The following is a 144,179-nucleotide window of genomic DNA, read 5'->3' on the forward strand; positions in this document are numbered from 1 at the left end:
ATGCTAAATCCAACGGCCCCATCACAAACCAGCACAAAAAAACAAAAAACAAACAGGAACCGTTTAAATGTGAAATTATAACACACAAAAACAATCCTTTTTCATTGTGATAGCTCTTGATTTCGATCCATAACTGGGAAATTTCATTTAAGTTGTGTTAAATATAAAAAAAGACAATGTCACTCGACATAAAGCGACGAACAAGCAATATATGAATAAATAAATGTGCGCGAGATTTAGTTTTGTTTTAATCAAAACAAAAATACTTATTTTCTTTCGTCCCACTGAGAGCATTACGTTGTCGTGACTTTAAACAAACTCGACCAACTGAATAACTTTCTTTTCAGTTCACTCTACAGTTAAATTACTAGGATTTTTTAAATTCTTGTTCAAAATAAAATCGTAAAAGCTTTTACTTAGTTTCTTTTATTTTCATGTTATCACAACAAAAGGAGGAAGCCTTAGTCCACCTTCCTTTTTTTGACATTTGTTTATAGAAATCGAACTTTGATTCTACTCAACTAACTTTTCAATATCTATAAAAGCGGTTATTTCATACAAGGCAAATTGTGTAGTTCTTAATATAAATTGAGATGTGTACATACATACCCAAGACAATAATTGAAAAATCATAATGAAAACTCAAATGTTGATTTCTAGAATACGAATGATAATTTCCTGAAACAAACGTTATAACTGCTGGAAAAAAGACCGGTATTGCTCCGTTTGGAGCTCATGCAATTTCCTGAGAATTTGTCTCGTAACTATTTTATACCAAATAGATTTACGAGTTTAAACACAGGTAAACTAGCGTTGCTTTCTGTGCAGGCTTAAACATCAAGACAATTGAAAGTTAAGTTATGAAATTTAGATGTCCAATTACTAGTAGTACTCTACAAAATGTTGTTTGAATAACGTGGATAATACACTTAATTGTACAGTTAATGTTGGAAATGTTTATTATTATTCGTTTAAAATTTTGTTTTTGTTATGCATTAGATATACTGTTGTTATAGAAATAAGTTATTTCCCAGTACCGCTTTCTATTATATGTTTATTGTATCTCACAATTCTCTTCATTTTTCCACTTGATTTGGCCTGATTTCTATTCGAGCGACACTGCGGGTCTTATGCAGTATATAGACTAAGCGCGCGTCTAGTGTACTAATGTATTAGCCTCTTTGGTAGTTTTATAAGTCCTCTGCTCAAGAATAATAGGAATAGGCTTGATATCTCATCATGTTTATGTGCTTGTCGTAAAGTCCGATACCTCTGCAGTGCTTGTCTTTTGTCATTTCATCTAAAAAGTAAAATAACAAAAATACCGAAACTCCAAGGAAAATTCAAAACGGAAAGTCCCTTATCAAATCGCAAAATCAAAAGCTCAAACACATCAAACTAATGGAAAACAACTGGCATATTCCTGACTTGGTACAGGCATTTCCTTATGTAGAAAATGGTGGATTAAACCTGGTCTTACAGCTAGCCAAACTTCTCTTACCGTATGACAGTCGCACAGAACTCCACCACACCGACAACAATGCGTGATCAAAACAAACAAACAAAATAGGCACAAAATGTTTTAAACTGGGGCACAGCAGTCAACATTGTGTTATTATCTCAACTTCCACAAAAATCAATAACCATGTCAACAAAGAAAAACACAATGGCATACAGACACTCTATAGACAAAACACACAAGTATAAAATGGAAGACAAGAATACAAAAATGACCACAGCACAATAACACAATGGCTGGATGCACAAATACCGGACCACGCCAAAAACAGCAGAACCGTTCTAGCGGTAGTACACACATGGTTTTATTTCGCACATTAATCTTGGTAAAGGAAATGAATATATTTCGATTATTTTTACATTTTTTATTGTGTTGCTAACTAGGCTATTTATTTGTCTTTATGATAGGCAATTTGTAGCCATTTTGCTTATCCGTTCCAATGGATGTTATTTTAAAACTTGATCATCGTTCTTTATTTCAAACAAAATTAAAAACAAATTTCAAAATACAACATTTTATTAATTTAAGATTGCTTTATTGCATGGACCTATCATAGCCAACATATATGGTTATTACCGTGCATACATTTTGTCCATTAATCATTCATTGGTAAAGTTTAACAATTTAAGATGCATAATCACCTGGAAACAATTCAATAATCTATTTAAGAACAAGAAAATAAAAAGCAATTTTATGACATAATTAATGTCGCAAGTAAGCTTGCCAGACATTTATAATGGACAAGTCCTCAAGAGTTTTATATACGAGAGGCTTCATTACAGTTGTATTTATTTAGATTGGGATGTTACAGTACTTAAAGTACACAGTTTTGAAAGGAAACAAACATTAGGTTCAGAACATCAAAGTTCGCAACAAGTTTGAACTTTAATCACAACCATGAACAGATGTTTGAGCATTGTTTCGTATATATCTGTTACAAAGCATTTAAGTTCAAATATAAAATTTGATGAAGATTGGCGTTCTCTTTTTTATAATGCTTGCTTCTTCAAAAGTAATGTTGATTTGGAAAATAAATATAGATCTGTATTTTTATCGATAATTCGCGTTACTAAAGCAGTAATACAGATTACTGATATATACTATTATACTCGAACCACAATGATAGAGTTAGGAATCCGTGTGTTTTTCCGTAAACCATTTGGATCTCTCTACATTTTTCGAATACCATATAAAACATATTGTCTCGTTCTTCTTAGCATTATACGACGTCTAAACAGATCCAAAACTCTCTTAGTTACTGACACCACTCTTGGTTGTGAACACGTGCATCCAACTGGAACATCTGTGTACGTTTTAATATACTCAAGTTTATCACCAACACAACGTTTTTCAAAAACAGGTATCCTGTATGACACTGGACGACATTCAAAATTGCCGTATTGCGACAAGCATTTGGAGCATCGACATCTAGCAAAATTTAACACTTGGGGATATCGATTTTCATTGACGTCTTCTATCATATCCCAAGGACATATTGATCTCTCGTTTAAAAATACTGGTGATATACTTGGAACCATATTACACCTTGAGTCATCAATGTTTGTGTTTTGGGTGTGATTAGGAAATCTCACATCATTTGGTAAATAATGCAGGTGTTGTAGCTGTCGCTCAAAAAGTGTTGTATTTACAGTTGCATGACACATACTTCCTGTTGTCATATTAATGACCTTGAGAAAGGTCAATGAATACAGAAGTAAATGTTTCTGAAATGAAAAAAAAGATATGTTGATATATAAATTATATATATATCTATATATGAGATAGATATATCAGTACATTACAAAAAGTTTTGTTTACCAGCTTCATCAGTTTTGAAATACAAGATGTTGTTTTTGAAATTATAGTTTTGAAACAAGTACTTAAAAACTAGTGTCAGTGATTACAACAACTAATGTATAAAGTATAAAATCTTTGAGTTCATTCTATGACAAAAAACCTTAAATGAAAATATTTGATATAATTTTATCTGATCAGCTTATAGTTAATAGCTTAATTATGTTAAAAAAACATAGAAACAAACACAAAACGAAACATCGCTATGCGAAACATCAATTGATGATGTTTTGGTGTCTACTACCCAGGAGACCACAGAAGTCGTTGATCATCAAATGAAAACACAAGGTAATATATGAAGCTTATTTAACGACTGTTTTATTTTGAACTTTGAGTGAACTTGTTACCGAAAGATATGGACATTAAAGTACCTTTCTGTTGAAATTTTATTATTAATGATCAGTAATAAGATTAATTCCGAATACAGCTCTACTTTTTATTTTTCTGGAGTGATACTAATAAAGTTTATTTTCCGTCAAGATGCTTAATATCTTTTATTTTTCGGTTTTATTTTTTTTCCTCACCCGGAATAAAGTAAAAAGTGTTCGTCGGAAAGTAAAAATAATTGACCGAATTGACTTTTTCACGATTAACTTAAATAAACCGAATCTAGACTGTAAAATTGTGGAGTTTAAACACTCCAGGCTATGATATGGAACATAAAGAATTGCTTTAGGCCTTTGTCGATTGACAATTCGGACAGATTTTTTTAAACAAATATATTTCCCTTCTTGATTTTTTAATTTGAAATATGGTTAATATAAATTTTTCAACTAATTTGGGGCTCTCTACGTGCAGTTTATATCTTATCTAACTAAGTTCCAATGGATAGAATAAAACAAAATATTATCTTACCAACATTTGCTATATTGCTATCCAGAAACTGAAGTGAAAGTATATAAATACATGAATGACTCAGATAGATTAAAACTTATTAGAGAAACCATGTTTATAAACTACATCAGGCGCACATTTCGTCAACAATAAACTCATCATAGGCACACGAATAATAAGTGTTTAAAAACTTAAGAAATCGGAATTTTGGAGAGCATTGAACACTAAAATATACCAAAAGTTGTGCTAAACCTGGTTAAGGCTATTTATGTCTTCGAGTAGAAACCACGTTGAGTTTTCGAATGATTTAAAGGTTTTAAAAGATGGGGAAAAATATCATCTGTAAGTTGGAGAACGGAAGGTATCACTCCAAGAGTTTTTAAGGGTTACTCATTACCAATATTGCACCTGTTTTAAGGATTGAAATTGTAACTTACAGCAATTTGTTGAAAAAACATGACCATTTGGGAACTTGTATGTTCCATTATATTTAAATACTAGTGATAAACTAATATATGAGCATAAATCAATAATTTCAACTTGTAAGAGCCATAGAATTTATGAAAATGTTAAGGGAATCATCATTTCTTTACAAAAGATGAAGTAAGTTCTATCATAATACATAAAAGCAAACATATCATCTATGGTTTGGCCTATTTGTACATTTAGATTCAGATCAATCAAATAATCATTTAGAAAGGCTCAAGTACAAACAGATAAAACCAGCATGACCTCCTTAAATAGCATAAACGGTATGAATTTTAATGCACCAGATGCGCCTTTTGACAAAAAAAATGTCTCTTCAGTGATGCTGAATGTATTTGAAAATCCATAGCTTATTAACACCCCCCTTTTCCTCTCAAAGTAATAAAAAAAGCCAATGCCGGGTAAGGAATCAGAGCTTTGCCTGAGGGAGATGTATTCCTTAAACATTTTTTTATAATTTCAAAATTTTTAACAGCTAATTTCAACAACACAGTGCAATATCCGTATTTTCATGTCTTAAATTGTTAGAATACAGGTATAAAATGTTTAATGCTCATACCTTTTGACGGATGAAATAATCCATACTAAAAACGAAATCATTTATTGTGTTTTTTCCTCATTTGACTACATTCTACATCTTGAACAAAAGTTTATATATAGGAATATTAATCTATTATAGAAATTTATTTATATTTCTTAAACTACTTCTTTTTGTAGGTTGTGTTTTCAAAAGATAACACAAAAAATAGTAGGAGTTACAATAAAAAAAATATAAAAATTACTTTATTCAATAAGGAAGCAATACAGGAATTTATGAGTTTTGTAAAAATTCATTCATAGAAAAAGTTCTTATCAATTTTTATGAAATTCCTCGGAAATCCACAGGGATTTTGTTAAAATTGTTTTTTTTTTATTCAAGTCCAAGTTTGAGATATATAAGAATAAGGAGATATGATATGATTGCAATTAGACAGCTCTGTATCAGAGACCAATTGACATAGAAGGCCACCATACGGCCGTCAACAATCAACAAAACCCATACTGCAATTCAAGCAACCACAGTGACCGGAATTTTGTTTTCCATATTTGACAACTCAAAACAATAATCTGACTCACGACTTTTTCCGGTTTAAACACTATGAAGACGCGTTCTATTTACCAAACTGAATTTGCTATAGCTAGTACATATATTTATGACAAAAACTACAGCAGAAATTATGCTGAAGAGTATTGCGTTGACAATTTGAATTAAAGGCAGTTAGTCTGCACATTATTATTTTTTCCATCATTATTTGTTAACGAATCCATTACCTTCATCGTACTGTTGGAGAATAATCTTTATAATCAAACTTCATGTTCAAATGTTATACCATGCTTCATTGTTGGTTGAAATATTATAAATTTAAACACATTTATTTTAGTTAAAAAATACCTAACTTTTAGAGATATTTTATTTTTGATCTGTATATCACCCTACATAAGTTAATTCAATATTACAAATCTGTCAAAGCAGTAACAATTCTTCAGCTATGACATATGAGATAATATTTGTATATTAAAACTACTCATAAAAGTTTGATTACACAAGTGAAAATAAAATCGAAGCGATGTTTTGCAGCAGGCTTTTTTTTATGTTGGTCAAATGTATTTAAAGAATTATGATTTGATTTATGTGCGCACGCACACCACGTGATTCGGAATAAGCCTTCATCAGCTACTCTCGAAAGCCTCGACAGCTTTGAAAGTCGTTGATTGCATCGATACCAAAAAGACCTGGACAGGACAGTCAAACCAGTCCAAGGTCAACTTTGCCTGAAGGATAAGCAACTTTAGTTTTATAACAAGCATACACAGCAATATATTGGCAATAAAGGGCTAGATACAAATTTATCATATAAAATATTCGGTATAGACATTTAAACATTTTGGTCAAAACCTCAACTTGTTTATCTGCGTATGTATTTACTCATACATTGTGTTCTTGAGCTTTGAATAGTGGTTGAACAATGAATTTGAAAAAAAATTAGAAATTACTTTTTGTATAGTAGTAATAAATAATATTCGTGACGTCCAGATAAATGATCATTTTTGGAAGTAAAAGACACAAACTGAACACCGTATCTCATGTTATTGGTATATATATAATGTCGTAAAACGAAACAACTTATTCAAAATAGTTCTATATCAAAGGTAATTGAGCGCCATATGCATGACATTAAAAACCTGAGAAAGTTTTAAAGCATGTTTTATATATCTGTTGAAGGTAATATTAGCATAACTTTGTCAATTATATATGTAACTTAAAAAGTCATGACATACGAAGTTCATCCTTATATTATTGTAACAGTTTGAATGAAGGGTTACCTTATAAATGGTACCGAACGTGTAGATGAGACTTACCACAATAAGATATAAAAGACAAATGTTACCGATTGCCATATGTACGTTTATTTTAATTAACTTTCAGCATGTGTGTTAAAGACCAACAATTTGTAAAGTAAAAACATATACAAAGAGTAAGAAGAATCAAGTGGCAATAAAAACAAGAAGGAAGACAATACTATGAGAATGAAAACTAACGAAAAGACAAAAAGTATTCCATAACACCGGAAAAGATGGAGCACAACAAAACCCAACAAAAAGGAGGATGAACGCATCGTGCTATCGAAGAGTAAGCTTGCTACACAAGTACATTATTGATAGCACTAACGCATAAACAGAACAGGAAAATATTTCGTATGTTAACATTGCCTTCATTAATTATAATCTTAGTTTGATGACAATCAAATCATTTATCATTTGGAACTTACACACACAATAATCGTTCAACTTATGCACTATCTTTATGGCGAATGGTTTTCTCGGGGAGTGGTAGTCTACCAGCTTCGTAATGAAAACCCATATAATACTAATGTCCTCGTGCACGATTCTCGTTTCAAGAATAACTTTCATAATATCAACTATCAATAAATGGACCTAATCATATAAAATGACTGGAAGTAAATGATCGGTAGAGTAAATCATTTATAGCAATGTTAATTACTAATAAGGATATATCTTTCATTCGTTTTTTTTTCCCTTAACAACTCTTACGAACTTGGCTAGAGCATGTTTGTTAATAACAAACAAACAAAACACCTTTATAAAAGGAAAATATCTTAAACAGAAGTAAACAAAGATCCTGCCATTTATATAGAGAGATCTATAAATTCATTTACTTGCTTCTCCTTTGAATTAAAAGGAAGAAACAATAGTGTCATGAATGATACATGGGAAAACAAGCTGCGCTGAAGGAATCTCCTTGACTCAAACCAGTAAAAAAGAAGGATTAAACATTAACTAATAGACAAGCTTATACACAGTTGCAGCTTAAGCTTTATTTGTCCAACGTTTAAAATCAAAATGAAAATGAAAAGTAATAGCTACTTTTAATGTTGTTTCTAATCTAAGGTTGTTTTTTTTGTTTACATTTGAAGCTTTCTGCAAACAATAAGGAAATTCTTACAATGCTTAAATTCATATTTGATATATTATTATTTCAATCTATACATATCTAACGTATCTTATTTAATGGTGTGGTTTTAAGACAAATCTACTTTATATTATTAAATCACAATTTACTTACCATATTGTAAGGGAAGAAATGTAGTAAGCTAGAAGCCACATGCAAGACAAAGTGAAACAAAACCCCATTGATAATTCATTTATATACCCGTATATAGGTCGTCAATTCTTTAAAATACTATCTCATCATTACTCTCAAATCATCTATGGATAAGAACACACCTTATCAGTGTAAACGTCACTATACGTAACGTTACACCACGTTTAGACTTACAACCGGCTATTACCACTTATTATCAAATGTTGAATGAAAAATTGTATATATCATATAAAACCATATCATATAAATTCAATACAATAATTGCTGCTCATTTTAAACAAGACTTCATAATTATCATTTCAAGGAAATTTCTGCCAGTTCTTGGAAAATGAATGAAAGTTTGAAACGAAATGGAAGTACTATTATATAATGTAGGAGTCGAGAGATTAAAGAAAGTGCAAAAAACTCAGAAAGAATAAAAAAGTAATATCAAACGCACCGATCAATAGTATAAAAAATCCTCAATTATTTGCTAACCGAGAACAAACAAAAAAAAAAAAAAAAAGGGAAAGGGAATTTTTTACCTGTATGATTTGCAAAAACTATTTTTAAAGTACCACCCTTATAAATAGTGTTAAATACAATGTTCTGAAAGAAGTTTTTGAAAATTCCTTAAACATTATTTGAATATAATTTAATAAAGTCATCCTTTTGTGGCACACGAATTCCAAATCTAATGTATATATACGATGTTCACAGTATCAGGCTTTAGTTTACTATGTTGTGTTTTGTATACTGTTGTTTGTCTTTTGGTTGTTTTTAGAAATTTGCCATGACTTTGTTACTTTGTCATCGAATAATGAGTTTTAATATCCCTTTCGTGTCTTCCGTCTTTGTTTCACAAGATAAAAGCATGTAAGATTCTACAGTAAAATTTCGAATTTCAGCATGTTTATTTTTCCTATCGTTTTTTCAGTATCAAAACTCAACAAATGCTTCATGCAATGAATGAGATTAAGACAACGGTAGTTTACCTTTGCTCAAATCTCGTAAATCTATTGGAAAGACACAACTCAAAGTAACAAATTAAATCTGAGGGACTTGCATGAAATTCTAAAGGGGCGAGGTGAGTAAACACTGTAATTCAAAATAATAAGAAACACAAATTAATATATTGTATTTCTCGTTTTCCATTCGTTTGATGTGTTTGAGCTTTTGATTTTGCCATTTGATAAGGGACTTTCCGATTTGAATTTTCCTTGGAGCTCGTTTTTTTGTTGTTGTTATTTTACTTTTTGATAACCTTTCATAGTACATATAACATAAATTAGATTAAAGAAAAACACTGCCTGAGACCAATGAATAAATTCATCATAAGTCCCAGGATTTAGATTTTGTACGCCAGACGAGCGTTTCGTCTACTAAAGACTCACCAATAACGCTGGAATAAAAAAAAAATTAGAAAGGCCAAACAAACTAAGAAGTTGAAGACCATTGATGACCCCAAATTCCGAAAGGTTTTCCAAATACAGATAAGGTAATCTATTCCTGGGGTAGAATATCCTGATTTTTTTTCTAAAAATGCAAAGTTCTGTAAACAGATAACTTATAACTATGAACATATCTATGGTAATTAATGTCAACACAGAATTGCTGACTACTGGGTTGTTAACCCTCGTGGAGAAAACATCCACCAGCAGTGGCATCGACCCAGGGGTTGTAAATAAACTCATTATAGATGATTTATAATTTTTGTTTGCAAACAACAATCTGATGTATCTTTTATATTTACAGAATTAATGTCAAGACGCTATCATGGGCAAATAATAAACAACAGAAGTCTATACCGATAATATATGGCATATAAAGTTCTACATTAGGCGCATGTTTAGTCAACATAACACTCTTTAATTGTGTTCGTACCAAATGGTAGGAACATTAAATGAAAACTCGTAAATTCAAAGGGAGCAAAACATATTTTCGATGCTTCATTATTATATGTTTCGTATATATGTTTAATTCGTAAATTTCCAAAATACAAATGCATTTTTGACTGATCGTTGATAATGGATGTGTAACATTTTTTCTCTGATATCTTCGTAAACTCCATGGTACGCACATTCTAAGATAAATCTTGCATCCAAGAATACGTCTGACCTGCGAAATATCTAGTACAGTGACAGTGATGCAGGGATATTTTAAAACATTCTTTTCAAGGGATTATATCAAATGTTCTTTTCATAACTGCGATATTTAATAATTATTGAACATGTTAAATTAAAAGGTATGGAGTAGAAGGACACGGGACAATATCGTGAAAATGCAGTTACTAGATCTCAGCATTGTCTTCAGTGGTAGGGAAAATTTAAATCCTACAGAAATCGACATTAAGTGTAAAATAGATTGTATTAACAAAACCATAGATTAATATGATAGAAAAATACCAAATCCTATAATGAAAACTATTGTCTCGATATTATTTACGTGACAGGGGAAATTCAACATTAACCAACATTACATATGTCAATAACCCCGTCACTTTGAAGACTCGTGAAAGAATTCCAAGAAATCTAAAAATAAATAATTGAAAATCAACATTTTATTTTCAAATCAACTCTTTATCAAACAGATAAAACAATTAAGTGCAGGGATGGAGCTACCCGTTGTAGGTAAGAATCTTTAAAATTAGTATTAACCTTTTGTATATATGAGGAACTAATGTAAGGCGAATATTATTGTTTGATGTTCATAGAAGTTTGTACTTCAAAAGGAGTTTATAATTCTAGCTCTAGTGGTATCCGATCTTTCCAGAGCAATGATATCGAGCTAATGTTTGTATCATTAACCATATATATAGAATTCAGTGTTACTGATTATAATGTTATCGTTGCACTTGAAACCTAGATCAAAAACAGGTACTAGTAAACTGTCCGTAACAAACCGTGTTTAAAACGCACTTTAAGACAGCAAATATTACAAAGAGTGATGACATGACAAAAAATATTTGACCACTGAAAAATGAAGCTTCGACATCAGGAATACTAAACAACACTGAAATTGATATCGACAGATACGTAAGGATAAATTTATGCTTAATTCTTATCAAATGGCCTGTAACGTATTTTAAAATAAAACGAATGAAGATGATAAGTATAACAAATCCTTTTTTTTCCAGTGATAGATATCAAATACCAGTAGTCTGATATTTTCACAGACTTAGCCTGTCAGATATCAATTGTTTTTTGAAAACTTTGTCTTTCATGTTTATTTAAGGGCTTCATACTTCAACAACCTTAAAATATTTAAAACGAACCTCATTCTGGAAGCTTTTCAATGACATAAGAATGTGGGAAGAGCTAAAAACATGATATGTAGCTGTTAATTTCTTTTTCGTAAGATTTTGACGTAAGTGAATATTTGTTGGAGAAACGTTATTCTCATATTAAATGTTATAAAATACTTTACGTAGAATAGCAATTCTAAGTCAATCTGTCACCTATTGGCGTCATTGTGACATTTCATATAGCTCTTAAAATTGCTATGTATTAATACATTCCTTGCATTCATTTTTTTCGGATTGAAAGCTCTTACAGATTGTTAATCCAATAAAGCGCTCCAGGAGCATGAAATTTACCAAGCGTTATTTTCATATCTCTTAAATGACATTAGTTATCTAAAGTAACCAGACTTCATCCTATTCAGTTATCATTAAAATTAGGATATTGGTTTATATCTGCAAATCACTTGACTTCACCTAAATAAGTTTGGAAGATGGGTGTTTTCTACATGGAACTTACAACATTGAATTACCTATTTACAATAAATTTATAAAACACCTGATATCTACCACTAGGAAAAGAGAATAAAGTCACTGGCAAAATATTTTACAAGGACATCTGTTATTTGTATTAACCTTATATCAGACTTGTTTTGGCATTTCATTCCTTTATCAAAATTTAGTGATTTTTGTATAGATCCCTGTTGTGTCATTGTAATTTGCATCATATATACTTTCGTTTCTAGCTTTGATGAATCGAGAATTGAACATCCTCAAACGTGTATAGATTCTATTTTTCACTTTTTAAATTTTGATAATTAGATGACTGTACCATTCACAAACAAAATCAAACAAAAATTCGAACAAAATACCAAAGAAATCCACATTCAACGTTGTTATATAACAAAAATGACCTTTTTGTGATTTCTGTAATTTATTTTGAAAGAATGAACAATTGCAATTATTAAGTCAACTAAGGTCTTAAAGTAACGAAAAAAGTAAAACAACAAAAATACCGAACTCCAAGGAAAATTCAAAACGAAACGTCCCTTAACAATTGGCAGAATCAAAAGCTCAAACACATCAAACGAATGGAAAACAACTGTCATGTTCCTGATTTGGTACAGGCATTTTCTTATGTAGAAAATGATGGATTAAACCTGGTTTTAAAGCTAGCTAAACCTCTCACTTTTATGACAGTCGCATACAATTCCATTATATTGACAACAATGTGTGAAGAAAACAAACAGACATAATAAGTAGAAATAGGGTTACAGCAGTCAACATTGTGTTATAATCTCAATCGTAAAACACACGACAATATCGATCGGAGTTAATAATAAACTAGATTGAAATTTTGTACGCCAATCAAACGTTTCGTCTTCAAAAGAATCGAATCAAAATAGTAAATAAGGTCAAATAAAGTACGAATCTGTAGATCATTAGGGACCCAAAATTCCTAAGGTTTTAATATATCCAGCTAATGTAATCTGTTTCTGGGATAGAAAATCCTTAGTATTTAAAAAAATGCAAAGTTTTTTTTAACATTTAATATATTAACTCGTCATAGATACCAGGAGTTTTTAACAGATACATATACATGTCGAAGTTTTCTAATATAAAAGACAATAAACCTAATTTTTGCACCGCAAAAGGAATGAAAAAAAATATCAATATACATTATTGTAAATTTAAAAAATGCTCAAGGAAAAACAAGCCAATTATAAAAATGTAAGGGATTTGCAAAAATGGTTGAAATTGATATTAGGAAAAGATAGCCAGAAAATATACAAATATTAGAACGGAAAAGCAGATATCCCAAGATAGCAAAACAAACATTTTGATCACCGTATATCAGTTTCAGTATTATTGCGTTAAGTGTGAAATGTAGATTTTCTTTTATCAATACCTTTTTAATTTCATTAATTGTCAGTTGTTTATGATGTGTGGATTTTGTCTGATAAGTAGATACAAAGTCATTGGCAGCTCTTGAAATAAGTCGTCTAAAACCTAACTATAATTGGAGCGTATGTCTAATATCTAGACTTACATCTAGAAGTTGACAATCTGATCGGTTGAGAAAAATACTTAACGACAAAAGAGGAGATGATTTCTATTAATGAATTGTAAATTTTCCTTTTCTATGGAACAGCATTTCAGCAACACCTACATATGGAGTATATATCTCCAAGTTCATAAATTATTCCTGAGTTTGCGTTTCCTATATATCAAGATTTTTCTTGATTAAGGGTTTCTGCTAACAAGAAAGGTTATCAAACCAAAGGCGCTAAGTAGTGAAGTTGGAGTTATTCCTTCGACAATTTTACGAACGGCATCTCGGGTTAGTTGACCGTTGAAAGAGTTGGTATTACTTTGTTTCATTAAAAAGAATGGCGAACGTAGATACAAGTATCTTGTCTTGGGGATGGATAAATCCTACTTTGTAAAGAATCACTCTGACTTAAACAAAAAATTCTCTGAAACTGACATTATCAAGATGCTTGATTTCTTGATTGACAACATATTTCAATGGGAACCAATTGTGCCCCTCTTCTTGCCTACTTGTTTCTTTATTATTATGAGGCTGACTTCATACAGGAACTTCTTAGGAAGAAAGATAAGAGGTTAGCGATATCCTTTAACTCTACGTTCCGATATATAGATGATGTTCTCTCACTAAATAATACAAAATTTGGTGACTATGTTGAACGAATCTAACCCATCGAACTAGAGATAAAGGATACTACAGATACAGTTAAGTCTGCCTCATATCTTGACTTACATCTAGAAATTGACAATGAGGGTCGGTTGAAAACAAAACTTTACGACAAAAGAGATGATTTCAGCTTCCCAATTGTGAATATTCCATTTCTATGTAGCAACATTCCAGCAGCGCCTGCATACGGAGTATATATCTCCCAATTGATACGATATTCCCGGGCTTGTATTTCCTATCATGATTTCCTTGATAGGAGATTGTTGCTCACAAGGAAGCTATTAAGCCAAGAGTTCCAAATGGTGAAGTTGAAATCATCCCTTCGTAAATTTTACGGACGCCATCACGAGTTGTTTGACCGTTATGGAATAACCGTTTCACAGATGATATCGGATATTTTCCTTATGTCGTAACTACAATAGCCTTCCCTTTTCACGAATGTGACTTACCGAATTAGACTATTTACCGGATTTGTAATAACATAAGCAACACGACGGGTGCCACATGTGGAGCAGGATCTGCTTACCCTTCCGGAGCACCTGAGATCACCCCCAGTTTTTGGTGGGGTTCGTGTTGCTTAGTCCTTAGTTTTCTATGTTGTGCCATCTGTACTATAATTTGTCTGTTTGTCTTTTTATTATTGGCCATGGCGTTTTCGATCTATGAGTTTGACTGTCCCTCTGGTATCTTTCGTCCCTCTTTTATGGAATATCTGTTTCACAGCTGACGACAAATATGTTCCAATTGACGTAAGCACAATCCCGTCTTCTATTCCTTAAATGTGCCATCAACGAATTAAATTTATCGCCGAATTTGTTCTTATATGAGCAACACGACGTGTGCCAAAAGTTGAGCAAGATCTGCATACCCTTCTAGAGTACCTCAGATGATTACTTTCAGTTTTTGTTTGGTTTCGTGTTATCAGTCCTTAGCTTTTTATGTTGTGTTTTACATACTGTTATATGTCTTTTTTCGTTTGTCGTATTTTATTGCCATGGCGTTGTTAGTTTGCTATCGACTTAGGAGTTTGAATATCTCTTTGGTATATCTTTGAGACGCTTGTGTGGCATTTACAATACACAGCGATGTTATTATCCGCCAAAAAAATAATGCTATCTATAGTATTAAATACATGGGGTTCGCTGCTTTTAAAGAATTTGGTCCCCCATTAATTTCTTTGCAGTTGATAATGTACTGTTTCGAGATTGTTATGTCATAGTTGCAAGAAATATTAATGGAAGATTTTTTTCTGCATGCATTTGTTCTGGCAGTAAAGCTGTCTGCGACTTTCTGTCACCGAAATTTGCATGATTTCACAATAATTCAATCTTATTCTTTCTTCAACAAGGACAAAATTTCTTAAAAACCTATAAACTAAGAAAAAAATTTGCAATAAACCGGGTGAAAATATCTCTTTCTTTTAATAGTTTTACTTTTTTTTTGGCGAAATATTGTTATATGAAAATTTGAGTTTTTACCTCCGACAGACCAAAATCAAACCAAAAACTTGAGAAGAAAGTCACGATAATATAGTTTGCTTTGCATATTTCTGTGGTGCATACACTGTTTCATACACTGAACAGTCCACAGTTCTTTCAATGTAGCATCACCCCAACATCAAGTATTAAGTATGTATCTCTCATGTAAGACGATATTCCATTGTCAATTCTACGGATGCAGTCATGATTAAGATGGCCGTTATGGAACATCTGAGTCACAGATCACCACGGATATGTTCTACTTGTCGTAGTGACTATTTGGGAATTTTGTCTTTGATTTTGACGTCATTGAATTCGACTTATCACCAGGTGTTGACTTGTTTTTAATTGCTTCTTTTGACATTATAATAATTCGTTCAGTGATGACATCTATTATTTAGGTAATAGTCAAATAACAGATGGTATCTGGTTCTCGTACCTATATCACATTACGTAAAAGTTAGGACACTAGTGACCCCGCTTTCGTTGATAAATGGAGGCATTTAAAATCCTGAGTCTGTTTTGGCAACCTTAATTTTTGGACACCTGACAGGGCACAATTGATGACAGTAATCAATTCGATTGAAGAAAATACTAATTAGTGAGAACAATTAACATTCATTTTGAATATTTATTTAGACCATAACACTTCAATGTACAATTTTTTCGATAGTTCATTAGATTGATAAATCACGTATTCATTCATGTTACGTGGCTGTAAAAGAATAGAACATAACTACCTGAAGTATCTTTTACAAATTGTGCAACGTCTCGATTTCAATTGGATTTTCTGAAGCTATCATCAATGATTACTTCTATATTGTTTTTGCCAGTGGTAATAAATTTATATATATCCTTTTAATCATTTGAAACGGATTTTAATTTAGAAAAATTTAAACAATTGACGTATATTAACATCTATAGATAATTAAGGCATTATCTATTCTTTTATAAAATACCAAAATTACTCTTTGTATTTTGTTTAAAATGCACGTAGTCTTATTGCTATATTCTTATTTACGCAAAATAAAAAATATGTTCACAATTAGATAAATAAAGTACAAAAATATATCTTAAATAACAAAGAAAAACTTTGATTAAATTTCAGGTTAAATATTATGCCCCAAGACGACAAAAAAATATCTGTCCTCTTTCGTCCATGAGCATTAAGGGTAAATGATTTATTAGTCTAAATCGTCTATCAGTCGTCAATATTGAGCTCTTTCTTAGTCTAAAAAACAAAGATTAATATTGTAAAAATTTGAAAAGAACACGTTTAATAAATTCATGCGTCCGAAGAGCTTTTCTGGATTTACCTTCATCAGGAACGCTCAAAGCCAAACATTTGAAATCCGAGGGATGTATAAGTACCGAAACAGTTGAAGAGCTATATGACAAAAATACCTAAAAGAAATAGCCAAATCCATCTAAGGTCAACTTTGCCTGAGGGAGTTGAAACCTTAGTTTTTTCATAATTTCAAAATTTATAAACGGGCAATTTTAGAAAAGTTTGTTATAAATCAGGTCAGTACCGAAGTACTGACTACTGAGTTGATGATACCCTCGGGGAGTGATAGTCCACCAGCAGAGGTATCGACCCAGTGATGAAAAAAATTGAAAACAACACGTTTAATAATTTCATGCGTCCTCAGCGCTTTTCTGGATTTACCTTCATCAGGAACGCTCAAAGCCAAACATTTGAAATCCGAGGGATGTATAAGTACCGAAACAGTTGAAGAGCTATATGACAAAAATACCTAAAAGAAATAGCCAAATCCATCTAAGGTCAACTTTGCCTGAGGGAGTTGAAACCTTAGTTTTTTTTAATATCAAAATTTATAAACGGGCAATTTTAGAAAAGTTTGTTATAAATCATGTCAGTACCGAAGTACTGACTACTGAGTTGATGATACCCTCGGGGACTGATAGTCCACCAGCAGAGGTATCGACCCAGTGATGTAAAAAATTGAAAACAACACGTGTAATAATTTCATGCGTCCGAAGCGCTTTTCTGGATTTACCTTCATCAGGAACGCTCAAAGCCAAACATTTGAAATCCATGGGATGTATAAGTACCGAAACAGTTGAAGAGCTATATGACAAAAATACCTAAAAGAAATAGCCAAATCCATCTAAGGTCAACTTTGCCTGAGGGAGTTGAAACCTTAGTTTTTTTTATAATTTCAAAATTTATAAACGGGCAATTTTAGAAAAGTTTGTTATAAATCATGTCAGTACCGAAGTACTGACTACTGAGTTGATGATACCCTCGGGGACTGATAGTCCACCAGCAGAGGTATCGACCCAGTGATGTAAAAAATTGAAAACAACACGTTTAATAATTTCATGCGTCCGAAGCGCTTTTCTGGATTTACCTTCATCAGGAACGCTCAAAGTCATACATTTCAAATCCGAGGGATGTATAAGTACCGAAACAGTTGAAGAGCTATATGACAAAAATACCTAAAAGAAATAGCCAAATCTATCTAAGGTCAACTTTGCCTGAGGGAGTTGAAACCTTAGTTTTTTTTATAATTTCAAAATTTATAAACGGGCAATTTTAGAAAAGTTTGTTATAAATCATGTCAGTACCGAAGTACTGACTACTGAGTTGATGATACCCTCGGGGACTGATAGTCCACCAGCAGAGGTATCGACCCAGTGATGTAAAAAATTGAAAACAACACATTTAATAATTTCATGCGTCCGAAGCGCTTTTCTGGATTTAAGATTTGTTGTTTTTATTTTGTTATTTTGCTGGGTTTTTTTTGTCATTCTTTATCTCAATTGTTATTGAAGTGTTTTTTTTAAATTAAGATCCGTTTTAAGTGATTTAAAAGATATATGTATATATAACCACTGGCAATATCAATATAGACGTAATCATCGATGATAGTTTCAGAAGATCCAATTGAAATCAAGACGTTGCACAATTTGTAAAAGATACTTCAGGTTGCTATGTTCTATTCATTAACATCCACGTATCATAAATAAATACGTGACTTATCAATCTAATGAATAGTATAAAAAAAGGATTTCGGTGGCAATAAATATTCGAAGTGAATTATGTGTCGGAAATAACAGTTATAGCACATTTACACAAATGTGGGGCAGAAAGTCACTGAACAATAGTCACATGGACAGTCAAGTCGTGTAAGTGCAAGGTGATAAAATAAAGCATACTTACAATCCTAAAAAATTAGTCTAACAGTTTGTATAGAAATTATATTGTTATCGTCATGCTAAAGGTGATGGGTAGTAATATTGAATTGCTATAAAAATGTCCAAACTAAGCTTTCATACAATTTTTCTTTCAAAAAGTCATCTACATTCATAAGAATTATACATCATTTGAATTAAAACATCTTACATTCAGAAAAATACATGTGAAATTACAATACGTTGTTAATAAGTTTCCATGGGAGATAACATAAAACATTATTCTTTTGAATATAGAAGACTTTTCAAAAGAAAAATTGATTATCTCCCATGGAAACTTATTAACAACGTATTGTAATTTCACACATATTTTACTGAATATAAAATGTTTTAATTCATATGATGTCTGATTCTTATGAATATAGAAGACTTTTCGAATGACAAATTGTATGAAAGCTTAGTTTGGACATTTTTATAGCAATTCGAAATTACTACCCATCACCTTTAGCATGACAATAACAATAAAATTTCTATACAAACTGTTAGACTGATTTTTCGTAATAACATTGATGTGGAATTAAAGTCTTATAGGATTGTAAGTATGCTTTATTTTATCACCTTGCACTTTCACGACTTCACTGTGGTTTTCTACAGCAGTTTGTTAAAATTTCTGACCAGTTGAACCGTTTGGTTTTATAAAACAAATTGCAATTTGGTCAGAATTTTGAACAAGTTGCAATAGGTTGAGAGCAACACTTACAGTCAAGTCGCAGTAAAAAAAAGATTGTTATTTGAATCATTTCTTTATTGTTTTCAATTATAATATTATATCTAACTTTTTTGTAAACAAGTTTTATTGTCAACATTTGCATATTGATGAAAAAAAAGTTAAAGAGATTTTAAAATTTACTGAATTCATTGTGTCAAAAAATTACTTTTGTATGATTAGAAGTTGATAAATTTTCATGTAACAATCCAGATGGACACTATTGCATGTTATATTTTGACATGTTAACCTATTATGTCTGTTTGTTTTGTCAATATAATGGAATGCTATATGACTTTCATACAAGTGAGAGGTTTAGCTAGCTATAAAACAAGGTTTAATCCACCATTTTCTACATAAGGAAATGCCTGTTCGAAGTCAGGAATATGACAGTTGTTTTTTCAATTCGTTTGATGTGTTTGAGCTTTCGATTTTGCCATTTGATAAGGGAATTTACGTTTTACATTTTCCTTGGAGTTTGGTATTTTTGATATTTTACTTTTTGCATTAACTGTAAAATAAATATATCTTTTAAAAAATGTGCCCTAATTTTTGACATTTTTACCTTTTATATCTGTTTGATTTGTTCACACATTGTGGTCAATATAATGGAATTCTATGCGACTGTCATACAAAAATGCAAGTGAAAGGTTTAGTTGGCTCAGGTTTAATCCATCATTTTCTACATAAGGTAAATACCTGTATAAAGTCAGGAATATGACAGTTGTTTTCCAATTGTTTGATGTGTTTGATATTTTGATTTTGCCAGTTGATAAGGGACTATCCGTTTTTAATTTTCTTTGAAGCTCGGTTTTCCGTTATTTTACTTTTTTCATTCTATTTAGTTTGTCGATTGTATACATGAAACTAATGAAATACTTAGAAACATGGTTTCACATGAAATCAAGCATTTAATAGTAAAATTTGATTTCAGCCCACATGACCAACAGTAAAACCTTTGTACCTCCTGTTCTAATAAAATTGAGAATGGAAATGGGGAATGTGTCAAAGAGACAACAACCCGACCATAGAGCAGACAACAGCCGACCATATATATATAATATAAACGGTACCAATTTTACTGCACATATGTGTAGAATACACATACTATTACGAATGCTGTGCTTAAGTGTTTCTGGGACAACCTTGGACGCTCTAGGCAGTAAGTGTAGAAAACAAAATGTTTAGAATAGCAGTTCTAATACCTGAGAAATCTAAACGAAACAGCTAAAACCATTAAGGTGGAATTTTCAAACCAAGTGTCATAACACTGTCGGTCGCTATTTTTTAAATAGATTTTATAAACGAAATGAAGCATTTAATCTATGCCAGGACCGATTCAGGCAGATTATCTCTTAGGGACCGCCAGGTCACAAGAAACTTCACCTAACAGGTGGTATTAAACTAAAAACGTATGTCACTACTAGAGAAACAACTACTGACCATTCCCGGTTCACCCCCAAATTTTGGCAGGATTCTTGCTGTTCAATTTTTTTTATTTTTGTGTAGTGTTTTAGGACTGTTGTATGTCTTTTCGTCGTTTTTCTTTTTGACCATGGTGTTGTCTATTTCATCGTTGGGATATTCTCTCCTTTTTTATGAGACCGAATTCGGTGCACTATACACGGGTTTCATATGTAATCCCTATAAGATACGATCTAGACAATTAGGTTAGGAAGTAAAATTTCTAACCGTCTAGGAGTTACATGGAATGGAAATATTCTAAGAACGGAATTAACTCCTAATGAAAGACACATCTTACAAACGAGCATATAAAAGTAAGGATATATTTCTCTCTAAATGTTTGTTATAAAGAAATCTGTATTATTCTTTATGTCACTACCAGTTATTTGCAGTGCATCTAATCTTCACTTACATTTTTTATTTGTATGAACGATGTACTTTCAATGCCCTCGACGTGTGACCTAACCTTAATTTTGGACAATGTTTTGGAAAAGAAAAAAAACATAATAAAATAATAATACAGATCCTAAATAATATCAGTCGGATTTAGGCTATATGTATATCCCTTAATAACTGTATTTTGATATCAAGTCAAATTGCATTATTATTAACGAAAGGCATATATACAAAAAGTTCAAATGACTAATTGCTATCTTACAATCTACCACAACAATACCACAATAAAGAATACTTTGGTTTCGTGTAATCCTATCCGTCCAGACTAGGTATTGTTTAATTAGATATTTAATATCATATTCAATAAAGGAACTATTTATAGATAAATTATACCTCGTGGGAAAATATAAAGAAACAATACGTTGTTTAAAATATGAATTAGAAATAAGAGGTTTAGTTAGTCAAGGCGAGAATTTAAAGATAATGTGATAATTAAACTAGATTGAAAAGACCAAACTGAGCCAAAACAACTTAATCACTCAATTATTTGCATTTCTTTTTTGACATGCTAACCTGCTAAATTGTTTAAGTGGTTCAGAACTCAAGTATTGAGTCATACTACCTAGACATTTGAAAAGCATAATCGTAAATTTTCAAATCTAATTTTTTGTAAGATTTTTATAAAAAGCTGAAACTGCTTTCCCTTCCGAAGCATATGAGCTAATCCCCGTTTGGAGTGGTATGTGTTTATCAGGCTTGGGTGTTCTGTAGAATGATTTTAATGGGGGGGGGGGGGGGGGGGGAGTTGGCCATAGTAGTGTGTATTTTTCTTTGATTGCCATCTTGGTATCTTCTCCAACTTTTTTAGAAAGTATTTTTTATTTATTTCATTTCTATTGCAAATATTCAACTTATTAGTATGCACCATCAAGCTACATTTTTATTTAATATATGATATATTACGACACCCATTATTTCTTTTATTTATTTCCTTTAAAAAGATCTTACTATAGACGCAAAGTCCGTGATGGTTCACAATCCTGATCAACTTGCAATACTATACACCTATACACTTAAGAAGGAAGGGAAAATAGTCTCTGAACCAAAATTGTCCTAACAATTAATTGATTGTTGCTCGCTTGACGTCGTGTGTCAAATATTTCATGCATATTCATGACTCATTGTCCTTATTAAAGAAAAATACATCCTGAGCACAAAACCTTATGTGGTATAGGTAAATAGGAAAACATGACCATTATTAAAAAAATGTACAAAATAAAGGCAACAGTAGTATACCGCTGTTCGTAATTCATAAATCGATTGAGAAAAAAACAAATCCGGGTTACAAACTAAAACTGAGGGAAACACATCAAATATAAGAGGAAAAATACGACACAACAGAAACACAACATTAAAATGTAACACACACAGAAACGAACTATAATATAACAATGGCCATTTTCCTGACTTGGTACAGGACATTTTAAGAAAAAAAAATGGTGGATTGAACCTGGTTTTGTGGCTAGCAAAACCTCGCACTTTTATGGCAATGTTAAATATAACACTAAAATGACACCATTACATGACATGAATACAGTACAACATTACGGACAGAGAATTACACAAATAAACAATACAATATAGTACATTTGGACAACGAAACAACAGAAACACTGAAGTGAACAAACAACAAACGACAATGCAACACACACAGAAACAAACTATACGATAACAATTGCCATTTTCCTGACTTGGTACAGGACATTTTTAAGAAAAAAATGGTGGGTTGAACCTGGTTTTGTGGCTAGCCAAACCTCCCGTTTTTTTGGCAATGTTAAATATAACATTAAAATGACAACATTACATGACAGGACTACAATACAAATAAATGGGAGAACATATAGGACAGAGAAACATACGAATAATAGCTAACAAAAGGTACCAGGTTTAAAATTTAAGACGCGCGTTTCTAAAACACCTGTTTTAATGATATTCATAAATAGTCCTTGTGAAAAGGAACTGGTATGATTTTAGGCTTATTTGGCCCTAGAAATTGATAAGTGGATACCATCGTAGACGATCGCACATCTGGCGTACACAATTATAAGCCTGGATAATTTTTATGAGTTTTTTTTTATCCATATTATATTTGAACCTACTATTAGAATGTTGGACAAAATGAAAATGAACATATTAGGTCAATCTTGATTACTCAGTTTGATTGTCATTGTCAGTATCATTGAAGTGATGTCATATTGGGGATTACTCATTTTTAGCTAGACTTAATTACTATATAGCACAAGCGCCGCCTAGAATGATTTTTGTAAGTAAGTAGATAAACAGAAAATACGCTTTCTGTTACGATATCATTCTTTTGTTCTCTATCTTATTTTTTGACACCTGTATGTTAAATTTCACATGTGTTCCCCAAATTTGCTTCAATTTACCATAGTCTAGAAATGTTTATTCGTTTAGAATTGTTTTACAAGTTTACAAATATAAGGAACACTTTTATTGAACAATGTTTAGTTCTTTTAACTTTAATTATGATGTATAAAGTTTTATACTGTTAGTGTCTTACACGTAAGTTTTTTTTATTGCTGGATATTGTTTGCTTTAATGTGTAAATGTTACATATTATGTAGATATTTTATATCAAATTAAAATGTGACACTTTACTATTGAATATTGTATACATGTATTTCTCTATACCTTATCAAAATGGTGTGATTTATTGAGAATAAAGATATATAATAAATATATAATAATTTATTATTATTATTATTATTATTATTATTATTATTATTATTATTATTATTATATTTATTATTATTATTATTATTATTATTATCATTATTAATATTATTATTATTATTATTATTATTATTATTATTATTATTGTTATTGATTTACTATCGTTTTATGGCTGTTTTACAAATGACTGGCAACTATTTCAAACTGGAACCGCAATGTTTTATTAAAAACTGAATTTTGAGAGAATCATGTAAATTTTCAAAGATCGTCAAGCAACTTTTTTTTTTATGTTGTTTATTGGATTTTAGTACATTGATTCAACATATATAACTTTACAAGCTTAAGAAATTCATTATAGAACAAATTTATATCCAAATCGTACCTCCTTCCTTGTTCAAAATAACTGTTTCCCGTATACTTTAATGACCCAGAGATAACTATATTAAGGTGGATCATTGGTATAGATTTCTTCAGATAGAATTTTCTTATAGTTTGCCAGAATGTAGATTTTTCCATGTTTTTTTTCAAAAATATAAAATGTAGTATGGGTCATCGTGCTATTTTTTAAGCTACAAGTCGTGTCAAATTGCCCAAATTTCCATAGATTGTTCATGAAAAAACACATTTTTGTAAAGAAAAAGAAATCTATGAGATAGAAGTTTGAAATAAAATATGAGAAGATAGGTTTTAAAATATGCTTTAAGAAAATAACAATGTACTTTTTTTCATTCCAATTCATCAGTCACGTCTCAGTCATTACAGCTGGACGGACTTGCTTGGTCAGCTCCTCTTTATCCGTTATCTACGATGTTGGTTTCCTGATAAATAGCTCAACGACGTACTACTTTCGACGACAGAAACCAATTCAACACTGTACAGTCTACATTTAGCTTGGTGTAAATGCCAGCGTCAGCATACACTCAAAAACCCATTATGGAATGGGGAGTTATGTTATGCCGACTGACGTCCGATGGCCTGTATCTGAGGTGTTGGATAATGGACCGCCATTTCACTGTCTCGTGACTTTGGTCCTGATAATGCTTCCTGTCATCGTTATTACTGCGTCCTCGACTCTTCGACCAGTACTTCATCATCGTGTCTAGCGGGCTGCACAGTTGACCTACCTGGCCCTTAAAACAGCCGATTTGGAAGCGAAGAAGAACTTCAAACCCAAAATAGTCAACATACCAAATCATCATACGCAAAACCAAAATGGCGGCCGTCCTTTCCAACTTTACGACAACAACAAAATATTTAATGCTCACCAAACGCCTTCGGGCACCGAGCCGACCGTGTGAGGTCTTACCAGCTAGTCAAGGTCGTTAAAAACCACCAGATAGTTAGTACCTTAAGAAGATCTCTATAGACTAGTAAAGTGTCAAACGTACCAAGCTTTTCTTTTTCTTTCTTTTTTAAATATCGAATATATATAAAGATAAGTAGATGTAGTATGATTTCCAATTAGACGTGGACATATATACAATATATGTACAGTGTCAGAAACTATAATTGTTTGATGTTGTTTAGTACAGAGTACAAATAAATAGTATATGTTCCAACTCACTACATATAGATTATTTTTATCCTGAATTTTAACCCCAAGTTCTTTACGTTTTTGTTAATGCTTGTCTTTTGTTTTTGGCAGCTAGGTGTTATACCACTAAATCATATTTCATAAGAAAAAGGGTCGAAAAAAATATTCCCTTGCATTTGACAGTTGTAGGAAGTTAACCCTGCATTTCATTGCAGAAAAAAAAATTCGGAGTCATAAACATATATCTTTGGTGTTTCAAAGCGCCATTCTTTTATTGTTAGGTGTTTTGATAAAATATTTTTGGAAACTTGAGGTTACATGGTTACTCAAGTTTATAAACAGGTAAAAAGGGGAGGAATTTGATTGGTTAACTCCCAGTGATGGTTATTATCTTAAATACAATGAAATATGTGAAATTTTGTCTGTAGTACTGGACAGGATAAAACTTTACTCGTGCCAAGTATTTCTTTATTTGAAACGAAGATAACTTCTGCCCATTTTTTTTTAAAGTGCCAATTCAACAAAGACAAAAAGACAAATTGGGGAAAAACAATGACGGTAATACTCCTGATACGTTAACAGTAATGTCAACATTGTCGTTCGTCCCAAGACTGAAGCAGAATAACAGAACAAATACTAGTAAATATAAAATAAAAAAAATATATATTTGTATAGCTGTTGTTTGTACACAAGTTTGCTGACTGCAGGATAAAAGCAACATTATGATACCTTACTAGCTTCAACAATTTGCTTCCACGCAGCAAAGTAAGCTACTCAAGGTCATCGATATGACAAAATGTAAAAAAAACTCATAAAAGAAAACAAATGGCCAGATCTATAAAAAACAATAAACAATAGACACGAAAAATGGCATTGTTTATTTTATAAATATTTATAAAAAATATATTGTAAAACATATCAACATTTAAGCACACACAAAACACGCACAATCATATACACATGCACACAATTGCACTCACAAGCTCGCGCACTCACAAACTTGCGGACTCACATATTCCTCCTTTCTACAGTCAGTTCCAATAATAAATATGATGAACATAAAAAATACACATAACATAATATGCATGAAAAATAGTAATTTCATTACAAATACTAGCTCCAAAACCATAAGAGCCATTCTGGTAAAATCTCAATCTGATTAAAATTCACACCTATATTAACTCGCCTGATCGTCTTTTTAGGATAACGAAATCAGAGGTTTATATTTTAATTAAATTGGTAAAATCTGAAAAAAATTCTTTAATCTTTCAAATGAAAAGAAATCACTTCATTTAAGTTTGTATCAACCAGTTATGATTCGTCACTTTTGCGACCCACTGTTTTTTTTTGCCTCCACAATAACAAATGAGCATAATACGAACATTATTCTTTGTCCGTGTGAATAATTGTACAAATGCAGTTTAAGTTCTAAAAAAGTAAAGGTTATTTATATGCCAAACTATAGGCATTGTTGTATAACAGCATGACTAAGGTGGTCATTTGTTCCTTTTTTTTTTTTACAGTAAACGTTTTTAAAATATGAACACAAGTGCTTAATGCATTTATCGTCTTTGAACATATGTAAAAGATATATAAGCCACAGACACAGTCGTTTAATTTGCATGACTATTGTTGTCAATTGTTATTCAAAAGAGTAAACATTGAAATTTTGAACACAAGTGTTTAAAACTAGAAAATGCCTATCATTCACAAACTGTTTTTCTCTCAGACTAACTTTCTTGTCAATTTACATCTTTCTGTATAAAGTATATCAAGTACAAAATGACGGAAGTTTGTTTTTTCTTTTTTTCAAAATGTCCATTGCTTTTTAAAATTATTGATTCATTTTTAATATATAACTTAGATTAAAGTAAAGCTGTTAATAAAAAAATATCATTTCACAATTTGAAGCCTTTATACATGTGTGTTATGTAGAAAATAATATCCCTTAAAACCATCAAATTTGTCGTAAACAAGTATAGATGTCCATAGGCAATCGTGCCCCACTCGCACTGTAGCATTCATTTTGTATGGAACACTGAAATTAGAAATACCCGTCATTGCAACATTATTTCTTTTTACCTGGTGCAAATTACAGTCTATCAATTATATGTTTGCCTTCAAGTTATTCTCTATTGAAATTGACTTTACCAAATCGCCAGGCCACTTTACAGTTTGATACACATATATGTACATAATGGATTGATACTTCAATACAATTATCATAAATGTAAAAAGTTATTTGAACACACCTTTGCAACCGAACACCTTAATGTCATTGTTAGAACATATTGTTATATTTTATGCTATCTTCCTGTCAAAACATCAAGGATAAGCAAACAACAACCGTAGAAGAAGAACACATAACTCGTGACCCCATTGTGTGTTTTTTTTATTAGATCTCTTTTTTGCATCCTGGTAGTACCGAATAGATTCTGTTTCTAAAGTTGGAAGAAACCCATCATTCATGAATTCAATTATTTACCTTATTGTTAATTCGAATATTTCAATCCCTCTCCGTGTCCGATGTTCTCCCACGCGAGCTTAATGCAGCCATCGTAGAACAGCGGAATATAACGACTGAATTATCCGGGGTTATCTTTACAAAAATCTTACTTCCTTAATGTCTCGTATGCAAACAGGACTTGTTCGATGATTACTCTACAACTTTTGATAAGTACTTCGAAGTCAATAAAATCTGTTCATTTGTAAGCACTTTATAAAACAAACAAAAAACCAAATTAAGTATTGCGGTAAAATTCTACACACTTCCCTCAGTACATAGGATTAAAAGTTGTTTCGTTATTTTTCTCCAACGACATATGAAGTCACCATAAGAATAGCATATTTAGATTCCAACAAACTTTGCAAAGGAAATAAATCATTTCATAACCATTTCTACAGTTTTGAAATAAATCGTGCTATTGTAACTACAGACTTCCAAAGGTTAATATAATTGTGATAACATTCTCGTAATAAAATACGATTTTGGATAGTATATTTGTTGTTCATATCATCAGCGACATCCCTCAAAGTCTGTCCAAGATCTACGCAAGAGGTTTGCATCGATTTATCCATGTAACTCGTATGTACATTACATGTTAGAACGAAAAAATACATGATGATTTATCCATCTATCTCTTTTGCACATTACATGTTAGAACAATAAACATACATGTGCTTTATAACAAAGGTTTGATTATAAAAGATAGTACAATCACTATCAATAGCCTTATGCTATGTTTCTCGTAGACAATACAACAAAGATATAAGATATACATAAATATTATGAAATAATACTTATAGATTACAATTAAAATCCCCAACTGTTAAAACCAGGTAATAAGTTTATGTCAATCAATCTATTAGTCATTAAATTTAAATGGATATCGTTTGAGTTGATTTGGGTGATTAGAAATTTAACAGATAACTTTTAATTTTTAAAAGGAGATATAAGACGTCTGCTGTTCGCGTGCCAAGTTTTAACTATGATTACCTCTGATCATTGAACCTTATAAAGATAGTATTTTTCACGTTAATTGGAAGTTTTCATCTTACGCAATCTTTTTATGTGATTTATTATGATTTGTTGACGGAAGTAAGACAGATATTCAGTAATTATATACATGTATATGCATATATTGTTTAAAGCGATCAATAAAACAAGTCGATTAGATAAGGCAGGATCACTATATTGATAATTATATTCGTCTTTTTCCGCTTTTTGAAAGATTCCTTTTATCACTTATATATGGTGACATCTACATCCGACTTATCAGATAATTATACTGAGATAAATTATACGGATGCCACAGATATGTCAGACAAGTATGTCGACTTGTTAATAAGTATGTGAACATGTCAGATATCTAAAGTATGTCGACTTATTAGAAAAATTTAAGAATAATATAGCAACATAGCACTACTAATGGTGCAAACATCCGGACACGTAATAAGGCTATGTCTGTTTCTTCATTTTCTTTAGTTTTTCAAGTTTTCAAAATCCTATAAGCAGCCATAAAACCCAAATACAAATAAAAACACCTTGGTACTAAACGCATAAGGTACACAACTTGATAGTTTTTATCATAAAATTATATTCATTTAAAAATTAAATGGCAAAATAAACATCAACAAATAATTGTTTTAATTTGATCTAAATAATTAGTTCGGACATACATGTACATATGACTTAGATAGAAAACTCTCCTTAAAATCCCAAAACATTCTATATATATTTTACTTACTTTTTTACCCCCCAAGTTTTTATCATATTTTTTAGTTTTCTTCTTTATCAATTCAACATCCTTTAAAAACAGGATGGCTGTTATTTTCAGATCATTTTAAGCATTTGATCCCAATCAATCTAAATGGAAGTGTTACAAAACTTTCTTTGAGTTAGTATTTAAAAAAAATTCCGGAATTAATATCTTTGTGTGGGTTTTTATCTCAGAACATCAAACAGTACTCGTTTCTATCTAGTAGAGTTTATTCCTAACACTTTTTCCGTTTAAATGACTTATGCATTTGTAAGTATACATTGATGGATCAGTAAGCACATCATACATCTCCTTAAAACTTTAGAGGAGAGGGATTTTTCTTTTCTTAACACTATGGAAACACTTCTTAAAAGTGCAAATGTTGACTTCTTTTTATTATCGACATGTTTTGAATAAAATAAAAAGCAAAAACCAACGCAAATATACTGCTTGTAAATATTCTGCATGTGTACGGAAATTTTAGTCTAGGTTTACTTAAATTGAAAAGATATTTGAACTGAATGAAGCTGACTTTTACATGTAGTTGAATCGTTAAAAAGGGATGGCTGATATATTTGAAACCCAAAACGATTGTACTGAGATTAGACAACGTTCTAGTATAGACATTTGTATGACGTTATTTCGAAATCATATGGTAGGTAATTAACTTCCGTGCCTTCAAGATCAGTTTCAAGGTAGGATTGTCTTGGATCTAAAAAAATATGCTGACTCAAGTTGTATATGTGACATATGACATAAAACAAATATCAATCATAACATTTATATAAAAATAATGAGATGTGGTAGATTTGCCAATAAGACAACTATCCACCATAGTTTAAGTAAGTAGATTATAAACAATAGTGGGTGACCGTACGAACTTAAACAATAAGAAAGACCTATACCGTATAGTCGACTATAAAAAAGGTATGGTGGTTGGGGTATTATTGAATTTTCTAGCCCATTTTTCTCTATTATTATTTTTCGGCCTCCTATTCTGCACTTTTTGCCCATTATTCTGCACTTTTTGTCAATTATTCTCTATTCTGTAGACCCCTTTAAGAATCTCATAAAAGGCCCGACATGAATTAATGTAAAACAATTTAAACGAGATTTAATTTTGTTTGATGCATTTCTCGAATTGAGATTTGAACATATTTAATATCATTTTATAAATTTACTGTAAAAGATCAAATCTTATGTTGATGAAATGAAGAAAAATGTCTTAATTCCCCCAAAGACATTATCAGAGCATTTATGTTCGCATTCTGTTTGTTTGCATTGTTCGATTAATTCTTATAAAACATATTTAATGAAGATTTCCTTTCTTCTTGCTATACCACAAACAAAATTTTCATTGTACAGAATTTTAAAGTAAATTCATTTGTTATAACCTTACTGGTTTTCACAAGCATATCTAGTGAAGTGACGTAAACTAACAAGCAAGGGGTGTCTATTTTGCTGTGCAGGATGTAAGAAAATACATAGTCACGTTTGATTGGAACGTGCAAGTTAAATCTGATTTAAATGCATCAATTTTAAGAACCCTTACAACAACTCTTAAAACGATTAGTAATGTTGCACTGTTGCAAAATCAATATGTCTGTTCTATTCATCATATCCTCGTTTTCCAGTGCCTGTCCAAATTTCCAACCCTTTAACCCGGTTGGATCCAACCTATTTGATTTATTTTTAATTTGATAGTTCTCCTGATTATTTATGAAATATTTGCCACTGGACGTTTAGCACACAACAATCAATCATTGATAGAGGTCACGTCTTCAGTCTATTTAATCTTCTTAACCATTTCTTTAGTTTTTACTAAGTCAAGGCCTCACGACTGAATGTTTGGGGCTTCGGAAACATTTCTGGACAAGGCTTATTATTGCAAACATTGTTTTTCAAAAGGTTTAGGATAATTATAATGTAATCTTTTCTTTTTTGAAACGCCCATATTGTGGATCAGATTAACAATTTGGCATTTAAACCTTCTTTTTTATCCTTACCAGTGGTTTGTCACTGAAAATGAACGACCGAGTTTTTAGTACTTTATCCTTGTATGATAGTACTTTGGTTAAACAAAAGATCAATTTAACGATTTTAACATTTTAAAATTCACTTTAATCTTCCTTTTGTATTGTGAATTCATTATTATTCGTGGGATACCAGTTTTGGTAAATTTGGTAAAGGTACAGGTGAACCACAAATTTAAATGTTCAACGAATTACAAATTTTCTATAGACTTGTATGCATATTTTGACAAAACCACGAAATCAAATATCGACGAAAATGTAAATATCCCTCGATTCACGAACATTGGTACCAACGAAAATATATGAATTTACTGTATAAAACAATATAGGCTTCCAGTCAGTTTTCGTTGTAAATATTTTTTTTAAATTTATTTTTTTTTTCAATGTGTAGATTATTTTATAAACTTTAAACGTCCGCGGATTCAAGAAAAATGACTAACAATTTGTCATTTTAACACTTTCTTTAGGACTTCCTTTAGAAGAAAGGTACAATTCAAAACCTAATGTATGACGGAAAGGACATCCGAAAATCATTTCGTTTTCCGAATTATTCCCAAACTTACCCCAAACGAATAAAAAGTATGGAGAATAACTACAGTGTGCATATTACTTTTAGAGTAGAAAACGATATTGATTGATTGAATCTGCATGGAAGGCGGAGAATTGACACACAAAAACAGGTCTCCTCATGTAGTAGAATATTTAGGTGTTATTCAAAAACTGAATTTTAATGGACGTCCTTTCTGTTACCTTTTGTTATTCCGGTGATTTGTATTATGAGAGCGGATTGTATCTAGCCTTACGTTTTATCTAATACCTTTTTGATAATTATCACCAATTAAATATTTGAAGTTACAATCGATGTATCCATATGGTTGTTATAATACTCAAAGCCAAAGTTGAAAAAAGGCCATAGGAAAACTCAAAAGTCAGTAATTCATCAACTGTGATTTTTGCATAAATTAAGATTCTTTCCCCTTTCAGGACTAACAATTGACATATCTTTTGTAGCCTCTGTTAAGTTTTTTTTTTTTATTTTCACATTTAACTAATAACGAATCATGATGATTGAATGCTGCTTTGTATATTTCATAGACACACTTTTATATGATCTTTTAGATGATAATTTCTGACTTTATCACATGGACTGTTGGCTCATTGGCGTATATCCCACAACATTTATATTTTAAAATAAAAGAGTTACCCAAGGTAAGCCTATTATTATTGGGAAAAAAAAGCATCTAAACAATATTTCTTTACACACTTTAAGAACATTCGTTGTAAAGATGATCTTATTCAAACCAGGCGAAAAAAAAAGCTTTTATGTGCTAAGTAAGAGAGATACCAAAGAAATTGCGAGACATATGCAATATGCTGGTAGGGATTTTAATTGGTTATTTTATGGATATAAAAAACACCAAAGCCTTCCTTGAAAAAAGTTTTAATTTCTGGACTTTGTCTCCTATAACTCTTTAATGGTAATAGAGAGACAAAAGATACCAAAGGAATGTTCAAACTCAAAGTCGAATAATAAAGGCAACAGTAGTATACCGCTGTTCGAAACTCATAAATCGATAGAGATAAAAACCAGTGATCGGGAAGGACGTGCGCCTTGCGCCAATTGCGCTTATCGACCAGAAATGGCGCATAGAGTGACAAATGTAAGCGCCCGCGTGGCGCATGATATTTTTCACTTCGTTTTGAAACGTTGAGATATCGTCAAATGGATTTCCGATCGTATTTCGTGCCGCCATGTGTGAGTACACAACTGTGTAGTGTTTACTCCAATGATAGGAGCACCTATATATTTTTGGGACGTCTCGGGTGTTTTCCTATGGTAATATTAGCAACATGCGGTATGAGATAACCCAAAAAACGTAATTAACCATCATTCATGATATAATTTTTTTATAAACAACTTTAAATTTGTGAAAATTGGCTAGTACCTAATTATAATCTTTTAAGTAAGCTTGGTATTATTTCGATTGAAAAATCCAAAAGCCTTTTTATGAATAGCATAGTATTTGTCTCCATAAAATGGGCTTAACTGTCCTTGTCAATTTTTTTGGTCTTTGGCTCGTTTTGACATTTTGTAAACATGCCTTCAGCGAATTGTTGTTGTGTCTTATCAATTAACGTTGCTCTCTACTGTTATTCTTGTCATCGTGATGAAGTAATAATAATACAAGTGCAGAGGAAATGTCAGAAACGTCCTCTAATACGGAACGTCTGGAATAAGTATGGTATCGACGAAGACCCAAATTTAATGTAAAAAAAACATGAACAAGGGAACTGTACAAGTTTTAACATTGCAAATAAAGGTTATCGTAAATATTGCCTGGTTTGGAAGAAGTTATTGTATATTCATTGAAATTGAAATTACAAAAATCACAGGAACAATATCCATGATATTTATTAGAATCATACTTGTAAGTACAGTGAAATATACACTTTTTTTATTTATTTTTTTTATTGTAAACGAATGGCCCACTCATTTGACAACATGGCCCATTAATTCTAAAAATGGCTCATTGAATTTATTTTTGGGGGGCCCTGGGCCCATAGAGAAAAAATCCTTCCAGATCACTGAAAACAAATCCGGGTTACAAACTAAAACTGAGGGAAACGCATCAAATATAAGAGGAGAACAACGACACAACAAAAACACAATATTAAAAATGTAACACACACAGAAACGAACTATAATATAACAATGGCCATTTTCCTGACTTGGTACAGGACATTTTAAGAAAAAAATGGTGGGTTGAACCTGGTTTTGTGGCATGCCAAACAAACTATAAATGCCATGGCAAAAATCGAAAATCGACCAAAAAGACAAACAACAGAACACAAAGTATTTGTTGATATACCACTGATGAAGAAACAGAAAATCGCCACAAAAAATGAAATCAGCAACAAATGTTGTACATCAAAGTCAATCAAAACTTGCTTTTCTCGGGAAATGGTGAGGCTTAAACTGAGCAAATCCAAACCTGCTTTTATCTTCTGTCGATGAATACTGTATTAAATTCATAAGGATAAGTTAATTGTTTCAATGTCATTATATTTGGTAAAGACGAAGAAAGACGACGAAGCCGCAGCTGACTAAGACGAAACCACACCGCAGACGGCGATGACAGATCTAAACAATAATATGACCGTTAAAACGTCCTGTCGTATAAAGAAACATAAAAATTGATTGTAACATAAAATTTTATTTATAAAATGTATAACAATAAACTGACTAGTTACAATATTTGAATCACATTTGTCACTTATTCATGTGTTTAAGCATTCGATTTGACTGGAAATCAAAACGAGAACACTTCCATTTAGCAGTAATAATCTAATCAAAGGCCCTCAACGAAAAAATAAAAAAAATTATGAACGAATATGAATAACAAAATAACAAAATAATAAGAAATACTCAATATGTTTCAGCGAATAATGCATATATATACATGCGATTTTATGCATCTAAATGTTAACAATTGTAGAGGGCATTCTATCATTTTATTAAGCTTGGAGTTTATTGCATTTTCTTCGTTTTCGAAACAGATGCTATAACAAACCATGTCGATGTTTATAATAAATTTTTTTTGCTTCTAAAATAGGCGCCCATCACGAATCTTAAAAAGAATGTTTTTTTTTTGTTTCAGATACTTAACATCTAATATATAATCAATTCCAACATTTAGTCTTGTCACAGTTTTAAAGCCAAATTTCTTTCATTTAATTCCGCTAAAACGAATCAACGTTAATGCAAAACAAATTATAATATCCATTTAACAATGAATATATTTATCCTGTGAGCCTTTAATTTAAATCAAATATCGTTCTAAAGTTTTACATTTCTTGTCCAAGATTAGGTTTACTTTTCACTGCTGAATTGTGCAAAGATGAAACATGTATGACGTAAATACTACGTTTCTGCATATTATAACAAATATTTCAATAATGTGAATGGTTCCGCATGAAAAATATGCATATTTATATATACATACATCAAATGGCATGAGTATTTTTATAGACATTTGTTTTTACATTTTTCAAAGAGTACAGTTTAAGATGTAACAGTATATCTATAAAACTAAAAGAATAACAAATAAATACATGCCCACCATAAATTAATAACGCAACATTGTTTACAGATGCTGATTTTCTGACAAAATATTTTTAGACCACTTTCGTCATATTACTCTCCATAAAATAATCAGGGCTGAGACTAAAATATACCAACGCACTTATGAAATAGATTCCCTGTTACAATCTAGATACTGTTGGCATGTCATCTTGCTGTTCCAAACGTAGTATAAAGAACGTACTTGTCCAAATCTGTACTACCTTCCAGAAAAGTTCATATTTCTGGCTTTATTGTCTAATTCGCAGTAGACAGAAATGGGTAAATGTCATCTGGTTTTATTTAAACCAACGCGAACTTCTCTACATAAGATAACTCATTGATTTTACAAACCGACTGAATTATTTGAATTAATTTCGTCTGTCTTCTTTTGTATACTGATTTATCTAAAACAAATTGTAAAAGTATTTTAGAAGAATAGCCATATCATTTTATTCAATAAAAGATAATTTTTATTTTTTTCATTTATTTAATTTTGTTACATATTCATTTGTTTTAAAATGTTTGACACTAGCCAAACTTGAAAGACAGGTTGATTTTATTGTTATTTTGATACATGTAGTTTAATCAGTCATATTATTACATTGCTGTAGCAATTCAAGTCGCCCAATTCAAGTACTTAGTTTGTGAAGGTATTTGTCAGAGTGTGTGTCTTTTATGTATTTGTACTTTTCTTTGTTCACTCTTGGAAGAGAAAACAAAAAAACCCAAACTTATAATTTCCCAATGCCTCCTATAACTTTATTCATAGATGTAAAGACAATACTTTTTTATCAGTTTTTCTCATTTTCAGCTACATGAATATTTTTCAAAATCCGAACCATAACACTTTCATTTATCGAGATACTATGTTTGCCGTGATATTTTATCCCTTCTTTATTCTATTGCTAAATATAAATAAGAAGATGTGGTATGAGTGCCATTGAGACAACTCTCCATCCAAGTAAACTTACTAGAATACTGACTAAACATGATTTGTCAGTGGGACAACTTGCAAAATGTTAAAAATGAGAGACATTTCGAACTACAAAAAAGTTGAATTTTATAATTTTATTTTTAGGTGTGTTGTTTTGATGTATGTTTGCCATCCTATTTCGTTTGTTTGTTTGTTTGTTTGTTTGTTTTTTTTTTTTAAATGAAAACACTACTTGTATAAAGAAAAAAAAAACGTTTAACGTAGATATAGTCAGAGGAGTTTATTGTTACATCTACAAAAAAAAACAAACCCAGACGATTATTTTTAAAAGAATCAAAGCTATATTGCTGAGTAGTAAACACAGGTGACCATGTGTAGTGTTAATAAAACGCACTGAAAATACAAAACACAATAGAAAAATAATTGTTCTTGGAGAATCTAGAGGTTGAGTATAAATTTGTTATGAGCAGTTAATGACATGTCTCGTCCCACAGATACGTTCTTATAATTTGGTAACAGTGAAAATGTTTTGTAATAATCTGCTGGAATATTTCATATATATATATATTAACATACTTCGGAAATATTGTCTGAATATAGTTATACATACCTGCATCCTACATTAATAAGACTGCTCCAATAAAATAAGAACATGTCAATATCAAATTCTGGATGTTTCTGATCGCGTCCACGATTTCCTGATTATATTCATAAATCTCTTCCTCTTGTATGTGATACAAAGAATCTCCAATCTGTCTGAGGGTTGTTGCAGTAAAGATTATATTTGTATTATCCACCATTGTCGTAAACAGCTGTAAAACTACTCATTCGTTTCATCGAAATTATATTAAATAGTAAAACGCAGATTTGATTTTATATTTTGTTTTTCATTGTTTACGTTACGGGTATTTCCCGGTATATAACTTGTGCAATACATGAAATCATTATCTATTTTTATACCTATGCAGTAGGTAAAATCCAGGTGTCAAACTTAAATGCCCGTCATTGATCACGTATTAAGTTAAACGGTATCTTTATCATGTTACAACGTTTGCTAGTCCGTGGGGACAATTTTACTTTATCGTAGTCGGAGAGACATCAATATTTCTCTGTAACTAAAGAGAGGTTCGATCTGAACGTGCCCAAATTTACCCCATTAAAGTGTATGTTGTATATGTGGTAGAAAATTTTGTAGGTTCAAACCATATTTTTTTACGCATATTGTATCATTATTATTATAATTATTGATTTAAATTATAATATTACATCATTATTTATATCATTACTAATATCATTAATATAATCATTGTAATTAATAGCATTATTATTATTATACTAATGATTATCATTACTGGGGGGAAAAGCCAAGGACATTTTCCTGACGTCACAAAAGTAGTTCTTTCTGTAAATTCATGGAAATTAAGAGATTCAAATAATACGTGAGTTTTTATTGCAACAGGACAGCTCTTTGCCAGTATAACTGGAATTTGTTTTAATACATTTCATAAAAGAGAGGCGAAAGATACCGGAGGGACATTCAAACTCATAAGTCGAAAATAAACTGACAACGCTATGGCTAAAAAAGAAAAAGACAAACAGACAAACAATAGTACACAAAACACAACATAGAAAACTAAAGACTGAGCAACACGGACCAAACGAAAAAATGGGGGTGATTTCAGGTGTTCCGGAAGGGTAAGCAGATCCTGCTCCACAATGTGGCACCCGTCGTGTTGCACATGTTAGTAAAAACCCGGTAATAAGTCTAATTCGGTAGGTCACATTTGGAAAAAGGGGGACGGGATTGTGGTTACGACATTAGGAACATATCCGCTATCATCTGTGAAACGGATATTTCATAACGGTCAACCAACTCATGATGTCGTCCGTAAAAACTTTCTTTGATACTTACAATTTAAATTTACTTATACTACAAATCAAAACCATTTATGATTTCAGGTATACCTCAAACCTTTCAATCATTTTCATTGCATAAAACTTATATTGCCTATCAAAACTTCAAATAAACATTAACAGAATAATCATATATTTATTGGCAATTTTTTCTTACATATCTCTTATTTGGATAAAATATCGAATTAATCATATGTAATGCGCTCCTTTTTAAAAATTAGTTAGGTGTATTCTGAAAATCTAAATAATTTCCAATATAATGCAATAAAATCTCTGCTTATACATTATTGATGTAAATTATACAAAAAGGGAAAGCATTCATTTTATTATACAAATACACTTTCCAATTTAAAAGAAAACTACGAATCCTGAAAGACACTTTTATTACTGAAATAAGTATTTAAACTTGATAGTAGCATATTTCTGGTTACAAAACTCATTTGCTCTTCCATTGAATTCGAAACAGCTGCCTATGTAACTACTTGGAACATGTAAAATAAATTTACGAACTGTTGATTGTTGTATTTGGTAAAACTCTTTTATATTTCCCACATATTTCCAGATACACAATGCACTCTATTCAAAAGTAATTTGATAGAAGCAAAATCCTTTCCACACATCATTTGACACATTTACATAGGGATCCCTGTGGATAAATTCCGAATTTAAAAATAAATGTTCGCTGTTCTATTTACATTTTCACCTGTAATGATTCGTCCTATTGATAATATACATATAAATATTCTTTACCGAACATATCATATGATAATCTATTCATTTTCTATTTATAGATTGATTACTAAATTTCAAATGGTATATTACGTTAAAAATGTAAGAAAATATCAAAGGATATTGAAAAAATAATAGAAGACAAACACAACCATTGCAAACAGAAACAAGACATGGACACCAAAACAGATTTTCCTTAACGGTCAGCACAGTGATTATGGCTCATTTTAAAGTGACGATCTTAGCGAAATCATAAAAACCCAAGGTTCATTATCTTCCTTATTAGCGTTAAATCCGGTACTGAACAAAGGACGTCATGATGATATGATTAAATGTTATCACCGTGTGATACAGATATGAATGCGCATTGCGTGATTTTGTCATTAGTAAACTTCAAGTTAATCCGACCACAACAGTTGTGGAAGTTTTCCATTACAAAGGCAAACAACTTTCTTTTGCCCCTTTTTGTGGATTTCGGAGTTCCAATAATCATATTTGTATAAAAAACATCAGCAGGTCGGGATTCGTCTTTTATCAGTTTATCGGATACTTCCCGTCTAGTAAAAGGGCTCTGATATTTATATACATTGCCGATTGCACGATTCTTTTCGGCATACTTCAAGTTTTTTTCCTTGTAAATTGAGAAAAGGCTAGCACCAGATGAAACTGTGCAAACACATAAAACTTATCGACACAACAATATGGATTTCAAGGCGCAGCCAAAACCATCGTAGATCTAATTGTGACGAGTTTCAATTAACGTAATAGGTAATTGAATGAAATAATGTTTAATCACATCACGGAAACAGTTTAGATATATCGTGTTTTGTCCTCAGTACCCATTACAATTAAAATTATTTTAATATCATCCCACCTTAGTTATATATACAAAATATTTGGGATTTAATATCATACAGTCATGTAATTAATCAAATACATGAATTTTTGTGTTTAATAATTGTTTCGTTAATGAATAAGAAACTTTTTACTTCTAGACTGCAAAAATGGGTAAATATGTCCTTTACTGAGAACATTAGTTTCATAAAAAATTTGAAGATGACAGAAAAAAAAATCCCAAAGTGGTGTATTTGAAAACACGTCAAATAAGAGAGATCAAGCCAATGTAACTTATAAAATGAACATTTGAAATAATGAAATAATTAAAGAAGTGATTTTTTTGGGCAAAATTTACTAATTCTTTTGATAACCTGGACACAAGAGTACTTATTATGTCCGTAAATTTACCCATGGTGACACTTATTTATTGGTTTTAAATTATCTTTTGCATACAGAGTTTTGTCTGAAATTCATTTGCTTTAAAATATGGTGGCATTTTTATGTTTTCTTCGTAAACTTGGTGACATCGCTTTAGTTACTACTGTGGATAATCTTTTTTTCATTGGTACCAAAGTTCGTGGATTGAGGAAATATGTTTTTTTAAATAAACACTTTAAAAAATGAATTATTTGAAACACACAAGTTTTCTACCCCCAAACATAGATTGCCTAAGCCGTATTTTACACAACTTTCTGAAGTTTTGGTTTTTAATGCATTTTAACCTTGAATTTGATTTGGCCTTCTTACTACTTTGATTTGAATGCCACTTATGACTCTTAGCCAAAACATTCGTCTAACGTACCAAATTATTAGCAAATAATCTTTGAGTTTTACAACCCACTGCTGGTTGACGTTTCAGGATATCATTAGTCCAGTAAACAGCACTTTTGTGTTGACAAGAAATATCATTGATATGTTCATTTCCTGTAAATTTGATGTCAAAAAATGTTGAATCATTCTAAGGGGTCCTTTATTAAACAGGCATTAAAAGTGAGGGCAGGGGATTCTTAATGTTTTAATATTTGATCTGAATAGATTGTTTGGCTTTCAAACGTTTAAGGGATATGTTTTTACTGCGTTGTTGAGGTTTGGTTCTTTTTCAATGTTCACTGTGTATTATGCTCATTTTGTCACAAATATATTGCGCTTTTAATGACATCAAAAATATTTATTATTATAATTTATATCTAAATTACTGTTTTGGCACAGTTCATTTTTGTCGTCCTCTTGAAAATCTGCCTTCAATTTACATTAATTAATTTAAAAAAAATAAATCAAAGCAACAGCTGAGAATGTAAAAACTTGGATTGCAGGATAGAGCAAAATACTAATATTGCCGAACGAAAAATAAATCATTTCTTTCTGGTACTTCCTGTGTAATAGAAGAAAAATTGTCAATCCTCGACTTTCTTTCTGTTAAAAAAGTTCATACAAACATATTTTATATTTTTGGTAAAAGTTGCTTAATAATGTATTCTTTTCTAAACACGATGAATATCCTCCACACACTTCGTTATATTATTATATTACATTGTAACAATGGTGCAACCCCAAACTGAGTAATCATGGATTTTTAAATCCATTCCACTTACAGGTTACAAAATTGACAACACAGAGGAAAAATGTGTAAAAACTTACCTTTGAGGGTACTGGAAAACTTCTTTATATGTACTTATTTCTTTGCAAAAGTATAAACGGAACCGATTCACGACAATTTTCTATCCTGGTTCTTTAAGATTTTTGTTTGACTAACTTTTAGTCATTTGCATCTTCAAGACGTAAATGTGTTACATTGTCAGATAAAAGTGATCGAAAATCTCGGGTTCAGCTTCTTATTATCACGGAAATATAATGTACATTTTTTTCTGGTCATATAATTGTCAAGCTCATATGATTTTTGACAACTGTCAGATACACTTTAATCTTACAGTACAACCATAAGAGTATTTAATGTATACATTCATATTTAGACAACCTTAAACAGGTGCATATAGAGAAGCTACATTTCTTTCAAATAGATATTTCCTACTAAAGTTTTTATTAAAATCTCATTGGTGAGGTTAAATCATACTGAAAGTATGTACGCATGTTTTTTTTTTTTAAAGATATAAAAGGTTTGACATTGTCATTTTGTTAACAGTTCATGTAATTCAAATATATGAACTCGTAAAAAATCAGATCTAAATAGTCTTTGATGACGGAAAGTTTAACTGGTTTGCAATACATCCACACAGAAAAGGCCGTTTTTTCCATTTTACGTTTCAGTCATGGTATTAAAACCAAAGCTTGATTAAACCTTGTAAGCTTTTTTCAAAGATTCAAAGTACAATTTTACATACATTCAAAGATCAAAACATAATTCATCGCTATGCTGTTGACGAAAATTATCATACAATTCAATATGTTTTTCATTGAAATTTTTCGTTCAAAATAGTTTGATTATATTGTATTTTAAAAACAACATTGGCTTAGAACTATTGTTAGTTTAAATTATTTTTGAGTCTGCATTTACATCCCATTTGGAATACCATAAACGAAAATTTATTGATAACATTTCTTTTGTTTATTATTTCCCCAAAAAAAAAGAAATACTGAAAACAATCTTTTTCTGACAGTTAATCATCTCAAAACATATTTCATCATTTACGTATTTCGTGTTGAGTATTCTAAGGCATAGCGATGTGTGTTTTTTTTTTTATCTTGCACCTGCTCCCTTACCATGAGGAAAGGAATCATTGAAAACTTAATCTTGGACGTCTTTTTTTGTTCAACAATTTGAAACGGATTTTAAACCATATCATCTCGTTGATAATTACTTGAAAATATTCCGAATATGAATTTAACATTAAAATTACTTACCATATTTTTTGTCTGTTTATTTAACATTGCAAGTGAAGTCGAGGGTAGAATATAAAAGAAAAGTATTCTTATATAGTAAAGTAAAGAGTGGTAAAATGCACGAGGGAGTCTTATTAAAATGTCACGCAATTTGGATCATGCCTCTTTTGTTGCGGAACAAAAGGTAAAATGTACCATCATAGCTATTGGCTTGGGACTTGTCCGTCATGAGGTAGTAGTATTGTTCAAGTAAAAAGTCAACTTTACATGAATTCGCTCATTATAAGTAGTCTTTACATATTGATTTCCTTCCGATAAGAAATTTCACAGTTCTTACAATAATGTCTATTGACATTGTTTTGTTGATCTCGATTTATCATCGTCATATTGTTTCTTTTTTATGTTTTGCTTACCCTTTTATCAATACCTTTTGAAATCGCAACACATATTTCTAAGCGTGTCTTATCAATTGTTTACAGCTTAAAAAGTATCCGTTTTTCTCATTCATCAACATTTTCTGCGCAACCAAAGCTCAATTGCCTACAAACAAACATGTAAAAACGAAAGAAATAATAGTACATCTAAAAAGGAAAGTCCTTCCCTAAGTCCCACTATGTCTGGATTTTCGATAATCTGATTATATGTTCTATATTTGTCGATATAACAACGGTTAAGGTATTATAGACGGTGTATTTGGTCTTAGAGCATTAGATTACGCTATCATTTAAAAAGAAAAACAAAGCACGGTAAGAGTACATTGATGTACCAATACGCATTTTTAAACAAAATACAAAAATTATGGTTATAGCTTCACGGTGGGCAAAGATTGCATTAGTTGACCAATAAGATGTGGTCTTACATAATTAGTCTTAGATAATTAGATACCAGAATAGCGGTTTGAACAACATAATGTAGAATTTCTAAGCATTCAACTACTTTAAACATACTTGAAGACTACTCAAACTATTTTAAAGTTTGGCAGATTGACAAGTTTGAAGTATCAATATATAAGATAAATGGAAATATATTCCAAATCAAAACCTTAATTGTATCTGAATTAAAGCTATGTTTCGTCATTCAGACACGCAATTAATTTTGTTTTGAGTGTCCTCTAACGCAAAATTATGCAAAACGTGAAAAATTATACATATAAATAAATACAGTTTTGCACGACAATCCTCACCTATACTAATGTATAGCACTGGTGTTATGAATGAATATAAAATCAAAGTACATTAATGATGATCTTATAAACTCTACTCTCTTTCTTTTCACTAGTAACCACTTAAACAAATAAATATAATGGGATATGAGAACAAATATCCAAAATATGAACATGAGAACTCCATTGTCCTAAATACTGAAAGGATGATCATATGTACCGTAAGATTAGCTTTAATATACATTTCAGTTTTATCCAAGAAAAAGGAAATGTTTACCGACCCACTGCGTTATAGCTATGGAGGGGTTTTGTATTGATCCACATTATGTTTATGTAAAATGACTTTTTACGATTGTTGTATCTCTTTTTTTCTCACTTTTTTCTGGTCTTTTCTGTCATAAATCATTTTTTTTATAAGAGCTTTTTGATATCATTTTATTATTATTATAGATTTCACTAACACCAAACAGAAGTTTGAATCTATAATTCGACGTCTCTATTCTTGACAATGCACAAAAGAAAATATAATAAAAAATTGGCATTGATTAATGATTTTCTATTTTCTAATATAATCTAATGAAGGTAATATATGTTAATTCTTTATTTGTATAAAAAACTAAAATGCCGTGTCTAATAAATCGATTAGAATATTAACTATTTCAAATGGTTGTCAGATATTAATTTTTCTTCGTCCATAAAATGTATAACTCGAAATAATCTAGGTTTCTTCCTCCTGAAAGTTTGGCTTAAATGTGACCTACCGATTAAGACTTATCACTGGGTTTGTACTAACATGAGCAACACGACGGGTGCCACGTGTGGAGCAGGATCTGCTTACCCTTCCGGACACCTGAGATCAACCCAAGTTTTTGATGGGCTTCTTGTTCCTCAGTCTGGTTTTCTATGTTATTTTTTATGTACGGTTGTTTGTCTGTTTGTCTTTTTCTCTTTTTTAGCCTTTTGACTTTTTTTTTAGTTTGAATAACCCTTTAGTATCCTTTGCCTCTCTGCGTGCGTCTCAAGATTATTCTTTTCGGCATGTAATTTTTTTTTATTATCATGTACATACTTGCAATTTTTACGTGTTACAGTACTTTGTAACAAACTATTGAGTAATAATAGAACACAAGATGAGCAGCTAAGTAGAATTCAATATACATGTAAGAATAAAGAGAAATGAAATTTGGTTGCAAAATCTCGCTTAGTTCTTATTTTTGCTGATTTGATAAAAGTGGTGAACATATATAAATAAATTTCTAATTTAACGAGTACATTTTTTCTTGTATATTTCAGATAACCGCAGAGGTAGAACCCTGAACATTTGGGGCAAGTATGAACACAAAATTCAAGCTTGATACAACTCTGAATTTGGATTGTGATTAGATATTTGACACATGTGTTTCCAAAAAATTAGAAGCATTATTAGCGTGATTAGGTTACCTTACATCTAATGGGTGATCAGAGCATTCACCAGGCTGAATCAGATATTAGCATATAGTGGGTTATGCATGCATAGCAGGAGACGCTTATAGCCTTTGGACGCACCTTGATTTGTCTCTTCTTATTTCATTGTTCCATTATAGCATCAATATGCTACTGTCACCTTTAATTCATCAGATTATAAAGACCTAAGAATGTCCTTGAGGCTGTGACGATGAAGATACTCATATCTTGACTTAACAAACCAAACACGACCTTGTACGGTGGAACGAATGCTTTAGAGGAGATTCGTTTTGCTGTGCTGGATGCATAAATTTGCATTCTTTCTGAAAGGGGACATTACAATCTGATGCTTTGTGTATAAAAATTGCCACGCTCTATGAACGTAAAGAACTCTTCCTCAAAGGTGGCCTGTTGGAAGGTAACATCTGTTCCTATCCAACATACCTTCTTTTTAAGCGGCAGTCAAAATTCTTGTCCTTTATACGATCAATCAATTGCAGAATTACCTACTTGATTTATTATCAATTTGTTCTTGCCCTAAATTAGCATAATATATTTACCACTGAACGCAAACAAAATACTTACCTATTTGATTTACAATCAAGGTGTTCTCGCCCTAAATAAGCATGAAATATTTGCAACTGAACGCAAACAAACAATAATCAGCCAATCAAACAACAGCCATCTTTTTATCTGCTTCATATTTCACACTTGTGTTTTGAATCTAGATATCTTAAAAAAAAAGTTTGTAAATTTTGATTTATTGTAAAAACAATTTGTCTTTCTGTCACCCAACAAGAAAGTCATAAAATTACTAACTGAAATACAAAATATTAGTACAAACGTAAAGAAGTTTCCCTTAAAAAAACCTTAAATGACATACATACAAACATTCCCTGTTGGTAATTGAAGAATAAACTTAACTTTTCTATAACATTAGTATTTTGTTTGCAAGATATTGTGTGTCGGTCATATCTCAATGATACTCATTTTTAACAAATCATCTAAAACTGAATAGGCAATTTGTTGAATTTTGTTTTAAAATTCCAGTCATTTTACAAAATGTCTAGGTATTTTTAGTCGATTTTGTAAATTGCCTGAAAATTCAGTCAGTCATTTTACAAAATGCATAAATTAACAAAATACCTGTAATATATATAGCATTCTAAAAACTAATTTGTACAGAATAACCAACAAACCTACCACTAAGTTCTTCAAAAATTTTACAAACAAAATGAAATAACAATTTCCAAAATATCATTCATCATTAATACAATGTCTTTAAAAAATCTATAAAATTTAATCTCTAATTATTTTTCAAATTATCTAATAATGAACAGTACATTTCAAACTATATTTATACATAATTTCTAAAATTAGAATATAATGATGCTATATCAATTTTAACTATGAATCTACTTTCAATTTCTTTTAATTGTGCAATACATCTCTGAATTTGGATTGTGATTAAATATTTGACACAGCATAGGTTTCTGACACAGAACGAATATGGTCTAAGAAAACAAAAATTTGAAATTGGACATATAACTTTTAGGGTCCAATATCGCAAATCTAAATACATGGTTAGATTCAGCATATCAAAAATCCCTTGAATTCAATTTTTGTTAAAATGAAACTAAGTTTAATTTTGGACCCTTTGGACCTCAATGTGGACCAATTTAAAAACGGGGGTTAAAATCCAAAATCTAAATACGCGGTTAAATTCAGCATAATAAAGAACCCCAAGAATTCAAGACTTTGAATTAAAACCCCATTGAAATTTCGCAAGAAATAAGCAATTGTTACAAAGTATTAAAAAAGTAATGTGTTTGTTTTTTTTCCCCAAACGGTTAAGACTGTCACCCCCAAAATAATTCCAAACCTTCCTTTTTTGGTATTGAACCTTGTGTTAAAATTTCATAGAGATCCATAGACTTATACTCAAATTATTGTCCGGAAACATGACAATTCTAGTTTTTTCCCCTTTTTGGCCTCTAATTCCTACATGGTTTTGGCCATAACCCCCAAAATCAATCCCAACCTTCCTTTAGAGGCATGAAACCTTGTGGTACAATCTCGTAGAGATCCATACACAAATATACAAGAAATTGTTCTAAAACAAGAAAAAATGCTTGTTTTTTTTGTCTCTTTTTGGCCCCTAATTCCTAAACAGTTAAAACAATAACCCCAAAATCAATCCCGACTTTCCTCTAGAAGCATGGAACCTTTTGGTACAATATCGTAGAGATCCATACACTAATATACAAGATATTGTTCTAAAACAAGAAAAATGCTTGTTTTTCGGTCTCTTTTTGGCCCCTAATTCCTTAACAGTTACTACAATAACCCCAAAAATCCCGACCTTCCTGTTGTGGTATCGAACCTTGTGGTACAATTTCATTGCGATCCATACACTTTTGTTCAAATTATTGTGTGGAAACCAAATGTCTTCGGACGACGACGACGCAGACAACATGATAACATTATACGAACGCAGAAATTTTGCGGCCGAATTATAAAAAGTTATACACCATCCCCTCAAAGAAATAAAAATATCTATTCTTTCCTCTCACACTATGTGATGAATTGCTATGTAATTATCATGCAAATTTGTAAAAGCGTTTATGAGGTTTCTTTATGATAGACCTAGTTTGGCTAATCACAGAAGTTGATATGAAAATATTTTTCGGTATCATAGCATTCCCCAACACTTTTTTTATTCAGTGTTTATTAATTATGAAATGTTGTCCATGGTTAAAATTTGAATGGTTTAAAGTACATTAAAGATATTATATCGCTTTTTGAAGGCAATGAAAAAAAGTCGCACAGACCCTCTAAATCCATAAATTTTCCTAATTAAAATGAAACAAATATATACAAATATATTTTAAACATATTTTTTTTCTTTTGTATTCCTATATGGTTTACAAATATAAAAAGAAATTTCTCGTCCTCCAAGAAATACAAATAAATACTGAAATGATAAAGGTAATTTAACATGTAATTCCCTCAGCACAGGTTTTGTATCACACATTCATAAACTCGGAAAAAGATGAATAAAAAGCAAACTTTATTTCTATTGAATGAGAGCAACAATTTAATTTATTACATTTTCATGGTATGATAACTTGTTTCGAGAAATCTACATGGTTGCTAATCTGTGTTGTTCGTCATAATCTATTTTACTTACTTTATCAATGCTATTGTAATTAACGATTTCTGAGTGACATGGGACCTCCTTGTCGTGATACATATATTAATAAGATCAAATTAATTACTTGTATTTAACTTAATGACCTTATTATCAGAAATCGGAAATTTGACTCAACTCGAACAGTTATCAGATCAATAATTGTGAGACAAAAATTATCATCAAAGCTAAGGTATTTTCAAGACTACGTATCACCGCTGTGCTATTGTTTTTTTTTTTCGCACGACACAAGAATATGAAACAATTTGTTTTGTTGGATACGGAAGATCACGACCATGTTGTTGAAAATTCTGAGAACCATTTTAACATCAATATGCCATAATTCTTACAATTTTTGTCAGAGCATACTTTCCTCTTTATCATTCGAAGTCTTTCATAGTTAGGTTTTTAGATAGATTAATAATATAAAAAAAAATATATGCAATACACTTGCGTCTCTTTTTAAATTTACCCCAAAAGAAAAAAATATATACATATTCAACATTAAATTAAAATACTGTTGGTCGCTTTACCTTTTTAACAAGATTATAGGGTTTTGAATTTGATTATTTTATGATCATTTAATTCTTTTTCAATCTACCGTCTGGTATTCAATCGTCTATGTTCAATTTATCACAACGTTTCTTAACTTTGAAGCGGTTTAGAGTTTGGCATATTGTTAAACATTAGCCTATTATTGAGAACCATGTGTTGATCTCAAGATGTTTTTGTTGTTTGTTTTTTTTTTTTGCTTTCTAATTGAAGCATACCCGATATCTTTTTTAGTCGTATCATCAATATAATGATCTGCATTTGTCTATTTAAATTAGTGAAATTGATATCGATGCAGAATCAAATGATACACAAAAAGCAAATGTTATGTTAAACTTGAATTGAATATTTTGTTGTTGAAAAAAAGTGTCTAAACTAGAGGAATTGAAATATACACACGGATAGCACTACACAAAAACTGTACAGCAATGCCGCACTTAGAGATACGAATAACCTTATATACCCTCTGTCCCATCGTATAGCATCTGTGTATTATTTGAAATTTATTAACAGGGATGTTCTTCTTAAACAAAATCTGCTCTTATATAGTTATAAGTAAGAACGACTGAAATCGACACTACAAGAGTTTTTTTTCTGTCACCATCACGAATTGGTTAACCTATAAAACGTGTCTTTGTCCGAACTCACTAGATACATGTTTTCGAGGTCTTAGGATTTTTAAATTCCAGAATAGTCGTCTGGTCTGTAATTTGTCCGATAATGTCCTAATCCGGATTATGACATTCTGAATGCGTGAGAATTTGTACACCGGGTGATGCATGCACAGCAGGATACACTTACCCAGTCGACAAACCAGGTCTCTTTTAAGAGTTCATGCGATTCCTTCAGTTTTTGTTGTTTTATCTGGATATTTTTATTCTTAATTCATTATTATATTTGAACATCGGTGAACTACAGTTGCCTAATTCTAACATTATGAAAAACACTTTTTGAAAAAGAAATTTATTAATACACATGCATAATACATTGATAATCCATAATCATTCAATAGTTATGATTGAATTTGTTGACAGAACCTTAGATCATTGGCTAAAAGATCTGACCAAATTACAGAACGAAAATTTGTGCATGAAAACATGAAGAGTTCACATGCTATCAACAAAATTATCCTTTACGATGATCAAGAGCAATGTGGCTCTTTTACATTGCTCAGTGGGAAGCTTAAGGGTTGCAAAATATATACTTTTACTATCAAAATAGATTAAAGTAATTCTTACTTAGTAAATACAATCATTATTTCTGTCTCTGTATCGTACAATTTCTGATAATCACTTACAAAATATGATATATCCTGATAAGCATATAGTAAATCAATACCCTTTATTGCATCTGTCTAGTCTTGGTGTTATATTTGAAGATTTTCTTTCATTGAGCAATTATATTTAAGCACCTATCACAGTTCCTTTTTTAAAATACGTAGTAAGCATTTTTTGAGCAAACAAGGATCCGCATATACTTTGGTTTCAAAGCAGTTATTGATCATATAGTCTCCGTTGATTTCATAAACATGTAGAGTTCACGTCTGTGTTGTTAAAAATACTAGGGATCACGTCCAAACTGAAGATAGGGATTGCCCACGTATTCACAGCAAGAGTAAGGGCTAATATGGCCACCACATTCATCATGATACCGGCTGATGCCTGAAAGAAAATTTTCAAAATGCTGGGTAAAAATTGTGCAAGAATCTTACTATTTTTGCTCGAAAGCAAATTATATATTCAACACGCTGTTTGATTGAAACGACTAAACAAGAGAACCCTAGGAGTCTGAATCGCTCGCCTGGCATAATGACCGCTTATGCGATTGTCATACAAGTGAGAGGCTTAGCTAGCTATAAAACCAGGTTTAATCTACCATTTTCTACATAAAGAAATGCCTGTACCAAGTAAGGAATATGACAGTTGTTTTCCATTCGCTTGATGTGTTTGAGCTTTTAGTTTTGACTTTCCGTTTTGAATTTTCCTTGGAGTTCGGTATTTTTGTTATTTTACTTTTTAATTGCTCAAATCAAGGTATTTTGGAACAATTAAGATTTGGATGGCGTTATTCTTCACCAAGTTTCTAAACATTCAACCCTTAAGGTTCAGAAAAAAAGGATTTCGAAAAATGCCAATGACAGTCGTGTTTTTTCCAATCAAATCGGAAAAAAAAATCGGCGTAAAAAGATTCCATGGATAATATTAATTAATTAGCAATATACCGTGAATTCAAATTCTTACTTTAGTAGAGGTCATGTTTTTACAATCTATTTTCTGATAAAAAAAATCCAGTAAAAACGTCATTGTCAGATAAACTAGGTTTACTTAAATCATTGAAATAACTTTGAGTTAGTTTTAGCCACCATCACTGTTATTGTATGAAATATTTCAATCAGATTCTACTTATTGTTGCAAGAAATAAAGGAAATATACGTCCTGAATTTAAACCGATTTTCTCTGTAATATTAGTTGTAAAGTTGACAAATCATTTTGGATTTTCTAACATATAGATCAGCATTTTATTTAACAAATTGTATTTTTGTAATGTATCGTATGAATGGTCTTTAAATATAGATTTTTAAAAACGTTTTTGGCATCTTTCTCGACTACTAGTATTATTTTCCATCTTCGTCATCGCAATTTTGTTTTCCAACTGTTTTGATTCGAGCGCCTCTGATGTACTAAGTCTTTGATGATTTTTTATGATCTTATTCATATCAGAAAAATATATATATATATATACATTAGATGAGTGAAACTTAATTTACTTATTTACTCAAATAAAGGTCACGGCTATACAATAAAAAACTTACCATATCAGGAATACGTAAAATTCCAGTCGAAAACACAATGGCATTAGGCGGTGTTGCAACTGGCAACATGAAGGCAAACGAACAGGCAACGGCTGATGAGATCATCAAATATAAAGGATTCTTTCCTAGCGATAACGCCTGTAAGAAAAGGGATTGAATCATGGAAATAGTTCACTGACGAAAACGAATAACAAATGCAATTTACAGAACACATTCAGTCTTTATCGAATTCATATAAGGTACATCAATGACGTTTTCTTGGAACAGAACGTTTTTACTCATATGGAAGCATAAATAGGCATTGGTGCTGTTACATCACTGTACATGTTAAGAGGGAGAGTTAAGCGCTCACAAACATTCTATATGTGCATGTCCCATGTTCAGGGACTGTAGTTCAGTGATTGTCGTTCGGCTAATGATTTGTAGATAAATTAGGCCATAGGTTTTTCCGTTTGAATTCGTTTACATTTTGTCATAGCGGGGCGTTTTATAGCTTACAATACAGTATGAGTTTTGCTCATCGTTGAAGACCGTTTGGTGACCTACAAATTGCTTATATCTACGTCATTTGGTCTCTGGTGGATAGTTGTCTCATTGGCTAAATATTACAGGAACTACAAGAAGATGCTGTCGAGACATCACATAAGAAATTCTAACTTTCATTGAAGAAGTAGTTGAAAATATCCCGAAAGTAATATATTCTGGTACATTTCACATTATACCTTGAATTTGACATCAGTGGTCATCTCAGTACCAGAATCTATTAAAAACGAGACGATTTTAATTGTGAAATTAAAAATTTCCCAACACATTCGGTATTCAAGAGCTTGCAGCTGCTACTCAGACTTTATAAAACGTCACCAGTGTCTGAGCAGAAAGTTGATGAACCAGGGTTATGTCAAAGAATGTCTCGACCTTTTTCTAAAAAAGTTCATTGGAAGATACCAAGACCGTGTTGATAAATACTCCGTATCAACTTCACAAATAATACATGATTGTCTTGAAGTACAGATTCTAGGTACTGACGTTCTTTATCATCTATATCACGTGTTATAGTGTTTTTTTATTTGTCTTTTTATATTTTAACCTTTACTGTTTAGTCCATTTTTGGTATATATATTTTGGCGTGGTTAGGTATTTATACATCCCGTCATTGTGTTATCTGAATTAATTAATATTCAAATCAGCTTTACCATTCAAACTCCGCATTAAGGAAAATTTCTGAAATTCTGCTTTGAGTTAGATAGGAACTATGTAATAGAAAGAGTTTATAAAGCGTTGTTTTGAGTTATTCTAAACTTAGGCTAACGAAAAACAAATTATATCAATATAGCAATAGACTTACTGAATTAATGAAGTTTAAATTCTAAACTTTATCTCCTCTAGACCTTTGCAATATGTTTTGACAAAATTAAGTTGCCCGAATGTTATTGTTCAATTCTTCGAAGGAATAAAATTTGCAACAGATATTGAAGTTTTGCTCATGTATTATAATCTAATAAAATTGTTTATATGAGATTATTGAATAATAATAAATATTTTACCAGTTCGGCCATGATTGGCATCAGTAAAGTAGCTGTTGCACTGTTGCTTGTAATTTCTGTAGCTCCCGCCACAATCAAACAGATGATAAGATTCATTACCCATATATCCATGTGGCTAAATACCCGTAGGCTACAACCAACCATTTTTGAAAGACCTGAACTCTAATAAAAATGAAAATAACTCTTAACAAAGTGTATGCCTTCAAAGCACTTTTCTGGATTGTTCATCACCAGAAACGCCCAAAACAAAATATTTGAAAGCTGCGATTAATCAGTCTGGACTAAAAGATGAAAAAAAAAATACAGTGCAATGCAAACATATTTCTGCGTTTCTCTATCCTGATGTCTATGTTCCAAGGTTTTCCTATTCACGCAATTCCACTTCTAAATTTGTTTTCCAAATTTTAACTTTATTCATATAAAACAGTTCGATATTGGCGATATAAAAGCAAAACATTATGAACCAGACTTCTTTGTGGTAATTTGAGTTTGCTAAACATAAAGCACCGTTAAGAGCATATGATTGTTATGGTTGACATGCGTAGATAAAAGTAAGAAGATACCACGTAGGAAAATTGAAACCTTCATTGACACCCAAGGTCAAAAGAAAAAAACAAGAAGAAAATATACGCAACAGCTCATTAATTGGAACCAATAAATAAAAGTTGAAGCAACGAGAACCATGTGAAAAGTTAGGTACATATAAGGGTGCGGTCACTGCTTCCCTAATGGCACCAACCGCGTTGTGCATGTAAGGTAAAACTAAGTAGCTTTCCGTGATCATACAGGAAAAAGTAATGGGAATGTGGTGGAGGTTTCCTTCCCGAGGGTATCACTAACCGAGTAGTCAACAATTCTGTGTTACCATGAATTTTCATTGATACGGTCCTATTCATAAATAAACTGTTTAAAAACTTTTAAATTCTAATGAGTTTCTTAATCATGAATAGATAACCTTAACTGTATTTGGCAAAACCTTTCAGAATTTGAGTTCTCAATGCTCTCCAAAATCATACTTTATTTGACCTTTTATCTTTTTTTGATTTGAGTGTTACTGATCAGTCTTTTGTTAACGAAATGCGCGTCTGGTGTATAAAAAAGCCTGGCAATTTGATGAGTTTTTTTTTATAACAAATGAATATCTTCTATGTCATTGCAGTAAAAAAAAAACCATAACGGTCAACATATTAGTCATATTGGTGTCGGTTTAACATTTAAAGATAAGACTTCAACTTTATCATTACGATTCCTTCATTGAAAAAAGAAATCCTTTATCAAGGACATTTTAATAGGGAGCGACAGTGTAAGGATATCATATTATGTGGGAGATATTTACTCCATATGCAGGTCCTGCTTGAATGGTGTTACATAAACTTTAACACCTATAGTTCACAATTGGAAAATTGTAGAAATATTTTACGTTGTCAAATAAATTTGTTTTCTTTTTCCATTATAGGTGTCAGCCTTGATATGAATCAGAATTGTAATTTCGATCACCTGTGTTAAACTAAATTATGGTTAGAAAAATGCCAGGACAAATCGGTGAACACAAATATCACCCTTTGTTTTCCGTGGTGCATTGTTTAAAACCTTAATATACTTACAGAACTTGCGTTTGCTAAAGCAAAGCCTCCTCCGAGTAGAACTATCACACCCCATGGTAGCTTATGTACAACTTTATCCCATGTCAGAATGGGTGAGTAAGACGGCTTTTCATCTGCAGTTCAGTATAAGATATATATATATATATAAATAAACATATTTGTACAAACTATGAAATACAGTTATACAAAAAATATGTAAATAAAATAACTTAAGCAATTGTGCATTTTATTTATATTCCGGCCATGTTAGTTTTGTGTCTTTAATGTTCGCCTGTTTTTCAGGTATAAATGAAATAAAGTGTGATAATAGATTCCCTTTTTCCCATTCAATAACCCCACATCTCATTTCTTTATACTTTAAAGAGAGAATTAATTTGATACAGTGGGAAAATTCAGTTCTGAAAACCTTTTATAGTTCTTTTGTATCGATGTCTTATCTGCAGTCTAAACATACACACATATATTCATTGTTTTAGATATTTGTATATGCTATGATTATCAACATTACTGGATTTCAAAACATTCTTTTGAATCGTTCATTTATAATAAAAACACAATGTGCATTAAATGTAAAACGTGATATCTTTAATACGGTTTCACAGATGTATGAAAAAAATATAATAGCTGCTTTATTCTTATCTTAGCTTGATTACTTTTGTACTCGCAAATAGAAATGAGTAACGCCATAAATTAAGACTCGTATTAAAAACTGGCAAAAAGTTGAACCGCTGATTAATTAAATGTATCCCCATGGTGCTATTATGACATGCACCTAACAGATAAATTCAAAACATACCATTAGATTTTATGAAACAGAATATATTAGGCACTGACTTTGGTAATACAAAAAGAACTATAGCAATCAACATTGCTGCTGTTGAATCTCTTGCAAAGGGTTTGCCACTGTTGAAATAAATGTCAACATAAAATTATATAAATATATAGCTGTTTCGAATTCTTCACCATAACTGTTTTTCTCATATAGGTAAAAAAAGCAAACCTCAATGAACGATAATATACAGGCCTTATATCAAAATATGCCATTGCTAAATGAAATATTAAATTCAAGGGACGATAATATACAGAACAAATTGTGATATCTTTTTCCCTTTAGATTCACAGCAGGTAAAAGACGCATTTGGAAGATATGTACCTAGATATTTCCTGAGATTAATTCTTCATTAGTGTCACTGAATTCGTTCTATTCAATGAGTCCATGAATTCATTTTTTGATTTTTTGCTCAAGTGGATTATTTATACCATTATTTATACATCCGAATTATAAAAGGTCTTATGGGATATTTCGGGTTCATAAATTCAGCAAATTGTTACCAAAGGGATGCTGTCTCATCGACACAAATAACGAAGTTAATATTGAGTTTTTAACACAATAGACATGCGTCTTTTCGATGTGTCAAGCTCTAAATCACGTGAGGTCGTAAAAACTGTGAATCAATCAAAAAGAAACTTTTCAAAGATTCGCCATCAACACCAAATTCTCAATAAAATATGATTACGGTATGACATAAAACAATTAGTTAAACAGGCACATGTACATGTGACTGGGTTGAACTAGTTTGTTGGGAGACCTCAACCTGCTTCATTTTTTTTATCTTGAACTATATAGCCTTTTTCGAATTCTTCGTCATAACTGTTTTCCGCTTTAAGTTAAAAGCTGATCGGTAGGTATAATATCATTATTCAGTTATTTTGCAATTTTACGATAACGTGATACAGTGGAATTTGTTTTATAAAGTCTTATATCAAAATACTCTATTAATTTAAGAATCTCAAGTTTAATCGACAATAATATTTATAATAATTGGCGATGTTTTGTTATTTTTTCAGATTCACAGCTGATCAAAGACGCATTTGGAAGATTTGTACCTAGAAAAAGTACATATAATCAGATCATTAGAAGAAAAAACACTTCCTTGAAACTAAAATAACTGTATTATAGATAAAAACGTACAAGTACTAAACATAGACTATACATGACTGATAGGAAAACGATCATTTAAAAAAAATATATAATTTCTTAATTAATTTCAGCTGCGTGGTCGCTGCTTTAATGTCAACCTGACTAAACAAAAGAATGTTATTTTTCTCCTCTAGCACTTGGTTGAAACTGATGCTGGTTGACATTTAGTTCATGAAAGAATCATCAGCTTAATAGTCAGTGTTTCGGAACAAACATGATTTCTAAGATTCACCCTGATAATTTTAGAAATCAACTAGAAACTTAGTTTTTAACTCCCTTAGGCAAAATTGATTTTTGGTAAATTTGTCTATTGTTTTTGTGTTCCTTTTGTCATACATATTTGTAGTTTTTTAAGTATTAAATACGTTTTTGGCTTTCAAATTCTAGGGTTTGATCTTTCCTGCTGATAAGTTAATCTAGAAAAGCGCTTCGGCCGCACCAAACTTGTAAAGTGTTACTTTCATTTTGTAACTAATACACCATATTTAACACAAAGTTTTATGTTACTCCCTAATGATATGAGTCAAGTAAATGTATCATTCGAATTTACCTAGAAACTGAGTTTTCAACTCTCTTGCTGATTATTAAGTTTAAAATTAGGAAATCGTCAGTGACTGTCTTATGTTATATCTTAATAATTTAATTTTGGATGTACACGTCTTCTGATTGGCTGAATGTTTTTTTTTCTATCAGCTCATAGACATAATTTTGTAATGTGACCGTGACGTCATTAACGTTTTTTTCATGATTTACTCCTTAAAAATGGAAAAAAATGAAAATTTCTGTCTATTCGAAATAACATAAAAAATGTGGTGCACACTTTTAAATAACACGCTACGCGAGTAAGTCAGTGTATACCACATTTTTTTGGTCATTTCTTCATAGACATACAAAATATTACAGTCATTCCTTAAATGTTTTTTCTTCTTATATATTAAAAGAATTTGTTGTTGATTGCAGTTCTTTGATATTGCCTCTGTTTAATGCAGTCACATCTTGACTTCTAAAGTCTTCGGAAGATAAAGGCATGAAATATTATTGGAACACGTGTCTTTTTATTATTTTTGAAATTAAATTGCTGTTTTGTTGACGAACAGCATACATCTACTTTTATTCAAAATATATTGTTTCTTCAATAGAAACACTTGTTATTGTTTAGTGCTTTTAAGCCACATCAGTTCAGGTGAAATCAATGAAGTAATTGGAGAAAACATACGACAATTTTTTTTCCGTACAATGATGTATGACTCAATGGATAGATAAAGGAGAATATAAATACATATTATTAGCTTACTCTTTATCAAGATGAAATAGGTATGCCCATCCTCCTAATCCTGGAATATCTCTGAATATCCACAACATAGCCAAGCATATAAAACAAATCAGGACCACAATTTCACCAAACCTAAAAAAATGTGTGGAAAATAAATGAAAACTGCTCATAAGGATATATACTAAAATAGCTGCATGACACTGAGAGAAAATAACAACCTTAAGTCTTGAATGTTAGAGAGAGAAATGTAAGAGAGACAATTCAGATACGTTTAGTTTAAAAACATAAGAGTTTATTTGTAATATAACATATTCCTACATTATAATTTAAATATGGTACTTTTGTTGTTACTCATTATTGACATGTTTTACACAAGAAAAAGGTCATGGACCAAAGATTTTGATATTCTCTGTGTTCTCTTAATATAAAATAAGACTTACTAGTAACTAAAATAGTAAAAATGCATTTTATTGATGTTTTCTGCTTAGATTAGGAAATCTGTCATTGGCTTAACTCGAGGTAAACGAAACGCCTTGTCCGTACTGGAAAAAGCTTATATAAATTTTCAATATTTTTGAAATTTTTGTGCATATCCATCAACCTATTCTGTTTAAAACGAAACACAATAGCGTGTGAAGATTTGTCTCTGCATTTGTTTACACTTTTTATCTTTGACAAATCTTTACAATCACTGGGTCGATAAATGTACATCAGTCAGAGTGAACTTTTTGTCCCCGAAAGAGTCACTAACCCATAATTGCTGACATTTATGTGATTTTCTACTCTAGGGCAAGTATGACCTTTTGCCTTTTTTGATTGGTTGATTATCAATATTCTTCCACTTTGTTATTGATTTGTCATTTAACTGTTCTAATCGAGAAACACTGATGAGTCAAATAAAGACGAAACGCAATTTTAAGCCTCGTATATCTTCGTACTTTATTTGGCCTTTTTAACTTTTTCGATTCGAGCGTCACTGATGACGTTTCTTATAGACGAAACGCGCCATATCCAGAAATCAACGCCAGTTTGCTTATTTGAATAAAATACTAAAGAAATCGGATACGGGTCACGGAAATTATTTTAAAATGATAGGGAATTTAGAAAAAATGTCTGTTTTAACTATGATTTAAGTGATAGACAGGTTGCCGGGGCAGAAAATAAATAGACACAACAATATACACCATTTAAACGAAATATAATGACTGTCGTTGCAAAAATCAAGGTTCCTGAGCTATTTTAAAAATCGAAGCGAGAGGCTTTTAACATTGCAGTATAAAATACAGGCTAAAATGGCTGAAACGTCAAATTTGCAAACTTTGTGTTGAAAATTGGCTAACAAGGTCATTAGAAATGCAGGTTGCCGGGGCGAAACTTGAAACTTGAATGTCCAAATAATAAGCAAGTCCAAACCTTGTATGTGTAGTCGTTGAACTCTAGGTTCCCACGTAAAGTTAAAATGCCTCTATTTCAAGAAGAATAAACTCACGAAAACATGAAAAATTCACTAAATTCGCGTTCATTGTTTTGATTTTGACCGCCTGATATGGAACGCCACAGCTGTCTTATGTGGAACTCTGATATTACTTTATATTGTTTTATTATTACTTGATGATATTTTGTCTTTACTTAATATGGTTTTGACATTACGTAATGATGTTTTGATATAACACAATATGGAATAGTCATTACTTAATGATATTTCGATATTACACGATATGGTTTCGTATTGACTTGATATAGTTTTATCATTACTCAATATGGTTTTGTCATTACTCGATGTGGTTTCACCATTATTTAATGTGGATGTGTCATTAGTCAATGTGGTTTTAACATTACTTGATGTGAATGTGACTTAACGTTATGTAGTTGTTTCATTACATGATGTGGTTTTGTTATTTTGTAATGATGATTTGCCTATTCTTTATATGGTTTTAACATTACGTAATGATGTTTCAAAATTTGACGATTTTACACTACATGATGTGTTTGTTTCATTATTTGATGTGGTCCTGTCATTCTTTGATGTGGTTATCCCATTACTTGATGAGGTAAAATCACGTGACCAATTTGGAAAAACCTGTTCTATTTTTAGATAGATTTCTATGTTGTATGTGCCTTGGATGAGTGTGGCCATCCATCGAATTAGAGTTCGGGTTACTGTTTGAGTTAAACTTTGAGTTAGTCTTCGATTTCGAATGCAAGTCATTATTAGAATTAAAGTTTTAGTTAGCATTGAGTTTCGAGTTGGACTTCGAGTTTGAGTCACATTTAAAGGTAGAGTTCTAGTTACAACATTAAATTTGAGGCACTTTTTGAGGTAGAGTTTGAGTAAGATTCGAATTTAAGTCTCATCTAGATTAATTAAGATTATGAGTTGAAATTCGAGATATTTTATGTGGGTTCGTTATTAAATTTTTTATCGCGGAACAAGGACTTTTGCTCGATCGGGCTTCCGAAAAGAGGGCTCCGGGGTATGCGTACAAAAGATAAACAATGTTACAGTATACAAAACGCAACATAGAAGTTGAAATAAAGCTAGATGTGGTGTGATTGACAATGAGACAACTATCCACCAGAGTTTTAATGCAGTGGATGTAAGAAATCATATATAGGCAACCGTACAGCCTTCAACACACCGTACAGTCAGCTACAAAAGGCCACCATGCACCATGTGAAAAAATTCAAACGAAAAAACAAACGGTCTTATTTATAAATAAACAATCTACAAAAAGAAAATGACACACATTTATACAACGACAACAATTGAACTTCATGCTCCTGACTTGGGGCAGGTACATAAAGAAAGTGCACGTGGCGGAGTTTAACATGTATGTGAGCGCTAAATCCTAACCTTACATCGGACTGTTACAGTTGTGTAACAGCACATCACGAGAAAAAAATGTAAACTAGACAAAGTGATGCCCCCGCACTCAACTCATTTAACCGCTTATACCCCAAAAATGACAAAAAAAAGTTCAATTATCTCCCAAAAAGAGCAAAAGATTAAAAAAAAATAAAAACCCTGACCACATGTACACCTTCAATATATGTACAAACAGCCAGCAGAGTGAAAATGTCCTAGCATTCAAACTGTAGGAGGAGTTATCTGGAAACGCTCTTCTCATGCAAGTAAATTTCCCAAAAAATTACAAAGTTCAACTATCTCCCAAAAGAGCAAATATTAATAAACATTAAACCCTGACCACATGCACACCTGCAATATATGTACAAACAGACAGTAAAGAGAAAACTTCCTATGATTCAAACTGTAGGAGGAGTTATGCGGAATAACTATGTACCCATGATGGGACGGACAGACGGACGGACGGACGGACAGGGGTAAAACAATATGCCCCCCCCCCCACTTTCAGTTGCGGTGGCATACAAAACAGTTTCATTTGGCTGATTTAACAGATCGGTATGACTGGGTAATATAAATCCATCGGGGTGATCTCGGATGCTCGAGAAAGGCACCCGTCTTGTTATTAGAGAAAGTAAAAACCCAGTGATTTGGTTTTATTTGGTAGTTTACATTCAAGGAAAAGATGACGGTATTATGGTTACAACCACTGGAACATGTCTGTTGTCACATGTGAAACAGATATTCCAAAAAGTTTATTTTTCAATTAGTGCGAGGTAGATCAGGGAATTCAATTGATTACAAATAAAAGATTGATATTTGTATAAGTTCAAATGATCATTTACCCTTAAAAAAATTCGATTCTTATTTTATAGTATTGATGCTTTGTCGCTTAGTCCGAGCCCCTTCTCTCTCCCCCCTCCCCCCCTCCACCCCCGTTTCCTGTAACTTTAGTGTGAGTTGATTTGAAGTGTTTCATTTGTTAACAATAAAATTCAAGTCTTTTGATTTGTGTCGAGCCTGCGACATCAATGTAGCGGCAGTGAGACACAACAAACCTATATTTCGTCGTCGATAGTGGCGTCGGCGTCTCCATCTCCATTTTGTTTTATTTCTATTGAGTTCAACCTTTCATTATACATGTTACTAAACATGTATGCCATCATAGTTTTGTACTTTTAGAATATCATACTGTATTTGTTTACCTCGACTATTGTATCTGTATTTATATTGTATGTTTCTCTGTAAATGTGTATTTAGTTTTTAGAGAATAAAGTATCTATGTATCTATATATAGATCGTTAGGTTTCTAGTTTTTTACATTTTTCATTTCGGAACCTTTTATAGCTTACTATAGGATATGGGTTTTGCTCATTGTTGAAAACCATACAGTTTTGTTTTAGTTAAATAAAACCGAATTGAACTGTTTTGACATGATAAATTTGTAAACCTCCATGAAGTGTTTTAAAACTTGTATAGGAGTTATTCCTCAATTTCAAGAAAAAGTATCTACAGAAAAACCTTTTTTTTTTTAATTTTGTTTTTACCGATAAATGTATAGATAAATGTATGTAGCCGATCAACATGACGCTTTTACACTTACAGCAGCAATATCAGGCGAGACACATGGTTCCGTGGAATATTTTACAAATTTATTACAAAAATACTGCTTCCGTTGGAGAACTTAGGATAAAAACAACAGGACCAAGTGGTTTGGGGATATCCCAATTATGTCCGAAATACTGTAAACTTTTTAATACTTTTTTTCTTATTATTGTCTGCCGTTCCCCTTTTTCATACCAAATGGACAACCACTCGAACTTTAATTTGAACTTTAACTCAATGGATAGCATTACCCATCCAAAGCACATTAAACAAACGATATATTGAAATCTGTTTAAAAATAGAACATATTTTTTTCCGAATTGGTCACGTGGTTTTACCTCATCAAGTAATGGGATAACCACATCAAAGAATGACAGGACCACATCAAATAATGAAACAAACACATCATGTAGTGTAAAATCGTCAAATTTTGAAACATCATTACGTAATGTTAAAACCATATAAAGAATAGGCAAATTATCATTACAAAATAACAAAACCACATCATGTAATGAAACAACTACATAACGTTAAGTCACATTCACATCAAGTAATGTTAAAACCACATTGACTAATGACATAACCACATTAAATAATGGTGAAACCACATCGAGTAATGACAAAACCATATTGAGTAATGACAAAACTATATCAAGTCAATACGAAATCATATCGTGTAATATCGAAATATCATTAAGTAATGACTATTCCATATTGAGTTATATCAAAATATCATTACGTAATGTCAAAACCATATTAAGTAAAGACAAAATATCATCAAGTAATAATAAAACAACATGAAGTAGTATCAGAGTTCCACATAAGACAGCTGTGGCGTTCCATAGCCTGACAACTTTACGGAAATATCAGAGTGATTATAAACAAGGACTCTGTGACGGGCAACTTATAATATCCGTGTTTTAAAGATTTTAATGATATCAAGCCAGTCCAGTTCAAACTATTATCACGTGGTACAATTCTCATTTACATATTATGAATATTAATTAGCAAAAGTACTACTAATTTCTGGCTATGCGTCTGGCGTATAAAATTTTAATCCTGGTATCTATGATGAGTTTATGTCTGATGAGGATTTAGATTCTTGAACGTTAAGAACACCCGAAGCGCTAAACTTTCAAATGGAGATGGTCTTCTTTCCGTAAAACATTGGTAAATTCCTAAGAAAGATCGTATAGTCTCACCGAAATTTTAAAGTTCTGCGTTAAAAATTTGCAGTTTACAAGCTTCCGTCCTTGCTTGTAAGTAGGTTTTCCGTGTTATCATAATAACATAAACAGAATCACTTAAATGAGAACGTTTTATAATAATTTTGTATTGCATAAATCAATTGAATTGAATTTAATGATTTTTACAAATGTAAATCTTATCTTATTAGTAATGGAAAACAGAAAAATTAAATCAAAACGAATTCAATTATGCAAGTTGGAGTTGGCATTAATGTATCCGGTGCTTTGCTTTTGCGCCAATTGTCATTTCATTTGCGCCAAAAAATCTTTCATTTGCGCACAAACCATATTTCATTTGCGCCAAAAATAAAACATTTCATTTGCGTCAATAATAAAGGTACATACAGGTAAATAGTAGATTTATTCAAAAGAGACTTTTGATAATAACTATAAAACACAGTCTTTGTTTGCATAATAAAACATATTCATCACAAATCAGTCATCATAAAACCATGATGAAAGCACTGTACATTGTAAGTCTATGCTTTGTACTATACACTGCAGTAAAACTAAAAAACCAAAAACGAGGAAAAGACAAACAACACTACACAAAACACAACATAGAAAACTAAAGTTTTATAATTATTTTGTTGTCCACATCTGTTGTGATTCTATAGCTTTGCAAGTTGTTTTTTTTGTGTGGTATATTTAAACGACTTCGGTTGATAATTTATTATGTTGAAATTCATTATTTCCTGATTTGTGTATGATTACATATACATAATCACATATTCTTACTACCAGTAATAAATTACATTAATTAACAAGAAATAGCATGATTTTGACAGAGAAATATTATGATGTTACACCGTTGTCATGAAGGATCTAAAGTTATGCATACACTGTGTAGCTCGTATTTTCTACAAGTTACCGCAAGTTCTAAAAAGTTGCATCTGAAAGACCAAGAATGATCGATAAATTACAACAACAAACGATTCTATTAGAAGACAACCAAAGAAAAATTAAGTAGATCATTTTGTTATTAGCGAATACTAGCTAAATATAAGTTATATATTACTGAAAGTTGCATAACCGAAGATTTTTTTCGGTTATGCAACTTTCAGTAATATGTCACTTATATTTAGCTAGTATTCGCTAATAACAAAAGGGTCTACTTAATTGTTCTATGGGTCGGTGGTGTCTTCACGAAAACCAATAAGATTTAAATTTTTTTAATGACTGACTTAACTTATGTATTAATACCAGTGCATAATCTTTATAATTTTTATAAGATTTTGCGACACTTGATAAACTAGTCATAAAAAATTGAATTGGAGTTGCAAACTTTTCCTCTTACGACGGCCTTTATTTTACGGGAAAGTCTAGCAAGATGTCCTTCAATTGCGGACAAATAGTTATAAGCTGAATGGAAATTTGAAATCAAAAAGCGTCCAGTCTCCGAAAATGAAACTTACGTCACTCGTCCAATTTTCTTGCGTTCATGTCTAATAGCCGACTGAATTGCTGCGGTCCTCACTGCGTCTGTTTTTCGTATACACCTGAATATATAAAGAACACTGTTGACCATTTCTCCACATTAGCCTGGTATGTTTGATGTGTTTCTTTTTCCAACACTTTGTCTAATTAAAACATATATATATATATATATAGATTAGTGGAATAATTTTAATTTTGTTTTAAACTGAAAACGTAAGCAAGCATCAAAATAGATGTCAAGTAATTATCTAAATGTATGTATCAATTTTATACAGAAACTTCATTGAAACCTATTAGAAGAGTTGTCTCCGATTTTTAAAAAATCACCTTGTTCAACTGCACAGAATTTTTAATATGTGTTTTACTTATATGACATATGATTTTGATAGGGAAATGGGTTGGTTTGTGCGCGTGTAAAACGGATTTAACCCTTATCATATTTTGAGTCTGACCCCCAGTAAGCCTGTGTGGAAGTGGTCTTGGTTGGTTTTGACCTCCTTTATGTATTGTATTACATTATTTGAAAGGTCTTAAATGTAACCGAGTTAGCTATCATTTGAATCTTAACGTCGAGGAGGTAGAACTTGGTCAAGGGACATAACTTTTAAAAATCACTGGTTCGTTTGTTTATATGAATACATATGTATATATTCTAAGCTTCTAAATAACAGAGATTATTTTAATCATGTTTCAAAAGTATGCCTGATTAAACTGACTTTTAAAAACGTACTACTGATTTAATGGGTCATCTCCCTAATTGAAGTATACCTCCATGAATTACGAAAGTCTTATCATACTCAATATGCATCCTTTCTTCCACCCACATGACATGAGGTGTTTAGGTTGTTGAAATTCATACAAAGCAACTTAAACATGGTTTCTTGATTGAATTGAACCCATGTAAAGTACACCAAGTACACCATGTAACATACATTGCTTGTCTTGCATACTAACTACAACACATATACTCACAATGACCGCAGGAAAAATAATTGTAACCATATCCAACTCAGCAGCAGTATAACAATCGACAGCGGAAATGCAAATCCCATCCAATTAGCAAATGTAATACCAGAGTCTGACCCGGGTGATCTTTTATCGAATATTCTAAAATAAAAACCACCAACTTGCCAGAATCTCTCGCCATGATTATTTTTGGTTGAAAAAAATAAAACAACAGTAATAGAATTGTCTTGTATAGGGTATTCCAATCATCAATCCTGTAAGTTTTCAAAACTTTCGCAATTAAGTTTCAGAGGAGAAGATTTTCAGAGTTCTCAAATCAGAAACATTATTGTCTCTAATGGTCATGGTATTCGTGCGATTAGAACAAAATAAGGATAGTTTGTAGCAGTCCTTCTTTACATTATCCCTGCCCAGTTTATTTCACATTGACTGAGTTGTTTCAGAGAAAAAAATGAGCGTGTGATTTTTAAAATTTTCAACGAGACCTATGTGCTACCAATTCCACCATGTTTTCCACCCAATCAACATTAAACGAGGATCGTTTGTAGAGGATCTCCAAAACATCAAGCAAATATTTTTTTTAAAACTGCTTTGTTGTCTTAGAGGAGATTTTTTTTTCAAATTGGCCTATCAAAATTCAAGATTGCCGATGAACGCCATGTTATTCGTTTGATCAAAAACAAAATGAGGGTCGATTAATCAATCTGCCTATTTCGGTTAAAATTGACTAATTGCTTAAAGAGGATAGAAGAAAATGTTCAAAGTTTAAGTGCGGACGACAGATGCAAATATATAGTATGGCCTTCCAGGCCAGGTAGGCTAGCAATACTATAGGTAGTTGTTTTGGAATTATTTTATGAATTTCCTATTCTTTTCAAAAGAACTGTCAATCTTAAAAACAAAACAACCTTATCACATTAATTATCTGGGGCCTTAAAGGTACATTCATCCATATGTAGCAGGTGGCCATATGTGTCCTAGGTCAGAATGGCAATTTTGAAGTTTTATGAACGGTATGTTGACACTGTGACACACTCATGTTTTTTTTTAGGAAACCTGGAAACAATTTATAAGTGTGATGGGAACACAACTTGTTAAAAATCACAAATACACCCGAGGTCAAATTTTTTCCCTAAATAATTTCTGCTTGCAGAAATAAGCATGATACCAATCAAACGTAATGAAAATTATTATAGAAAAAACAGTATAGATTGCCACCTAAAATAATAGATATTCATTTGAAAATATTTTTGCCTTCAAAACTTTTGGCATTAAGGTTATTCTAACGACCGTGACGTGTAACATTTGGCTTATTTTAACAACGCGTGTGATATTCAGCTTTATATAACAACGTGTATGACATTTAGCTTATTTAAACAACACGTGTTGCATTGAGCTTATTTTATCAACACGTGTGGTATTCAGCTTAATATTCTAACAACACGTGTAGTATTTAGCCTTATATTCTACCAACATATGTCCTTGGCATTAAATTTAGTATAGTTATCTTCATTGACCAGTGCTTTTGATTTCATCCTTAAAAGCCTTTGTATAACTAATACAATTTTTTCGGGAGTACATAAATTGGACGGTTTTTCATCAACTGGAGAACGAAAATACCCTACCCTGTCCGCGGTTTTGCAGAATGTATCAAGTACGTAGCCCGTGTTGGGAGAGTTGGGAATTCAAGTACGAAAAAAACACAGCAGCACTCGTGCCCATCCCACCTCATTTAATCCCATGCTCAGTCTATATATATAATCAATGTTTTTTTCTGCTCTGGCGTACAGCACATAAAATCAATCAATTGGTAAAATCCCTAACAAAATTAAGGTTCATCTCGATCATTCGTATATTCACTTAAAGGCGTTTTTTAAACAGTTTTGTTAAGGTTTTAAGCACCCGATTTAAGTGGTGTATATGATCTCCAATACTTTTGCCATCGAGCATAATTAAGCCATTTTTGTAATACACAATGGAAATAGCATAAGCATTGAACTTACTCGTTAGCTTGTCCCTGCAATATCAGGTTTGGAGGAGTACCGGTCAGTGTAGCAATGCCTCCTGCATTTGCACCATAAGCAACGCCAAGTGCCAGTCCTTTGCCAAACAGTCTCAATTCACTATTTTCTGTACTTTTCTCATCTTCTAACATACTCAAAATAGAATTCCTTATAAAACCAAAGGGTGCAAAGTTGCTTGGTGTACATCTTTTATAGTGAATTATGTCTATTTGGTAAAGACAGACAATTGACATTTATTCATCTTTATTTATTTCATTGTTTTCATGGATTGCTGCATCATTGACGTATAATCCATATTTCCTTTTATTCATAATATTTATTGTCGTCGTATTCTTTTTATAATTTTTAGTTCTGCTGAAGCTCATTGCTGGATTTGTAGTTATTCTGTAGGCTAATATTGATTAGTTTGGATTGATAATAGGCCCTTTCACGGTTATTGCAGCCATGTTGATTAGGGGGCAGATTTTCATAATAGAGGTAAAAATGGTTTGAAAAATACGGGAAAACATCATTGAAACAGAACAGCTGCTTGGAAACATCACTCCGATTTCCCGTACTTTCATACTATTTCCACCTCTATCCAAAAAAAATTCCCCTATTCAATATGACTGCAATAATCGTGAAGTAGCCTATTGCTTCCGAGTATAAAGAAGCAAAACGGATCATGATAATAGACTTAAATATGATAAATCACTGCCATTTCACTGTTAGGGTTGCTTACCCAATTTTGTCAATATAACGGAACTATAAACAACTGTCATACAAGTGGGAGGTTTAGCTAGCTATAAAACCAGGTTTAACCCACCATTTTCTTCAGAAAATGCTAGTACCAAGTCAAGAATATTGCAGTTGTTTTTCACTTGTTCCGTTGATTGACCTGAGATCACCCCCAGTTTTTGGTGGGGTTCGTGTTGCTTAGTCTTTAGTTTTCTATGTTGTGTCATCTGTACTATGATTTGTCTGTTTGTCTTTTTATTTTTGGCCATGGCGTTGTCAGTTTGTTTTCGATCTGTGAGTTTGACTGTCCCTCTGGTATCTTTCGTCCCTCTTTGATAGCGTTTGATTTTATCAGTTTTCATGGACTTCCACTTTTTGAATTTGCCTTGGAGTTCGGGATTTTTGTTTTATTTTTCTTATCAATTAAATTATATTTTAGTGTGTCCTAACAGATCAGATAGAAATTTATAAATCTAGTTATTTTTCTAACCAGTAAACCAAACTTATGATATATTATGAAAGACTGCCCGTCGTTAAGACAAAAATATGTGAAGCTCATTTACCCTGTTAAAAATATTCATGTTAAAATAAAAAGAGCAAATTATTTTACTTCACTGCATATAATTATTATTTCGATTTCGATACACATTGCCATAAAAGAAATACTATTAATTTCATATTTGATTTTTCACAATAAATAATATTCCATAATTATTACCAAGCTGCAGAGTCGTTGGCGGGGGAAATTTGTGTGTCTGTTGGTACGGTAAGCATCGCACCATTTTTAATTTTCCCCTCGCTCGGATTTACCGATATCGAATCTCTGGTTTGTATGGTTGGATTTTCTGACTCAGAAACATCTATAAAAAGATATGAAACTTGTCACTGACAAATTTCTCAATATATACATATAGTTTCCTTCAAACTTAATAAACAGAAAAATTGACCAAATAAAATTTGAGTAGTTTGCGTACTAAAGATATTAATTTTTTTCTTTTGAATAGTTACTTTTATAATGTTATACGCTATTCGTAAGTAGTGGACAAGTAACACCATTGATAAAATAAACTTAGTCAAAAGAAAAGTAATTCATAAGACAATTTATCGGAGCCAACATACATGTGTATTCACATTAAAAGTTTACTTGTAATTAACAAATGAAACTATATAATCATATTAAAGTTAAAAATAACGGAAAGAGCAGAAAAGGTATAATGTGAACTAATCTACCAAACCGTAAGTGTTCGAAACCCTATGTTTAAAAAAATATGGCAATATTCAAAAATTAAAAGTCCAATACATGAAAGACTAAACTTCGACAATTTGGACATTTTTGTTTATAAACAGATGAAAACTGAGAAGCATCACCACCAGATATAGGTACCACCGAAGCGGTGAAAAAACCCCAAATGTGAAGTCAGGTAAGGTCAAAGTTTAATATTTTTAGTTTATATTCTACGTTTTGCTGACAAGTAAAGTGTTGTGATAGTGATTCCTAATAATGTAGCTACTATTCAATTGGCTTTCTCTCTCTTCAATTCGTCAGAATTGGACAGGGTGGTACCTGTTCAAAGAAGCATATGGCGAGTTCAAACTTGATAAAACACATTTATCCTTCAACTATTCATTTGACGTTTTCGTAGAACTATCAAAGCCATATCATATTTAAGCTTGAACAACACTGTATTTCGAAATAAACTTGTTTTTATAGAGAAATTCGTGTAAACAAAGCGGATAAATTGAACGGAGAATAACTTTTCAATGCCTCGGGGGTATCTATATCCGGCGGTGATGCTACACAGTGATGACGCGTTGTCGATTTCTATAAACAAATTCAGATGAAAAAGATGCTAGATCCCTCAAGAACATGCAGTGATGTGTAAAGTCTTGCTCAGTGTTGAAGGCCTCATTTTAGGAACTTGAGATATAGAACTGATGTGCAATTTTTGTTATGAATTTTAACACCGTATTCGTTCTTTTGTTTAACAAAAACTAATGAAAAATGCCATGGTGAACAACGTAAGACAGTAAAAACAGGAAATCCAAAAGCCGGAAGTGTAATAACATGACCCAGAAGGATTATTCACCATATCTGGTTCCTTATTGTATATCAATTATGACAGACGATTCAGAAAAAGGTTTGCCAAATCTTAACAGGGACCATGAACACGTAAAATAGAACATATTAGTATGCATTAGTTCATACAGTTATATACAGAAGAAAAATCATAAGAGTTTTCAAGGACAAAGATGAAGAAGTTTATAAATACAGTGTAGACATTTATATATGTTAGATAAAGGAAAAAAAACGAAATAAATAAATATAGTGGTAAAATGTAACCATTTATAACAGATAAAGTGTTAACACCCATTTACCATTTCCTTACCTTCAAGTAACAGTTTCCGTTCTAAAAATTAAAATGAGCACCTCAAAACAGATATTAAAAACAGATGACTTTCCAAGTTTGTGTGAACGACATTGATGATCATTGAGCACCCAATATCAAATATTAGGCTTTGAGCGTTCCTGATAAAGATAAATCCAGAAAAGCGCTTCGGACACATGAAATTTATAACGTGTTGTTTTATTTTATATATACATAAATAAAGTACTCTGTTTGATTCTAGTAACATTTTTATTCGAAACAATGTATAACTGAATTAAGTGCTTTTCCTGATTTGAGATATTTTTACCTATTATGTCTGTTTGTTTTGTTCACACAATGTTGTCAATATAATGGAATTTTATGCAACTGTCATACAAGCGAGAGGTTTAGCTAGCTTTAAAACCAGATTTAATCCAGCATTTTCTACACAAGGAAATGTCTGTACCAAGTCAGGAATATGACAGTTGTTCTCCATTCGTTTGATGTGTTTGAGCTTTTCTCGGACTTACGCCAAGGGTAAACTATCTCTTGTACTAAAATTGTATGGGTCAATGGGTTTTTGTCTTGGAATTTTCCTGTGTGTAATGTTGAGCTCTTTGAGTGACCAACTGAATTTCTACTCATGTAGGTAAATTACATGTTTATATTCCAAAATATTTTTAACGAGTTACACTAAAAGAGGTCAACATTACAAATGTCAAGGTTACTACACATACACGAATTTATTATGATATCAAAAATGAACAAAACATGCTGTCATACTTTTTCCAAAGATGTCTTAGCATTAATATATAAATTATAAATAACATGTAACTATACCATAAACATGTACCTAACTAACACTACCTTTTATGGGCGGACAAATAATGTATAAAAGACATTTCGTTTTCGACGCAGATATCTGCAGAACAATGCGCAATAAAACAAACAGCAGTCGAGTTAAATGAGACAATACCATGGCCATGATACTACACAAAAACACGAGATTGACCATCGCAAAACCTAACAAATAACCGGGATGCACTCATTTGCTCCGAAACAATAAACAGTACCTGAATATCATTAGAATATATACAAAAATTAGTATGTAAGAAGGCGCAAGACTACGTGCATACCTTTAGCTCCTTCCAACCTTATTTTGTTGGCCTCTTTTATCTGAGTCATAACTGCTTGGATGATGGGAATCATCATAGATGTCGCTGCTGTATTACTGATCCACATGGACAGAAACCATGTTGGTAACATCAGTCCTAACATTAACCTGAACCAAAATTAAAAAAAGGCAAAGGTAAAAGTAAATGAAATATAAATTATGTTAATAATTAATACTATCTAAACACCTTGGAGATTCACATATTCCCTGTGGATATTGGGAAGATTTCTTCTTTGAACGCAATCTGCGTGACTGTCGTGAACAATGACGTGAGGGATACGTACTTGTAAGTACTTTTAAAAAGCAAACTGCTTCTAGAATAAAATTGAGAATGGAAACGGGGAATGTGTCAAAGAGACAACAACCCGACCAAAGAGCAGAAAACAGCCCAAGGCCACCAATGGGAATTCAACACAGCGAGAAAATCCCGCACCCGGAGGCAGGCTTCAGCTGGCCCCTAAATAAAAATATGTACTAGTTCAGAGAAAATGGACGTCACACTTAACTCCGAAACATATAGATGAACCAAAAACACATTTTAAAGTATCTTATATTTCATTTCATTGTTATCCTGTTTCCACAATTGTTTTTAAAACCCTCTTACCATGTTCTCCCTACTACGCATTCGTCGATTGTTTATACTAGTATTTGACGTTATAGAAAATCACACCGGATTTGTAATGCATGTTTACCTTCCTTTTTAGTCCTGTAATACTACACGAAAAACATTTACTTACATATTTGGATTCGATCCCAATACAGATATTATACCCATGGCTATTCTCGTGTGTAATCCTACTTCCTCTACAGCAACAGCAACTACAAGACCTCCCAAGAACAATACAGTCGTGTCCTAAAACATTCAAATCCCTAATTCATTTTAAGTGTATAGTATTTTCAAAATATTTTTAGTCGCTTACCAATCTAAACAAGTAAAACCAAAAAGAATATAACACAAAAATTTAAAAAGAAATTACATACTAAAACTCCTGGCTTTCTTGAATGGGTTAAACCTTGTCCAGTCAGTTTTCGTGAGACTTCTATTTTTTTCACTGTATACAGAAATGTAAACTGTCTGTATCTATAGACATATTCAATACGTCACCGGCATATTTCATGTCATTTTAAAAATATTTGACTTATCGAAAGTGACTGATACTCTCCACTAAAATGGGTTATTTCTGTTTGCAGAAACCGCAAAAAGAGAACCAGTGTTAAGCTGATTAATCTATCTAAATTATAATGATAAAGGAATGCTATATATGCCTTCCTTTTTAAGTTGACCTTAGAAGGTTTTTTGTCTTTCTGTGATGGTCCCTTTTGACCATATATGGCCCTGAAGTATTTATACATCCTTTTTATTGGTTTTGAGGTACCACGATAAGGTAAAATATTTGTAATCCGGAAAACTGTTTCGAATGCACCAAATATAAAGTGTTATTATCATTTTTATTAAGTTGTGTAATCGTTGTTTTATTCATGGTAGTCATTCAGTAAAAACACTACTAATATGTATATTAAGTGAGATTATTTGCATAACATTATTCTTTAATATGTTGAAAAACAAAACTAAACTAACCAATATGCATTATAAACAATAAATACTAATTTGAACTTACATTAATGTATTTCGAACAAATAGTCCTTGCTGTGGAGACACCCAACAAAGGGAAGATAACCGTAGGAAGCAATGCTGTAACCGGTATGGGTAAAGCCTCTGTTAGCCACAGGGTAGCCATAACTATCAAACCGTAGGCACATTTTGTCTCCTGATTGAAAAAAAAGAATGAAATTAATTATAAGAATGAAAGAAGAAAAAAAATAATGGCTTCTCAATTATCACTCATAGATATAATTTCGGCCCTCATAACACTGACTATATTGAGTCGATTAAATTTAAAGGTCATGATATTTCAATACATTAAATATTCTTCTGTTGGAGGTCTTTAATCGTAGTTTTTGGTTTTAAATGGTTGTTAGGTAGCTGTCTCATGGACGTAAACCAGACATATTTTATTTATAGGTATAAAATGTATGTTGAAATATAACTTTTTTTACGTTTTTGCTTTGTTTTCTGTGTTGTACTCATTTATTTTCAAACAGATGTAAGAACGATGTTGAATTAGACAATTTATATGTGGAAGTCGGGAACACTATGGTACTTCAATGAGAACAGTTTTTACAAAGTCGTCTTTAAAAACATATATCGATAAAATATTATCAGTATTGGAGCAAGTCTATTCCAGGAACCTTTTGCAGAGTAGTGATAATTGTAAACCGTATAAAAATTCTCAAAACACTTTTCCAGCCCAGAGGCAGAAGTAAAGACACTTATTCTGACGAAAGTCTTCGTAACGATAGATGAAACTATTAAAAAATAAGAATCCAGCAAACATCTCTCTAGCGACAAACTTTGCATGTATGTGATAATAGCATGTATTCTGTTTTGACGTTTAATTAAGATAGAACAATAAATAAAGATAGTGAGTCAGATGTATAATAAGATACATTGACCTAAGCACCCTTTGTAACTGTTGTTTTTTGCGATTCTTATAATATCAACGTAATTAATGACAGGCTTATGTCTCAGAAGTCATTGATCAGAACAGCTCAGTTGCGTACATTACTGTCACTGAGGTAGCATAAACAGTTATAAATCAACGACAAAACGTTCTTGTCATACTTTCTCATTAATCCAGGTTCAAATGTTATGTATGATATGCGCAAAAAAAAAAGAGAGAAGAAGAACTTTAGATGCTTTATCTTTCAGAAAAAAAGTTCATACAAAACCACACAGTGTATTTCATTTAAATGCTATAACAACCCGTTTTCAGAATGAATTTTATTGGAATATCAATCAATTAACTATTATGGTGTTATGTATGCATTTGCTACTGTGTACCATCTTTTTAATTTTAAAGCTACCTTGTTAATTGTAATTTTGATTTTATATTTTATTATAGGAAAATTAAGTCTTCATACAAATACCAATATCTGAATATTAATATACATGTACAGGTATAAACATATAAAGAGAATGTGGTATGATTGCCAATGAGATAACATAATACAATGTATCCACCAAACACCAAAGGACAACTACATTTCAACGCACTAACTTCAACAATGGGCAAATAAAGTACGGGAAAAACAACTTCAATGACACCAGGCTTATAATTTAGTACGGGCGTTTTGATTACACAACACGTAAACGACTTAAAAGGGCCCTGGGTCGAAAATGTTAAACAAATCAAGAAAGAAAACCAACGGAATGATTTATACTCAAACCAGTTACGAAAACAGTTATGGTTGACACCAACCAGGTCTTTTAAGTGTTTATTGTTTTGAGTGAATATTTAAATCATCAAATATGATTTTATAAATCTATTGTGGAAAAGCACTAAATAACACACCATTTTTCAACCAAAGAAAAACGTTCTTATCATTATCAAATCCTGTGATTTCTCCAAAATTTGATTTGTGCATTTATATTAAATGAAAGAACAGAGTTCCAAATGTTTGATCATCACTTATTTTCGAAAGTGTCAAAAACATTGCTGATATAAACCTATGATATAAGATAAAATTCTGGCAATAATTGTACACACGAGAACGCGGACTATGCAATTTTCCATATAATCAATATTTCCAAGGGCCTAACTCTTTCAAAAATAATTGATCAGCACTGATTTTTGAACTCTTCAAAGACGTTGATGATATCAACCTTTCTATGTTGTAATGCTACACTACTGTTTCAAGTTATGGTGAAGGTTGGCGCCTGTTACAGCCGATTTCATTGAGTGTGTAGGCAAAGGTAATATATTTGGTTAGCGTGCTTGTAAGCTGAACCTTGAAGTCATTATTAGGTCAGGTATACTACCCTCCTTTCCAAGTAGCCTAGTCCAACAGACACATAAATTGGTTATCTGTCGGACTAGTCTACTCTATAAGGAGGATAGTTTACCTAACCTAATAATGACTTCACGGTTCAGCTGATGTGGTTCATAAGTGTTTTTCGTTTCTCGTTTTTTATATAGATTACACCGTTGGTTTTCCTGTTTGAATTGTTTTACACTAGTCATTTTGGGGCCCTTTATAGCTTGCTGTTCGGTGTGAGCCAAGGCTCCGTGTTGAAGGCCGTACTTTGACCTATAATTGTTTACTTTTTACACATTGTGACTTGGATGGAGAGTTGTCTCATTGGCACTCATACCATATCTTCTTATTTCTGTAATATAAATTTCATAAAAATCTGGCAAAAATTGTACAAATTAGAGCGCTGATCAGGCAATTTTCCATATAATTAATATTTCCAAGGGGCATAAATCTTTAAGAGATTATTGATTGTCACTGATTTTTGAAATTATCAAAGTCATTGCTAATATAAACCTATGATTTAAGTTTCATAAAATTCTGGCACGAATTGTATACATGAGAGCGCTAGCAATGCAATTTTCCATATATTCAATGCTTCCAAGGGACATAACTATTTTAAAAATAATTGATCGACTGATTTTCGAACTCGTCAAAGACATTGCTGATATAAGCCTATGATATAAGTTTCATAAAAATCTGGCAAGAATTGAACACATGAGAGCGCTAGCGATGCAATTTTCCATGTAACTTATGTTTCCAAGGGGCATAACTCTTTTAAAAATAATTGATCGGCACTGATTTTCGAACTCGTCCAAGACATTGCTTATATTAACCTATGATATAAGTTTCATAAAAATCTGGCAAGAATTGTACAAATGAGAGCGCTAACGATGCAATTTTCAATATAAGTAATGTTTCCAAGGAAAATAACTCTTTTAAAAATTAATGATAAGCACTGATTTTCGACCTTGTCCAAGACATTGTTGATATAAACCTATGCTATAAGTTTTATAAAAAAACTGGCAAGAATTGTACACGTGAGCGCGCTAACAAGACCGGACGGACGGACGCACAGACGGACGGACGCCCGGTGTTTCTATGTCCCCCTCAACGCGTTGCGCGGTGCACAAAAAAGAAAGTAATACCATAAAACAAAGGACAGACAAAAACAGAAAAAAAGACGAACAAACTACAATCAACAAAACATTACACAGAAAAGTCAGGATTGAGCAACGTTAAAAAGTCTCCGAATGACTGGGTATGATTCGGCTGCTCTGGAATTAATTGAACGGTTTCTTCTTCACAAGTGGCGTCCGTCGTGTTTAGTTTGTTGAGTTTTAAATTCGTTTAAGGTCAAATTAAAGTAAAGGGGTCATGTCACAGATCTTTATAAGACAGTGTACACAGCTTTGACAATGTTAGACGTCAACTAAAAATCGAAAACACGATGCATTTATCTTTTTTTATTTTCTTATATATATATATATAATTGAATGATTTTTTTAAAGGTACATGTACTATCGGTGTAAAACGTTCCGCAATTAATTTCAAACCATCAAATCTCAAAAACCAATCCATATATATATATATCAATTGAACGGTTTCTGCTTCACTAGTGGCGCCCGTCGTGTTTAGCGAAATATTGCGTGAATATATAAAATATAACAAATATTTTTATAACACTCATTAACGTGTTAAAGTTACATTCTTAGGCATTTATATAATTTAATTTAGTAACTGCATCAGTTTATTTTCAAACTGATCCACGCCTACATAGATTGAATGTTTTGAATGTTGATTGTTTTTATTTTTAGACACTATATACTATTTTCTCAGGCAACAAGCATTACACATCTCATTTTGTGTAATCCGTTCATATCTATTTCCTCGCAAGATCATTGAAAAATAAAACATATTTCAACAAATTGAGAAGTTTAACAAAAAAGAATATACAACTTGAACATCATGCTTCACATCTTAAATCGTACATAGATAATAACACAATACCAAAAGGTTTAAATATTAAATTGACACCTCAAACACCGGGTGTAAAAGTCCACCAGGTTTATGAAACGTTGGGACGATATTTTATTCAATTGTTCTTTCCGACTTCTTCAACTTTTACTACCCCTTTCTATCTACGGTTACAGACAAATTAATTCAGAAATAAATGAAACGTTTTTAAAAACACCACTGTCTGTTACTACTAAAGACATGGAAATAATTCAGAGAAGACTATACGATATCTAAAGAATAGAAAAACAATATTTCAAAGCCAAACAGAATACGAAATTTAAACGAGGCCGTTTTTGAAGAAAATCAAACTTTAACAGAGAATAAATTAAAACCACCGAGAAAAAGACGTTTTAAAAAACAGAAACACTCATTCCAAAATAATTTCGTTGTAAATCTGTCATCAATAGAACTAACTGCATCTGAAGAAAAAAAATGAGTAAAGGCCTTAATTTCTGTCTAGTACCAGCTACCGTGAATAATTTACAACTGAAGACAGATGTAAAAGAATTTGCCAGGCGTCTTCGTTTGAAAGAACATTTTAATAGACAACAGAAGAAAAATTTAAAAGAAGCCGGAATAAATGAATCTGTATATGATAGTGATGAATGAGACATATGCATCCCCAAATTTAAAAAGAAAAGTACATGAAATCCACCTAAAAGCAAACACGGTAATTTGGAATAATTTATAACCATCAGTTAAAGCTGAAGTCAGCTCTTCAATCAGTGATAAACAAGTACGGAATATTTGAAAGTCAGAAAGCCAAGCCATGATAAACTTAAAAGACCGTGACAACATTGTTATCAAACAAGCAGATAAAGGAAGTGCCGTTGTTGTGATAACCAAGGCGGACTACACCGAAGAAGGGAATCGTCAGCTGTCTATGATCTAATACTAAATTTTATAAAGAGTTAATATCATGTGATCCAACTAAATGAATCAGCAAAAAAATAAATGACATCCTCTCAGAAATGAATAAAGATAAACAAATTGATGACGACACGTCCGACTATCTACGCCAAGATGAAACTTGCACAGTCAGTCGATTTTATTTACTTCCAAAACTCAATAAAGAAGGGATTCCAGGGAGACCTATAGTATCAGCTAATGGCCATTCTACCAAAAAAGTTTCAGAATTCGTTGATTACCACCTTAGACCACTGCCATCTCACATTTCAAGATACAACTGACTGTATGAAGAAAATGAATTCCTTAAGTCCCTTACCTAAGAAAACAACTTTTGGTTTCGATGAATGTGTGTTTTTTATACACTAATATTCCGAAAATGAATACATTTTAACCGCGTGTGAAAAAGTATGGAACATTCGAAAGGATAAACATCGCCCAACTGACTGTCTAGTTCAGTTACTTAAGCTAGAACTTGAAAATAACAACTTTATTTTCAACGACCAGCACTTTTTACAGATTGACGGTACTAGTATGGGAAAAAAATGGCACCTTCTTTTGCCAACATTTTTATGGGGGATCTTGAAGAACGCATTCTTTTGAGTGTGCCATACAAACCCTTGTCTTGGCTCCGTTTTATTGATGATATTGACATGAAATGGAACGATACTGCAGAACATCTACAAGATTTTTTAGAACATTGTAGCAAGTTCCATCATTCAATAAAATTTACATCTGAATTTTCAAGAGAGAAAATTGCGTTTCTCGACACCACTTCATTTGTAAAAAACGAGGTCATGACAACTGATCTTCACACAAAGAAAACTGACAAACACTGCTCCAGGAGCATTCCTTACAGCCAAGCCATCAGACTAAATCGAATTTGCTCCTCGGAATCCAAACTCAACTACCGTTTGGGACAACTCAGAAAACATGTTAAATCAACAGGATACAAAAACAAAAATATCACATAAGCTTTCAGTAAAACCCAAGAAAAAGATCGAAAGATCCTTATGGAAAACGAAGATAAGACGACCCGCACAAATTGAATTCCGTTTGTTGTCACTTTTCATCCCGATTTGACAAATATCTCATCTACTGTCCGCAAGCACTGGCGTCTAATTGAAAATGACTCTTCATTAAAAGAAATTTTACCATCACCTCCTGTTATTGCTTATCGCAAAAAGACCTAAAAATCTCAAAGACATACTTGATAAATTTAAGTAAAAAAAAAAAAAAAAAACACCTCTAAAATCGGGTGTTATAAACAATGCCGTTGAAGCAATTGTAAGTGCCTTTAAGTCGCGAACTCTTAAAACTCTTTCACAAGCACAGTAACAAAACAGCGGTACAACAACTATGTAACATCTATGTAAAACGGAAAATAGTATTTATATTCTTACGTGTGGAACTTGCAAACTGCAATATGTTGGCGAAACAGAAACTAAATTTAACATCAGACTTAATAATCATCGGCCATTTATACCAAAGGAAGAAACTGCCCAATCACGAGACACCTCTTAAGAACAGGACATGCTTTTGAAAATATCACCTTTCAAATAATAGAGGTCAACCACAATTAGGACACCCAAAGTAGAAAACAGAGAGAGAGATTTTGGATGCATCAGCTACGTACTCTTGAACCTGATGGACTGAATGAGAGAGATGAAAAACAGTTTTATTTTACACCAAAGGAATAAATCTTGAACTTCATACTACTTAACTTACACAATTATTTGTTTTGATTTAAAAATCGCAATGTACAATAAGCTGCAAAAATATATTTAAAGGAAATGTACGATAAGCGGCAAAAATTTCTCCACAGCATCCAATTTTTACCTGGATGGCTACACGCGCCTGATGAAGCTAATTTGTTTAGCGAAATATTGCGTGAATATATAAAATAGAACAACTATTTTTATATCACTCATTAGTGTGTTAAAATTACATTCTTAGTCATTTATATACATATTCCCGAACATCCGGGTATTTTACTACAGAGTTATTTCCCTTTATATTGGTGTTACTAGGAGCGGTGAAGCGATACATCCACAACATTTATTGCGCATTTCTGGTAATATAAAGAACCGACAACATGCCCAAAACATACTGTGCAGTTGGTTGTCAAAACCACAGCATGATGTTAAAGTCTTTATCGTTCCATAAATTCCCGAAAGACAAAGAACGCTTATATTTGTGGTTGACTGCATTGAAAAGAGACCGACCAGACGGTACACATAAGATTCCTACCAAAAACTCCGTTGTTTGTAATGCACATTTTATTTTTGGTACTGTTCATCAGTTTGTGTAATCACGGGTATTAATTTTTGTCAGGGGGGTTGCTATACAGATATAGGAAGATTTGGTATGAGTGCCAATGAGACAACTCTCCATCCAAGTTACAATTTATAAAAGTAAACCATTATAGGTCAAGGTACGGCCTTCAACACGGAGCATTGGCTCACACCGATATTTTAATTAAACTAATTCAAAGGTAAGTATCATGATTATACTGTGTCTTAACATCAGGATATGAAAAAAATATTTATCAATAAACTGTGATATCAGAACCTTGTTTGAACAAATCCAACAAAAAACACCTTTAAAAAATTGAAATAAGCTTAGAAACAGTTCAAATGAATTTTATTATATTTGCAAAAAATTACATGTGTATACTAATGAATAATAAAAGAACAGACTTCCAATGTCCCCCGCGTTGCACATATTTTCCTTATAATTAATGTTTCCAAGGGGCTTAACTCATTTAAAAATAACTGATCCGCACTCATTTTCGAACTCGTCCAAGACATTGCTGATATAAACCTACGATATAAGTTTCATAAAAATATGGCAAGAACTGCACATCTGAGAGCGCTAATAAGACCGGACGGACACATAGACAGATGGACAAACGGACGGACGGACAGACGGACGGACGGACGGAAGCCCGGTATTTCCATGTCTCCTGCAACGCGTTTCGCGGGGGACAAAAATGAACAATGCTTTATGATTTTAAAAAAAGGAATCAACCTCAATTAGTCACTATATTAAAGATGATTTGCTTTTTGTAATGCCTAATTTTTTTAACAATAACTTAGTTTTAAGTCAGGCTGGTTCCTTTCCTTACACCAGTAACTTTTTGAGAAATAAAATTGTTTGCCTACCTATTGTCTTAAAGTTGAAGCAAAGGTATTATTTTGTAGGCATAAGTCATGTCGTGATTGTTTTATTGTATATTAGTATATTTTTGGCTCTGTAATGTTATATCACATGGCATTTAACTTGACACATATTTTGTTAGTGTTCTTATAGAAAAACAATCAAGTGATCAAACTCACCCAGATTATGTGCCAACATTGTTTACATACAACAATCATCTAAGCTCAAAGAAACAACAACAACAGAAACTTCAGAGGCACTCAAATGCATTGGAAAGGAAGTATGAAACAACCCCCATTGTAAATCAGGTGTCCGAGTGTAAGAGACAGATTCTATCTCCGAAAGAGCTTTTCCCAGAAAATGAAGAAAACATGCAACCAATTTACATATCAGAACCAATTTATACTACAAAAACACATGGCTTCAACAAACCAACTGAACAATCAGAGCGTGAAATGTTCTTCAAAGAAATCAGCAGTTTACGCGATGAAAAGGACAATCTTCTGATGGAAAACCAAAGTTTACATGATCAGATAGTGAAAACTCGGTTAAGCGCAGCATGTGTAGAAAACAATGACCATAAATGTAAATATTTCACTGGACTCTCTTGTTTCTAAGTGTGAATACTTATTTGTCACAATTATTGACAAGGGCTCCTCTCACAAACAGATTACACTTAGAGATCTATTGTTTACAACTTTGATTAAGCTACGGTTAGAATACCATTTGAATTTATTGCTCATCACAGAGGTATTGCATTATCAACAATAAATGACATTTTCTGGCGCTGGATAAATTTTATGCCTGCAAAACTAGATTTCCTCATTCACTGGGCAGACAAACACCAGGTATTTTCAAGGCTAAATATCCAAGTCTTACAGCAATTGTGAACTGTTTTGAAATTTTTATTGAACGACCAAAAAACCTACAGGCAAGAGCTAAAGCATATTAGAATTATAAAAAACATAGCACTGTAAAGTTTTTCATAGCATGTAGCCCATTGGGAGTTGTTACTTTTCTGTCAAATGCATGGGGTGATAGAGTGTCCGATAATGAACTTGTGCACTCTTGTGGTTTTATTCATCGTTAATACCATCACCCGGGTGAAAAGATTCTTGCAGATAGAGGCTTCCTACTTTAAGATGACTTTGCAACAGAGTGCTCAGCTGAACTTCTTGTACCAGCCTTTACAAAAAGTAAAAAACAATTACCTGCAAAAGACGTTGATACTTCAAGAAAGCTTGTAAGTTTTCGAATTCATATTGAAAGAGCCATTGGACTAATGAAGAATCGTTATACTATATTGAATGGGACTTTAAATATTGTTTAAGTGAAATCTTTGAACGATGAAGTTGAAGCACCTTTTTTTACATCAATTGACAAAATTGTTAGAGTGTGTGCATCCCTAACAAATCTTGGTGATGGAATTGTATACTCAGAGAACTAAAACTTTTGACTCTGAAATGAAGATATTTTATAACCATGATAACAACTCAACTTGATTCAAACATAATTTATAAACTTAAAACTCATCAGTATATTCATTTTTGCATTATACATATTACATCAATTATGTAACATTAGTTTTAAAAAATGAATCTTTCAAGTACAAATTGCTGTTTTTCATTTTCTAAGATCACTTCAAGTCAACAGGTACATTTTAACATATATCTTTTTTGAAATTCAAACACCTTTTTGTATTTCTAAAAACTCTTATAATTGTTCAACAATTTAAAGACATGTGGTATAGTTGTCATTAAGACAACTATCAACCAAAGTTCAAATGAAGTGGATGTAAACAATTATAGGCAACCGTACGGCCTTCACCAATGAAAATATCCATACCGTATACTAGTAGTCGGCTATAAAAGTCCCCGACGTGAAAAATATGACACAATTCAATTGAGAAAACTAACTGCCTAATTTATAACAAAACAATTTACAAAAAACAAATACAACAGACATGAACAAGCGACAACCAATGAACTACCTGACTTGGGACAGGCACATAAACAATGTGGCGGGGTTAAACATGTTTGTAAGCGCTCAACCCTTAAGGCAAACATATTTTACATCAATATATTTGCCAGTAAACATTTCAGATACATGTACACGTAGCAAGCAATAATCAATGTTAAAATAACAATAACAGTTTCAGAGTGAGAAATAAACTGGATAGAATTTATTGATCGATTGTCGGTTGCTGAATGTCCAATGGCAAATAGTTCATAAAATTGAGAATGGAAATGGGGAATGTGTCAAAGAGACAACAACCCGACCATAGAACAGACAACAGCAGAAGGTCACCAACAGGTCTTCAATGCAGCGAGAAATTCCCACACCCGGAGGCGTCCTTCAGCTGGCCCCTAAACAAATATATATACTAGTTCAGTGATAATGAACGCCATACTAAACTCCAAATTGTACACAAGAAACTAAAATTAAAAATAATACAAGACTAACAAAGGCTAGAGGCTCCTGACTTGGGACAGGTGCAAAAATGCGGCGGGGTTAAACATGTTTATGAGATCTCAACCCTCCCCCTATACCTCTAGCCAATGTAGAAAAGTAAACGCATAACAATACGCACATTAAAATTCAGTTCAAGAGAAGTCCGAGTCTGATGTCAGAAGATGTAACCAAAGAAAATAAACAAAATGACAATAATACATAAATAACAACAGACTACTAGCAGTTAACTGACATGCCAGCTCCAGACTTCAATTAAACTGATTGAAAGATTATGTCTTCATCATATGAATATCAGGCACAATCCTTCCCGTTAGGGGTTTAGTATCATACCATCATAACATATATGAGAAGAACATAACCCGTGTCATGCCAACAACTGGTTTTTAAATAAATGTGTTTAGTGCCGATGCAAAGACCCTATAAGTGAATCAATATTAACGCCATGCATACTCGGGACGATGATAGAATTAAAAATGTCTACACATTTCACAGTCATAAATATTAAACAAGAAACTAGTTCAGAACTATCAGCAACTATGAAAGATATAAAAAAAAATGTTAAAATTGATAACCAATGAACACAATTTCCTATTGTTTTTTTTTCACAAAAGGAGCAGTACCAGGTATACTTTGGCACCCTTTTCATCTTGATGCAATCCAGATGAAACTACTTGTTTTTACAGTTCTGGTTGTCACAACCTATCATATTACCATCTTCAGGCGTCTGACATATACAAAATAGTTCATCATTTGATGTAGGCTTTTCTGTTGGTGCTGAAATCTTTCTCGTGAGAAGTTCAGGTACAATTACATTAATGGAAAAAGAATTTGATTTCTCTAGCATTGTTTTGATAAATATATTGTCTTTTGTTACATTGCTGACAACGTGAATTTTTCACCTCATACCACAAAAAGGAAGAATTGATGTTGTGAACATACATTTGCAGCTGAACCTGGCTGTAGTACTGGCTGAGTTTTTTTCAGTTCATGTTTGATTGTAAGACAGGCATTGGGATCAGCCAGAAACTCGGGAAGTAAATTTGAGCGATATTTGTATGGACATTTCACTTCCACTACACTACTTCCATGGCAGTCACATGTTGCTATTCCATCTGCGCTGACACTAATAAATGGATAATTTAGTCAATCAGAAAACCTGTTTTCTGTTCACAAAAGTTTTGATGATCAGTACGCATAACCTGTTTAAACTCTTTAAGGGAACTCTCCTCATGTTCACGTGCCCATATAACTGCTGGTACATTCAATGGTTTTGGTGCTGGGTCACAAATTTTCTTCAACGGAGATTTTGAAGGGTTTTCAAGTGTTGTGTGTAGTACACTGTGCACTGTTGATGAAGTAATGCAGCCTACACGTTGGTCAAACCAAGTCATAGAGCTGCTCTGGGATGTTGTGCAGTCATAAATATACCTTGACACTTCATATGATCTTGTCATAGAATCAGCAATACCCTTACATTTAACATATAATTCATCTATTGTAAGCTTGATATTGTCCGGATGATACACGTTATGGAGTGCTGCTGGCATTTTAGGGGTATTAACTGTTGTGGTTATCCAATGAAAGTCAGGTGAGTAATAAATAAAGGCAACAGTAGCACACCGGTGTTCAAAAGCCACAAATCGATTGAAAGAAAACAAATCCGGGTTACAAACCAAAACCATTAAATGTGCTTAGAACTACTGGTTTTGTTGTACACCCTTTTAGTGAGTCTTATAGTTGCTGTTTGTGATCATCAATTGCTGGTGTAAACTTCCTGATACGATGCCTATTACGAGACTTGGCATTTGAAACAGTTTTTGCTTTATAGAACTTTATTCTAGAAATTGGATCATGTAAAACTTTCTTCACAAAATCAGCATTCAATTTACATGGTTCTTCAGTGCATGCTTTCCTTGTGTAACCAAGTCTGTCTGCTGCTTCAATTTTAAATAGAAGTGCTGCGACATGGGAACATACCTCTGATAACCTGATAAACAAAAACCATTGAAATATTAAATTATTCAATTTACGGGGAGATATTGCTATTCAAATTTATGATTATTTTTAAGTTCATTTCCTCATAATTGCACATTTATACCTAGAGAGGTTGGTGGCATACTTACAAAACAAATTATACAAATGCAGAAAACAGAAAATAGATATTATTTCAAATGTTAACATGATAATAAATTGAGTTCTAAATTCTGGTAAATTGAATAAATGAAATATTTCTCGCTGAACTGATACATTTATGTATTTATCAAGCCGTCAACATCTGTGTCAGGTTTTGGATTTTCAGTAATTTTGCATTGAGCAACAAGGAAGAGAATTATGTGATGCAATAAAATAAGAACCATTACATAATATTTATATTCCTCTTTATATACCCCCCTTTTTATAAAAAAGAAATGATTTCCCAGAGCAGTTTAAATGGCAATATCAAATGCTTACCCAGCCATGCAGTCACAAAGTTGAATTTTGAAACAAACAAAAAATCAAAATAAGATTAAGTTTACTGGTGCAGTAACATTGGTAACGTTATTATGAGAATATTAATAACTTCAAACTACTATATAAAAAATAAATAAACAATATCAAAGCAATGCAAAAAAGAAAAAAGTTTTAAAATTAAATAAAACCTAAATCTTTAGCTTATACTCTTTCAAAAACTCAGATTACTGGATCCGCGGTTGATGACTATAGTTATTTCCAATATTCTGATAAAATTCTAAAAAAAAGGAATTTAGTTTAACTTTTGAATATATTTTAAACTTTTAAAGGCATTGTATTTGAACATTTCCCTAACATAATGAAGTAGTATTTGGTGTAAAGAGCTGGACTCAAATTTTGAATTTATTGATTGGAACTGGAAATAAACAAAAAGATAATTCTTCGCTAAAATATTACATTCATACTCACAACCAGGAAACATTTCTTACCATTTCATTGTACTGTTGTGTCATCTAATATATATCTATTATATTTTCAAAAATTATAAGAAAGTCCTTACATTTCTAAAACTAATCCATAAATGAAATGCCTAAAAAGGAAGTCATGCATTATTTACAAACATTGCACTGACCATGAAACTAATTCTTGGGCATTATTCTAACAAGAACAGGCAATTTTAATTAAACAAAACAATTTAACGTAGAAAAGGCCCCTAAGGCTCTTTACGAAGTGTTAAGACTAGGTCGTCTTCATAATCTTTCAATATGTAGTCAGTTGGACTTATTTGATAAAATGGTGAAACCAATATTACTGTACGGTTGTGAAGTATGGGTTATTGGAAATAATGATATAATTGAAAGGGTACAACTGAAATTTTGTAAATAATTATTAGGTTTGAAAACATCAACACCCTCTTACATGATTTATGGGGAGCTAGGAAGATATCCTATAGACTTGGACATTGAAACTAGGTTGATCTCATTTTGGGGGAAATTAAATTCTTGTAAAGTGACGAAACTATCATATACTTTATATAAATTGTGTTATCACATGTCTATTAATGACGATGTGAATTTTTCATGGTTAAACAGAGTTAAGACTATTTTAAATGAATGTGGTATCCCTAATGTATGGGAAACACAGTCATTTATAAATTGCCAATGGTTAGTTTCATTCATCAAGCTCAGACTTAAAGATCAGTTTGTACAAGTCTGGCATTCTCTGCTTTTAAAACTTTTTAAAGATTGTTTTGGAAAAGAAGATTATTTTTAAATTCTTGGGAACAAACGATCTATTGATTTGTGTAGATTTTGGACCACAAATCACAAGCTCCCTATTGAACAGGGTAGATGGAACAATATAGTTAGAAATAATAGACTGTGTCTTCTATGTAATAAAAATGACATTGGGGATGAATTTCATTACATATCAGAATGTAAATACTTTGAAGAAAGCAGGAAACATTGAATGTCACATTATTATTTTAGAAATGCAAATATTGTTAAGTACAAGCAGATTATGTCTTCAAAACACAAATCAAAACTGATTAAACTTTATAAAGATTATCAACATAGGTACATGTGCTCCTGGCTAAGATGTATTTCATATATTGTCTTATCAATTGTCTTGTTTGTTCTGTCTTATTGTAAATACAGTACATAAATGTCTTCTCTATACCTATGTATATGGTTTATTGAGAATAAAGATATATTAAATACAACCAATCAAGAGATCATTTGAGCCTTGGGCACTTTACAATATTCTAAGTTTGTAGGAGAATGATACATATACGAAGTAAGGGATTATCATTCTCTTACATATACGAAGCAAGGGATTATCATTCTTTTACAAACTTAGAATATTGTAAAGTGCTCAAGGCTCAATTGATCTCTTAATTGGTTGTATTTAAGAATAAGTTTCATTGTCAGTGCAATGTATATAATTAATGCATGACTTCCTTTTTAGGCATTTCATTTATGGATTAGTTCTAGTGATGTAAGGACTTTCTTATCATTTGGGAAATATTTTAAAAAAAATGTGTTATCGATATTAGGTGACACAACAGAACAAAGAAAATGTAGGATTTGTATATGTTTCCTGGTTGTGAGTATGAATGTAAATCTTGTAATATTTTATTTAGGAATTACCCTTTTTTTATTTACAGTTTAAATCAATTGATACATTTACGTTACAACTAAATTTTATATGACAGCCAATATTTTGGTCCGGCTTTTTACATCAAATACTATTTCGTTATGTCAGGGAAATATTAAAATAAAATGCCTTTAAAAGTTTTTAATATGTTCAAGACTTAAATTAAATTCCTGTTTTTTTTTTTTATTTTATCGGAATATTGGAGATAACTATTCTTCCCAACCGCTGATCCAGTACTCACAGTTTTGGAAAGCTAAAGCTAAAGATTAAGGATTTGTTTTTTATTTTAAAGCTTTTTTTCCTTTTGTAAATGCTTTGCTATTGTTTAACTATTTAGTAATTTGTAGTTATTAATATTTTCATAATAACATTCACGGTACCAATTTTACTGCACTGTAAACTTCAACTTATTTTGAGTTTTTTGTTTGTTTCACAATTCAACTTTTAAGATATAAGAAGATGTGGTATGAGTGCCAATGAGACAACTCTCCATCCAAGTCAAAATTTATAAAAGTAAACCATTATAGGTCAAAGTACGGTCTTCAACACGGAGCCTTTGCTCACACCGAACAGCAAGCTATAAAGGGCCCCAAAAATTACTAATGTAAAACCATTCAAACGGGAAAACCAACGGTCTAATCTATATAAAAAACGAGAAACGAGAAACACTTATGAACCACATCAACAAACGACAACTACTGAACATCAGATTCCTGACTTAGGACAGGTGCAAACCTTCACCCTTATCTGAAACAATAGTGTAACATCACAACATAGAAAGACACACTATAAAATATCAATTGAAATGGCTTAACTCAATCAAAAGACATTTAGTCAGTTTCAATCACTGTGTGATAAATCCTTTCAATCTGATAAATGTGTTTCGGGGCAGTTGTAACTCATTTATAGAAACTCTTTGTTTTGAACTGTAAATAGACCCAAATAATAGGATAATCCCTTACTAAGAACATGATTTACATTCATTCTTCACAATTTAGAGGCATCAAATCCTACAATGTCATTGATCGAGAGCACTTTGCTATATTCTAAACCTTGTTTATATAGATATCTTACCTGTGATGATAAGTAAACTATTTTTTTCTTTTATAACACAAATTCAACAGTTGATTTAAGCAAGCATTATAATATGAAACACACAATACAAGTTAACAGCACTAAAACAAATCATACATTGTAGCACACACATTAGAAATTCACTGTATACAAGTCTATTAAAGTTTAATAATCTATTCAACGTGAAGAAGGTTGGAGGCTGCATCACCAAACTGTACAGCTATGACTTCCTAGTTGTGGCGTTTAACCGTAAGCTCTTCTAATCTGTTATTGATTTCGACATACTTTCGTTTTTGGGCCAATCTCTTCCCACCGGCTGCATTTTGATCATGGTCAGGGCGTTGAAAGCTTCCTCATGTTTCATTAGATTTATACATGAGTTTAATGATGTTTGGATGTGGGTCCCGGACATGTTTCTTCAGCTTGCTGTACCATCCCTCTAGATGTGTAGTCCTCGGTCCCTGTGCTGTGTAATGCTCCCAAAGGTGACTGTTCTGTTCGACCGAGTATGTTGTTACATAGTCTGTAAAGGACTTGTAGTTGATGTTAGTATCAATCTGATCTATGTCGGTTAGGGCATTAAACCACACATGTGAAAGGACAACGGCACGGCATACTAGTTGGTGAATGTTGTTGTCTTTCTAGTATGGAACCTGAATCCCTGTTTCTTGTGCTTTTCTTCAGATGCATTGTGTGTAGTGGAAAAAACTTTTTCGTTGATGCCAGAAAATACATTTCGGATGGCGACTTCATAGTCCGGGAAGATAGTGGTAGGCTGAAGTCACCATATATGATATTTGCAGCTGCTAAGTGTTGGATTATTTTGAGTACTGAAGATTAACATACGCCCAACTGTGTTGTCGTCTGTTAGCAAGAATGGGTCACCTTTGGTAGTACGTGCCCAAATACCATCTATGTTGAATTCATCAACAGATTTTGGTAAAACTATTAAGTTCTTCTTGCGTTTGTTGTACATGGAAATCTTGCAAGATGGGAAAGTTTGTTATAAAATTATCTATCATCAATTTATTTGTTCGGATGACAATTTTTTAAATTTACAAATTCAATGATTATTTAATCTTACTTCTATTTATCTGACTTATTCTTTGCTCTTAAGTATTACAAATAAAAAGTATATTACATTATTATTTTTTTTTAAATAATATTATACTTAAACAGTGTAAGAAATATGCTTTCTTTTAAAAAAATACAGGTAAATCTTAGGTGAATTTTTAATTAACCTTGATTGTTATAAAAACAAATTATTTATCAAAACATCTATTGTTATTTGCATGTGGGAATAGAAGGAATATTGATTTTTAAAAAGTGGGAATAGGAGGAAGACACCAACTAACCGGTAGTGACATCACGACGAGATTAAGTGTATATATATATATATATATATATATATATTTATATTATTTTCAATTTAGACTTGTTTATATATATATTATACACGTCTAAACATGACTGTGACAACTTTATAAAAGACATTCTCCATCGGATAACACGTGGTTATACAGGGCTAACACCATATATATATATAATTCGTCTCAAATTTAGCCCAACATTGTTAGATCTTTAAATTTGCGTTAGCAAATTTTTGTTCTCCCTCAGCGTGATTCGAACCCTTGTGTCTGTGACATCGTGGCTACACCGCCTGCACCGTGTCCAGCGCTTGAGACCACTCGGCCACCTAGACTGAACTAAAAAATTCAGCTTTCGGTGGCCTAGTGTTACCTTTCCTCGTCAGTAGAATCTAGAGTTGTAACACAGTACATGATATATTAGGCATGAAGATGGAATTGATTGCAGATTAGCAAAATTATCTGTCGTAAAGGATCGTAAGATGCAGTCACATAAATAATTATTTGATAAGTACGTCTAAACAAGTGACAACTCTACGACAGATCCATTCATTGGATCACCCAATTTTGTTCTTCCCTCGCAGGGACTCGAACTCATGCTATTGGGATATCGAGACAACACCGCCTACACTGTGTCCAGCGCTCTAGACCACTCGGCCACCTAGACTGAACTAAAAATTCAGCTTTCGGTGGCCTAGTGTTACCTTTCCTCGTCAGTAGAATCTAGAGTTGTAACACAGTTATACATAATTACTCTTAATATCAGCACAACAATGTTAAATCTGCAAATTTGCTGAAGCAAATTTTTGTTCTTCCCTCGCCGGGATTCGAACTCATATATATATATATATATATATATATATATATATATATATATATATATATATATATACCGTTTCGATTCCTAACATCACTGAAGAGACATTAATTGTCGAAATCCGGATATGGTGTACAAAAACCTTTGCACCTTTTGTTTGCGGTATAACATCTTTTCCGCAAGTTTATTGTTTTCTGTTTAGTATTAAATTTATATTTAAGATCCATTTATTACATCGGTGATCCGTTTATTTGGCAATCGCCAATGGCAGTCAGCATGGTTTAAGAACATTTGTTGTTCGACCTGTTAGTCAAATGCGTTTTGTTAAAATATACTTTTTCACTTTTTTGGTCTTTTGGAAAATGTTGTTTGTGCTGTATTTAGACCCCTCTAACAAGAAATTTGTTTTGCATGCACACGTATAAAAATTGCGGTTTTTATCCAACGCAATCATAGGTTTGAACGTTGTTTTCAATTTAGACTTGTTTATATTTTTTCGTTTGGGCTTGTATTATATTTGCCTTCGGGTTTATATGATCCGTTCATCCTCTTTTGACTCCTCAAAATTCAGGAGTCTATCCTAAATTGAGGTAAATTGTATGGCTTTCCAAATACCGTTTCGATTCCTAACATCACTGAAGAGACATTAATTGTCGAAATCCGGATATGGTGTACAAAAACCTTTGCACCTTTTGTTTGCGGTATAACATCTTTTCCGCAAGTTTATTGTTTTCTGTTTAGTATTAAATTTATATTTAAGATCCATTTATTACATCGGTGATCCGTTTATTTGGCAATCGCCAATGGCAGTCAGCATGGTTTAAGAACATTTGTTGTTCGACCTGTTAGTCAAATGCGTTTTGTTAAAATATACTTTTTCACTTTTTTGGTCTTTTGGAAAATGTTGTTTGTGCTGTATTTAGACCCCTCTAACAAGAAATTTGTTTTGCATGCACACGTATAAAAATTGCGGTTTTTATCCAACGCAATCATAGGTTTGAACGTTGTTTTCAATTTAGACTTGTTTATATTTTTTCGTTTGGGCTTGTATTATATTTGCCTTCGGGTTTATATGATCCGTTCATCCTATTTTGACTCCTCAAAATTCAGGAGTCTATCCTAAATTGAGGTAAATTGTATGGCTTTCCAAATACCGTTTCGATTCCTAACATCACTGAAGAGACATTAATTGTCGAAATCCGGATATGGTGTACAAAAACCTTTGCACCTTTTGTTTGCGGTATAACATCTTTTCCGCAAGTTTATTGTTTTCTGTTTAGTATTAAATTTATATTTAAGATCCATTTATTACATCGGTGATCCGTTTATTTGGCAATCGCCAATGGCAGTCAGCATGGTTTAAGAACATTTGTTGTTCGACCTGTTAGTCAAATGCGTTTTGTTAAAATATACTTTTTCACTTTTTTGGTCTTTTGGAAAATGTTGTTTGTGCTGTATTTAGACCCCTCTAACAAGAAATTTGTTTTGCATGCACACGTATAAAAATTGCGGTTTTTATCCAACGCAATCATAGGTTTGAACGTTGTTTTCAATTTAGACTTGTTTATATATATATATATATATATATATATATGTTTAAATTCATGTGTAGTTGATACATAAATTTCCGTTTGATTGATATAAAACAAATGTATTCATAATAAATTATAGTCATCGACTTCGTTTTTAACGTTATTAACCACAATACGTTTTCTGTCACATAAAAGAGCCGGAAACTGTGCAAAGTGTTTACTCATACTTGAAAAGCGCACGGCGGTAAACAGGTGCATGTACCGGTATTATAAATCGGCGAAGGTTATAAACTGACATGCATCGCTGACATACAATACACGAAGATGCATATGAAGTGATGCCATGAATTTATCAGAGTGACAACAAAAACGCAGAAACAAATCTTGACATTAATTGTAATAATCCTTATGATAAGACTACTATCTGCGTTATCCTTGTGTAAGAGGTTAAACATCGAGGGTTATACGTAATCTGAAAAGAGGGTAGCATTGGGTACTTTTTAAGCATTTTCATTGGACGTGTATTTTGGGCACGGACGCCGTTATTCACCGTTTTCCATGTGCAATAATGTACCGTTGAATCGAAAATTTATTGTTTGTTCGTTGTAAAATCGCTTTTATTTTATGTTCTTCAATGAGCAAGCGGCCCCTTTATGACACCTCTTTCAAAAGAATCTATATTTCTCTCTCTCATTATTTGGTCAATAAATAGTATACATTTGATGATTAAATTCTGTATAATTATTATATACGATTCCGTGTTTTTGAGTGGCAGAGCCATTCTTAAAATAATTTTTATTTTCGTGTAAAATGCAACAGCGATGATTGCACGCGGCGGCGCTCTCGGTGACAACGTTAAAACAATACAGAGAAAAACAAACGAAAGTCTTGATTTAACTCGTAATTTCATGGTTGTAGCGTAAAAATGTAATTATAAGAATTGAATTATATTAAAGTTGAATTTAATACATTATTTAAGATACATGCTAGTTTATTTTGTTCTACACGCATATGATGATATATATCGAATATTCTTTATTGAGGAAAAATGAGGTCGAAGTATCATCATCATTTAATTTTGTTTATAATCCTATATTTGAAATAATTGTTTTAACAAAACAATGTAATATGACAGAGTGATATATCATAATCATAACAATCCATAATTTTCTAGTTCAATAAAATTTTAATTTTCCAGGTTTGCACATTTGCATTTCACATACTTTAAAAAAAAATATTAGCATAGTCAAATAAACAAGATTGCGCCAAACGGACGCGACTATAGACAATGTCACAACGTTCAAAATGAGGTTTCACTTCAACGGTACGTTAAATTCGTTTTATTTGTAATGATCATAATTTGTAGTAAGATGAAATTCAAAGATAACGATAATAAAAACTACAGTCTGTCATTATATAGAATTATACTGTTTATATAGTAATTTAAAAGACATTGATCCGAAATTATTAGATTGAAGTCATTACCATTTATAGCTTAGGTGTTCTATTTTTTTAGTTAGTGTCCTTGAAATGTGCTCGTAACTTCCTATCTGCTCTTGTACAGTATTGGTTAGTCGCCGACCTTTTATCTTTTGTGGGGGAGTTTACAATAAAGGGTTTGATCGTAGATTTCAGCAAAACAAACTTGTTTGAGATGGGATGTAGAGAAACTGGTTTGTTTCAATTGAAAAATAGAACTTCAATTTGAAAAAAATCAAAACATATCTTGTTTCTGCATCTTATTGAAAATGTTTGATTCTTATATAAAGTTGGAAAATAAGTGTAATCTACTGACCCCCCCCCCCCCCCCCCTTCCATACACACACACACAGAAGATAAATGCATTGTCGGTGTCGTTTTTATGAAGTGTTTCGTGCACAGCTGTTCATAGGGATTTTTTGCGGTCACAGTTTTTTAGATTTATGTTTTTTTATTGACCCTTGCAATCTTTTCTTTCTTTTTCAATAAAAGTTTCATATCAAACAAAATATCGACAGTTATCTCGCTTACTACATTGATAAATATTGATTCTAAAACAATACCCTTTTTATTATGATATTTATTCACAGGCGATAGTTGAAGTTTGGTAATAAAGTTTTTAAGAAAGGGATAAAAACATACACACTACAGAAAAGAATGTTATCACCTCGTGTGCATCCAAAAATTGGCATTTGCTGTGTATAAACAAAAAGCTTATAAAACCAAGTAAATACCGATGTCCATTATATGGGTCTTTGCCTGTGTTTGAGAAATGCAAATGTTATTACTTATGTTATGAACTATAAATACCTTTATCATAAGATTATTGTATAGCAAGGAACAAATGTTACAGGACATTCGATCGTTATGTTTGGCAACACATGCTATATGACCTTCTATGTTTACAAACAATCAATTGTATACAAAGTTTTTAGTATAAACAAACGATAGTTATGTTTTGTTATTGATTGTTGGTAAATTTTTTACCCAGTGGCAAATATTTCATGGATACTTAAGACAAAGATTGCATCTGAAAAAAAACAAATACCGTACCAAAATGTCCATATTACAGCTATTGTATGTTTCCCTTTTTAGTATGATAAAAGCAACTTTAAGTCAGAGTAAACAAATAAAAACAGGGCGACAATTAATAAACAAACAGTTCATCTAAACAAACAATTAAGCTGGACTTTACTGGGTAAACAAACCCGAAAAGCTCATCTCACTGCGAAAGTATACATTCTCTGACATTCCAATATTTCACGACATTTTGTGATAAGAAAATATTGAAGTAAAGACAAAAAATGTTACGATACGACTAAATGTGAAATTTTCTTCAAAGATAACAAGAATTATCTTTAATATTTGCCAAATCAGCTTGCAAGAAACGAAATATAAGTATATATACAACGCTAAACAGTAAAAAATACAAATATATAACTATTCTTTCATTTTGTTAAAATCCATATCCGTTTTAAAATTTGAATATAGTCCACTGTTGTTTACTACACAAATAATTTAACTGACTGCTTTAAAGGTATTAAAAATTGAAGGATATATAAAAGTGAAATAACTTACCTTGCTATCTCCTATTGCTAAATTTATTGGTGCAATGAATGCAATAAAAACGATGATAATATTCTTTACTGCCCATAAATTTCGTAAGAACCACGCAACTTTTTCTCGTATCATTTTTAACAAAACACGTGTACTAAATGTAATTAACTGGAACAACTGCGTTCAATAGTTCAACTCTTTGTGCTTATCAATATAGCATGTTGATAGTGTATTGACATTTGTATTTTAAATCCAACACAATAGGTCATGAAATATACTATAAGCTGCTCTTGATGTTTATTACATAATTATTGCCGAACAAACACCGTAAGTTCCCTCAATTTTTAATTCACTGGAAGAAGACTGTCAGTTCAGGAGGCTTAAAAAGCGATCTTCGTGTAGCTTTTGAAAAAGCGATGTAAATATCGGCAGTCACAATCTGACCAAAATTGCATACATAACACGATAAGAGTTGTTTAAAAAAAACTGTTCTTTTTCAGCTCTACTTAATTAAAAGTCCTTATATCTCAGTAGGTACTAAACGTAAATGTAAAGTAAATGTTAAATACTCTGTGATGTTTTTATATATCCACAACATACTGTATAACCGCAGCCACGTGTTATTTTTTTTTTTTTTTGCGTGTAAATAACCATGAGCCGTACATATTAATACGAAGTTACAGTTTCATATGACTTTTCGACATACATTGCACCCAGAAAACTAATAAGTACACATATTTTTTTAATTAATACGTCAATTTGTTTGTGTATTATTTTGTTTTCATGTTGAATGAGATTTGTTTTATTCTGAAACTTGGAACTTTTCAGTATGAAATATTGAACATTTTAATCAACCTTATAAGCTCTTAGGCTTATAAAATTACACCAATTTTCTGTGTCTTGCACATGATTTTTAGAGGATTAAACTGACTAATTCTCTATTTTTTTTATTATTTCAATTTTCAATAATATCATGAAAGTTAACTAATATATACATATCATATATCGATTTTTAGGGGCCTCGGTGGCCGAGTGGTCTAAGTAGTTACTACTGTAATCACTAGCCAGTCAACACTGAGGTTGTGAGTTCGAACCCCGCTCGTGCGGGTGCACTCGATTCCAATCTTAATTGACTAGGATTGTCAGTTTTCCTATCGAAGGTCGGTGGTTTTCTCCGGCACTCCGGGCTCCTCCACCAATAAAAACTGGCCGCCACGATATAGCCCAAAAGCGGTGCTTAAAAGTGGCGTTAAAACACCAAAAAATCAAAATCAAATATATCGATTTTTGAAATCCAAATTCACCTTAAAAGCATTCATTTCATTACCACTTCCGGTTATACATGCATTATTTTTAAACTAAAAAGTTAATTAATATATAAATATCGAATCTATAAAAACAAAATTCAACTTAACAAGCATTTATTTCATCACTTCCGGTTTCCGTCAGTTGGTTGCCTAATTAACGTTTTCCCAATCTTCCCTTTTTTCCTGATTATCTTCATACAAATATGTATGTATAAATGGAACGATAGAAATTTCTGTTGAGTTTTCATTGGATCGCCAGTTTGGAAATACATGTATTAGCGATATATATTAGGAATACCACGTTTAACGAAGTTATATAACTAAAGATGTACAGCAGTATCTGTCGTCGCAATGTATAAATAATAATTCTGCACGGACAAAATATCACCTAAAAGTTTGACTGGAATTAAGAAATACGGTTACCCGGACTTCTCTCGTCTGGCAGTACAAAATATGCTACATGGGGTGTATGATGTGCGGGACGTAAAAATACACTCTCTGCACAGACGTTCAAAAACATTTAGAGAAATCCAAAGGCTGAATTTCTGTCACTCTCCAAAGTACCCTTTTCCAGTCGCAGTCTATTTCTTACTCGAGATTTCTAATCATCATCTAGGACGACTTACTCAGATTTTATGTCGGTTACAACTCATGTGTTATTTATTGATATATTATTACGCAGCCCCATTCGGTCGAAATTGTGACTTTGAATCCGATGCTTTGTTAAGGTAGAGTGCCATGAAATCTGCATACACGTTCAAAAATATCTATTTGATGGTCCATAGGTGGTGTATTGCATGATTGAATTTCAGTCAATCTCCAGTATACTTTTTTTTATAGTCGTTGTCTTAATTTCTAACCATCATGCATCATATTTTACCTTTTATATTTAAAAAAAATTTCTCGTCTTGAATATGCATTAACTATTTTCCAGTGGACGCTCAGAAAACCATAATAGCTCCATCAGACAAAGTATCTATAATACTTTAGGTGTAGGAATTTGGGTCTGGATGGGGTCCTTCATTTCTGTATTCTTTAACTTTTTAGGCCATTTTTCTCTATTCTTTTTATTTTTGATCCCTTTTCTCTATTCTTTATAAATTAGCACCCCGTTATCCTCTTTTCTTTATTTTCTTGGTCCATTTTCCTCTATTCTTTACATTTTTTGCCCATTATTGTCTATTCTGCTAACCCCCATTCAGACCCTCGGGAAATCCCTTTTTTACATGTACGTATGATTTGAAGGTAAAGCAAGTATTATTCTGACAAAATGTCAGAATAACCAAGCTGTAAAAAAATTGTCTTGCAGTTGCAAATAACGAAATTTTTTTTTTCATTTACTCTAACTATTCTGATCTTTCGACAAAATTTTCAAAAGCATGTTTTAAGCATCCAGAAATTTGTACACGAACATTTCATTTTGAAAAAGGAATGAAGTGACTGTCATAACTGTTTACGGAAAAAATAACGGTTTTTTTAATATGGTACTGTAAAACCTGCAGGTGAAGAAAAAACGCATCATGGCAAAAAACGAAAAACAATCAAAAGAATTCTCAGAAGATCCGGTTAAGCAGATCCTGCTCCACGTGTAGCACCCATCGTATTGCTCATTTAAGTACACAGTCGGTGATAAGTCTTATTCTATGTATTTTAGAATAAATGAAAGACTTTTAGATAAAAAAAAAAAAAGAAATGTTATAAGGCAAGTGACGTTTCTTCAAAAATATAGGGTAGGAACAAATCAATAGCTTCAGACAAACGATTTGAAAAGAAACACAATTTTTTTCCTTGTCATTTTTTTTTTATGGTTTGGCTTCCACTTTCTTTATAACTGACTTTCATGAAAATGTTAAAATGTTGACGGTTCAATTTTGAGCATACGTATTTATGTGAATTTATGAAATCGCTAGCAGTACTGTATTAAAATTTGAAGTGCAATTGGACTATGAAAAGTTTCATTTTGTCGTTTTAATAAATGAAACTATAATAGATCACTGTAGAACCTTCAACAATGAACAAAACATATCGCATAGTAAGCTGAAAAAGGCTGCGATAAAAGTCAAAGTCAAAGATTTTATTGATATAAAATCCGAAATATGGATTGCGATATGATAAATGTAAAATAAATCAAAAGAAAAAACTAACGTCCTGATATATGTACAAAACAATAAACAAAAAACAAATATGATATACAGCGACAAACGACAACCACTGAATTTGCACATCTGAAACTCTTTTTCAAGTTTCTCTGTGCATGAATTGTTCCGTCTCTTCATTTCTTATCCTGTCTACAAATGGATATCAGTAATCTTACTTTTACTATCATAAGTCAAGCTGTTAGTATCCTTGACATAAGTACTTAATCACGTGATAGCATTTATTGAGATAAGTACCACTTATAAAGACAAAGGGTTCTTGCCAGTTCATTGCAGATCAATGACCTTCGAGATACAGGTGTACATGCCCTCATTTAAAGTAGGGTAACTGCCGACTGTTTTTTATTTGCACACTCTATGCACTTTTTTATGATCTTACAGGGATGTGAAAAATAAGATTGATATGAAGAGGAATTGACAATTGTCCTTTTCACGGAACAAAAGGACTGTATGCAGCAAACACTAAAAAAAAAAAGACAAACACTCGAATACGATGGTAAAAAAACGTCTCGAAGTACTTTTTTTTTATTACAGATTATCACGTTTAGTCCAGATTAATGATACTTAGTGCTTGGAGCCTTTCGTCGATAATATCTGATAAGAATACCGGCCAATATTATCATAAGTCGTTGCAATGTGGTTTTGTGCCTTAAGCTGTTCCATAAGATGTAATATATACTACTAAAAAAAGTTAAGCATACCTTTTGATTGAAAATAAAGTAAAAAAAAATCTCGATTTATCTTTCAACTTTGTGTTTCCTTAACCTGCAATCATTTATGTATTTAAAAGGGCTACAATTATGTTGGTCAAATTTCAGACAGCTACACTTCGCAAATTTTGAGGGAAGGGGTCAAAATTGAAAGTCACAATTTTACCAATTTTTTGCTCATGGTCTAGTTAAAAATACATACAACGCACAAAATTGACGGAGTGGTGAATTTGATGGCACAATTGATAAAAAATTAACAGAAATTAACATTTACCTCGCAAAACTAATGGAAAAAATGGGAAGGGCACTTTTTTACTCTCCCAAAATTTTATCATCCTTTTATTTTCTTCCTTAATCAATTCAACATCCTTTAAATAAAGAATTCTATTAATTTTAGATCACTTTGAGCTTTTTCTACAAAGATATGAGACCTCAAAGTTTGACCCCCATTGATCTCAATGGAAGTATTGCTAAATTTTCATAGTATACGTTAAATACAAAAACTTATTCAATTCTTACCATTGTTTTTGACACGAGAGTATATAATCGGAACTTTCGAATTTTATGTCATTCTGTTTGTAATAATTTATTCAATAATCATTGCTTCGTATTAGATAGAGTAAAGAAATGACAACTGTAGAACAATATTAAGTTGTACTTTTTAACGATATGCGATTTTCAGTCCTCTCAGTTGTATCACATATATTTCTACGATAAAACTCATTCACTGTTATTAGCAGGTATAATGTTTTGCCATCTATTGGATTTTGCTTTTCTTGTTAATCTAAAAATAATCTCTGGAAAAAAGAGGGAATAGATGACTAGTACCAGCGAATTTTTTACAGACTTAGGAATATGAACATCACGTACCTTTAGTTACTAAACTTCTAGCTCATTTGGTCTCTGGTGGAGAGTTGTCTCATTGGCAATCATACCACATCTTCTTATTTTCATATTATACTTGGAATATTACAGGTATAATAACTGCTAAATATAGTTGTATATGTAGAGATTTCTGAAATACTTTACTGTAACGCTGAAATGATATTATGAACAATAAACTTGCTTGGAGTAAACCATTTTGAAGTATGGTTGTCATGTTAAATGATAAGTTTTGTTCATTTGCCCAGAATATGTAGTCATATTGTTTGCTTTCAGAAACTGCGCTATTCGTTGGTACATTGTATGGCATTATCTATTATTGTTTTATTTGTACTTGTGGTTTTGTTTTTTTATCAAACAGTTATTATGCACATATGTTTTTTTCCTGAACTGAATTTTATCCTTTTTTGTACCATTTAGTAAGTCCACTAACCGAAATTTAAAAGGGGAGGGTTGAGATGTTTACCATCTTCATGCGCATGTCCAAAGTCAGGATTTTGATTTATTATTTAGAGAAATGGCGTTTGATAGTCTGCTAAATTTATTCCTACCTTTATTAAGATTCATGGCGATTTATACAGATTAAACTAAATGTTTAGACACCTGACTATATTGTTGTTGCAAGCCATATTGGATAACCATTATTGTTTTGTTTTTCTGTCGTTTGAATGCTTTCTTATAGTCTCCTTTTTTCATGGTTTCGTATTCCATCGGAAATTTTTTAATTGTTAGTTTGTCCAAAATTTATACACTCATTTCAGTATTTACATGTTCCTTATTACAGTATGTACGGCCTTATCTAGAAAACCTATATACTGACTGGCACTTGCTTTTGGACAACATGGAACTATATGTGCTGACCTGAATGTCTTGCATATAAGTACAAGGATGGGCTCTATAATAATGTTATCAGAGTTATGAAACAGCTGATGCCAATCTAACAGCTTTTACCGTGACCTTATGAATGTTGCATATCAATTGAATGTTGCAAGCTTATTACAGTTACAATTCTCACTAGAATTGCTTCCTTTTTCGATTTTCTGTACGATTGATTTAATATATAGATATACGAAGATGTGGTATGAGTGCCAATGAGACAACTGTCCATCCAAGTCACAATTTGTAAAAGTAAACCATTATAGGTCAAAGTACGGCCTTCAACACGGAGCCTTGGCTCACACCGAACAGCAAGCTATAAAGGGCCCCAAAAATGACTAGTGTAAAACCATTCAAATTCAAACAGAAAAATTAACACCGACTTAAGTTGTAGTAAAAATTAACACAATACATTGTATTTAGTGATCATAACCTAAATATAGAGAGGGGTAGATACCTTAATTAAAAAAAAAAAAAAAAAAATGTAACTTATGTAAGAAAACAGTAGAAGATGAGAAGCAATTTTTAATAAACTGCCCTGTTCTTGAAAATTGTAGAAAGCCATTCATCAAAGATCTGAATTGTAAATATAAGAAAATTACCAAGCTTTCTTCAGAGAATACGTTTTTATGGTTAATGACTAATAAAGAAAGTTATGTTTTAAAACTTGTATCAAATATGATATCTGAACTAACAGAAAAACGGGATTCATTACTGAATTAAAACCACATATGAAATATTAGAATGAATGTCTCTCTTTGTCCAAATCTAGCTTGATATCCTCAATAAAAAAAATATATATACATTAATGTTGACATTTTTTTTTCTTTCCCTATTTTTTATGATTGAGTTAAAAGTTTTTTTTAAACAATCAATACAAATATTACTCTAATGAATCATTATTGCCTTATTAGTTTATTGTTTAGTTTGTTTATTATGTTATGAATAATTACATTATAATTAATCTGCCCTTCAAATGGCCCTTTGATTGTTTAATAAAATTATCTGTATTTGTATTAGATGACTGTGTTTAGTTTGTAGATACCAGAAGATGTGGTATGAGTGCCAATGAGACAACTCTCCATCCAAGTCAAAATTTATAAAAGTAAACCATTATAGGTCAAAGTACGGTCTTCAACACGGAGCCTTGGCTCACACCGAACAGCAAGCTATAAAGGGTCCCATTTTTTTGTGGGTATTATAAGATATTGTTTGATTGGTTGTATTTGTTTGACGTCCAGTGGCAAATATTTCTTGCATATTCAGGACAAAAACCGGTGAACAAAAAATATGATCGATAGTCTTTGCAAGCAGGTACGACAGGGGTTAAAGGTTTACAAAATTGGACTGCCTCTGGAAAATGATGGTATTTTGGATTAGTTTAGCAATTTTGTTTTGTAATAGACATCCGTGTTTATGGACATTTAGATGAGGTTGCAATAGTTCTTTAAATTTCAGATAGCGATGAACTCTTCTTACACGAGGCGTTGGATTTAACGTCACTTTTTCGACCGCACATAGCTGTGAACTTATACATTACGCAAATGTTGAAGTCCAGGTGACTATTTTTCTATATCAAAGGCGACTCTTGGGTTTTTGTGATGGTTCATTGACAGACTGTAGTAATAAAATGTAACTGACAGAGTATACATCTACAAAGGCAGGTAATACAATAAATATCAAAATGGCATAAACTTGCACTTCGACAGGCAACATATAAATACTGGTGATTATATATGCTTAAGCAATATGATCTGTAATAACGTCAATTTTTTGGAATTATGCGATCTGCAAAAGATTCTCAAATGTCTTAATTTTACTTTTTCAAAATCCATACAACAGTTTTAATGTGACGATTGATTGTCGATGTCTAAAAGATCAGCAGAAAATATTTTATGAAAAAATTCAGGACGAGAACAAATTACCAATAAAAACAATTAGTAGATTCACTAAGGTGGATCGAAATTCGCCATTACGAGAAACATAGACTGGAAAACGTGGTAAATATTGGCAGAATTGTGCTCTTGCAACAGGACATCTACATGTTCGGACACCTCAAAGGGTTGTTGCATGGATTCTTAGATATGCAGAGAGCTTGGTACTATCTCTACAGCATGCAACGGATTTAACGTCATATTCCGACAGGACGGGGCTGTGTAACTATACATCCTGCATATGCAAACCGGCCCCCTCCTTAGCCATAATTTTAATGCCAGATTGAGAAGTTCAGGTGACCATATTTGCATATCTGAGTCACTCTTTTGGTGGATAAATGATAGAACTTGTCAATGAGACGTCTATCAATCCTGAACCAAGCATTAACTGTGGCAAAGACACGTCTATATGAACCAGTCCCGGTAATGTTAGAAATTGTACAGGAGAACACTTAGTACAAATACATCTACAAACAACGCAGCAAATTGCTGTAAACGTTATCCAAATCTAAGCAGGACAGGCGTAAAAAGCTAAATGCATGTATTAAGAATTTTATTGAACGACTAATGAAATTAAGGTGTGTAAAACATAATTCCAAATTTGTTTATTCCGAATACAAGATGCATTATTACGCTTATCCGCTTATTTGTAAAAGAGAGGTGAAAGATACCAAAGGGACATTCAAACTCGTAAGTCGAAAATAAACTGACAACGCCATGGTTAAAAAAGAAAAAGACATACAGACAAACAACAGTACACAAAACATAACATAGAAAACTAAAGACTGAGAAACACGGTGATAAGTCTAATTCGGTAGGTCACATTCGAGGAAAAAGGGACGGGATTGTAGTTACGACAATTGGAACATATCCGTTGTGAAGCAGATATTCCATAACGGTCAACCAACTCGTGATGAAGTTTGTAAAATTTGCGAAAAGTTAATTTCAATTTCACCACTTGGAACTCCTGGTTTATTAGCTTCATTGTGAGCAGCAACCCTTTATCAAGGAAATCATGATAGGAAATACAAGCCCTGGAATATCGTGTTAACTGGGAGATATATACTCCGTATGCAGGTGCTGCTGGAATGTTGCTACATAGAAATGGAAAGTTCTCAACTGGGAAGCTGAAATCATCTCCTTTGTCTTAAAGTTTAGTTTTCAACCGACCCTCATTGTCGTAAGTAATGTGCACTTTCTAAAGATAAAAAAACGACAGATCTGTACAGAAGTTTAGTTAAAACTATCATAACAAATAAAATAATAATCTGATGTTTATGCACACAAAAACGTATTTAAATATCCTCCACCCTCCCCAGACCACCGCACACGCACACACAGACAGACAGACAGACCCCCCTCCCCCAACACACACACAACAGTAAAGAGAATTGGAAGTCTAGCTGTTTCTCAAGAATTATATTATCTATGCATGCCAGTACAATCAACGATACACAATATACAACAAATGAATCAAGTCATTATTTTGTACAAAGGAAGTGTGAACAGATCAGATGACAGAACTGGAACATGTCACGAAAGATTAAAAATAAGACCAATCAAAAGTGGTTGTGTTTCTTGCGAATTTAGTACAGTTTCCTTATTTTGATAAGCATAAATTCTATAAATTAAAACACCAGTGAAATTAAAATTCTTAAGGAAACTGTTTTTTTTTTGTACGAACATTATACGTTATGGCTTTTAGAAGTGTTATAGCATTATTAATTCCAGCATGTTTTTCATTTTTAAATGGGGCATTGCCAACGAATTCAAACAAATCAAAACGTTCGCATGATTTTTCGATAACGGATATTATTTCCCAAGAAAATACAACAAGGATTCATCTAGAAAAGTATTTACTGAATCTTGATAATGAATTTGTAGTTTTGAAACAAGAATTACAGATTACAAAGCAAATGGATATTAAACGTGACCAAGAGATGCAGGACTTAAGAAATGAATCCGTCGTTTTTAAGCAGATTTTGATGACACTGAAAGAAGAAATGAACGAGTTACGTGTAGAAAATAAACAGCTTCGATCTGATCTTTGTGCATGCAAAAATGCAACTCGAAAAATCAACGATGAATTGATCGTTTTGAAACATTCAGACAATATGCTGAACTTAGTTACCGTCGGAAATCTTCAGAACGAGGTTACTGTAGTTGCGTCAAAAATTGCACCATTGGTAGAACATATCAAAACAAATATCAATGATGCGACAATTTTACAGGCTCAGATAAAAGCGGCTTACACAAGTATAAATGAGCTGAATAAGAGTTGCAACGACCATCAAGTATTTCAAAACTTAACATACCATTTGATTGAAGATCAGATTAAGATTCTTAACATCACAGGTATGTATTGTTTGAGTATACCATGTTCACAGGGGTCGATTGGTTTTCAGGGTATCCATCCTTCAAACATATTGATATTGATTTATTAATGCAAGATTCCACTACTTTAGTTTATACTGTATATTAAGAGTTATCATTTGAGAACTTTTATTTGGAAATTAAAAATGCCGGTGAAAATATTTCAAATTGAAAGTTAAGTAGTTTAAGATTTTGGACTTCCTCTGTCAAAAAATGACCCTTTGGGTGTTCTGAATAGGTTTTATTTAGGTGTTTTTTTTATATGGCCATCTAACTGTATAATGGGCAATATATTTTCTGGTCTGTGTGTCCGTTTACTATTCCGTCCATTTGACAACAGCCTCTTTTATCCATATTTAGTCTTTGTTTTAAACCTAGTTAGATAATACAAAATTTCATACTTGTTAAAGCTTGCACAAACTTTGTGTTTCTGGAACAATCTTCATCAAGTTTGCTTAGAACCAAGTGTTTGGTTACCCAAATACATGAAATGTTTCAATAGCACCAACTTTACCAAACTTGCTAATGTCGCACGGATTTGTTTGGAAGTTTGAAATAAGCATTCAAATGATAATAGACATTCACAGTTTGTTTCTTAACTTCATTCATAGGCATTGCTCATTGTATCACGGAAGATTTATGATTCGTATAAAACTCAAAGTATCCCAAAAGGTGTGTAAAATATAAAATATTATTGTATTCAATAAACTATTTTTAAATTTATTTACTTTTAGTCAAAGGCAACAGTAACATCATAAAATCTACAATACCAGGGATTGAATCGAGAGTAGAGGACCTCACAAATCTCCAAAACGAGACTACTAGTCATATTGAAAACGAGATTGCAGAGTTGGCGCATACAGGTTTGTAATGATCATATTTGCAGAGAAGCTTGGCCCTACATCTCTGCAAATCAAAGCAAAAAAAAAAACCGACAATGGGAGTCTTTAACGACATTGACTGAAGCCCTTCCAAGGTCGGAAAACAAAAAAAAGACATAATTAATAATAGGTGAATATTGATTGACTGGCTCCATTTCAAAATTGGAGTATCATATAGTTAATGTAGTATAAATCGTACCCAACGGAAATAAAATAAAAAGGCATATATGAAAATGAATAAAAGTACATTAACATCAAAATTTTAATTGCTAAATGTATCCTGAAGCAACACTTTACTGTTTAATGTGTATTTATAAAATGTAAATTACATATATTTTGATCAGGCAAACATTATTAAACATAGATTTGAAAGTCGTAGATATTTTTCAGAAACTTGTTTTCTAAATTTGTGTAATTTTTCAGTTGCAGTTAGCTCGTGTGCATCAAATGGCAGCTACTCACAAGGCGACATAATTCACTTCCCGTATATTATTAGTTCAGTAGGAATTTCTAGCTTGAGTGCGTTCTCCAGTAGTGGAGTATACACCTGTCAGTCTCCGGGATTGTATTTTGTGTCCGTCTACATTATGTCTTATTCCCAGTTTGCATCATTTTACATTCTTAAAAATGAGAATCAACTCACGCATGTCTACATAAAAGGAAGTGACGGATTTGCCATAAGAAGCCATTACGCTACCGGAACTTCCGTACAGGCTGTGCATCTTAAGGCCGGAGATACTATCGTGATCAAGGCTGCATACCAAATGTACGTGTATGGAAATCCTCATTCCTGTGTCACAATTTACAAAGTGAAATAAAATGATACTGTTAAGGTGATGAATGTGATTTATTTTTAATTTGCCTGTCAATGCAAACAACTGAACAATAAGTCGTTGCATGCTCCTTTTCACACACTGACACTGGGAGCGTTTCAAAAACGTTTTGCTCCTTTGCGTTCGCTATTCCTATATCAAATTCGTTGTGATTCATATTTTCGTAGGTTAAGTTTGAAGGTTGCTGTGATGTGGTCTTTACCATATTTATTTATAGACGATTGTTTACTCACAACCGTAATCCTTAGACTTCAATGAAGAGTCATATACTTGATATCTTGAAAAAATGTGAGGAAAAAAGAAAAACATATTGGTAGCTTGACTTTTGCTTTTGCTTTTTGTTAACTCTATAGATTACTTTTCAATGATTGCTTATGTTTTATTTTTTCATTAAGTTATTGCACGAAAAAACGCAGCGTAAAAGTATTGGTCATTTATGTTTCTGGAATACTTTGAATAAACCACAAGACATTGCAATGGCTGGCACGTTTTGGAAAGTCGATGCAAGTCACTAAACAAGATCATATATTGCTATTTTGATTCTGTATTTCTTTTGGGTTTTCATTTATATTTAATGTAAAAAAAAAAGCGACGGATGATACCAAGGGAACATTCAAAACTCATAAATCTATACGAAATTGACAAAACGCCATGGCAAAATAAACAAAAAAAAAAAACAACAGACGACGAAATGACAAATAAGTTCTCAAAACAGTCTATAGAAACAACAGACTGAGTAACACGAGCCTCACCGAAACTGTAATGTTGCTTACTAGTTTACCCTTTTCCTCTGCCGTACCAATATCAGGTCAAACTTTCCTGGTCATGAATTATCGCCGAGTGTTGCTTATTGGTTCTTACTTATTATCAGCAATACCACCAGTGTTAGTAAGGAACTGCTTACTCGTCCGAGTTGAGTTTTTGGCGAAGTTCATCTTACCCAAGATTTAGTTTTCTGTATGATGGTTTGTAGACACCAACTGAGTTAACATATTGCAAAATTACAATAACGCACATTTTCTTCGTTTCATATGAACAGTTTTAGTAAAAGGTATAAAAGAGAGGAGAAAGATACCAAAGGGATATTCTAACTCATAAGTCGAAAACAACGTGACAACGTCATGGCATAAAACTAAAAACTACCAAAAGATTACAACAGCACACAAAACACAACATAGAAAATTAAAAACTGAGCAACACAAACCCCACAAAAAAACCGCGAAGGGATGACCTCAGGTGCTCCGGAAGGGTAAGCAGATCCTGCTCCACATGTGGCACACGTCGTGTATAACATAGGAAATCTGCAACCGTTATCTTATCGTCGTTTAGAAAGAGTAAGTGTAAGAAATAACACCAAGGAGGGAGATGAGAAAAACATTATCAGCTTATTTCTTTATTATTTACTGTGAGAAATCGCACTCATCCATTGCTTTTTTTTGTAATTTCATCGTACTGTGGCTTAACATATTGAGGTTTGTAATTGTTAAACAGGGCAAAAGTTTTTATTATATAATTAACAACTATATTGAAACATATATATATATATATATATATCGCATTACAAATTGTTTTCAAGAGAAAAAAAAGAATAATCAATTTTATAAACATACGAACAGTTAAATCTAGTCTGAAGAACCTTTAATGCAATAACCTGTTAGCAGGAGACATATTGTGATTAATGGTCATAATCAGGCCTGTCCTCGGACCGGTAAAAGCAAAACAGTCCTCATAATTGGTCATACTATTCCAACAAGACAAAAACAGATATAACAACAGTAACTCTTGCTCTTGCTTGAAACAAAGAAGATTGCTCAAAGTATTTCAAATTGACATGCAATTTATTAGGACAAAAGGTCCGTGATGCCACCAGACTTATACAGAATGATAGAGACCTTATTTTTTTTACAAATAAAATGTATCTTCACACTTGGCGATTTTGATATTTAACTTGACGCGATTAATTATCTGAATTACATCAATCTATAGTTTAACAATATAATCTACCTTGTGTTATCAATGCATTTGTTCATTTTTACCTAATAGTGCTACATAAACTTTTGCTTATACATATAACCAATTAGCCATGCTTCTTCCCTTCTTTGTCTTGCTTGTATTGCATTATTGTATATTTTTTGTATTTGTTTAAATTGTGATACTTGTACTACAACAACCGAAAATCATTACTTTTTAGAATTATTCAATATGTTAAATAAGCCGATGTACCTCCTCCCTCCTCCCCCCAAAAAAACATGGAATCGATTGAATTTTAGTACACTTCTTTATACTCACAATATTGTCGTAAAGTATATCTATTTTTGTAACACTCCTGTATTTTGAAGAAATGTATTATATTTCATACCTGCTGCTGTTAAATACTTTGCCTTTATTTTATATACATTACTTTTAGGAACAGCTAACTAAATCTTTACACAAACTTATTCACAAGAAATAAAGTTAAGATACTATTGACAAGTCATTAAAAATGGCATTTTTTGGAATAAATATTGATTCACTGATGTAGTATTTTTGCATAGGAATTTTTTTCATTTTTTCCAAAACCAGTTATTGGCATAATACGGGTTATGTTCTTCTCGTATAATTTATGATGTCATGAAAATAAACCTTGAACGGGAGGGATTGTGGTTGATTTTCATATGATGAAGACATAATATTTCGGTCATTTTAATTGAGGTCTGAAGCTGGCATGCCCGTAACTGCTAGTAGTCTTTTGATAATCTATGTCGATCATTGTCATTTTGCTTAGTTTCATCTGTTACCTATTCTATTATCTAACTCGGATTTCTTTTAAACTGAGTTTAACTGTGCGTATGCTGTGTGTTTGCTTATTCCGCATTGGCTAGAAGTATATGGGGTAGGTTGAGATCTCACAAAACATGTTTTACACGCCGAATTTTTGCGCCTGTCCAAAGTCAGGAACCTCTAGCCTTTGTCAGTCTTATGTTTTTTTTTCTTTTGCTTCATTTGTATGTTTCGAAGTTTAGTGTGGCGTCCATTTCGCTGAACTAGTATACATTTTTGTTTAGGGGCCAACTTCAGCCCGCCTCCGGGTGGGGGATTTTCTCGCTGCGTTGAAAAACCCATTTGTGGCCTTGGGATGTTTTCTGTTCTTTGGACGGGTTGTTGTCTCTTTGACACATTGCCCGTTTTCATTCTCTTTGCTATTGTAGGTAAAAGAAAGAAACACAGATACACTAAAACATTTTGCCTTTAATCACGGCAATTCTATGAAGTAGATATTACATCGAATATTTCCGCCTTATGATAACTTTTATTATACAAAAATTGATAAACACACCATTTTTATTATTTGTGTCTTTTTTTGTGTAAGAAATGCATCATTTTTGTCTTGCTGGCTAATTGTTATAAAAAAAATTGAAGGTCTAAACATAGAAATGCACGAAGGTTGATTTAAATCCTTGACATAAAATCGAAAATTGATATATATCACTGCGTGTCTAATAAATGATAAACAATTGCAATCATAAACCATGTTCCTTGAAAAGACATAAATATTGTATATCATATACAAACAAACCCATAAAACATATTTGATTTGCTAATACAGGCGCCCCTACTAATTACAATCATAATTTTCAAACATAATATAAAAAATGAAATACAAATAGATTAAACTAAGTATAACATGATAAGTTTTGATTTAATGGATTAACATTTATTGCTTTGATATGGCCCATTTTTTTTTTTAATTCTGGGCCCTTTACTGGATATAAAAATCTACTGAAGAGCACACTCTATGTACTATTATCATTAATTAATTTTGTTATCAAGTTCTATAATATTTAGATTTTTATTATTATTTTGCCAAAAAAGGAGACTTCTTAAAGTAGACAAAACTTTACATGTTAAAAAATACATCTCATAGTCTTCTATTTCCTCATTACAGAGTTTTGTATATTCTATTTTCTAACTTAATATTAAAGACCCGTTCTTTTTATTTCAAGTAGTATGAGCTCCAATTCTTAATCTGGTTAAAATGCACCTTAAAGGATATGGTAATTCCCATAAGCTGAAAGTAATGTTTGGTTTGAAAAATCGAAAGACTTTAAGTTTATTTCAAGATGTATTAAATAGTCTTGAAAATTCATCATGTTACGCTGTTTTGAATATAATTCTTTTCATCATATAGTTAATGCTTGTTTTAGATGAGAGTACTTGATCTTCTTGTAAGTATTCATATGTCAATATAAAAATATTCTAAATATGATTTTTTCCCAACATTTGGTGATGTCTGTTGAATAAGTTTAAGCTTATAATATTGCGTGCAGTAGAAAATGGAGCTAATTTTCCTTTCCTGAATTTTGAAATGTTATTTTCTGCTAAATCTAGATATGTCAGCTTTGCCTGTAAATGGCCCTCGTCTGGGAGATGTGTGAGCAAATTACGGCTCAGATTAACAGACACAACTCTTTCCTCGAAATATGGAGATTTTGTTAAATTGAAAGCGGAACAGACGGCTAAAATTGAATCAGTAAAGTTTGAACAATTGCATTTACGATTAGTAGAACATCGATAGTAGAAATAATTCAGTTCTGTGTCATTATTCAAATTCCGTGAAATAAAACAACCCCATATTTCTGAACAAGAGAATAATACGGGGATTCTCTGTGTAAACATTTAACACGAAATGTGTAGTTTTGTTTTACGTTCGTGCATACATTTTTCATGGATTTAATTACTCTAGTACACAAAAAAGTAATTTCTTTTAACTAAATACATTGTAAGGAAAATGTACAAGGCTATTTAAACTAAACTATCAAACTAAAATTTCAAATCTCTTTCAAAACTTTCCCAAAAGACAACCCTATCTTCTTCGTCTTCTGGATAATCAAGGTAAGTGTCATCGTTCATTATATACCTCATTTCGCGAGGAATATTTCTTATATCTGTTCTCAATAGTTGAGCAATAATTATGCTATTTCTTCCTTGTCTTGAGACCACAATATCTTCAAGCGCTATATAAAATTCATACATACACCATTTCGATTCGAGGAAATCATTTGTGAGAATGCAAACAAATTTTCGGTTGTTGTGGATAGCATTTGTTATATTTTCAGCAATGGCACTTCCTGCTATAAAGTCTCTGTGGTGAATGCACAAACGCAATTATTTCTGTTTCTCAAGAAAATTTATCATATAATCTTTCGGAAACCACCTGTCATTTTCAGCATAAGATATGAAAGCGTCGAATTGAAAATTTCCATCAGTCTTATCATGATCTATACCATATTCTCCTTTCAAAATATAATACCAGTATCGCAATTTCCATCGATATCGGTAAATAATCATAGAACAAATAGTTCCCAGAAAGACAATAATTCCGATTGTCACTGAAACAATCACTCCAACATATGAATAACAATCCTTTTTCAAACGAAAGTTTGCTTCAAATATATTAATTGAATTAAGCAAATAAATACATGAATAATTACCCAAGCCTTTAAAATGCTTTCTATACACTTCAAGCCATTTTGAAAAAATCAATGAATTGCATGAACACTCAAAAGGGTTGTGCGACATATCTATTGTGATATTCAAATGAAAGGTTTTTTCAAGTAAATTCATACCGTCACCAGACAAATATAATATCTGATTCCAGCTTATATCTATAAAGTTAAGGTCTTCCATATGATAAATAGAAATATTCCAGTCCGTAAGTAAATTGTTGTCTAATAGAAAATTCTTTAGTTTAGATGTCCTGAACAGAAAATTCTGGAATAAAATTGATATTCGATTAGACGACATGTTTAGAAACATTAAATTTGTTTGATTTTCAAAAATAAAAACAGAACTCGTAGTCTGAAAAATGTTGGAATAACCTAGTAGATTATTGTCGAGACCTATTAGGGAACCAAACACATAACTCGATATATCAACAGCTCTGTTACTGGACAAATCAAGGTATTGTAGCTCTGTTAAGTTACATATTGGTCCTGTAAAGGAAAAAAGCTGATTGCCTTGCAATGATATTTTTTTCACAGAAGATGTACTAAAATATATAGGAGGAATATTTTCTCCCACTTTTGCACTTTCTATAATTATTGTTTCCGTATTTGCAGGTATAAGAGCAAGTTGAAAAAATATGGCATCGTAAGGAATACACGATGTTATTAAGGGGTCATCATCTTTCTTGTTAGATGCATGTAAAATGTCATCGTGTAGATCCATATTAAGAAATGATGATTCATCAAGATAATGTGGAACTCTGTCACAAATGCAATGTGTAGTTTCATGGTACACTTCACTACAAAGCCAGGCACTCTTTGACTGCGAAAACTGATGTTTATTTTGAAAACTCAAGTCAACAGTTCTAATTCCTGTCAAGCCAGCAATATAAAAGTACGCGTATTTATTTACAACTTATCGATTATTTCTGGCGCTGAAGTAATGCAAAGACGGCGGTAAAAAACGTGAAACAAGGTAATCAGTTTCTTCTAAATTATTTCCATCGAGATATAGTTCCTCTATCTTTGTAGAGTTCAGAGATTTGATATCATCAACAAATAAAATAGTACTGACTGATCTCTCACATTTCAGATAATTGGCTTTTAGTATGCGTATTGAAGTATATTGAAGATCATTGGTTACATTTTGAAAACCACACATATGAAGTTTCCGATGATATGATATATCTAAATACTGTAATTTAGTAAGCTTTTGAAAAACGCCCTTTTCAACGTTAATAAGGGCAAAATCGGATATTTTACGCCATTCTGTTGTTGCTGAGAAATCGAGGTGTTCCAGATTGGGAAAATTGTCAAAGTATCCTCTACTTAAGTACCATTTGGTAGCTATCCCCGTTTTTGCAGTAATGTGAGATTTTTCAAAGTAGAAAATCCTTTGCCAAAAGTTACATTTTTAACTCCGTCGATTAATAAACTTTGGAGAGAGGAAAGTTCTTGAAATACTTTGTCTGGACAATAATAGCTTTTATTTGCATTGAAATTGTTTGACAAATCTAAATACTGTTGATATTTCAGATTTTGAAACACGCCTATGTAATACGTATCAACATCTAGTGATAACAAATTGGTGGATAAGTTTAAGCTTATAATATTGCAAGCAGTAGAAAATGGAGCTACCTCTCCTTTTCGTGAATTTTGAAATATTATTTTCTGCTAAATCTAAATATTTCAGCTTCGCCGGTAAATGTCCCTCGTCTGGGAGATGTGTAAGCAAATTACGGCTCAGATTAACAGATACTACCCTTTCCTCGAAATATGGAGATTTTGTTAAATTTAAGGAGGAACAGTCGGCTAAAATTCCACCAGTAATGTTTGAACATTTGCATTTACGATTAGTAGAACATCGATAGTAGAAGGTTTCATCATTTCCAATTATTTTGAAATTCAACAATGATAGACCTTGTATGACATCAGACATGCACAGTACCAGAATTTGTTCACAATGGAATACAAGTAAAATAAATTGACGACCGCGAAGTTTCATCTGAAAATATGAAATAATGTCATTTTAACTAGAAGTAAAAACAATTCACAAATATTACTTTTTCAATAAAATCCTGATGTTAGTAAAAATTAAATACTTTTATCCTATACAAAGACACATCATCAACAACGATGCTTTATTGGGTATAGAATGATCACATTTGGAGCATATTGCTTCCAAGTTACATTTGTCATATTACTTTTATTCATTTATTCATGTTACCACCATAACACACAACCAAAACTTCAGGTTTATTTGCACACCAAGATAAACCCATCGTTATGTTTGTGAAGTGATGAAACCTTGAAAGATATACCAATCCAAAATGTAAAGAAACTATTTAAGTCAGCAATTTTTGTTTGTTAATACTTAATATTCTCGTTTTGTGGTATCTGGAATGCCGTCGTGTGATTTTTTTCTCAAATATAGACTAAATGTGTTTCTCTAATCTTCTTGTTTGTAATGAATCTTAATATTGCTAAATTCATTAACACCAAGCAAACAAACCAATTGATAAATATTTTCAACAATTTCTGCCTCAACTTACCTTTGAACGAGGTAATGTTTCTCAATAAATCAGATTTTCTAAATGTACCATGGAAAAACATACACCTGAAAATAATCTACTAAAATGTTGTTTTGATATCTAAATTCTCAAGGTAACTTTTATCAATAGTTTTTAATAACCGGGACTTTTTTTCTTCTCTTTCTATTGATAACATCCTTCCTAGTCTGTCGTATTGTTTGATATACGCATGGTTGAAGTGTTTATTTTGATTTCTTATGATCGCAATATTAATATCATAAACTAGATTATAATAAGTCAACAGATCATAAAAAGAAAGACGCCTAATAAAATTTCCACAAATATTGTGATTTTGTTTCGGAAGTAATTATTCTTTAAGCTGGAGTAAAATTCAAAATGTAATTTTACACCAACTTTTAATAATAATATAATTCATCGATAATCAGGTTGAGTCAAGGTCTTCCAAATAAGATTTTGAGCTTGCTTTAAGTAACTGCTAACTTATTTCAAAAAACAAAGATACAAGAGGGAAATAAAGCAGTTGTCTCAGGTTTAAATGAACTAAGAGTAGACCTTTTTACATGGATATTCAATTTTACAGCAAAATTATATAATTTCAAAATTTATATTGTTATTTTGCATTAACGATTACCTATGAACTAAATTACATTATAAATTCGTCGGGAATAGAGATGGAAAAAAGTAAAATCACAAAAATACCGAACTCCGAGGAAAATTCAAAAAGGAAAGTCCCTAATCAAATGGCAAAATCAAAAGCTCAAACACATCAAACGAATGGATAACAACTGTCATATTCCTGACTTGGTACAGGCATTTTCCTATGTAGAAAATGGTGGATTGAACCTGGTTTTATAGCTAGCTAAACCTCTCACTTGTATGACAGTCGCATCTAATTCCATTTTATTGACAACGATGCGTGAACAAAACAAACAGACACAATAGGTAAAAATGTCAAAAATAAGGGTACAGCAGTCAACATTGTGTTATCATCTTAATCACTATAAAAACAAACAAATGTAACGAAGAAGCACAAAAAGACATACATCAAATTTAACATCCTCATTTTGCTTTTTTATTATACGATTTTATTTATCTATGTAAAATCCATCCATAAAGGATGGAAGGTTTTAAGTACTGGCGTGAAATCGCGCGTTTGAAATTCGCACAGGTAAACATAAAATAATTTTGTCGTTCAAAGTAAGACGGGATACATAAGTACAGAGTCACGTAAAATGGATATCACAAAAACAGACTTAACAGTAAAAATAATATTAATAAATAAAATAATTTTGTCGTTCAAAGTATGACGGGATACATAAGTACAGAGTCACGTCAAATGGATATCTCAAAAAACAGACTTAACAGTAAAAGTAATATTAATAACGACAAATAAAAGAATACTATAACACGTTATTAAGATGATAAACAACGTCAGTACGCAGAATCTATACTTGTGGAAGGCATGATCTTTTGCAATGGCCATGGTTGGTTTGTAGAGAATTACATAAAAGACAATAACAGGAAAGAAAGGATTTGGTGCATCCATTCATGACAGGAAACCACTACGTGTTAAAGAAAATACCAAACAGGAACGAAGCTTTTAAAGATAAAGTGATGCCTCCATCATGGAGGACAAACTCTCACCTCACTGCGTGTTCATGGCGACCCCTTGCCTCGGTTTGAGCGGATTTTTTTTCTACATGTCGATCACTCTACATATATTTATTGAGGAACACAGCTGCGGGATAAAATCAATAAATTATAAATCATTTCTGGCAAAGAAATCTAACATTCCAACGAATACTGTTAGAAATTTCCCAACAATATAATTATAGAGTAAAAAACACCAAGTGCAAATATTAAGACAACTACTGGGAACATAAAGATTGTGCAAGATATCTAGAGAGAAAATAACATATGAAAAGGGCTAATATTGCGGTTGGACTACATATCAATTTCAATACATTACCTTGTCGAAAGTGACAAAATGAAGATGCATAAAATAGAGAAGTTATCACAAAAGTAAATACCTCATCAATCCCATGCATGTTAAATGTGTCACAGCCTACACAAAGCATGAGAGACAACAATCTGTTAAAAGAATGGAAAGAAAGGATATGGTGTATCAATTCTGTTCTTCCTTTCAAAGTCAATGTAGAGCCTTTAATTTAGATCAAACACTCTAACCTCACAGCATGAAAAAGAACCCTTTAGTAGTGATTTGAACGGAATTCTTTAATTAATGTTGATCACGCTTTATATAAGCATTAACGAGTAACTGTGGAATAAAATCAACAAACTTTCAATTATATCCTCCCCAAAAAGTATTAGGGAGACAATCCCTCAACTTGTGTGATTTGTTTATAATAAGTCAATAACAATTAAAACTGCAGTTACAGAAACAACTTGATCAAGAATATATAGAGGCACTTAATTTGTATCAAATATATGTAATCACTATCTTGATGGCTTTAAGGTTATTGCTAGAAAATTACGTGTTTTTACGAAAACCACACATTACCTTTTATATATTAAGGAATTTTGGGTCCTGAATGCCCTTCAACTTCGTACTTTATTTGGCCTTTGTAACTTTTTTTTATTCGAGCGTCACTGATGAGTCTTTTGTAGACAAAACGCGCGTCTAGCGTACAAAATTTCAATCCTGGTATCAAAGATGAGTTTATTTACAACCACTGGGTCGATACTTTTTCTTCTCGAGGGTATTACCAGCCCAGTAGTCAGCACTTCTGTGTTGACATGAATTATCATTGATCTGGTCATACTTATAAATGAACTAAATAGAAAATTTTAAATTTTCGAAATACTAAGGCTTTTCTACCTCAGGAATAGATTACCTCAGCTGTATTTGGCAAAACTTTTATGAATTTGAGGTCCTTAAAGCCAAGACCTATTGGTGGCTTTGTGCTGTTTTCTGCTCTTTGGCCGGGTTGTTGTCTCTTTGACACATTCCCCGTTTCCATTCTCAATTTTATCTTTAACTTCGTACTTAATTTCGCCTCTTTATATAAAAATAAGAAGATGTAGTATGATTGCCAATGAGACAACTCCCCACAAGAGATCAAATGACACAGAAATTAACAACTATTGGTCACCGTACGGCCTTCAACAATAAGCAAAGCCAATACCGCATAGTCATCTATAAAAGGCACCGAAATGACAAATGTAAAATTCAAACGAGAAAACTAACGGCCTTATTTATGTGAAAAATAATGAACGAAAAACAAATATGTTACACAGCAACAGTACAACATAAGAACAAACTATAAAAATCAGTAGAAAAAGACTTAACTCATCAGAAGGATACAAATGGAAAAATATCTAACAAAAACACAAAATCAGACTTACATCTAACGAACAAAAATGATTCGAGCGTCACTGATGAGACTTTTGAAGACAAAACGCGCGTCCGGCGTACTAAATTTCAACCCTGGTATCTATGATGAGTTTATTATTATGACATACGGACGATATGTCACACCATGATTTTAAAACACTTTCGTTGTACCTAATTCACACCAGCTTATTCATCTGTAAATTTACAAATATTTTGAAGGATTTTAAGAAATTTTTTTCACGATTGTTTTTATTCTCAGTCAAATAATGTGTTTTATAAGATAGCAACGGGAAATTTTACATTGAACATTGAGACAGTGGTGATATTTTCGATAATATTCACAAACTGTGCATTTAAAAACTGATCAAAAGAATTTCGAATGTATATAATAATAATAAAGCTTCGTTTCATACTGCATTATAACACAGAAAAAATAATGAAATTCGTCGACATAACAATTTAGTTTTACAACGCACAATAGCATTTTTTTGGTATTTAAGACCAGTTTTAATTTAAGATTAAATATTTGAAAAGCAAATTTGCATATTAGCGTTATAAAACTCTTGTTATATAATTCTAATCCGATGGTTTATTTTACTGATCTCGAGTTGCTTTGTGGGTGATGCATGTATTGCAAATTTTGTTCTTATGGTTTGCATATGCAAAGATATAGCTTGAGTTTTATACATCGATTAACTATTCTTGACACTTATTTGACACTCTTATTTTCTTTGTGTAAATCAAAAATTCACCTACGATATATCCAAAAGTACTTTGTTTCACATAAATAAATATAATACTTTTTTTTCTTATTAACAAAAATGGTGTCGTTTTTACTTACCATGGTCTTCATCCTCGATTAAAACTTCCTTAATGTCCTCGTTTTATCTATTTATTTTTTTTGTACTTGCATGTTTTTTTAAATTATAAAGGTTATCTTTTATTTGAGGTCAGATAGTTTGCATGATTACATTAACTTTAGAATTTGCGGTTGAGATATTTAACTCTATTTTCTACCTCATTTCATTCGTACTAAAATAAATATTTTCTGATCTAAACAAAAATAAACAATAAACAACAATATGGGTTGTGCTTTTGTTACAAAGATCGCATAAATTTTATATAATTAAACAAATCAACAAAACAATAAAGATCATATATATGTATCAATGTCAACATATTATATAATTCCATAAGTATCAAGCGTACAAAGCTACTACTAGAAAGACGCGGAGGGAGGGAAAGCTAACGCAAAACAAGATGAATATGCTAACAACACATCCTTTCCAACTGTGTAACAAACGTCGCATTAATCAACAGACCTAAACAAATTCCTTATATACACTCAACCAAAACCACCCGTGCAAAAACATTACCCGGGAAAAATACCAAGTAAGGGAAACCCCCTAAATGAAATAACAGAAAGCAAAGAAAAAGACTCATTTTCTACATCATTTCATTCGTACTAAAATAAATATTTTCTGATTTAAACTAGAATAAACAAGAAAATGGGTTGTGCGTTCGTTACAAAGATTGCATTGCAAAAAGGGGGGAATAATTTAAAAAAGAAGGAATTACAAACCTAAATTTAAAGATATCAAAAGTTTCTGTTCAATGCTATCCTTGATATAACCGGCCTTAGCTCTGTCTGTAGCCCAACGCCCGTTTACTTTGAGTAGGCGGTCAGGAACCTTGTTATTAGCAACGGCCGAAACTCCCCCACTTTTAAGACTATAAAAGGTGTAAAGAGAAGTATCTAAACCTATTTTTTTAAGTGCTGACAGTAAAATCTCCCTACATCTGGTATACGAAAGGGGGTTTGACTTATTAGTAGCTTTGTACTCACCCGAAGTTTTCATTAAGTTTATGGCAGTAAAGAGAAATTCGTCTGATTTCTCTATAATACCTAGGCCTGCTGACGCAATGTATTTTCTTAACCTGAAAACAGGATAAAGATCGTTACGTGTGATTGCAATAATAACTGAATTACCTCTCCTGTATAAATCAGTTTTACTTTTTGAAATTTTAATCTCCAAAACATTTAATTGAAAATCCAATTCAGAAATCCGAATATTAGCTAGTTCACTTTATCTTAAAAAAAAAACAGAAAACCCGGGAAGACACAAGACACAAGTGCGCAAAATAATAAATTATGTTTTTCTAACGTATAGTACTGAACTAATTTCAACAAAATATCTTTAGTAATTGGCTCCTTTTTGTTCAAAGGTTTGCTCAACATTCGTTTTCCGCCTTCCAGAATAAGTGTAAGAAAATCATCTAAACAAGGATTAATGTTGAGGAAAATCATATGTTGCCAAAAAAATTAGCTTCCAAAACTGAAACGGACACTTTTTGTTGTATAAGTCCTCCCAAAAACAAAGCAACTGAAGGGAAAACGGTAGTATTTATTCTTTCATAGGCGACATTTTCTAAATTTACTACTTTATAATAAAAACCTGGACAAAACAGTTGAGTGTGGTATTAGTACTTTATTATTCTGTTTCATAAATTGAAGTCAAATAGTATTATGACCAATTTCCAACGGAGCTTGTTTATGGTATCCATGCCCACCGTCATTTTACATCAAATTTATTAAAATTTGGAAGTCTCTTCGAATAATTCTCAAGAAAATATTTAAATGGGTTTCAAAATTCATCTTGTAAATATACACACTGCAGTTATTCATGAATAAATAAAAAAATATATTATACCCTTACATCACAGCGCTCCTAAGCTGACTTCCTTCACCTGCCTTGGGTACACAAAAGGCGAACCTTAAGCTGGGAAAATGTAATACTACTTTTTTTCCCTGAAGACACGGATGCCGGTAAAAAAAGAAAAATAGTTCTGAATACACCATTTCCGGAATTTTTGAAAATAAAAGTCATATTTTATGTTGGTTGCTGTCGATCTAGCATATTTAACTATGGCAGGAAGAGCGTGTAGAGATCTAGACAAGCTAGGATGAGACTTGTATTTCTTCAATTCTTCCCAGTGGCTAACCAAACGTGTAGCATCTGTAAAACATATCAGAATAATTAATGATACGGGCATATGAACGAGAAAATTAATCATAAGTGATAACAAATATAAATAAATATGCACATGTTTATGTGAATATTTAAAAGTACAACCATACTATAAACAAAATAGATCAAGGCAAACCCTCTATTCATAAATAAGAAAGTGAAATCGTACATAAATTTTCAACTTTTTAAAGTGCAAAACTCTCTTAATTAGGAGTACAGTTCTCCTTAAATAAATATTCCATATGTACGAAAACAATAGAGAGTACAGTCCTCTTTTAAAGGTAGCACAGTTCTCCACAAATAAACAGTCATAATTTGTATTAATATACATGCATTAATAGCTTTTAACAATAAATAAAGAGTTCAGTCCTCTCTTGTTATAATTCAAAACCAAAATAGAGGCGTAAAATTACATGAAAAATATTCAAATGCTATTAGAGTCGAAACGAAAAACTAAGACGTTACTTTGAAAAGTCTGAGTAGCAAAAAGACTAGATTGATCGGAACCAGTTGTAAAAAAGTTCGTAGGATATTTGTGTTCTACATAGTCTTCAATAAAAGGTAAAAATTTTCCATTCAAATCAACGATCGACGGCAAAAAAGAGGTCGATATCCATTTAGGCACAACTACTGAACTTGTACACCTTTAGCTCTACAAAAAATTAAATGTCTAATCGTCCTGTTGATCAAATGTATAGGTGGAACTATCAAGCTATTCTCAAGTTGCCATTTGTGAGCGAAAGCGTCAACCCCGCTAGTGCCTGGCGTCCAGAATTCAATTTTTCAACTTTGTAATTGTTGCTACCAGCAAATTGATCGCAGGTAAAGGGACCCCATTATTTATCAAATTATCTGAATATACGCTGATGTATGCCCCATTCGTCAAAGTCAAAGATCTTACTTACAAAATCAGCAGTACAATTTTGAAGTCTGGGCACCCATGCAACTGATAGGTCAATATTAAAAAGAAGACAAGTATTAAATATAGAGAACGCCAAGCACTGAAGCGGTGACTTCATACTGCCAACTTGAGCAATCTCATGACATTCTGATTGTCTGAATATAGTTTTACAAATTCGTTTTGAACCCATTGTCTTCAGTAATAAATCTACAGCTTTTAGCTCTCTAAATGTTGAGCTTTGTGCTTTATCAAAATCATCCCACCTACAGTGAAATGTTTCGCTTGAATCTTCTAGTAAAATACCAGCTCCATCGTGGTCACTTGGATCCGTGTTAATAATCCGCTATAGTAGTCTGAACCAAGGGGAAATAACTCTATTTGATAAACTATCAATATTTTGAGACCAAAAATGAAGCTCATCTATAGCTTCAGCAGAGAGCCTAATTTTTTCGTCCCAAAAAACCTTGATGGCGATAAGCATGGATAACAGTCTACTAAAAATCTGACAAATAGAACCGTAGGCAAGTCTCATAGAAATGATTGAGCTGACAACGGATACAAGTTCCCTAACCGTAGCAAAAGACTTAAACCTAAGGTTATGGACTTTAACGCGGAGAATTTCAAATTTATGAACAGGTATATCAATGTCCCCATCCAAAAGATTCAAGGTAAAACCCAACCAATCCAAAACTTGAACCTGGTGCCATTGACTTTTTTCCTAATTCACAAGAAAACTTGCGTGTTTAAGATCATTTTGTAAATGCACACTTGCCGACTTACAAATCAACACAAATCCACCCTTCGTCAAGAAACATGATTATTTGTACACCCTGAGACCTCCAAAAGGAGACTAAGGGTCTTGATGTTTTTGTAAAAATATAAGCAGCGCTGCAAAGGCCAAAATGCAAAACTGAAAATACGACAAATCGTGTCTTATTATTAAATTTCCAAGAAAAGCCTAATTAAGTATGAAATTAGGGTGGATATTTAAATAATGATATCTGCTGTTTAGGTCAAATTTTAGCATAAAATTTCCCTTTTTAGCATAAATAGGGCCTTCTAATGAACCTTCAAACTTAATCTTTCTATTAACAATACAAGCATTAACATGCCTTAGGTTTAGAACAAGTCTGGATTTGTTTGTTCTATTGTACAGACACCGACAAAGGATTCACACAGTAAAGAGGCTCGAAAACCTCGCTGACAAGATCTTTTTTCAGAAGTTCTTTAATGGCGATTTCTGTAGAATCTGAATGATCGTAAGCTGATTTATTATTTCTAAGAAATGCTTTTTGCGGCAAAGTATCAAACTCCAACCTGTTACCATACTCGATAACGTTTAAAATAAAGTCTGATGGTTTTAATGTATTTCTCCAAAATTCTAAACAATTCTTCAGACTATTTTTTACAGTTTTTGACTTTAAACGAATATTTCCAACAAAATCAGATTGTTCATCTGAAAGTATTAAATCAGAATACTCAACTTTACTGCTGTTTGTTGAAAGATTCTGGACTGATGACCATAGCGGGAGCTGGTTGTCTACGCTGCAATTGAGCTGTGTAGGGACAGAACTTGGCGAAATGCCCGGGCAGGTAACAGTAGTGGCAGGTAACGGTGGCTCTTGGAGCGAAGTTTTGTCTGTAACTTGGAAAAGGTGCTCTTGGAGTTAAGTTATGGCACTGGCCGTAGATATGAGAGCCGAGAAAAAGCTGGTTATTTGACATGCCGTCGAAAATTCCCGGTCTTGTACGCTGAAATGATGATTGTGCGGGTGGATTTCTTGCGTAGGGAGTCTGTCTCTTCTTGGAGGCTCTAAAAATGGCTGCCCGTAACTTTGAGGCGTCTTCACTATTGTCAGTAATATCAGAATCATAGTATTCCTTAACCGTCCCCAACCATATCGGTCTGCTATTCTGAGTACTTGTGTATCTTATTACGATGAGTAAGAGCCTTCTTCTCCGAATCAATCAAATCGAAAACTTCTTTGACACTTCCCCTTGACAAAAAGTTCTTAATGCGGTTCAGATTACTGAGTCTATCTTGATTGAATGATAACTGGATTTTATTCCCTTCACCTTTAAACTGCGTGTTTGTCTGCAGTTTTTCTTGCAACTCTGATTCTGTTTGTCTCAAGCAGTGTCTATTTTGGTATTGAACAAACTAACTGCATCTACTGCACTGAAATCATTAACGTCTTAAGGATTCTGCACATTTGTATGGTTCTCGGATATTTCTTCGACTGAGTCGGACATTTCACGAAAACAAGACTTTTAACTATAAAGCTAACGCAAAACAACTGGGGCGTATTTTTTTGTTCTTCGGTAGTGAGCCATAAGAGGTCCATTTCTGTTTTTTTGAATACGGAAGATCTTCTGGCTCTCTTCCACCTCTTCTTTTTTGATAGGTAGTTTAGACGGCAGAGGCACATAACAAACATGGCGTCGTTTAGTCTAAATGACATTAATAAATTTATGAATGCAGATATATTAGAATGTGAGCTGTGTTATAAACGTTTTTATGGTATGACAGTCTTAGTACTCATTAGAAGAACATCCCTGTAGGACGATAAGCTGGATAAATATAAGAACTACACGGACAATAACAGTTAAGGGACGACTATTTGATATTCTAGGGAAGAGAATTTGATTGATTGGTGTTTAACGCTACTTTCAACACTAAGTTGGGCTATTCCGTGGCGGTCAAATTAAATTTATAGATGAAGGATGGGTTAGACGAAGAGGGCATTATCAACTTTTTTAATCTGTCGCTAATTATGCCTATTTTTCAGCTCTTACCAGTCAACCATATTCATATATGAAATCCTCCTGTCACCCACCCCAATAAAAGGAATAAATTTCAAGTGATTTTTCTTCTTATTTAACACAAGTTTAACTTGATTGATTGTTTGTTGCTAATTTTTAACGCCCAGTGACAAATATGTCATGCATGTTCAGGACTCGGTTCAGGAAAACACAAGTTTATAAGTCAGGTATATGATATAAAAACGAAGAGATGTATGATTGCTAATGAGGCAACTATTCACCGGAGTTCAAATATGAAGTGGATGTAAGCAATTATAGGCAACCGTAATTAAGGCCTTCAACAATGACAAAACCCGATACTGTATTAAAAGTCGTCTATAATAGGCCCGACTTGAAAAGTGTGAGAAACAATTCAAACGAAAAAACTAATGGCCTAATTATACATAACAAAATAATTTACAAAATATCAAATATGAGTCGAGACATGAACCAACGACACCACTAAATTATAGGCTCCTGACTTGGGACAGGCACACAAAGAATATGGCAGGATTGATATAAAAACGAAGATTGCCAATGAGACAACCCTCCACAAGAAACCAAATGACACAGCAATTAACAGCTATAGGTCACCGTAGGGCCTTCAGCAATAAGCAAAGCCCATACCGCATATTCAGCAATAAAAGGCCCCGAAATCACAAATGTAAAACAATTCAAACGAGAAAACTAACGGTCTAATTAATGTACAAAAATATGAACGAAAAACAAATATGTAACACAGCAACAAACGGCAACCACTAAATTACAGGCTCCTGACTTGGGACAGGCACATACATACAGAATGTGGCGGGGTTAAACATGTTAGCGGGATCCGGCCCAACCCGCCCCCTAACCTGGGACAGTGGTGTAACAGTACAAAAACATTTTTGTGAGCGCTCAACCCTTCCCGAAGCTGGGACAGTGGTGTAACAGTACAACATAAGAACAACCTGCACAAATCAATTGCAATTAGATTAACTCAAAAGATCGGTACGAGACACAAAAAAAAACTTACATTAAAACAATAGACACAAAGCACCGAAATAAGAGTATTTGCAATAACAACTAGTACTGAAATAAATCTTGTTCTCCCAGACTGAAGTATCAATCAGTACACAACCAACGATAGTAAAAAAAAAAGAAAAAAAAAAACAGTCTGAGAAATGTCTGGTATACATTGTATACTTGCATATTGATACATATACAATGAAAATTTTTGAAAAGTGGTGGTCCGAAGGTTTTGACCATTGAAATATTGCAATAGAAATAATAGTTAGGAACAGAAGATTTTCTTCAAGAACCACCAGAGAAAAATGATTTTGAGAACTTTCCGATATCTTTGCTTTATACAAAAATAATCCAGTTTGGTTACTTTAAAAAAATTGGATAGACAAGATGTCCTTTAAAAGTTTTTGATCATATTCGACACAAACATTGACGAATTTTTGTGCAGTTTAAGATTATTCTTAAAAAAACAAATAGTGGGGGTTTAAGCCAGATTTTTCTAGCAAAATTGAGTAAGAGGAAAGAACAAAGAAAAATGTCACGAACAGAGCACACTTTTACAGTCATGTCTACCGGACGTATCTTTAATTTTCTATAAAATAATCGTAAACTTTATTTATGTCATCCAACATAACAACAATCTGCTATATTCGACGGCAAATTGAATTTTTGTTTTATTGATCTTCCGTAGAATATCTCCAGTAGAGGTCCAGATTCATTTTTTTGGACTCTTCACCAGAAGACATTCTGGAGATGTGCAGAAGAGACCAATAACACACGCCCCTGGCTAACAACACGTCCCTTCCAACTTTGTAACAAACGTCGCATTAATCGAACAGACCTATACAAATTCCTTATATATATATTCAACCAAAACCACCCGTGCAAAAACATTACCCGGGAAAATACCAAGTAAGGGAAACCCCTTAAATGAAATTACGGAACGCAAAGAAATAGATTGATCTAATTAACTCAATTACAGGTATTCAGAATTTAACAATGTAATCTTCCTTGTTTTGTTCATTTTTTGTATCAGTTATCAGATAGACTTAGTTCTCTTTGACGAGCTAAACGACCTTTTCGTTATTAATTTAAACAATAAGCCTTACTTCTTCTTGCCTTAGTCTGGCTTGTAACGCATAAAAAGTTAAATCACAAAAATACGGAACTCCGAGGAAAATTCAAAACGGAAAGTCCGTAACCATAACTGTATTTTGAAGTTGTTTTTTTTTTTTTTTGAATGATGAGTCTTTTCTTTTTTTAATTATGAGACTTAAGAAAAACTGTTTTGGAATATATCAATGCTTTGAATAGCCTGAAGCATCCAAAAATAAAAATATGTCAACTTTCGATTTATGTTTACTTCTTAAGCCTTACAATCTATTCTAAGTAATATACATAATATCCTACCTTTTTTATATAAAGAATTTTGTCGTGGCGTATATATCTATTATTGCAACACTTCTGTATATTAAAGAATTGACCATGTTATACCTGCAGCAGTTAAATATTTTGCCTTTATTATAAATGTCACCTATAGGAATGAACTACTAGATGTAAGGACTACTAAAAGAAAGATTCATTGATCCAGTAAATTATTTGTATTTATTCATTGCAATTCTATGAGGTAATCGAGGACATTTAAATGTTTCCGCCTTATATCAAGTTGTAACTATAGATGAATTAATATACAAACCCTTTGACGTTTTGTTTCCCTCATTTTGTGTAAGAAGTTCGTCCTTTGTGTCTTATCGACCAATTATTATAAAAGAAATTCAATATAAAAACAGCAATACACGTAGGTTGATTTAAATCTTTGACATAAATTGATAATTAATATTTACACTTCAATCCTATTTAACCATTCAAAATGCGTTGACTGTATATATTAATGTGATATACAGTCACTGACCGTATATTGCGTTAATCCACGCATACCACTTTAAAAGTGGTAGTGAAGTATACACGCTTCCGCGAGGCGGTCTCCGACATATACTCATTTCATTATGCAACAAAGCATGGTCTTGTTCTTATTTATTGAGAAAGTTGTAAAATTTCTAATATTAATTTCTCATTGTTAATATTCGATACTGAAATATGCCGCACTAGTTCACTCGACAACATGAACTGCATGATATCTACAGAAGTGCAACCTATATTGGATGAAAAAAGATGTAGAATTTCATCAAATCTGGTTTATCTTCAGAGATTTTAATGAAATAAACTAAAATATAAAGTTTTATAAATATTTCATGAAGATTGAGAAAATCCTAGGCCTTAAATATGATAACTCAGCATAATTTCACAGTTTACAGTATGCATAGTGTACTTAAGTCCTGTATGCAAAATGAATTCATAATATATGCATATAATATGTAATTTAAATTGTTAATAAGTGCTTATATTTACTCTTTGCAGTCATTGAAACTCATAGATCCTTGATGAACATTGCTGTTAGGGTGTTTTTGTTCTGTTGAAAACCCATGAGTAAGCCGCAACACCTGACTGTGCTTTCTTGTGACCGCGGCATAAAAAATACAAGCTAGAGATACAAAATTACCTCTTTAAATCTAAAAATAGTATGTTCTATCCTAAGAATATACTGAATATTCCATATACTCAGAAACAGCAGAATTATTTAGCGAATTTGAGGCCCCAGTCTAAAAAAAAAACAGAGAAAAATACCTAACCCGTGGGTGATAAAACAGATAATTTCACCTGTAAAGGCGATGATTTTATTATGATAAAGGTCTTTTGAATAGAAAACAACAACCTTGCTTGGAAGCTATGCAAAAAACAGATTTAAGAAAATGTCGTTTATGATTTTAAGATTTATCGATGCGGGGGAACAGCCCGTAATGACACAAAAGTTGTAATTAAACGCATGCATTCATAAAGTGGACATAAAAACGAATTTGTATCACATTCATTGAAAATATGTAATTTACTAATTGGCTGTTTGCATATAATTAATGTCTACCATTGTTTTTAAATATAGATAAGGGATTATCAAATGTATACGATCTATAATTCGCTGATTTCGATTGATATAATGCTGATTGTGTGTGATTGATTCTATGTCCTTGCAACATATATATATCTTCGCCACCTTAGACCAACACAGTCTACTGCTTATGTGAGTACCACATTGACGTCTTGTTTTCACTTCTGATTTTAAGCAAAACAGGACAGAACTTTCTAAAAATGAATTCGAATGTTTAAATATAAAACGTAGATTAAAGTTGTTTTAAGGTTGCACTTTGTAAATACAGATGTTTCTCAAACCACGCCTCTTTTGGGGAGATATAGATTATTCATAGATAATTAATTTTGTTTACATACTGGTTCCCAGTTATGATCTCCTATATTTTGACTGACCTTTGAAAAAAATTGTAGTGCATATGAACTTTCCATTCTAGGATATGATTTTTTTCAAAACTTCATAGTAAAAGTGGTACAGTTTTAGCCGTAAAAGGAGTTCCTATGGAAAATTGCATTGTCAATATTTACAGAAATGCAACCTATAAGCCTGTTAGGTAAAATGTACTTAATTACGTATGGAACCTTTGTTTTTGTAAGGGTTGGTATGTGCTTCGTATCGATCTGATAAGTTAAGCTCTTTTCATCTGATTTTTATAGTTTGTTCTTATGTTGTACTGATACATCATTATCCCTGGTTAGGGGAAGGGTTTGGTGCTAGCAAACATGATTAACCCCACCACATTCTGCATGTGCCTGTCCGAAATCAGGAGTCTGTAGTTCAGTGGTTGTCGTTTGTTACTGTATATCATATTGGTTTTTCCGTTTATTGTTTTGTACATAAATCAGGCTGTTAGTTTTTTCGTTTAAATTGTTTTACATTTGTTTATTTCGTGTCTTTTTATAGCTGACTATGCGGTATGGGTTTTGCTCATTGTCGAATGCCATACGGTGACCTATAGTTGTTAACGTCTATGTCATTTGGTCTCTGGTGGAGAGTTGTTTCATTGGCAATCATATCGCATTTTCTTATTTTTATACTTATCTTTTTCCAAAGAAATCCAATTGATATAATAATTTTTATTCAAACTATACAATGAAAACTCATTTAAAGTCAATGAACTTGTTTCTTCTTAAATCAACAAATAGCTTACGAAAACTAGCTATCAAATTGAAAACGTCTTTGCACCGAGTGAAACTAGAATTTTAAATCTCTCTCAAAAATGTTTTAAAATATTACTCTGTCTTCTTCATCTTCTGGATAATCAATGTATGTATCATCGTTCATTATATATCTCATATCGCGAGTAATATTCCTTACTTCGGTGCTCGATATCTGAACAATAATAATGCTATTTTTTCCTTGTCTTGTCACCACGATATCTTCTAGCGCCATATTAAATTTATACATACACCATTTTGACTTAAAATTTTTTTGTGAGAATACAAACAAATTTTCAGCTGTTGTGAAAAGCATTTGCTATATTTTTTCGGCAATGGCACTTCCTGCGATAAAGTCTCTATCATGAATGCACAAGCCCAATGCTCTCCGTTTCTCGAGAAATTCTATTATGTAGTCTTTCGGAAACCATCTGCCCTTTTCCGCGTATGATATAAAAACATGGAATTGAAAATTGCATTCAGTCTTTAAACGAGTTTATTAATGGGTAATTGTCAATTTTGTTAGGTGTTTCAGATTGGGGAAATTGTCAAAGTATCCTCTACTTAAGTTCTATTTGGTAGATATTCCCGTTATTCGCAATAATGTGAGATTTTTCAGAGTAGAAAATCCTTTGCCAAAATGTTTAAAAAATACTTTTATATGCTCGTTTTGTGATATCATATCTGGAGGAATGCCGTCGTATGGTTTGTTCTCAAATATAGACTAAATGTGTTTCTCTTATCTTCCTGTTTGTAATGGATTTTAATATTGCTAAATTCATTAACACCCAGCATAAAAACCAATTGATAGATATTTTCAACAATGTCTGCCTCTACTATGCCTTTGAACGAGGTAGTGTTTCTCAATAAATCTTATTTTCTAAATGTACAATGGAAAAACATACACCTGAAAATAATCTACTAAAAGTTGTTTTGATATTTAAATTCTCAAGGTAACTTTTATCGTTTTAGACGTTTTTATTCTCTTTTAATTGTTAACATCCTTCCAAGTCTGTCGTTTTGTTCGATATACGCATGTTTGTAGTGTTTATTTTATTTCTCATGATCGCAGTATTCATATCCTAAACTAGATTATAACAAGTCAACAGATCATAAAAAGAAAGACGCCTAATAAAATTACCACAAATATTGTGATTTTGTTTCGGGTGTAATTATTCTTTGAACTTGAATAAAATTTAAAATGTAATTTTACTCCAACGTTTAATAATGATATAATAAATCGATAATCAGGTTGAGACAAGGTCTTCCAAATAATTTTTTGAGCTTGATTTAAGTCACTGCCAACTATCTTTAAAAGGTATCAGTGGAAGAAATTGAAGTTTTTGGCATTTGTCTGAGGTATAAATGAATAAAGAGTGGACCTTTAAACATGGATATTAAAATTAACAGTAAAACTTTACATTGGTATTTTGCATTAATGAATTAAATGACATTCTAAGTTATTCAGGAATAGAGGTGGAAGGTATGATCTCTTGGAATAGCCTTGGTTGGTTTGTAAAGAATATCATAACTAGACTAAGGTACATGGTATTCAGAAAATAAAAACAAATTTCACATTTAACGAGTTACCATGGCATCAAACCATGACAAAATTTTGATATTTTGTAAAAACTTTTGATTTTCCTTGTTTTCATCAAATTTTAAGTATATCTTTGATTGGCAAAGTATATAAAGAAACAACTTTATGTTTGGTGAGATTATGTCAATAGTTATGATAAAGCTTCTCTTAAATTATTTTGTTGTTTCTTGGATGCACTCAATGTTTCCAAAATGGAAATAACAACGGAAAACTGCATAAATTCTGTATTTTTCATTGTTTTTATGAAAACGCTACTTATTATGACATAAATGTGACGTCATTATATAAAAATGTTTATGTTTTTCATTCATATTTCTTGATTCTATGCATATCCAAACATTATTTGCCAAACTTTTTATTTCCTTTGGCCAAAACTGGGCCTTAATGCCCCTACTCCTTTGTGCGATTTGTTTATAATAAATAAAAAAAAAAAAACAAAAAAAAAACAAACTGCAGTTACAGAAACAACTTGATCAAAGATGTATACAGGCATTAAATTTTTACCAAATATATGTTATCACTATCTTGATCGCTATAAGGTTATTTTTAGAAAATGAGTTCATGTTTTTATCGAAATTGCCACATTACCTTTTATGACATGCGGAAGGTGTGCCCTATCCTGATTTTAAAACACTTTCTTTGTTCCTAATTCACACCAACTTACTAATCTGTAAATTAACCAACACCATAAAATAGTTTAAAATAATTTTTTCAAGTTTGTTTTTTACCCTCATTCACAAAATATGTTCTACATGAGGAACAAATGAAAAAATATACAATGAGCATTGAGACAGTGGTAAATTTTCAATAATAGATAACAAACATTGAATTTAAAAAGATATCAAAAGAACTTTCGAATGTATTTTATAAAGCATATATTATAATATACATAACGGCAATACTCATTTTGTTTTGGTTCGCTTCCATTTTTATTAAAATAGTTTTGTATAAAAGTAACCGAATTCGTTGAATTCATTACATACAAAAATTTATGAAATTCGTCGACGTAATAATTTTGTTTAACAACGCACAATAGCAGTTTTTTGTGTTTTAGCCATATACCAGTTTCAATCTGAGATTAAATATTTTAACACCAAATTTGCATATTACCGTTATAAAACTCTTATAATATAATTTTTACAGAGTCTCGGATTGCTTGGATGATGAATGTGTTGCATAAGACAATTAGCCGTTCAATGAAACTTGTCTCGCTTCAGAATTTGTTAGGAACTCAGACAATTCCCGCAAGTTTTGTCTAGGGGTTTCTATGTTAAATACATCGATTAACTATTCTTGACATTTATTTGACACTCTCTTAATTTTTTTTCTTTTTGAAAATCAAAATTTTACATACGATATATCTAAAAGTACTATGCTACATACAAATTAATATAATTTTTCTATTTTGTTTCTTTACAAAAACATGGTGGCGTTTTTACTTATCATGGTCTTCGTCCTCGAATTTAAACTTCCTTAATTTTCCTCGTTTTATTCATTATTTTGTTTATACTTGCATGTCATTCAATTTAAACTATTATTTGAAAACAGATAGTTTGATTACATTATCTTTAGAATTTGCGGTTGAGATATTTAACATGATCTAATTAACTCAATTACAGTAGTTCACAAATTAACAATGTAATCTTCCTTTTGTTATAAATGGTTTTGTTCATTTTTATCAGATAGACTAAGTGCTCTTTAGCAAGCCTAACGAACTTTCCGTTATATATTTAAACAATAAGCAATACTTCTTCTCGGCTCTGTCTTGCTTGTAAGACATAACTGTATTTTAAAGTCATTATTTTCTTTAATTTATTTTTGGGCGGAATGATAAGACTAGTGATTTTATCTGGAATTAAACAATACGTTAAATAATCCGATGTATCCAAAAATAAAAATATGTCAACGTTTGAACTTAAAAATAAGGAGATGTGGTATGATTGCCGATGAGATAACTATCCAAAAGAGCTCAAATGAAGTAAATGTAAGCAATTAAAGGCAATTTTACGGCCTTCAACAATGAGAAAATCCCATCTGACAGATATAAACAAACAACAACCACTACAGGCTCCTGACTTGGGACATGCTAATAAAGAATGTGGCGGGGTTACACATGTTTGTGTACACTCATTCCTTCCACTAACCTGAGACAGTGATGAAACATCACAAAATATAAACAAACTGTAGAACTCAATTGCAGTTGGCTAAACTCAAAAGATCTGTACGAGAAAATGAATATAACTAAATATCAAAAGGTAAATCCAAAATAGCGGAAGTCCATAAAAAGTGACAAATTCAATATTTTATCAACAAACTGTCATATTCCTGACTTGGTACAGGCATTTTTCTAAGGTGGGTAAAACCTGGTTTTGCAACTTTCTTAATCTCCCACTTGTATGCCAATTGTTAATAACTTCTGTTATATTTACTTCTAAGGTCCGACAATCAATTTCAAAGTAATAACATAATATTTTACCTTTCTGTATATGTAGATTTTTTTCGTGACGTATATCAATTATTGCAACATTTCTGTATATTAAAGAATTAATAATGTTATACTTGTAGCAGTTGAATATTTTGCTTTAATTTTTGTATATATTACTTTTGGTAATTGACTACTTAATGTTAAATAAAGATACATTGATCCACTAAAAACTACCTATGATGTAAATAAGGACATTTAATCGAATATTTCCGCCTTATATTAACTTGTAACTAAAAATGAATTAATATACAAATCCGTTGACTATTTTTTTCCTTCGTTTTGTGCAAAAATTGCGTCCTTTGCGTCTTACCGACCAATTGTTATAAAAGAAATTCAATATAAAAACAGCAATACACGTAGGTTGATTTAAATCGTTGACATGCATGCACACGTATAAAAATTGCGGTTTTTATCCAACGCAATCATAGGTTTAAACGTTGTTTTCAATTTAGACTTGTATATTTTTTTTCGTTTGGGCTTTTATTATATTTTCCTTCGGGTTTATATGATCCGTTCATCCTATTTCGACTCTATGAAATTCAAGAGTCTATCCTAAATTTAGGTAAATTATATGGCCTTCCAAATACCGTTTCGATTCCTAACATCACTGAAGAGACATTAATTGTCGAAATCCGGATATGGTGTACAAATTTTTGCATTTCATGTTTTCCGCAAGTTTATTGTTTTCTGTTCGGTATTTAATCAATAATTAAGATCCATTTTTTACATCTGGTGATACGTTTATTTGGCAATCGCCAATGGCAGTCAGCAGGGTTTAAGAACATCATTTGTTCGAGCTGTTAGTCAAATGCGTTTTGTTAAAATATACTTTTTTACTTTTTTGGTCTTATGGAAAATGTTGTTTGTGCTGTATTTAGACCCCTCTACCAAGAAATTTTATTTTGCATGCACACGTATAAAAATTGCGGTTTTTATCCAACGCAATCATAGGTTTGAACGTGAACAGCCATTTAATGTATATTGCGTTAGTTCGCGCCTTCCACTTTAACATTCGTAATGAAGTCACTAACGCAATATACCTTCAGTAACACTCCCGCATTGCGATGTCTGATATAAACTTATTTCTCCACATTTCTCCTACAAAAATTATAAATCAATGATTTCAACGTCACATTTTGAAACATAACAATTTTACTCCGTCAAAGTAAGTAGTTTTTTTTATGTTGATTCCTAAAAAAGTTTAAAAAATATTTTTCAAACCAAATACTAATACAAAATGGATATGAAACTAGTTAAGAACTTGTGACTTGACATTGCAACGATATAAAGAATCGACACGAAACGTAGAAAATTCTCGGCAAAACCTAGCATTTTCCGCTAAGTCTTATGCTAATATCGTTATTATGTCAAGTCTATATATCAATCCGTATCTAAACAAAACATAAATAATTACAATCTTAAACTATTTTCTTTGAAAAGATATAAATTAAATAAGTGTAATATGATTGGTTTTGATTAAATTGATTCACATCAAGTACTATGCTATTATTCATTGATTTTACTTTGGACTCTTTACTTGACGTGTAGATTTACCGGAGAATACACTCTATTTATTACTAATGTTAAGTATTGTTAATACAGTCTATGCATATGTGATCATCTATATATCTATTATGATATCATGATATAATATTCTAATGCAATTCGTTCAAAACAATAATTTTCATTGGACGTTGACAAATATTTTAGTTAGATTCCAAGTTCAGTAAAGAAAGTCACCATTTTGAATTCCGAATTTTGTTTTGTATGTTATTTCTCAAAAAATAAACAAAAATGTCACGTTTTGTGTTTTGCACTTCTTTTTGTCAATATTTAAACCATTCAGAAGCGAACGAAAAGTATTATAACGTCTAGTGTTTATGTTTGACATGGTGACTATACCTATAACGTCAAATTGTTAAGAAGCCAAAGACGATGTAACTACTTCGCGGACGATTTCATTTATGGCATTTTAAAGCCAAAATATTTACTAACATAGAATTTATTTTGATATCTGGCATAAGAATTGAAATAACTGTATTGTATTTTAAGTTTGGCCTTCGTAATCCGCTACGCGTCGCTAGGTAAACTCAATTTGCGATAGTAAAATCTGCGTTTTACGAAGGTTAAGAATAAAATACAATATAGTTATCTCCCAAATGAAAGTTGATAAAGCGCCTTATATAGAAATACAAATATTACTCTAAGGCGCTATACATGCAACATGATTACTTAAAAAAATCTAAGGGAATAAAAACAATAGATGTTAATACTGAAATATAAAATACAACAAAAACTTCTACCATAAAAAAGTCATAACAGAAACACATATTAGAACAAAACTCATGTCGTATAAAAATCATGCCAAAAAAATGTTGCTGTTACATAAACATACAAAGAAAAATTCTACTTGAAACATACACGGTAAGTTCAAGTTTCAGTTAAGATAAGAAATATGTTAATCAAACATAATTAAAAAGCAATGCGAAAAAAATTAGTTTTCAGCTGGGATTTAAAAAACTCTAAGGACTTCTATTTTCTCAAACTGTCCTGGAGATTGCTCCAAAGAAATGGCACAGCCCAATCAAAAATGTCTTTCACCGTACGTCTTCGTTGCACTTTCGGAATGTGAAGTTGCTAGAGCTTTAACGGATACATTGGTGTAAGTGTATGTTGACTAGTGTCTGAATGTAAGCACGGCCAATTCCATACACATAAACCAGTACCTTGTTTTGCGGTCTGTACTTTACTAATAAACAATATATCTCGACAAGTATCGGCGAAATATGTGCATGCTCCTTTATATTGTAATAGAATAATTCAGTTTATTCTATTTCATACATATATTAACTAATGTATGTAGGATCTACTGTGACAAATATCTGATATACAGATTTAATCCACCATTTTCGTCGGAAAATGCCTGTACCAACTCAAAAATATGACAGTTGTTTTCCATTTATTCCGTTGGTTGGTAATGTTGGATTTTGTCAGTTTTTATGAACTTCCCTTTTTTGAAATTACCTTGGCGTTTGGTATTTTTGTTATACTTTTTTTTTTTTTAATAAATCGTACTTTATTAATAATTTTGACATTTGTTAGTGGACACATCAAATACCGGTACCTTATCCCGGCCTCGTTAACCGTTAGTGGTATATAATCAATTTGGTTAGTTTATTTTATCTGTAATATATACATTTATAAATTATATTATATCCAACTAATACATTATCAATATAGAATGATCCATACATTTGAATAGAATAGAAAAATAAAAGAATAAATAAATAAAAATCACAGAAATATGAACTATTGGAAAAAGCAAAAAAAAAAAAACATAAACAAAAAACAAAAAGATATATCTTACTTACAGCATTCATAATATAGCTTGCAAAGGATTTTTTTCAGTTATTTTCGTACAGGCAATAACTAAGAGGAACATAAATGTAGTTATAAACATAGACAAAACATCAAGCATACATATAAACCAACATATAATAGTATTAAATCCTAACATGGATGGTGATGTGGATAAGGTAAAGAAATGTAAGTGAAAGTAATTCCGGTACACAATGTACCTATTTTTTGTATAATAAAACAATATTCTTCTAATATTGGAAGCCAGGAGTCCCAGCAGATATTGGCCATATGAAAAGGGTTTCTTTTAAAAAATATATTCTTTTCTAGTGCAAGAGATTCTTTGAGGTAATTTTTAAGTCCTGTAAAATTTTCCTTATTTTCACAGAGTTTTGTTCTATAAATATAGAATTTTGTAAGGAGTATTATTAAGTTTTTTTATCATATTATTTCCTTTGTTATTTAAATTTCCAAATAAAATAATATCTATATTAAATGGAATTAATATTTGTGTTTGGTTACAAATCCAATCACCAAGTTTAATCCATAAATCTGAAATTTTATAGCATGTCCAAAATATGTGCTCAATATCTTCAATAGCTTCATTACAGAAAGTACATTTATTTCTTCGTTTTATCTTAATTTTGAATAAAAATTCATTTGTGCCTATGATTCTGTGTACTATTCTGTATTGGAACCAATGAAGTTTAGAGCTTTTTGTGGTGTAGAAAGACATTTATGCACTTTTTTCCAATCAATTGTTTTGTCTAATCTTAGAGACCATTTATCTTCACAGCTAGGCCTTGTACTATTTTTTTCTAATAAAACATTATACATATCTTTTGACCTTTTATTTGATAAAAAAAATGTTCTTATGTTATTTGGAAAAATTGGTCCATGAATTTTATAAAGATTGTCTATAGAGATATTATGTTTAAGAGAATTTTGATATGATTTTATTGCTGATATAACCCCATTATAAACTAGAAAATTAGATTTAATTTCATAAATATTTTTGCATTGCTCAAAAGACATTAATTTACCCTCATTATCTACCAGATCATTAATCAACAAAATACCGTTATCAGCCCAGTCTTTATAGAAAACAGATGCGTTACCTATTTTAATACTTCCATTATTTTTTTGTAACCATTAATTATAGAGCGAAATACAAATTTTCCTATATCTATCCAAAAAAACTTGAAAAATTAATTTTTGAAACCATCTAACCCATGGTTTTTTCATTTTTAATTTTTCGCAACGCTGATGTTAATTCACTATAAGTAATTTCACCCTCTAAAGATTCTTTTGTGGTATTATTTAGTTTTTTTAATATCAGTATAAGGGATTTCACAATTAAGGTTAACATTATTCAAGCTTTCTTTTTTGGTATATAGCCTTTTGTAATAACTTTTTGCCTCCTTTAATATTTTATCTTGCTCACTGACAGTGTCCCCTTTTTCATTGACTAATTTTGGAATAGTTTTATTTATAAAATGTTTGATTTCTAAATTTAGAAAAAAAGTTTGAAGGTTTTTCTCCTTCTTCTATCCATTGCATTTTGGATCTGATGTAGGACCCCCTCATTTTTTCTTGCCTTAATACTTTTAGATCAGTTTTCTTTTTTTCAATTTCAGTAAAGATTTCTTCTGACAAGATTTGTTCTTCTAGTTTTTTAATATCTTCTGATAGTATTCTTTCTTTTTTATCTTTTTGTTTCTTCCTAAAAGAAGCATATGAAATTGATTTTCCTCTAATTTCTGTTAATAAAGTTTCTAAAAAGAGTTGATAGTTTATAGTAAATTGAATTTCTAAGTCATTTATCTTTTCTAATGTTTCTCTGTTGTATACTAGTGATGCATATTGTTCTTTTACTTTATTTATAGTCTCTTTAACAGCAGCTGAATATTCAATGTCATGTAAAAGTGAATTGTTAAATTTCCATAGACCTTTACCAATCATAAAGTTATTCATCTTTAAATGTAACATTATTGGGGAGTGATCAGATCTATAACTGTTAAAAAAGTGTACATCATGTACATGTTGATTAAGGCCTTGTGATATTAAAAAGAAATCCAATCTTGCCTGTTTAATGGGATTATTTTTTCTCCATGTAAATTTATTTAGTTCAGGGTACAGTTCCCTATAGGGATCTGTTAAATCACAATTTTCTATTATATCTAAAACTTTCTCTTTGGCTTTCGGGTTATTTACATTTTGATAATTATAAGTATCAAAATTTTGGTTTTGGACTAAATTATAATCTCCAGTTATTATAACTGATTGGTTGTTCAAGTTTTCTATTGTGTCACTAACTCTAGAATAAAATTCAGGTGAATCTTTATTTGGACCATATAAGCTTGTTAAAGTTATTCTTTTTCCTTCAGTTTCAATATCAATTCCTAACAGATTCCCTTGATCATCTTTTTTTATTCTATGTATCTTGTATTCAAAGTTTTTGATAAAAAATATTGCTACCCCTCTTTTGTTTGTTGCAAAGGAATTGAAAATACAGTCTCCTCCCCATAGATTTTTTATTGATATTTCTTCTTTTTCTGAAAAATGTGTATCTTGCAAACAATATATGTGGCATTTTTTTCCTTAAAGATAATCATGCAAAAACATCTATCCTCTTCTCCTCTGAATTTAAACCTTGACAATTGTATGAAACAATTTTTAAACCATTATCACTCATTTATTAAATTTGTTTTTTCATAGCTGAACAAAAACTTTGATTTGATAAGTTTATTTCGACCTTGTTCTCCCATAATGTATTATATAAGTTAGTGATAATGTAACTCTGAAATGTCTGATCTCCTCTACCTTGTCTGCATTACTTTCCTGCTGTGTCCTAAATGCATCATAATTACTGTACAATAAGTAATACTGGGCCAAAATGAAAAAGAAACATAAAAAAAAAAAATAAAAGAAACAAAAAGAAAGAAAATTTGAGATCATAGTGTAAACAACAAACATCTAACAATAATTAAAAACAAATTATTATTGTAATGAAGAGTAACATATCCACTTGTGTTCAAATATTTGCATAGGAAATCATGTATATGTAACTGAGAATCAATAGCAGCTAATTTTAAAAGCTCTTGCCATGCACAAATTAAGCTTCAAGCAAATCAACAAAAACAAAATACATTTAAATACAAGCTAAGCGCTAGTAGGAAAGTAGTTCATA

The 144,179-nt window shown here is 31.8% G+C and overlaps 1 protein-coding gene and 3 long non-coding RNA genes across 6 annotated transcripts; all 4 read right to left on the minus strand.

Moving 5' to 3' along the window:
• Nucleotides 1-26,702: 26,702 nt before the first annotated feature.
• LOC127712320 (uncharacterized) lies at nt 26,703-29,233 on the minus strand. Its single transcript, XR_007987035.1, has 2 exons — nt 28,327-29,233; nt 26,703-27,879 (listed from the first exon to the last, which is right to left on the minus strand). It is a non-coding gene; the product is annotated as an uncharacterized LOC127712320 (long non-coding RNA).
• A 6,095-nt stretch (nt 29,234-35,328) lies between these two features.
• Nucleotides 35,329-38,331, minus strand: LOC127712317 (uncharacterized). The gene is made up of 2 exons (XR_007987032.1): nt 37,801-38,331; nt 35,329-36,660 (listed from the first exon to the last, which is right to left on the minus strand). It is a non-coding gene; the product is annotated as an uncharacterized LOC127712317 (long non-coding RNA).
• Nucleotides 38,332-50,802: 12,471 nt separating this feature from the next.
• On the minus strand, nt 50,803-98,881 carry LOC127712310 (solute carrier family 13 member 2-like). 3 transcript variants are annotated; one of them, XM_052218679.1, is made up of 15 exons: nt 98,350-98,881; nt 75,088-75,237; nt 74,206-74,321; nt 73,431-73,576; nt 72,316-72,336; nt 70,647-70,788; nt 69,191-69,358; nt 67,194-67,328; nt 66,200-66,283; nt 59,091-59,201; nt 56,612-56,718; nt 55,816-55,928; nt 54,212-54,373; nt 52,668-52,805; nt 50,803-51,516 (listed from the first exon to the last, which is right to left on the minus strand). In XM_052218679.1, the coding sequence occupies exons 1-15, from the start codon at nt 98,461-98,463 to the stop codon at nt 51,376-51,378; spliced, it is 1,848 nt and encodes a 615-aa protein (XP_052074639.1). In that variant the 5' UTR covers nt 98,464-98,881; the 3' UTR covers nt 50,803-51,375. The 3 variants fall into 3 exon arrangements, with proteins under 3 accessions (XP_052074639.1, XP_052074640.1, XP_052074641.1); XM_052218680.1 differs by having other exon boundaries at nt 69,191-69,343; nt 98,350-98,880; XM_052218681.1 differs by lacking the exon at nt 72,316-72,336 and having other exon boundaries at nt 98,350-98,880.
• A 24,585-nt stretch (nt 98,882-123,466) lies between these two features.
• Nucleotides 123,467-130,954, minus strand: LOC127712319 (uncharacterized). Its single transcript, XR_007987034.1, has 3 exons — nt 130,818-130,954; nt 124,388-124,687; nt 123,467-123,608 (listed from the first exon to the last, which is right to left on the minus strand). It is a non-coding gene; the product is annotated as an uncharacterized LOC127712319 (long non-coding RNA).
• Between the last annotated feature and the right edge of the window lie 13,225 nt (nt 130,955-144,179).

This window comes from Mytilus californianus, unplaced genomic scaffold, assembly GCF_021869535.1.
Source record: "Mytilus californianus isolate M0D057914Y unplaced genomic scaffold, xbMytCali1.0.p SCAF_8, whole genome shotgun sequence".
Taxonomy (NCBI): Eukaryota; Metazoa; Mollusca; class Bivalvia; order Mytilida; family Mytilidae; genus Mytilus; species Mytilus californianus.

Excerpts from the sequence above, each read along its gene's own strand:
- LOC127712310 (XM_052218679.1), bottom strand. The coding sequence starts at position 98,463 with ATGATACGAGAAAAAGTTGCGTGGTTCTTACGAAATTTATGGGCAGTA. Across the intron at positions 70,789-72,315 it reads ACGGAAACTGTTACTTGAAG|ATGTTTCTGAGTCAGAAAAT; the intron begins GTAAGGAAATGG and ends ATCTTTTTATAG. Across the intron at positions 66,284-67,193 it reads TTATTTTTCCTGCGGTCATT|GTGTATACGAAAAACAGACG; the intron begins GTGAGTATATGT and ends TTATATATTCAG.